The 121,896-nt window shown below is 44.3% G+C and overlaps 1 protein-coding gene across 1 annotated transcript; it reads left to right on the plus strand.

The window, feature by feature from the left end:
- Positions 1-54,755: 54,755 nt before the first annotated feature.
- Positions 54,756-103,092, plus strand: LOC148435807 (lateral signaling target protein 2 homolog). Its single transcript, XM_088465441.1, has 13 exons — positions 54,756-55,143; positions 75,449-75,589; positions 76,602-76,739; positions 76,828-77,030; positions 79,998-80,087; positions 82,669-82,758; positions 83,012-83,113; positions 84,521-84,943; positions 90,263-90,342; positions 90,422-90,523; positions 100,762-100,839; positions 101,633-101,739; positions 101,894-103,092. Exons 1-13 carry the CDS (start codon positions 55,102-55,104, stop codon positions 102,029-102,031), a joined length of 1,734 nt encoding a protein of 577 aa, XP_088321567.1. The 5' UTR covers positions 54,756-55,101; the 3' UTR covers positions 102,032-103,092.
- The last annotated feature ends 18,804 nt before the right edge of the window (positions 103,093-121,896 follow it).

A 121,896-nucleotide genomic window follows, 5' to 3' on the forward strand; every position in this document is an offset into this window, starting at 1 on the left:
GTCACTCCCTGGTGTATACTCTCTTTATAATAGGGTTTAAGCTCCCTACAATGTTCTTTTTGAATTTTGCTAGGAGGAACAGTCCTCCCCTCGTGGTTCTCTGCGACATAAATAGTTATTATTTGTATGAATATCCTGATGTTTAGATAATTTTTCTCTTTTCCCCTTGTCTTTCCCATTTTCCTTCTCCCTCCCTCCCCTTTTTTTTTTTTTTGTTTTGTTTTGTTTCTATATACTGACACAGGTTTATGATCCCTGTTTTACAGGGATTTTTGTTTGATTTGGTTTTAGCCGATCTTATATTTAAGGGTCCAGGCAGTCCTGATTCTATTGGACGGTCCTTTCACCACCCCCCATGCTCCCTTTGATATTTTTGATTAATGTTATGTTGATTGATATTATTGCTTGATTGGGACCCAATTTACCAGGGTTGTTACCCGAATGGGTTCTCTGTTTCTCTCCTTTTTTTGTGTGCCTTTCTTTCTCTGTGGCTCTCTTCTGTTTCTTTTTCCACTTTTTTTTTTTTTCTTCTTTCTGTCCCTAAGGGTGGCTCTACTTGGGCCAAATTTTTGACTTATTATATCTGTGTGTTATGTCAGTAGCACCTCTTTATATATTTTTCCATGTCTCTTAAATTGCTATCAGTTAATGTAAACGGTCTTAATTCTCCTAAGAAACGTACTGTTCTCTTGGGGGCTTGTAGGAGGGAGAAAGCCGATGTTGCATTTCTACAAGAGACACATCTTATGGGCCCGCATACTCAGCTCCGAGGTAGGTGGTTTGCCCAGACCTTCTTTGCTTCAGCGAATTGTAAAAAACGTGGGGTAGCCATTTTAATTAGGCGTAATATCCCTTTTGTCCACATTAAAACTGTGACAGACCCAGAGGGTCGATTTCTTATAGTGATCGGTACTCTCCGTACTGAGATTTTCACTCTGGTGTCAGTGTACGCTCCTAATCAAGACCAGCCCCAATTCTTTGATTCTCTGTTCAGGCGTATTAGCAGAGTTGCGCAGGGCCATATTATTTTATGTGGGCATTTTAATACCATTATTGACCCCCTGTTAGACAGATCGAACCCGCCTTCAAACTCCTCGGGGATGTCTCTTCCTAGAGCTTCTCGTACTCTCCTGGCCTCCCTTAAACATTATGGCCTTAGTGATACCTGGCGTCTTAAACATCCTCACAGCAAAGACTATACTCATTTTTCAGCTCCACACCAACATTATTCCAGGATAGATATGATCCACATTTCCTCCACTATTACCTCTCTGGTTACGGAAGCCGGTATTTCCCCCTTTACATGGACAGACCATGCAGGTGTCTATATTCTTTTAGATGTACATCGCTCTCCTCGTAGGAGGCGTAACTGGCGTCTTGATGACTCCCTTTTACAACATCCCCCCGCTCTGCTAGAAATAAAATTGGCGATGACCCGCTATTTTGAGGAGAATATCTCCCCTGATATTTCCTCTAGTATCCTCTGGGAAGCCCATAAGGCTACTATACGGGGTTTTCTTATTTCTAAAACCTCAGCGGTTAGGAAAGCGGCTGCACAAGAAATTACTTCCCTTGAGTCACAAATTTCAGTACTATTGATTCAGCATAAAACATCCCCTAGCGCCTCCGTGCTAACCCAAATTGAGAAACTACGAGGTCAGCTTAATGCCCTTCTGTCTCGTCGCGCTGCGCTTATCTTGCAAAAACTTCGTCAACGCTTTTATGATAAATCTGACAAAATTGATTCTTTGTTAGCCAATAAACTGCGTCGCAGACAAGCATTAGGTGCGATAGACAAACTACACTCTCCGTCTTCTGGTTCTCTAACTTATGATCCTGAGGTTATGGCTGAGGAGTTTCGAACCTTTTATAGTTCCCTTTATAACTTATCAGATTCTTTTTATCCCACTTCTGCTGGAGCCGAGGGGGTGCACTCATATTTGTCCTCTACTTTCCTTCCGAGGCTCTCAGAATCCCAATTATCTACTCTCAATGACCGTATTTCAGATGAAGAGACAATAGCTGCTATTAGATCAATGCGTTCCTCTGCCGCCCCAGGCCCTGATGGATTTACAGCCCAATATTATAAACTGTTTGCAAAGGAACTTGCCCCACATCTTACATCTCTATTTAATGATATTTTGGAGGGCGCTCCTTTTGCTCCTGATACAACTCGGGCCGACATTGTAGTGATCCCTAAACCTGATCGTGATCCTACTCATTGTATTAACTATAGACCGATTTCATTATTAAACGTCGACCTGAAAATTTATGCTAAAATCCTAGCGACTCGGTTTGCTCCTTTGCTTTCTTATTTGATACATCCGGATCAGGTCGGGTTTATACCTGGACGTCAGGCATCGGACAACACCAGACGGGCCATTGATCTGATACATTCTATTCATAAAAGGAAACTTCCTTCTCTGATTTTAGCTCTTGACGCGGAGAAGGCCTTCGATCGCATCTCCTGGCCCTTCATATTTGCTGTCTTAGAAAAAATTGGATTTTCAGGCAAATTTTTAGATGGCGTTGCAGCACTTTACCGTTCCCCCTCAGCACGAGTTTCGGTTAATGGTGTCTATTCCTCTAGTTTTGGAATAACTAACGGTACTCGGCAGGGTTGTCCCCTCTCTCCCTTAATATTTGCTCTTATTATGGAACCCCTAGCAGCAAAGATCCGTTGTAATAGAGCTCGGGAGTATCCACTGGCCCTTCGGAATATAAAATCGCATTATATGCCAACGATATTTTAGTCTCTCTCACTGACCCAGCTCGATCCCTAAATTCACTTCTAGAGGAAATAAATTCATATTCCCAACACTCGGGTTATAAAATTAATGTCACCAAGACTGAAGTTCTTGATTTCTATATCCCTGCTACCCTAAAGCAAACACTGGAGGCCATGCTCCCTTGTACCTGGCATAAAAAAAAGATTAAATATCTTGGTGTTTTCCTAACTCATCATCATCATCAGCTGTTTCAGGCAAATTTTCCCCGCCTTCTAGATTGTATTAAGTCTGATTTGTGTGACTGGTCCAATTATTTTATTTCTTGGATAGGTAGAATACATTCAGTTAAGATGAGCGTTCTCCCTCGGCTCTTGTATCTATTTCAGACCTTCCGATCTACATCCCTCCATACGTGTTCAAATTCCTTCAGTACCAAACCTCATATTTCATATGGAACCGGAAACGCCCGCGGATCAGACTAAAGTTGCTTCAGCGGCCTTCTAGGGGTGGGGGTTTGGGAATTCCTGATTTTAAAAAATATTATTATGCTGCGCAGCTCTCTCATTGTGCTCAGTGGTGTAACTTCGGTGCGGGGAAGGTCTGGGCGGCTATCGAGGCCGAGGAGCTGGGACTGGCTACTGTATCCTCCCTCTTGTGGATCCCTAAGATTCATCGTCCCCGGACAGTTTCTTCTCATCCTGTAATTTCCCGTTCTTTAGCAATTTGGGATTTAACCAATAGATGTTTTAAGTTAGCTCCGGCCCCGTCCCCTTTGATACCTCTACTTCATAATCCATCTTTTCCTCCTGGTTTATGTAAGTCATCTTTTACTGCCTGGTCATCGAGCAATATCTATTATGTAAATGATATTACTATAGATACTAATTTCCCACAATTTTCTGACTTCCGGGATAGAGCAGCGGTTCCATCCAAAGATTTTTTTCGGTTCCTACAAATTAGACATTTCCACTCCAAAATTAGCTCGATTCTGATTAGCAGACCTTTGACTTCTTTTGAGTCCTTATGTTGGAGAAGACCCTCCACTAGGGGTCTTATTCTACTATTTATTCCTTACTAGGGGAAGAAGTAAGCTCTAATCGAGACCCTCATGAGTTAGCGTGGGAACGAGATTTGGGACACCCTATAGATGCTGAGGATTGGACAGAGATATGGGACAATGCTGCCACCAGCTCTATTTGCTTCAAAATTAAAGAAAATGTTTATAAATTGCTATACCGATGGTATTATGTACTATCGCGGCTACAAGCAATGTTTCCCGATGCTTCGGATAGATGTTGGAGGGGTTGCGGTGGAGAGGGCAGTTTTTTGCATATCTGGTGGACTTGTCCCAAACTATCTAGAATATGGCAGGAGGTTCTTGCTCTCCTCTCGCACCTCTTTGATATTACGATTCCCTCTGATCCTCTGCATTTTCTACTTCCCTTGGGTCTGCCTTCTCTGTCCCGGTGTCAGAATAGGTTATTCCGACATATAGTGTCTGCTATGACCTGCCAAATTGCAGCGGATTGGAAAAACCCTCATCCCTCTCCGATGCAGGCAATATTATCACGCATCTGGTATATATACAAGATGGAATATATGACAGCTTTATTACGTAATACATCCAAAACCTTTGATAAAATATGGTCTCCTTGGCTGACATACCAAAATGTTTCCTCTCCATTTAACAATTAATTTTTTCCTTTTATATTTTTTCTCTAATATGTTTAATCTGAAAGAAAGTGATCCTATATGGAGTCCGCCCACCCTCTTCTCCTCTTATTCTCCTTTGTCTTTCCTAAAGTCTTTCTTTTCCTTTTTCCTCTTTATTTTTTTCTCTATTTCTTAAACGGATTGCCACACCGTTGCTGCAAGATCTTTCTCTTGCTTCTGTATTCCTTCTCTTTTTTATAATGAGAACATTTTCTACTATATCATATTATTATTCTGAAATAGTACAGTTCCCACTATAAAAGTATGTTATGTGTTAATCCTTATTTTTGAATATTGGAATGTACTGTTTTTTCTGTGATTTGCTCAATAAAAAGAGTTTACAAAAAAAAAAAAAAATACCCATTGTCTATTCTATTTACTCTTACTCAGAAAGCTTGTTCTTCCAGTTGCCCTTGGTAGATTAACAAAAACATTGCCATCTGTTCTTAGCTCCTGAGTTGTAACTTGAAATGACGCTGGTCACAAAATGGCGTCTTGCAGACTCTTGTTTCTAAAATGGAGTCTAGCTTCAATTTTAAACTGATCTTGTCTCAGCCAATTATTCAGCTTTGACACAGGTAATGGGGGGGTGAAGGTGGCCACCTGATTGTTTCATATATACTGGACCCCACAATTTGATGGTAATTTGATGGTAGCCTTGACTGATCCAGTACCTCGGAAAGAAAATAAATGTACATTAATTCCACATTGTGATCAAATTGAAGGTATCGGTAGTCAATACAGGCACACAAAGAGAACCCTTGGGTTCTTTAAAAATTATATTAGGTTAAAGGTAAATATATCTGCAATATGGCATGTGTGGGGAAGCCCAGAGGTTCCCAAACTCGGTCCTCAAGGCACCCTAACAGTCCAGGTTTTAAGGCTATCCATGCTTGACCACAGGTGACTTAATTAGCACCTCAGTCAATTTGATTTAACACCCTGTGCTCAACCATGGACATCTCCAATACCTGAATTATTGGGGTGCCTTGAGGAGAGCGTTTGGGAACCTCTGGGCTAGGGTTTTTTTTTTAATTAATAAATGTCCCTCCATCACTTGTCCCAGTGGGTAGAAAAGCCAGAATACCAAAAGAAAACTAGACAAAGAAGCACAAGCTCCGAAGAGCAAGTCAGCAGCATTGTGGTGAGGTGTAGGAGTAGACTCGGAGTTGTAGTAGTGAGGTATAGGGGCAAAGTTGTAATAGTGAGGTGTAGGAAGAGGATTAGGTGAAAGCCAGAGAGGATTCCAGAACGTCAGACAGGACCAGCTGCCTACAGCGACCTCTGCTGCTGATGAGCAGTGTAAGCGTGTCCCGATCCGGGGGTGTGTGTCAGTGACAGACTGTCACCGGGAAGAGCGATATTACAGCCGGCTCCCCCAACACCCTGCTGCTGCTCCCATACTGTCAGCCCTGCAGTGCCTGCACAGTAGTGCTGTCTGTGCGTTACTGTCACCCGGCAGACACTGTGCAGGGAGAAGTTACAGCCTCTGCCCTACCCCGCTGCTGCCCCCAGACAGAGGGAGAGAGGGGGAGCATGGTTATGGCTGCTGCTGTCCCTGGACAGAAGGAGGATGGGGCACAATGATGGCTGCTGGTGCTACAGCTCAGATCTATGTAACACTGGGCATAAGGGGAGGGAAGGGGCTTCTGGAATTCTGTATTAGATATAATTAATAATGCATGTTAATGGTGAGAAGTTACAGGGTGTAACCCTAAGCTAAATGATTAAGAATACCAATGCCAATCAGTTGTTTAATAAAAAATACCTCCATTTATTGTACACAATGTCCCACAACTGAACTTTTCACTATTATTAAGCATCAATTCTGCTAGCCGAATGTAGCACAGACCAACTTATACAGCCATTCTGGATGCAGACACAGGGCGCATAACACCTTATCCAGCCATTCCGGGTGCTGGAACGGGGCATAGGACACCTTAGATAGCCATTCCAGTGTCACGTCTGACAGTTGGAGTTGGTCAGAACAGGCGTGGTAGTATGAAGTGGAGACTTGGGAGGTGTGGATGAAGTTGACAGGCTTGAGCCAAGACTTCCTCATATATGAGGTGAGGAGTTAGAGAAGCTGTAGAGGATGATTGGCCAGAAGGTAAGGACAGGAATGCAATGCCTTTATTAACAGTGAGTAGAAATGAAAACTGGAGATAATGATACTGTATAGCTTAGCAGAATCGGGTTGGAACCGATGATGCTGGATTGTTGAGTAAGGCCAGAATGACCGGTAATGCTGAACTGAAGAGCTGGATCGGTTTGAGACCGACAGTGATGACTGGAGTTCTGAATGGGTTGGAGACCAATGAAGATGTTTTGACCACATTAGAAAGCCGTTCCCAGTGCCATAACTGGGCGCAGACCACCTTGAATAGCTGTTCCATGTGCCGGATTAAGGCGCAGACCACTTTTGATAGCCATTCTGGAAAGGAGCGCAGACCAGGTTAGATAGCCCTCCTTCCGGCTGCCAGAATAGGGCGCTGACCACCTTAGCTGTTCCGGGTGCTAGAATGGGGCGCAGACTACCTTAGATAGCTGTGCCGGGTGCCAGAATGGGGCGCAGACCACCTTAGATAGTCGTTCCGGCTGCGGGAACGGGGAGATGACCACTTAAGATAGCCATTCTGGGTGCCGAAACAGGCTGCAGACCACCTTATATAGCTGTTCCAGATGTGGGAACAGTACTCTTACCACCTTATCCAGCTGTTCCAGAATGGGGCGCAAACTACCTTAGGCAGCCATTTCGGGTGCTGGAATGGTGGCTGACCACATTAGCCAGTATTTCAAAAGTCTTAGAAAAAACAAGTGGATTAGTGAGAGAGGAATATAAGTCAGGCAGCAGAGGTAAAAAGTCAAAGATATGTAGACTGTGGGTGAGTATATATTACTGTAATCAAGGAGAGTGATAAGGGCAATGATGAGGGTTATAGTGGCTTTCAGAGGAAGAAGGTGCCTGATCCGGGAAATATTGCAGAGAAAGAAAATTACATGACTGTAAGAGGGAGTGACTGCATAGAAGAAGGCGAAGCAAGTACTGTATGACACATAGACATCAGACTTGGGGAACAAAGGAAAGGGAGATATTGTTAATGGAGATGGGTGGGAGAGGGATACAATAACAAAAGTTTTAGAGAGGATGAGTTATAAGTATGGTGCGACATCTAAGAGAAATTAATGGCACGGGAGAGGAAGGGAGCAGAAAGGTCAGGGGAAGAGAGGTACATTTTGATGTCACTGGTGTATAGATGATATTGCATGCTGGAGGAGCTGATGCCCACCAAGGGAAGATATGTAGAGAGGAAAGAGGGGGGTAAGGACAGAGACTTGAGGGCCATTAATAGGTAGGTAGAATGGAGGGGAGGTGGAGTGAGGTGTGGAGACAGAGTAATAGTGCTTGGACAGGCTGGAAGAGAGCAGTGTCATGGAAGTCAACAGAGTGGAGGATTTAATGGAGATGGGGATGGGCAACTGTTAAGAGCCCCCATTAGGTCAAGAATGATCAGTAGAGAAAAGTGACCCTTGGATTTTGCAGATAAGCTGTCAATAATCACCTTGGTTAGGGTGGTTTTGATAGAATAGAGAGGTCTAAGACCAGATTAGAGGGGGTCAAGGAGAGCTTGGGTTTAGAGGAATATGGGGAGTCTATTGTAAACACCCTCCTCAAGAAGTTTGGAGGCCTAGGGATGAAGAGAGATGGGGAGGTAGTTGGAGAGGGAATTAGTCAGCTGTCAGTTTATTAAGAATTGGGACATCTCAGCACATCAGAATTAACAGGGGAAGGTACCTGAGAGGGATAGGTTGAGTAGGTAGGCATGTGGGAGCAGGAGTTAGGAAGAGGCACCAGTCGAGGTGAGAAAGTCAAGGTGACAGGTAGAGGAAGAGATGATTACGGACTTGGTAGGATGGAAAGAAGACACAGTTGGCAGTAAGGTGTGTGTGAGTGTGTGTGTGTGTAAAGGGGGTTTGGGGGTTAGGAGGAGTCTGAAAGGAGGAGATGTCAGATCAAATTCATTTTGGAGGAAAAGTGGTTGGAAAAATTAAGTGTGGAGAGGGATTAGGGCTTGAGTAGACAGGAAAAGGAGAGAAGAGAGTTAAATAATATGGTGAATAGATGCCATCAGTTGGAGCAGTAATCTTTATATTGAGGATTCTGGATTTGACCCTCTATACACTCCTGCCTATACCTTCTAATATCCTTCCTATAAACCTCTACAGAGTAGAGGTTTCCTTTCTATAAACCTCTGCGTACGCAGTCATACAGTAAATAAAGACTCCAGACCTTGAACCTGTGGTTCCAAAGCACAAAGTATTATTCAATTAAAAGTACAGTCAGTTACACGCTATGATCTAAGTACAATTTAGCGCAAAGAAATTATACAGACCCAAGTACAGTTATACATATGCAAGCGCTCTGGACCAGATCCCGGCATCACCAAGATAACCTCCGTCAATCAGCAATCAGCAAGAAGACTAGAAACCCAGGGTCAGAGCACACATATTTATACCCCCCAGAAATAGACAACACAATAGAGGACAATAGATGGTAGGCGCTCTCAGGATGCTATCTGACCTACTAAACCACTAGCAGCTTACTCTATGAGGTGTTCCAACCTCTTAATATTATGATAGCAGTAGTTGTGGGTGAAGGGCAAGCGCTCGGTGATCTAGTATTCAATATGAATGTGTACTGTGAAATTATGTGTATTGGCTGTATCCCAAAATATAAATTTGTACAAGCAGTTGTGGCACTCGGCTTCTCAATCCCACTGGTCGGCAATAACTGTAGGCAGAATTTTCAGTATGTAAATGTTGTTTAGGTATAGAGTCACTAGTAACATCAGTTTGTAGAAAGTCTTTTATGATGGTGTGGTGTGTCAGCTTTGCAACAACTGTAGGCAGTGTGTTCAATGATGCTGGAGTTGTGGTATGATCCTACTTTTAACACTTGTTCCCATTAGTTCTTGTCTGTTGTATGCATAATAAACACCTCTTCTTGCCTCTACTTCACCTTGGGTACCTCAAAACAATGAGTGCAGTATCAGGATTGTGCGGACACTGGTGGTGCAGATAAGGGTAAGTTGGATAGTACTTACCAAAACAGCTTCTGCTGGTCTACCTGGTAACTGGTTCCTGTCCCAGTGGGTGTGGATATGAGGTTATGTGGTGTTATTCAGTGCTAATAATAATGTTATACTGATGGGAGTATGTAAAATAATGCAATTTATTTGTTAGATGGTAATACAGCCATCCAAACATAGACGCTATAATGTCCTGTTAAAAAGTCAATAATAAGTCAATAATAAGTAGTGGGTACTGGTCCCAACGCGTTTCGTCCTCAATTTGGACTTTTTCAAGGGCAAATGGGGTTGTCTATGTCTTCTTCTGTTTTATACTTACTCAGCTGTCCGTTCGCGGTATTTTCCTACTCACTTCCCGGTTCGTCACTACCCGATCATGTGACTAAACACGTGGATTACACCATTCGATGTCTTTAATGCGCATGCGTTACACTGGTGCTGCGGCCACTGTTTGTTTAGCTTCTGTACGGCGGTATTTCCTCTAGTGGCCGAAGTTCCCTTTAATTACCATGAGTGTCAGTTCCATAATAACCGGGCTTCGGTCTCTACTACTGGAGGCGGCCATTTTGTGGAGGTCTCATAGTATTAAGTTCATATGGCCGATCCAACTATTTCTAGACGTCCTTCTGCGGGGGTTATATTGTGCACATGCTGTTAATATATGAAGTACATGTGATGGATACAGCCAAAATAACCTCTACCTGTGTTATGCATGGGAATTTCTCATGTCTTATATGCATGCGATTCTGATGTATTAATTTGTATTAATTTAGGAAAGATTAATTATTTAACAATCTATTTGTCAATCCAAACGTAATAATAGTAGATATGTTGTGTACGTATAGATGATGCAGCTAATGTTTGCTGCACTGAGTGCCTGATTCAGAGCCGGACGCTCTGACCAGAGCGCTCGCTCTGAATCAGTGCCCTCCTACCTTAAAATGGAGCGGCCTCCTGGCCGCTCGCATAGCTGTGGGTGACCACCCACAGCATATGCGAGCGGCCAAAAAGATGGTCGCGATGGTCAAGACCATCACGACCATCGGGCTTGCGACGAGACCCTTGTGGTAGGGTCTCGTTGCCGCAAGCCCTGGAGTGATTTTGGCTCTATCAGAGCCAAAATCACTCCCACTGACATCACTAGTGATGTCAGTGGGGCTGGACTCAGATGGTAGGCGTTCCCATGGGAACGCCTACCGTCTGGCAACCACGCCCCCGGCACACCCACTAAAGGGGGCGTGCTGTCAGTAACCATCGACAGCACGCCCCCTTTAGTGCGAGACCCATAACGACGGCTTGGCCGTCGTTATTAGGGTCTCGCGCATGCGCACGATGGAGCTCCCTCCGTCGTGCACATGCGCATTGGGGGAACATCGACCCGCTTGGGAGCGTCCTGCGCTCATGAGCGGGTCTGAATGACCCCCTGATTTCCAAACTAGTATATACATGCTATGGTCAGTTGTTCAAGGGAACTTATTGAGATGTTGTTTTTAATGTTATTTATAACCTAAATCAATAAAAGGTGAATGGTACGCCCACTCTAGACACCCCTCCACTGTCTAATCAAATCTAATGGACTATATTGTCCTGTTATACGTGCTCTCATGAACATTACTGTGTATACCTTCATCCTACATTTTTTCAAACAATGATCATATGATGTAATGATATATTGACCTATTGTCATGTAATGTATTCTTTTTTATTTTTTTTATTATTGTTATTATTCTCTTCCAGATAATTTTATGTTTTCAGTGTGATTTAAGGGTCAATACTGAGACCTTCTGGTTGTAGAGTCTGTAGTTCAAATATCCATCTACTTTCAGGATGGTCTATCTTATCTATCTTATATTCACCCCTCCAGTTGTAGTGCATTTTTTCTATACCTATGAATTTCAATCCTTTGGGGTCACTCTGATGTACTAACCTGAAATGTTCTGATACACTGTGATTTTGATAAGCTTTCTTTATATTTCTAAGGTGCTCAGTTATTCTTGTTTTTAAGGGTCTGGTTGTACGACCCACATACTGGAGTCCACAGGGGCACTCCAGCATGTAGATCACATGGTCACTGTCACACGTGATGGTATCTCTTATGTTATGTTTTCTTGATGTTATTTTTGATATGATGTGGTTGGTGGGTTTCGTACTTTCGAATCCTAAATTTCTGCAGTTGGCGCATCTCCCACAATGGAAGAATCCCTTTGCCACCAGATGTCCCTCTATTGTACTTTGTTTCTGTTCTTTGGTATCTTTTAAATTATTGTGAATTAGCTTTTTCCTCAGATCCGGTGCTTTCCGAAATACTACATCTGGTTGGTTGGGTAATATTTGATTTAACTTATCATCCATCTGGAGAATATGCCAGTGTTTTCGTAAAATAGTCTTAATTCTAGAGCCTGCTCCACTATATTCTGTAATGAAATAAACTTTCTCACTATTTTTAGTGCATGGTTTTGTCGAGGAGTTTGTTGCTGATCCCATTGGTTCCCAGTGCGGGTGCATTTGTTACAGGGCATTTAACAGGTTGGTTCAAAGGGACACAGAACAGCCTCTAACAGCTTGTTGCCTCCTCTATTTCCCCTGCATGCAAATCTAGGCTGTTGGTTTCACAAAAAATAAATTTTGGTTCTTTATGTCTTTACGGTCCATAAGTTGTGAACGCATGTTCCGATCTTCACACCGATGATACCGGAAAGCTGTGGATAAAGTGCGGATCAGTATAATATCAAACACGGCTTACTTATCAAGTATTAAACCTTAGATACCAAAATAGTCTTTATTTCACAGCATTTGTAATAAATGAATAAAACTTGGAACTTTTACTTTATAACTATGGAACCTTTTGTGTAAGTGTGCATTATGTAAGTATTAGGGGTTTGGGAAAAGACGCTAGTTAGGTTTATCTGATTTGGGGAAGATGTGCATGCATGCAGCTAATAAACAGCGTTCGCATGCAAGTTACTGTGCATTCGCTACTGAGCGTCATGTTAGCAGCGCAACTGTGCATAATGGGCCTGATTCAGAGCCGCTCGTAAGCGGCCGCTCGTTCGCTCCGAGCGATGTTTGCCCAACTGCGCATGCGTACGGATTGTTATACGCATGCACGAACCAGTCAGTGCGGTCGAAATTCATGTGCTCGCAAAATAGCGAATGCCTGATAATTTGAGTGACAGAAAGAGGCGTATGTGGGTGGTAACAGGGGAAGGTGCTTGAAAACGGGGAGTGGAGATCCGATCGCAGGCGTGCTTAAAGGTCAAAACGGGCGTTTTATTGGTGTGCATAATTAAAACAGCAGCGTCATTGAGCACGTCACTGGGTTATTTTATAGCCAGAACTGCTCGCAAAATTGTGGTAGCAAAAACCAACCACAAGAATAGCGAGCAGCTCATACCCTGGTCGATGTACTCGATTAATCTAATAAATAGCGGACATGACGTAGGATGCGAGCGGCCAGGGGGCGTAGTTTTCCAAAAAACGACCGCAAGTTTTGTTCGCTCGTTCAGACCTAGAGGCGTGAACAGACCGCAAAGAGCGAACGGTTCATTTGAATAGCCACCCCTTTTTTTTGAACGAACGACCGCAAATAGCGACCGGCTCTGAATCAGGCCCAATGTGCGGTGTTTATGCATGAGATTGTATCTATGATGGACTTAACATATACATATATGTATACAAGTACATACATATATATATACATACATACATACATACACACACACATATCTCATTCCTTACTTACAGTTTCAAACTGCAATGCAAATGTGTTACCCCCAGCTGTGAAGCTGGGCACCCGCGCACGCAGGGGGGGTTTCCGAGCACCTAGAAACCCCCCCTGCTCGACCCGGCGAGCAGCACTGAACATAATATATATATTTTTATTTTTTTTCAATGACACACTGCCTGGGCTGGCTGTAGGGGGAGCTGCAGCACGCAAGCCCCTCCCAGTGAGTTCCCAGGCCGGGCCGTGATCGTATGACTCAGCGCCTCATGCCTGGACACTGTCACAACTGCCAGCGGCGCTGTGGAGTCAGCTGCAAGACGTAGGTGGCCGGGTGCCGTCCAGGGTGGATCTACAGCAGTACTGTCTGAGTCATCTGGCTTCATAATATTTATTGTATAAAGCCAGATGACTCAGACAGTACTGCTGTATGTCGGGGGAGCGCCGGGGGTCTTGCGGGCAGCGGCAGGTGGGGGAGGGGAGTAATATTTCTTGATGCCATTCTGACTGCTGTATGTATATGGGCTGCGGGGCAGGAGGGGATATGTATTTAAATGATACCACTCCATTTCAACTGGTGTGCTCCATGTATTTGCGGTGAGTGGGGATTAAGGGGACACTGGGGGCACTGCATAAAGGGACCACTACTGGGGGCACTATATAGAGGGACCACTACTGTGGGCACTGCATAGGGGACCACTACTGTACATAGGGGAGCACAGTATATGGGGCACTACTGGGGCCACTGCATAAGGGGCACTACTAGGGGCTCTGGCACTACTGGGGGCACTGTATAAGAGGCACTACTGGGGCCACTGTATAAGGGGGCACTGTATAAGGGACGCTACTGGGGGCACTATATAGAGGGACCACTACTGGTGACACAGTATAAGGGGTACTGCATAAGGGGACCACTATTTAGGGGGGCACTACTGGGGGCACTGCATAAGTGGCACTACTGTGGGCACTGTATAAGGGGCACTACTGAGGGAGGGGAGTCTTTAATAAATCATGCTGGCTGTATTTATTTGCCTGCTGCATTCATGTTTTTTAGTAATAGAGGTGTGTCTGTGTGTGTCTGTGTCAGTCAGTGTGTGTATACCCCGTTATGGGCTGAGTGGTATATTTTATTGTAGTGGTCCTAAATCCTGTGTAAGCTGTCTCTCTCCCTCTCTCTTTATGCCAGATGTTTTTTTATTGGTTCGGTAACCAAGGATTTGGAAACCCCCCTTTGAAAATCCTGCGTTTGCCACTGCTGGGGCCATTCTGTCTGGGAGTAAGACTAAAACCTGTTTAGGATTCAGACAAATTCAATTGTGTAGATCAATGTCTGGGTTATATTACAATTGCCACAACTATACTTGTCTATATACAGGGATTCCCAATTTTTATGTAAAATACTCACAGTATTCTGGTGTATTGTCTATTCTATTTACTTTTCTCAGGAGGCTGTTTTTCTAGTTGTTTTTGGTAGATTATCAAAAACAATGCCATCTGTACTTAGCTCGTGAATTGTAACTTAAAATGGCGCTGGTTGCAAAATGGCGTCTTGCAGATTCTTATTTTTAAGATGGAGTCTAGCTGCTATTCGCAAGATGGCGTCGCGCACGCTAATTATTATGCTGATTCTGTCTCAGCCACTAATTCAGCTTTGACAAAATATATATATATATATATATATATATATATATTTGGAATGGGATTGTTTAGCCACCGGTTCAGATGGCCGACGGAGGAGATCCCGACAGAGGTAATAATGTTCCCTATTCCTAACCCTCTCCCACCCCTAACTCTCCCTTGGGGGTGCCTGACTCTAACCTCCACCCTATTGCCTAATCCTAACCTCCTCCTAAAGGTGCCTAAACCTAGCACCCCCTCCTCGCACCCTAACCCTCCCAGGGGGTGCCTAACCCTAAACTCCCCCCTCATTTTTAACCCCCCCTTCACCTAGCCTAACCCTAACCTTCCCCGGGGGGGGTGCTTAACCCTAGTACCCCTATACACATGCCATGCAATATTAGTGCCCCTTATAACACATTATGCCATGCAGTAGTAGCGTTCTTTATAACACATTATGCCACACAGTAATGCCCCTTATAAATATTATGCCACACACAGTAATGCCCTTTACAAGTGATATCACACAGTAAAACCCTCTACAAAATTTGCAGTACAAATTATGTCACCCAATAATGCCCCTTACACATTATGCCGCATAGTAATGCCCATTATAAGATTATGCCCCACAGTAAAGCCACCCCTGCAGCCTCTTACCTCTCCATTGTGTCCCTTTAGCAGCCTCAGTCACATGATAAGAGATGTCATGATGAGAGGATATTCATCTCCTGTGTATTTGGTGCCCTGCCTGGCAGACATCCATGCAGAGACAGTGGCACCGCGCATCAATTTCAAATCTGACGCTGTCTGTGAACCAATCAGGAGCTGTCGCATCACTAACAAATCCCCACACTACTCCCAGCATCACTGAAACCCCCTCACTACTCCCAGCATCACTAACCAACCCCCCCACTACTCCTAGCATCACTAGCCAACCCCCCCACTACTCCCAGCATCACTAACCAGCCCCTCTACTCCCAGCATCACTAACCAGCCTCCCCCACTACTTCCAGCATCACTAACCAGCCGCCCCACTACTCTCAGCATTACTAACCAGCCCCCCACTACTCCCAGTATCACTAACCAACCCCCCACTACTCCCAGCATCACTAACTCGTCCCCCAATACTTCCAGCATCACTAACCAGCCCCCCACTACTCCCAGCATCACTAACCAGCCCCCCACTACTCCCAGCATCATTAACCAGTCCCCCCACTAATCCCAGCATCACTAACCAGCCCCCCACTACTCCCTGCATCATTAACTAGCCCCTCCACTACTTCCAACATCACTAGCCAGCCCCCCACTACTCTCAGCATCACTAACCAGCCCCCCACTACTCCCAGCATCACTAACCAACCCCCCACTACTCCCAGCATCACTATCCAGCCCCCCATTACTCCCAGCATCATTAACCAGCCCCCCCACTACTCTCAGCATCACTAACCAGCCCCCCACTACTCCCTGCATCATTAACCAATCCCCACTACTCCCAGTATCACTAACCAAACCCCCCACTACTCCCAGCATCACTAACATACCTCCCTCCATTACTCTCTGCACCACTAACAACCCCCATTCACTACTCCCTGCACCAAAAATAACCCCCCAATCCCTGCATCACTTACAAAATTCCCCCCAAAAATATTTCTAGCATTAAGTATACAGCCTCCATTGCTTTGTTTCTTTGAGCAGGAGGCAGGAGCCAATGAGGACAGGGAACGGAAGGGGATCTATCTCATTCCATGAGGAATAGTGAAACAAGGGACGCAAGACGTGCACAAAGCCCCCAGGCTCCTCTTTATGCCTGCTGTCGGAGCGTGATGTGACTTCATGAAGTCACCTTCACGCTCCTAACATGACCGGCCATCCGCTGCACTGCCCGATCGGAGAGCTCCGATCGAGGCAGCGCCCTGAGAGGGAAGGTAGCAGCGCCGTGCCAGGGTTGACAGCGCGGTAGGTGGGGGCAGCGGCTGGCAGGGAAGTGGGGGGAGGCAGCAGCAGAGCCCTGGAATGCCCCGATTTGCTTATAAGGCCTATGCCTAGGGCCGGCTCTGGGTTGGAGTATTGGGAGGAGATGAGCATTTTAAACTTAGACTGCTTATAATGTGCAGAGTTATAGTAGGAGAACATGTAATTAAAGTGGAGGAAGTCAGCACGAGATCGCGATTTCCTTCACAGGAGCTAAGTAGAAAGTGAGTATTTTTAGAGAAAGAGGGTTAGAGTGAAGTATGAAGGCTGAGGAGAGGATCATCATGCGTTAATTGTAACAGCCAATGCTGTAGAGTCAAGGGCAGAGGAAAGGACGGCCATAGCGGGTGGACAGTGTGAGGTTCTGGTTTTTTTGTGGACCCGGGGTGGTAATAGGAGAAGACACTGAAGCAGATTTAAAAATAAACGTGGAGTTTTTAATGAGTGGTTTAACAGACATGAATATGGTAAAATAGAAAGTCCGGGCATAGCACTAAAGTGCACTTGGGGAACTGTAGTGAGGCAATGGGAAAAAGTCCAGGTAGTGATAACAGATGGTAGTCCAGTATTCCAGGTCTTTCAAGGCTGAAATGAATTGTGGCTGAAGGAATAATGTCCAGACGAAGGTGCAAGTGGAGGCAAGGTGCAGGGTAACAGCTGACACAGGTTCTCAGGCAATGGGGAAGGCAAAGGAGGAGGCAGTGGGTGAAGGCAGTGGAAGTCCAGCAGAGTAAGGAGCAGGTTAGGTGAAGCAGGCTTAGGCAGAGATCCAACAGGCAGACAGACAAGCTCAGGAACTCTCTCTCAGCTTGTGCTGAGAAACACGTTGCACTGGCAATGCATGGGAGCTCTGAACTCCTTTTTATACCCAGCGCCCAGTCGTGAGTGGTCAGAGAGTGAGCATGTGACATGCCAGGATTGGGGAACTAGGTCAGATGGCCAAAAGCAAGATGGCGGCGCCCATGCCAGAATAGAACGGAAACACCACCAGGCCTACCCAGCACAGAGTGAAAATATGCCCATACAGTACCGCGCACAGCCAATACTCCCCACCAGGCACCAGCACCACCACCAGACGCCCCCCGCCATAACATCCGCACAGGTAACACCCGCTAACCACCATGCCGAGAAACCTTGGTCGTGACAGTACCCCCCCTTTTATGGGTGGCCTCAAGACACTCTCCAGGCTTTTCAGGATGAGCAGTATGGAATTTCTTGATGAGTGCAGGAGCATGGACCAGCAGCATTCTTCTGGGCGGTAACCCCTCCAATCCAGGAGGTATTGCAAATGACCCCTACGAACATGGGAATCCAGGACCTGGGAGACCTCAAATTCCATGCCTCTTTCGGTCTGGACACGAGGAGGAACAGGGAGAATCTTACGGAACTTGTTTAAGATCACGGGTTTGAGTAGGGAAATATGGAAAGAATTTGGGACTTTCAAATATGAAGGCAGCTGAAGGCGATACGTCACAGGATTGATTATTTCAATAATAGAGAAGGGTCCGCTGAAACGTGGAGCAAATTTCATTGAGGGTACTCTGAGCCGTAGGTTCCGGGTAGACAACCACACCTGATCTCCAACTTGCATACAGGGCTCCTTTCTCCTTTTATTGTCTTCCTGAAGTTTGTAATGAGAGGACGCCTTCTCTAAATCAGCACGTACCTGAGCCCAATTTGACGCAAACCTCCGTACAGTATCATCCACGGCTGGAACATCAAAGACAGGTAGGCTTTGGAACTCAGGGACTCGAGGATGGAGACCGTATACAATCTGGAACGGGGTTTGGTTTGTGGAAGAATGATATGAGGCATTGTGTGCAAATTCAGCCCAGGGCAATAATTCCGACCAATTGTCTTGAGAGGATGACATGAAGATTCTTAGGAAGGTCTCAAGGTCTTGATTAACCCTTTCTGTAGATCCATTACATTGTGGGTGGTAAGCTGTGGAGAAATTCAATTTAACTTGCAGAACAGAACACAGAGCTCTCCAGAACCTTGCCACAAATTGAGCTCCACGATCAGAGCTCACGATCTGTAGGAAGACCGTGGAGATGGGAATTGTCGAAGCTGGATAATTGGCTGAGACAGGATGAGTTAAAAATTAGATCGGAGTGACGCCATCTTGCGAATGGCGACAAGACTCCATTTTAAAAATTAGATCTGCACGACGCCATTTTGCGAATGGCCGCCCAGCACCATTTTAGCGAAACTCACACTTAAGTACATACAGCAATGCTATTATTAGCATTGTGTGACCGCATATCTCATCATACCCCATATAGACATTAAATACGCACAGTTGCGCTGTTAACACCATACGCACATTAGCGACTGCATAATACCCCGCGTACGAACACTGTTTATTAGTTTCATGCGTACGCAACTGCCCCAAGTTAAATGTCCTCACTACATAAATACAGACAGACACTAAAACATACAAAGGGATCAACCCTGCAAAACATGTAACATGGTGAACTCTAGCTTCTTTTCCCAAACCCCTAATACTTACACACTGCACACTTACATAAAAGGTTCCATAGCTTCAAAGTGTAATATTCAAGGTTTATTCATTTATTACTACTGTTGTGAAATAAAGATTATTTGCTATCTAAGGTTTAGTACATGATAAGCAAACCGTGTTTGGTGTTGTACTGATCTACTCTGTCTCAACAGCTTCCCGATGTCATCGGTGAGAAGATGGCAACATGCGTCCGCAACTTATGGACTGTAGAGAGTTAAAACACTAAAATGTACTATGTAATATTAGCAGCTTAGATTTGCATGCAGCGGGAAAAAGGAGACAAAAGGCTGTCAGAGGCTGACCTGTGTCCATTTGAATTGACCTGTTAACTGTCCTGTAACAGAAGCTGTCACAACCAGGGGTGACAGGCTACCGAGATCGCGGTGCTTACCGCTCCGGGCGCTGTGGCATGGCATTTCCAGCAGAGGTGCAGGTTCCTGGAGAACAGCGCTGGGTGCTGTGAGTCTCCGCAGACCAAGGGCTTCCATCTGGAGGCAGGTGAGAGGGGCTGAGACCGGCAATGCTTCCGCGCGGTGACCACTGGTCGCGGCCATCTTGGATTTGGGTCACATGTCGTTTCTGGCCAATCAGGTTCAGTCTGGGCTGGGGAGGCTAGCAACCAATCCTGCACTACCTGAGGGTACTAAAGGGCTGTCAAGAGGCTCTTTAGTTGCCAGTGCAATGTCTATCACAGCGTATGCTGTGAGCTAGTTCTCTGTGCTCCCTTGCTCATTTAAAGTGCCATTACCAGTGTGTTTCTGCAGAGTCACCTCTCATCCTTGGTGCGGTTTACTCCTGTTACTACCTGTCTCCTGACCCCGACTGCCTGCTATTACCCAGCCTACCCCGGGTCTTTGAGTTCTGCCAGCGTCTCGCAGTCTAGTTCTGATCCCGTCGTGTACCACTCCTTCATGAGTCATACTCCCCTAAGGCCGTCTGCTTTCAAGTACCAGCAAATGAATCCTCATTCATCATCCGACTCCACTCCGGGTCCAAGTGCATGCCAAGCCGTGACAGTTTGAACTGGTCAAATGGATTCGACCAGTGAACAGGATCTGAGGGCACACTTGCTCCAGGGTATCGCAAGTCGCCTAGAGGGACTAGAGGCGTCTCAGCGTCAAATGGCTCAGTTCCTGCAGGAAATGTCTCTTCATCAGGTCATGCTGCAAGCTTCCCTGGTTACTGTTAATATGCCTGCCGCCACCAACCAGCCAGCAGCTACAGCTGTCCCTGTTCCACCTGCACCATTTCATCTGCACCTTCCGACTCCCAATAAGTTTGACGGGAACCCCAAGTTGTGCCGAGGGTTTCTCAACCAGTGTGACGTCCACTTCACACTACAGCCTGCGAACTTCCCATCTCAAAAATCCAAAGTGGCATATATAGTGTCTCTACTGACCGGTTCTGCCCTGGACTGGGTTTCGCCTCTATGGGAGAGGTCCGACCCGTTACTAGACAACTACTCTGAATTCCTCACGTCCTTCCGAAGGATTTTTGACGAGCCCGGCAGAACAACCTCTGCGGCAGCGGAGATCCTGCGACTTCGCCAAGGGAACCGACCAGTCAGTCGATATATCATTCAATTTCAAGCGCTGGCTTCGGAACTAAAATGGAATGAAGAAGCCCTGACTTCCACCTTTTGGAATGGGTTGTCAGATCGTATAAAGGAAGACCTCGCCACTCGAGATCCGCCGGCTACCCTCAACGAGCTTATCTCTCTTTGCAATAAAGTGGATTTGCGGTACAGAGAACGGCAGAGTGAGAAAAGTAGGGGAGATCGCTTTAGGTTCCGGCCGACCATTACTCCAACCCTTACTCCGTCTGAACCTGTGGGTGACGAACCCATGCAGATTAACCAGGCTCGCCTCACGGTAGAAGAGCGGCAAAGGCGCCGACGAGAAAATCTATGCATGTACTGCGGGGAGACCTGTCATATGGTTGCAGCCTGCCCACGTCGTCCGGGAAACTCCAGGTCCTAATCTGTGCCAGAGACACCAGGTTAGGAGTGATGTCTCCGTCTCCATCAAAAAATGAATCTACCCTCTCCATTACTTTAGAGATCTCCGCTGGTTCTAAAACTGTTCTTTCTCTCAATTCAGGGGCCACTGAAAATTTTATCACCGCTGAACTTGTCCAGAGGTTTCAGCTTCCTGTCTCCTCTCTCGACCACACCATCACCCTATCTGCAGTAGATGGCACCCAGATTACCAATGGAATCGTCTCTCAATGTACACTTCCAGTGCCAGTTCATGTCGGAGCTCTCCACACTGAAACTATCCGATTCCTAGTAATTCCCAAAGCCTCCCATGAAGTCATCCTTGGATACCCCTGGTTACGCAAGCACTCCCCCAATATTGACTGGGGCACCATGCAGATCTTGTCCTGGGGAAAAACTTGTCAAGTATCCTGCCTTCCTCAAATCAAACCCATCAAAGGTAGTTACATTGCAACCACTACTCCAATTCCCTACCAGTATCACTCCTTCTCTGATGTATTCTGTAAAACCGGAGCCGATATTCTGCCTCCTCACCGGGAGTGGGACTGTCCCATTGGGTTGATTCCTGGCAAAACTCCTCCGCGAGGTCGTACTTACCCACTCTCCCTACCCGAGACTAAGGCCATGACAGCATACATCCAGGAGAATCTGCAAAAGGGGTTAATTTGGCCATCCTCCTCACCGGCAGGGGCAGGATTCTTTTTTGTGTCTAAGAAGGATGGAGGCCTGCGTCCTTGCATCGATTACAGGGGCTTAAACGATATAACTATCAAAAATCGCTACCCGATACCCCTCATTACCGAACTTTTTGATCGAGTAAAAGGCGCTACTATTTTTACCAAGCTGGATTTAAGAGGGGCCTACAATCTCATTAGGATACGGGCCGGGGACGAGTGGAAAACAGCATTCAATACTCGAGACGGGCATTTTGAATACCTGGTAATGCCTTTTGGTCTCTGTAACGCTCCTGCTGTGTTCCAGAACTTTGTGAATGAGATCTTTCGGGACTTACTATATATTTCTGTGGTAGTATACCTCGACGATATTCTGATATTCTCCTCCAACATTGACAGACATCGATCCCAAGTCAAGGAAGTGTTAACTCGCTTACGAAAGAACCACCTGTACTGCAAAGCTGAAAAATGCGTATTTGAAGTTCCCTCAGTTCCCTTTCTAGGTTACATCGTTTCAGGTGCCGGCCTTGAAATGGATCCCCAGAAAGTGCAGGCTATATTGGATTGGTCTCATCCGAATTCCTTGAAGGCAGTACAAAGATTTTTGGGCTTCACAAATTATTATCGAAGGTTTATCAAAGGATTCTCCACTCTCATGGCACCCATTTCCGCCCTAACTTGCAAGGGGGCAAATCCATTCCGATGGCCTCCAGAGGCTGAAACTGCCTTTCAACTCTTAAAGCAAGCCTGCATTTCCGCCCCTGTGCTGAGACAACTCAACATTAACTACCCATTCTTTCTTTAGGTATATGCCTCTTCTGAAGCAGTAGGGGCAGTACTATCCCAGAAACTCGAGGATAGCAAGTTTCATCCCTGTGGGTTCTTCTCAAAGTAATTTTCCCAAGCAGAAAAGAATTATCCCATTGGAGAGCAGGAATTATTGGCTGTGAAACTAGCTTTTGAAGAGTGGCGTTATCTTCTCGAGGGCGCGATGTATCCCATCACCGTTTATACAGATCATCGGAATCTTCTATACAGTGCCTCAGTTCCTGCCTGGCTCGGTGGTCAATATTCTTTTCTCATTTCAATTTTACTTTAACTTTTCACCCAGGCTCACTAAATCAAAAAGCAGATGCTCTCTCTCGTTCACTCTCCTCCGATGCATCTTCTGAAGGTCATAAGGAAACTCCAGTTTTAGACTCCAGAGTATTCGCTGCCACTCGCATTTCAACCCCCTCCCGGGAAGACCTTTGTGGCCTCAGACATGCGCAAGCAGCTTTTGAAATGGGCTCATACCTCTCGTTTTGCCGGACACCCGGGCATACACAAGACCTTGGAATTCCTACAACGATCATACTGGTGGCCTGCTATGAAGTTAGAAATTGAAGCTTTTATCGCCTCCTGTCCACAGTGTGCTCAACATAAAAATCCAGACAGGCTCCTGCCGGCACACTCCTACCTCTGTCAGTACCAACCCATCCTTGGACACACCTTTCCATGGACTTTGTAATGGACCTACCTGTTTCTAATGGGTTTTCCACCATCTGGGTTGTAGTGGATCGTTTCTCCAAAATGGTTCATTTTGTTCCCCTCAAGAAGTTACAGTCTGCTCCAGAGTTGGCTCAGTTATTCATCGACAACATCTTCCGTCTCCATGGACTTCCAACTGAGATTGTTTCTGATAGAGGGGTACAGTTCGTAGCAAGATTTTGGAGAGCTTTATGTTCTATCTTTCAAATTAAACTGAATTTTTCAACAGCTTACCATCCTCAGAGTAACGGCTCTACAGAGAGGGTCAATCAAGACCTTGAGACTTTTCTACGAATTCACATGTCTTCATCACAAGACAACTGGGCGGACACTTTACCCTGGGCTGAATTTGCCCATAACAGCTCCTATCATTCATCCACGGGGCAAACCCCATTCTTTGTAGTTTTTGGACTGTATCCCAGAGTACCAGAGTTTCAAGAATTGCCAGTCTTCGATGTACCAGCAGTAACCTCCACACTACAGAAATTCTCTCAGATTTGGACTCAGGTCCATTCCTCCTTACGAAAAGCCTCTCTTCGATATAAATTAACAGCGGACAAAAAAAGGAGAGCGGTGCCCAACCTAAAAACGGGTGACTTAGTATGGCTATCCACTCGTAATCTTCGCCTTAAAGTGCCATCCATGACATTTGCTCCTCGTTTCATCGGTCCATTTCCCATCATTCAAGTGATCAATCCAGTAGCCTATAAATTAAAACTTCCTTCCTACCTCAAAATACCAAATTCTTTTCATATTTCCCTGCTGAAACCTCTCATCCTGAATCGCTTTAACAAGACTCTGCCACGCTCTCCCAAAGTCATGACTGAGAGGGGTGTAGAGTTCGAGATCAAACAAGTCCTGGACTCTCGTTTTCGTTATGGGCAGCTTCAATATCTACTGGATTGGAAAGGTTACGGTCCCGAAGAACGTTGTTGGGTGAAAGCTGAGGATGTCTACGCTCCTCGCCTAGTGCTTAAGTTTCACTCTGAGAATCCTGGTAAACCCAAGAAGTTTCCAGAGGCCACCCCTAAAGGAGGGGGTACTGTCACAACCAGGAGTGACAGGCTGCCGAGAATGCGGCGCTTACTGCTCCGGGCGCTGTGGCATGGCGTTTCCAGCAGAGGTGCAGGTTCCTGGAGAACAGCGCTGGGTGCTGTGAGTCTCCGCAGACCAAGGGCTTCCATCTGGAGGCAGGTGAGAGGGGCTGAGACCAGCAGCGTTTCTGCGCGGTGACTACTGGGCGCGGCCATCTTGGATTTGGGTCACATGTCGTTTCTGGCCAATCAGGTTCAGTCTGGGTTGGGGAGGCTAGCAACCAATCCTGCACTACCTGAGGGTACTAAAGGGCCATCAAGAGGCTCTTTAGTTGCCAGTGCAACGTCTATCACAGCGTATGCTGTGAGCTAGTTCTCTGTGCTCCCTTGCTCATTTAAAGTGCTATTACCAGTGTGTTTCTGCAGAATCACCCCTCTCAGCCTTGGTGCGGTTTACTCCTGTTACTACCTGTCTCCTGACCCCGACTACCTGCTATTACCCAGCCTACCCCGAGTCTCTGAGTTCCGCCAGCGTCTCGCAGTCTAGTTCTGATCCCGTCGTGTACCACTCCTTCATGAGTCATACTCCCCTAAGGCCAGCTGCTTTCAAGTACCAGCAAACGAATCCTCATTCATCATCCGACTCCACTCCGGGTGCAAGTGCACGCCAAGCCGTGACAGAAGCATTGTGATGGAGAACCAAAGGAATCATGCCAAACTTGCCTATTGTATTGCCTATCCCTGCAAGAGTATATATGTGCGCTCTCTGACCCCAATCGGGAGTCTTCTTGCTGATGCTGTTGACGGAGGTTTCTTGCTGATGCCGGTATCTGGTCCCAGAGCGCGTGCGTATGTAACAACTGTACCTTGGGTCTGTATGATATATTTGCGCTAATTTTCTTTAGATCACAGCGAGTAACCTACGGTTTTAATGTTGAATAATAACCTTTTGTGCGTTGTAAACACATTCAAAGTCTGAAGGCATTTATTTACTGTATGACTCATTACACTAATAGCGATAATTTTAGACGGTATAGGCAGGATCGTATAAAGGTGTAGAAGGTATAGGCAGGATCATACAGAGGTTTTCAGCAGGTATCGATAGTTGGGGGCTCGCAGTGTTAATCATGCAACAGGTCGGTAACACTCGGTATCAAACTCTCAGCAAAAGGGTGGAGGCGCCTGGTAGGAGAACGCAATGTGCGTTCAGAATCTGTTACCACCGTTGTTGCTGAGAGTGCGCTATCTGTTACTGTGACTTTAGGAGTGCTGATTGAGAATCCAGGGACGAGGGAGGAAAAAGTTTGTTTTCCTTCGTCGATAGGTTTTTTTTTTCCGTTTTTTGTTTTGTGTGTTAAAAAGGGGAAATCGCATTATTGCGTATGCAGCTAAGTCGCAGTATAGCGTAAGAGTCATAATTCGTGTTGTGTAGTAGTCGCATTATTGTGAATGCGACTAGTCGCACAATAGCATATACATATTTCTGGTCTTGCTGCCACGTGTTTTAAACAAAGCCGTTGAGATTACATTATCAATTGTTGCCAATAACTGGGTTAACATGTATTTTTCTACGCAGGAAAAAAGTGTGTAACAGTGAGTATTTGTTTAGGGTGTAACACGGTTCCTAAATGTTAAGGGTATCGTAGGACCCTTAAGTGCTAGGTGTAAAGAGCGACCTAGTGACTCGGTAGCAGCTTAACGTTTACTTTACACAAGGCAGGTGTATGGGTTGTTATTTTTGTTAGGGTTCGGCTCTCAGTGTGATTACAGTATTCAGTAATCGGTTAGGCTTATTTGAGCACTGTAGTTGAACCGCATAGTTTTGGCTAAACTGTGATTGTGAACTGATGAGAGGGTGGACAAAATCAACTGGAAAACAAAGGGTATGTATTGCCCCTAGCGGTTGAAAGGTAGTCAAAAAGAGATTTCTTGCGTGGGAGCAGCTTTTCTTCCATAGGTGAGTGGAGGCGTCTAGAGGTCTTCCATAGGGTTTGTGGATACACCCTTTTTCAAAGACGTCCACAGGTAAGTGAAAGTATCTTGACTGTCTTTCTCCAGTTTAAATCTTTATTGAAAAACGTAGGGGTTGTCCCAGGATGGGAGCCACGCAAACAGTAGAGATGTTAGACAATGATGCTAATGGAAGTGCCGCTTTGATCGGCACGCCATATTATGCATACTAAGTACGGTGCTTAGGCAATTAGGTACTGAGATGTATGGTTTAAGATGACGATAAAGAGTGTTAGACCGTTTCCCAGAATTGGTAGCTTTGATAAGGATGTATTGAACAATGTCCAAGATCACATCAGTCTGGTGCGTTCTTGAGTGAAAAAGGTAAAATATAATGAATGTTTAAAATTATGGCAGCATGAAGGGGATGTGTGGCTTAAAGTTGTGCAAGCGACGCAAACTAGCGTCGTGAGCACATTACCAGAAAATACACCTGCAGCGCTAAATTGCAATGCGTGCGAGCCACGAAATGGCGCGCACGTGTAGCAAGGCAGCGTTGTGGAAGGTATTGCCAGTGGTTCACGTGAACTCCGCCGCCCTATGCTGATGGGGGTGCAGGTACGGTTGTTGAAAAAACCCATAAAATGTAACAAGTAATTTGTACTCTCAATTAAGTAACCATAAGGAAAATGTTTATGATGTGGATGATGAGCCTATTGTTATGTCTGCCATTTCCCATGCTGTACACATGTTAGATGCTCCACCACGGCAATCACAAGTGGTGCCGCCATCTCCATCAGTGATAGTACAGGAAGTGTTAACATCCACTGCACCCGTAGAGGAAGTTGTTAACCCTATGTGTAGCAGTAATAGACTAAACCTCCAGCCATGTAGTAAGGTCAAAAGTAGTAGTGCAGCCAATCTGCATCCCATCCAGACAATAACTGTTCCAAATGGGAATGTGGATGCGAACGGTGTAGTGCCCACACGGGAAGTAGCAATGCATTGTCCTTGGACAAGAGCAGAGCTAAATTCCATAATGAATGATTTCACCCGATCCCAAAAAGGAATTAGCCAAATGTCAAAGATTTTTGAAAAATTTGGGTAGTTCTCACGAGCCAACCAATAAAGATTGGCATGTGGTGTTATGGGCTTGTCTTCCACGCACTACTGACGTGACAAAATTTATCACGGATTGTGTATTGGATGGAGATGTTCCCTTAACAGACGAAATTAACCAAGGTAACATTTCCCGCATTGTAACTCAATTAGGTCTATATTTTCCAGTAGTAGTTAACTGGAGCAAAATTTTCACCATAAAACAAAAAGAGAGTGAATCTGCAGAAGATTATTGTAACCGGGCTCTACAGGCTATCACCCAGTACACTGGGTTAGAAGATATTCAAGATAGCACTCACCACAGGGGAATGATTGTCACTGTACTCATGGATGGTCTTAAAGAGAACCTAAAGACCCGGGTTCAGACCTCACAGCCTGGCTGAAGGGGAGTCACTGTAGACACCCTCATAGAATCTGCAATGATAAGAACATCTCTAAAAAGAGAGAGACCCATAGCGAGAAACTAATGGCTGTTAGTATCGAAGCTCTAGAAGGAATGACTGTAACATCACAGCCGGCAGACACACCTGCACCTGCACCTGAACAGCTACACGTCCTCACTAATCCTACACCACCGCAAACACAGCCCTACCCCACTTATCACACACAACCACAATTCCCATACTATCCACAAACTCCATATATCCCTCAATATCCTTACCCATACCCACCACCTTTCCCTCCTGCTCAACCCACACAACAATCCTTTCATCCACCCCACCCACGAAAGTGTTTTAATTGCAACCAGCCAGGACATGTGGAGTAAGAACTGTACAGCGAAGAGGGTAGGACCCCCAAATCAGGGAATACCTGGATATCCCATTAAAGGATATACACAGAGACCAGCAAATGTCCAAAAGGCACCAGCTCCAATTGTGGCCGTTAATGCTTTATTGGAGAGTGGGAGCCAACGCTAGGGGTCAGGTCATACCTGTAGTCTACACATAGTCAGGTTAACGGGAAGTACTAGGGAAGAACCGGTAATGATGGTTGATGTAGCTGGTACTAAATACACTTTTCTTGTAGACACAGGGTCGACCAGGTCAGTGATAAATCTCCCGTTAATTTACAGGTAACCAACGAGACAGTACCAGCAATGGGCATAACGGGTAAAGTGCAACATTAGCCTTTAACAAAATCCACAGAGGTCACTATTGGGCCATTGCATACCAGGCATTCATTTCTCCTGGCAGCAGCGGCCCCTACTAACCTACTGCGTTGGTTGATCTGTCTCAGGGCACCGCATTATAACACATTTTCCTTTATAACACATTTTAACCCTTCACTGTGTGTTTAATATATATGTACTTCACTTTTTTTATTTTCATTCTTTATATGCAGCTGCAGATGCTCCTAATTATCTCTTTACACTGCACTTTTCTTACTATGGTGGTGCCCTGGGGCAGCTTGGCTGGGCCAGTTTTAGGGGGTCCTGCGCTCTGGATTTGAACCCTAGTATGTTAGGGACCTACCCGAAAGAGGTTACCTGGATATGGTGGGTAGGCCCATAACCTTGCCCATGATTATGCTAAAAACCTCTATCGATTGCAAAATTTATTGCATTTATATATATTATTAATAATTTGGAGTTGTGCACCTGAGATTTGTCTGTTTCTGTGCATTACAGGACTTAGGGCCTGATTCAGAGCAGCTCGTAAGCGGCCGCTCGTTCGGTCCAAGCGATGTTCGCACAACTGCGCATGCATATGGGTCGTAATGCGTATGCGCCAACCAGTCATTGCGGTCAGAAATCGAGTGCTCGCAAAATAGCGAGTGCCTGCTAATTTGAGTGACAGGATGAGGCGTTTGGGGGTGGTAACAGGGGAAGGTGCTTGAAAACGGGGAGTGGAGATCCGAACGCAGGCGTGCCAAACGGTCAAAACGGGCGTTTTAATGGTGTGCATAATTAACAAAGCAGCGTGATCAACCACGTCACTTGGTTGTTTCTTAGCCTGAACTGTTCGCATGATTGCAGTAGGAAAATCCAACCACAAGCACTGCGAGCGTTCAGACGCCTTTCGATGTACTCGATTAATCTAATAAATAGCGGAGATGACGTAGGATGCGAGCGGCCAGGGAGCGTCTTTACAAAATAGTGAGCGCATGTTTCGTTCGCTCGCTCAGACATAGAGGCGTCAACAGACCGCAAAGAGCGAGCGCTCAATTTAAATAGCCTGCCCCTTTTTCTGAACGAGCGAACGCAAATAGCGTCCGGCTCTGAATCAGGCCCTTAGTCAATTCTCAAAGCCCGACTGTGTCATACACACAGAGGAAACAGAGCAGGCTTTCCTTAATCTTAAGGATAGTCTGACAAAAGCACCTGCATTGGGAATACCTGATTATGAAAAACCTTTTGATTTGTATTGTACGGAAGCCGATGGTTGCGCAGCAGGTGTCCTTACACAAAAACATGGTGATGCCAGTAGGCCCGTAGCATACTACAGTGCACAATTGGACACTGTGGCAAGATCACTCCAACATGTTTAAGAAGTGTAGCAGCAACTGCTCTATTGGTCAGTAAGAGTGAGGATGTGGTACTAGGCCATGATATGATTGTCTATACTCCCCATGCTGTATCTGCTCTGCTGAACTCTGCCCAAACCAGACACGTCTCTTTGGATAGATTTACCAAGTGGGAACTAGCTCTAATAGCCCCTGCAAACATCACTGTTAAACGATGCAGTACGTTAAACCCAGCATCGTATTTACCATATGTGCAACATGATGCAGAAAGGGTGGAGGGAGACAGGTTGCTGGCGGGAAGTGAGTTCAGCGGACATAGTGATGCACATGATTGTATGGAATATCTGAATCAGACCTTTACTGCAAGACCTCACATACGGGATACACCTTTAGAAAATGTGGATGTGACATTTTACACGGACGGGAGTTGTCATAGACAAACAGACACAGGTGAGTTGTGTATAGGTTATGCTGTTGTAAATGACGAAGACATCATAGAAGCCGATCCTTTAGGACCACCACACTCTGCACAAGCGGCGGAACTGGTGGCACTAAAGAGAGCGTGTGAGTTAGCGGAAGGTAAATCTGCTAATATCTATACTGACTCTAGATATGCCTTCGGAGTAGTACACGATTTTGGTGCCTTATGGCATCTGAGAAAATTTATGACAGCAGCAGGCACACCAATTGCACATTCCAAACATATAAAAGGACTATTAACAGCAATCCAATTGCCAAAGGCAGTGGCAGTAATTAAGTGTAAAGCCCATGCATGTGAGGATGATCCGGTGTCACTGGGCAACAACAGAGCAGACGAAGCTGCAATATGGGCAGCAGGGTTAAAAATGAATGTACCAACGGAACAAATTATGTCTTTTCAAACAATTGATATGCTGAAATTAATTGAGATGCAAAATTTGTGTTCTACCCAGGAAAAGTCAGTCTGGAAGTCCAAGGGATGTGGGCAAGAGTCCTCTGGACTCTGGAGGGACGGACAAGGTAAACCAGTAGCTCCCAAGGCATATTACCCCAGCCTGGCTGAGGCAGCACACGGTCTGACTCATCTGGGGAAGCAAGGTATGTGCAAATTGGTGAGAGCATACAGGTGCGCACCAGGTTTCTCTTCTCAAGCAAAAAAGTGAGCAATGTCCTGTCTGACCTGCTTGAGGAAAAACATTGGGAAAACGCTCCCTACAGAACCATCCCACATTCCACCAACTGACGGACCTTTCCAGGTAATCCAAATCGATTTCATCCAATTATCACCCTGCAGGAATCTCAAGTATGTATTAGTGTGCGCTGACGTGTTTTCCAATTGGGTTGAGGCATACCCAGCTGCCACTAATACTGCTGCGTTTACTGCCAAGAAAATTGTACAGGAGTTTGTATGCAGATACGGTATCCCTAAAATTATCGAGAGTGATAGGGGTACTCATTTCACAGGTGATGTTTTCCAAAATATGTGTAAGCTGATGGGTCGACTTCACACCCCCTACCGACCGCAAGCCAGTGCCAAGGTAGAGAGGATGAATGGGACTATTAAAAATAAACTAAGTAAAATCATGGCAGAGACTGGACAAGGATGGCCGGAAGCATTACCACTGGTTCTACATAGCATAAGGACCAATCCTAGACCCCCTCTAAATCTGTCCCCCTTTGAAATACTGTTTGGTAGACAGCCTCATTTGATTATAAGTCCGCAGGAAGATTTCAAAGGTAACAACGAGGTAACTGTAAAGTATCTTATGTCAATGAGTAAACAGTTAAAACAGCAATAGCAGAAACTGAAATTGTTGTCCCATGATATGCCTGAAATAAACTGTCATGATGTTGAACGTGGAGAATATGTTATGATCAGAAATTTCTTGCGTTCAGGTTGTGATCGTTGGGAGGGTCCATTTCAGGTGTTGCTGACGAGTACCACATCATTGAAGGTGGCCGAGAGAGATACCTGGGTCCATTCCACTCACTGCAAAAAGGTCAACCAACCAGTGGAGAAACAAGGCGGAGACAAGGCCGATAACGTGGACCTGTCGATCACGAGCTTGTTTCGGGAGGATTAAAAAGGTTGTAGTGAGATACCTGAGCTAAAGAAATTTGCAGGTCCTTGCTGCGGCAATGGACTGGTCTGCTGTGTTCATTTTTATATTCTCTTCCAGAGTTTCCATCATTCTGGTTTGCTCGGGGATTTCTGGTTTCTGTGACGGGGGACCAATTGAGGAGATGGGAGCTGATGGCAGCGCTGATGGAGTGGAGTCAAGAGGAGGAGAGCTATGCCAATCAGGGGAGTGTCTGACCAATCTTAGTACTGTAATTGTTAAGAGATCTATTTTGGATACTCGGGGACAGTGTGAAGGTCTATCGTCTGAGGATTATTGTATGTGTGAGTTCTTTGGGTCCGTAATTGATGAGAGATGCATCCAACGTTGTCAACCTAAGTATAATCAGTATTGGGGTGGATATCCTTAGGAGGATTATCACACCATGGAGGGCAAAATTTTGAACCAACTGACTGCTGGGTATGCTCTCACGTGCCCCAAGGACAGCATAATGTAGAATAAGTGCCCTTCCCATTAAATATCTCTCAAATTTTATAATTGCAAAAAATGAAGACACTGGATGGGAAATTTCTTAATACCAAACCACTCCATTTTAAACTCCACCAATACCAAGTAGATAAAACACTATTATGTTTAAACATCATCAACTCCAATGACCCAGGAAGTTGGGAGGTGACTGGTAATAATCAGACGATGACCTTCTCACAAAGAGTTGACTGTGAGCCTATGAATTATGAACTATTACGCAAAATTAGATCAGGTGGAAGACACTTCTGGTATAAATATACATTGAGCAATACCAAAGAAATGGTTGGTAGAACACCAGAAGGGTACTGTGCTAAGGTTATACAACCAGAAACATGTATTCGCCAGATGGGAGAACCTGAGATAGGATTATTTGCGAGGGAAATGTGTTTAATGATAATGATGCATACTATTCCTTATGTTCTCCCCAATGAGGTATACTTTATATGTGGAAGGAAAGCATATAAGTGGCTCTCTCCGGTTTCTGAAGGTTTGTGTTACCTGGGAAGAGTAGTCCCAGAGGTTATGACCCTCACACATGTTGAAATGCTTGGTATTCATAAAAACACACCATCACCATATCTTCACACGCAGTATGAACACAGAGGCAAAAGAAATATGATACCTGGTGATGTGCATAGAGCCACACAGTTAATTAGTGAGACAACTGGCTTTCAAGTTTTAGCAGCACTGGATCCCACCAGGATCGCTCGGGGTACACTAAATTTTAGATATATCCAAGATCTTGCTAAATTGATAGATAATATCACCGAGATGTATGATGACACATTCAGGTATACAGGTAGGGAGTTGCAAGCGTACAAGAAAGAATTGGTGCAGCACAGACTAGTGTTAAATTATTTAACAGCTGTCACTGGAGGGTACTGCGAAACTTTGGCCACCCAATTTGGAGTGAAGTGTTGCACTTAAGTCACAAATGATACCAGCGACCCCAAGGAGGTGATAGACCAGAAGATGGATGAAATTCTGCAGCTAAAATAGGACTTTTGAAAGAACCATAATGCTTCAGTGGCTGAAGTAGAGGAGAAGGTAGTGGAATGGGTTTCATGGTTGAATCCAGGGAAATGGTTCTCAAGTCTAGGGGAATGGGTCCAGGAAATGATCGCAAGCATAGGTAAACTCCTGATCCTTATACTGGTTGTCATCATAATAATTGGAATATGTGTCAAGTGTGTTCCTACTGTGTTGAAGTGTGGAAAATGTACAAATAAGGTAAACCGGAAGAACGAAATTATGATGGTGGTCAGTAGTGACAATATGAATACTGAGGTAAATGTAGAACTGCATTACAACCCTGAACTAGGAATACCATCGTATAATGTATTATATTTAGACATGCACAAAATGTATTATTAAAATGTTATTTTAAAACACCTCAAATAATGTAAGTCCCTATCTCCCCCTCAAGACATCCTTTGTAGGATAGGTGCATCCCCACATCTTTCCCATGATCTTCCAGGATTCGCAGTGTGTGTATAAGGGTATTTTTATGTCCCCTGCTAGAGACCCATTATTGATGGATTAAGAACCATCTTGTGCCATCCCATAATAACATTAAATAATATGTCATAATGCAAGCCTAAAAAAAAAAAAAATTAAATGTAAGACCAGTGTATGATAGCATGTTGGTTGCTATCAAAGGGTGGACTGTCGAAGCTGGATAATTGGCTGAGACAGGATCAGTTAAAAATTAGATCAGAGCGATGCCATCTTGCGAATGGCGACAAGACTCCATTTTAAAAATGAGATCTGCACGACACCATATTGCGAATGGCCGCCCAGCGCCATTTTAGCGAAACTCACACTTAAGTACATACAGCAATGCTATTATTAGCATTGTGTGACCGCATATCTCATCATACCCCATATAGACATTAAATACGCACAGTTGCACTGTTAACAACATACGCACATTAGCGACTGCATAATACCCTGCGTACGAACGCTGTTTATTAGTTTCATGCATACGCAACTGCCCCAAGTTAAAAGTCCTCACTACATAAATACAGTCACTAAGACATACAAAGGGATCAACCCTGCAAAACACGTAACATGGTGAACTCTAACTAGCGTCTTTTCCCAAACCCCTAATAGACACTGCACACTTACATAATAGGTTCCATAGCTTCAAAGTGTAATATTCAAGGTTTATTCATTTATTACCAATGTTGTGAAATAAAGATTATTTGCTATCTAAGGTTTATTACATGATAAGCAGACCATGCTTGGTGTTGTACTGATCTACTCTGTCTCAACAGCTTCCCGTTGTCATCAGTGAGAAGATCGCAACATGCGTCCGCAACTTATGGACTATAGAGAGTTAAAACACTGAAATGTACTATGTAATATTAGCAGCTTAGATTTGCATGCAGCCGGAAAAAGGAGACAAAAGGCTGTCAGAGGCTGACCTGTGTCCATTTGAATTGACCTGTTAACTGTCCTGTAACAGAAGCATTGTGACGGAGAACCAATGGAATCATGCCAAACACCTATTGTATTGCCTATCCCTGCAAGAGTATATATGTGCGCTCTCTGACCCCAATCAGGAGTCTTCTTGCTGATGCTGTTGATGGAGGTTTCTTGCTGATGCCGGTATCTGGTCCCAGAGCGCGTGTGTATGTAACAACTGTACCTTGGGTCTGTATGATATATTTGCGCTAATTGTCTTTAGATCACAGCGTGTAACCTACTGTTTTTATGTTGAATAATAACCTTTTGTGCTTTGGAAACATATTCAAAGTCTGAAGGCATTTATTTACTGTATGACTCATTACGCTAATAACGATAATTTTAGACAGTATAGGCAGGATCGTATAAAGGTGTAGAAGGTATAGGCAGGATCGTACAGAGGTTTTCAGCAGGTATCGATAGAATATATGTTGGACGAACAGGTGAGCCAAATCCGAAGCAGTAGGAAGTTTCTTTAGGGGAAAATAATGGACCATTTTCGAAAATCGGTCTACCACGACCCAGATGGTAGTATATCCCTGGGAACTTGGCAAATCAGTCACAAAGTTCATGGAGAAATGCCTCCATGGACGCAATGGAATAGGCAGGGGTAACAACTCACCAGCTGGGGCTTGATGCGAAGATTTGTGCTGGGCACATGAGGTACATGATGAGATGAACTCCAATACATCAGCTTTCATCGATGGCCACCAATAAGCTCTCTTCAAAAGCTCCAGAGTCTTCCGAGTACCAGAATGGCCTGCAAAGCGTGAGGAGTGTGCCCAGGTGAGAAGCTGCTTCCTTAACTCCGGGGCCACAAAGGTTTTCCCAGTAGGTGGTTGCAATTGTATGGTGGCAAACACCCTTGACTCCAGCACAGGAGTGCTGCATAGAATTTCAGAATTATTATTACAGGAGAGGGACCTTCATAAAGCATCTGCTTTTGATTAAGAGCTCCAGAATGGAAGGTCAGAGTAAACTGGAAGCGAGCGAAGAATATTGCCCACCGGGCCAGACGAGGACTTACACACTGGATATTCTTGATGAAGAAGAGGTTTCTGTGGTTGGTAAAGACAGTAAAGGGAAACTTAGCCCCTTCTAGCAGGTATCTCCATTCCTTCAGTGCCAATTTTACTGCCAAGAGCTCTTGTTCTCCTATGGCATGGTTCCTCTCTGCAGGAGAACATTTTTTGGAAAATAATCCACAGGGGTGGACTCGGTTGTCTTCATAGCTGGGATAGAACGGCTCCCAGTGCCTCTGATGATGCGCCAACCTCCAACAAGTAGGGTCTATCTAGGTCTGGTTGTCTTAAAACAGGAGCTGTAATAAATGCCTGCTTTAAAAGCTGAAAGGCTGTCTGCTTCAGGTGACCATAGAGCAGGATTAGCACCTTTACAAGTCAGGGCTGTGATGGGAGCCAGCAAAGAGGAAAATCCTTTCAAGGTCTGAGGTCGGGACCAATCCAGGATTGCCTGAACTTTCTTGGGGTCCATTTCCAAACTGGAGCCCGAGATGACATAGCCAAGGAATGGCACACTGGGTACTGGGTACACTAAAAACACATTTTTCCAGTTTGCAGTAAAGATGATTTTTCCTTAGTCGGCCTAATACTTCCTTCACGTGTTTATAATGTTCCTCTGGAGAAGATGAGAAAATCAATATATCATCCAAATAGACAACTACTGAAACATATAGTAGATCTTGAAAAATTTAATTTACAACACCTTGAAAGACAGCAGAGGCATTACATAATCCGAAGGGCATCACAAGGTATTCAAAATAACCATACCTGGTATTAAAAGCAGTTTTCCATTCGTCGCCTGCACGGATACGAATGAGATTATAGGCCCCTCATAAATCTAATTTTGAGAATATGATGGATCCTTTGACTCTGTCGAACAACTCTGTGATTAACGGGAGTGGATACTGATTCTTGACCGTTATATCATTAAGACCTCGATAGTCTATACATGGTCTCAGGCCATCATCCTTCTTAGCAACAAAAAAGAACCCTGCTCCTCCGGCAGGAGAGGTGGAAGGACAGATGAACCCCTTCTCCAAATTCTCCTGGATGTATTCAGACATAGCTTTGGTCTCTGGCAAGGACAGAGGATAGGTGTGACCATGAGGAGGCATCTTGTCCGGCAATAAATCAATTGGGCAATCCCATTCTCTATGAGGAGGTAAGATATATGCCTATTGTTCAGAAAAAACATTGGTAAACATTTGATACTCTTTGGAAATTGCTGATGGTTTTAATGAGACTGTTATTCTTACAGATTGTATCTTAGGAAGACAGGATTTCTGACAGTCAGCCCCCCATGAAAGGATCTGCATTGAGCACCAATCTATCCTGGGATTGTGCTGGTGTAACCAGGGTAGCCCTAAAATGATGACTTGGGAGGCTTCAGGAATTACTAGGAATCTCAGAGACTCGGAATGCAGTGCTCCAATGCGGACCAATACTGGCTGAGTTTCCTTGGTGACGATTCCATTAGTCAGAGGCCATCCATCTACAGTGGTCAAGGAAATTGAGTGGTCGAGGAGAGTACAAAGAATCTGTAGTTTGTCAACTAAACTGGAAGTCATGAAATTTCCGGCTGCTCCAGAATCTAATAGTGTAGCAACAAAGACAGGTTTCAACTTGAAATCTAAGGCTAGGTTTAATACAAAATCTTTACAGGTTGAGGACGGACTCATTACTCCTAACTTGATGTCCCCAAGATCAGTTGGAAATCGGCGTTTCCCGATTTACGGGAACAGGAGGCCACCAGGTGACCCGCGTCTCCACAGTATAGGCATATTCTTCTCTGGCGTTCCTCTTTGGAGAGATGGGTATGATTCACCTGCATTGGTTCTTCATCTGTAGAAGGAGGGGATGGACGGGTAGTAGAGGGAGGGGTAAATGACCTTTCCTGATCAGCTCTATGCTTTTCTGCTTGACGTTCTCTAAAACGTAGATCGATCTTGTTACAGAGAGAAATCATATCATCCAGATTAGTGGGTAGTTCACGGGTGACTACATCATCTTTCAGTCGATCAGAAAGCCCATGCCAAAAGGCTGAGGTGAGGGCTTCCGCATTCCACTTGAGTTCTGAAGCTAAAATCTGAAACTGTATGGCATACTGGATGACAGGATGGGTTCCTTGTTTCAGTGTCATGATACTGGATGAAGCCGATACGGTACGCCCAGGCTCATCGAAAATCCTCCTGAATGATGACACAAAGTTGGTATAGTTGTCCAGCAAAGAATCTGAACGCTCCCAGAGTGGGGAAGCCCAATCCAAGGCTGAGCCAGACAACAGTGACATGATGTAGGCCACTTTAGTTCTTACAGTGGGAAAATTATCAGGCTGTAGGGTAAAATGTATATCATACTGATTCAGCAACCCCCTGACAAAGTTTGGGGTTGCCATCAAATTTACTTGGCATAGGAAGATGTAACCAAGGGGATGTGCTGTACCCCGTTTTTTCAGACACAGAAGCTGGTGTAACTACTGTTACATTAGGGGAGGGCAGAGAGGTTTGCATGTTATCCTGTTGTTTAGTCATTTCTTGCAGGAACTGGGCCATTTGGTGCTGCATAGCTTCCAGGTTTTCCAAACGGCCTGCGATGCACTGGAATAAATCAGCTCCAGACTCCTGTCCAGTGGCCGAGTCCATTGGGCCAGTGCAAACTGTGAAGTTCTGGTTTTGTTGTGGACCCGGGGTGGTAATAGGAGCAGACACTGAAGCAGATTTAAAAATAAACGTGGAGTTTTTAATGCGTGGTTTAACAGACATGAATGTGGTAAAACAGAAAGTCCGGGTATAGCAGTAAAGTGCACTTGGGAACTGTAGTGAGGCAATGGGAAATAGTCCAGGTAGTGATAACAGAAGGTAGTCCAGTATTCCAGGTCTTGTGAGGCTGAAATGAATTGTGGCTGAAGGAATAATGTCCAGAGGAAGGTGCAAGTGGAGGCAAGGTGCGGGGTAACAGCTAACACAGGTTCTCAGGCAATGGGGAGAGCAAAGGAGGAGGCAGTGGGTGAAGGCAGTGGAAGTCCAGCAGGGTAAGGAGCAGGTTAGGTGAAGCAGACTTAGGCAGAGATCCAACAGGCAGACTGACAAGCTCAGGAACTCTCTCTCAGCTTGCGCAGAGAAACACGTTACACTGGCAATGCAAGGGAGCTCTGAACTCTTTTTTATACCCAGCGCCCAGCCGTGAGTGGTCAGAGTGAGCATGTGACATGCCAGGATTGGGGAACTAGGTCACATGGCCGAACGCAAGATGGCGGCGCCCATGCCGGAGCGGAACGGAAACACCGCCAGGCCTACCCAGCACAGAGTGACAATATGCCCATACAGGACCGCGCACAGCCAATGTTCCCCGCCAGGCACCAGCATCAGACGCCCCCGCCATAACATCCGCACAGGTAACACCCGCCGACCACCATGCTGAGAAACCCTGGTTGTGACAGACAGCTTGGTCTGACAGAAGAGAGTGCAGATTGTGGAGAGAAGAGATACTAAGGATAAAGTGAAACTAGAGTGATCAAGATTGCTGCTGATGAGATTAGGCTTAGAGGAGGTGTGGGGGTCAGAGGGAGGGAAAATGCTAAAGAAGAGAAGGTGGTAGGCATAGTGAGGGAGAGGGTGTTGTAGATAGCACAAAGGTGAGTGAAAACCAAATAGAGGGAATTGATCGTTGTTATGGGAGGGGGTAGAAGTCCATTGAGAAAGGCCAAATGAGGAAGGGAGGGTGAGAAGTTTTTAGGTAGTAGGTTTTGTGGCATCACCAATTGAAATAGTAAAGTCACCTACCATGAAGGAGCAGAGGCCCTGATTCAGAGCCGGTCGCTCTGACAGAGTACTCGCTCTGAATCAGGGCCGGTCTTTTATTTTTAGAAGAGCCTCCTGGCCGCTCGCATACCTGTGGGTGGTTAAGACCATCGCGAAAATCGGGCTGGCGACGAGACCCTTGTGGTAGGGTCTCGTGGCTGCAAGCCCCAGAGAGCTTTCGGCTCAAACAGAGCCGAAAGCTTTCCCACTGACATCACTTGTGATGTCAGTGGGACCGCCCCCAGACGGTAGGCGTTCTCATGGGAACGCCTCCGTCTGGGCAGCCACCCCCCGCCCACCGAAGGGGGCGTGCTGTCACTCAACATCAACAGCACGCCCCCTTTGGTACAAGACCCGGAGCGACGGATTGCACGTCGCTATACGGGTCTCGCACATACACACAAAGGAGCCGGCTCCGTCGTGCACATGCACTCTGGGCCACCATTGACCCGGTTGCGAGTGCTCAGCGCTTGTGACCGGGTCTGAATCAGGCCCAGAGATCAGAAGAGAGAAAGTGGGGAGCCAGGTAGAGAACTGGGAAATGGGAGACAGAAACAGGGCTACGACAGATGATGGCTACACAGAGATGGGCAAGAGGTGGATGGTGTACATAACCATAGGTACTGTATTTTGTACAAATAACTAAGGGCCTGATTCAGAGATGTACACTAAACCAATGGTTAGCGCACATCTCCAATGGTAAGTGGTCTGCGCTTGAGTGTCATCACATTGGCAGTTGCTCAGTGGGGGCTGCAGCACACACCACAAAAACCAGAGTGGGGGAGGCGGATAAAACATAACCCTAACTGTACCTCTAAAATTGTTTTTAATATTGCAGGGTGTCTGCTGGGAAGGTAAGCTCCCCGGGGATCAGACTCCCATTAGCTAGTTAAACAGGAGTCTTGGGGACAGGCACATACAGGAGGGAGACACTGATTGCTGTGTCCTGGCTGCAGTGGCTGTGGTACACGGCGCTGATCCCCGGGGAGCTTACCTTCCCGGCAGTCACCCGGCAATATTAAAAAGAAGTTGAAAGTCACAGGGTTATGTTTTATCCGGCCTCCGTTTGCTGTGTTTGGTCTGCGCTGCTGTCCCCACTGAGCAACTGCCACTAGTCTTCAGCTTATAGAGTATAGTGAAGAAGCTGATAAGATTTACAAGAGAGGTGTAAAGGGAGGAAGGAAGGCTGCCAAGAATGAACAACTAGAGGAAGTGAGTCGGAGATGGAGTTAAAGGAAAAGACAAAGAAGTAGCTGGTAAGATAAGAGCCGAACCAAGATAGAACAGAGGCACAGAGGCCGAGTGGAAAGTGTGGAGTAAGTAAGGGTGGTCCTCAGTGTTAACGGCAGCAAACAAATCATGAAGGAGGAGAGAGTAGTGATCCTTGGATTTGGCAGTGATAAGTTCTTTGGGGTCTATGTACTCCGGTTTCCTCCCACACTCCAAAAATATACTGGTAGGTTAATTGGCTCCCAACAAAATTGACCATAGTGTGTATGTGTGTGAGCATGTGATAGGGAACATAGGCCCTCATTCAGACCCACTCGCAAGCGGGCGCACGTACGTTAGGCGTACGTACAAAAATATTTAAATTCAATGGCTCGCTCGTATTTTCGTTCGCATCTAAAATTCCTCCCTAAACTCTGACGACCCCTCCTCTAACTAACGAGCGTACGAAATAGCGAGCGTACATCCCCGAAATGGCTTGAAAGGAACGCACGCACAAGTATAAACAGGAAGTGGCCTTGTCAGATGTCGATTACCTGCTCCTTTATTCTGCCTACCTCCCTCAATCGTATCATGCCAATCAATGTATCAATTAGCTTAATTGTTTGTTTTTTTTCAACACAATGCAAGAAACTTTACTCTTGTCCGTGTTTGTGTTTACCCGTAGAATACGTACGGATGAAACATTCGCTTTTATTGTTCAAAAAACATGTGAACCACAATTAAACAATTGTTCTATTGCTGTGGATCCCCGCATATTTCCCTGGGTTCATTTCTTTATTTAAATTTGCTTACGCATGTCACTGCATCAAGCCTATCATAACTCTCCAGAGATTTCTGGCCCTGTCGAACACATGACTCATACACTAACCAATAAAATTGCTCCTGTTAATTTCCAAAATACATTAGCCAATCCGAAAATTTTTACACACTTTATCAAAAATGATTTTTAAGAAAAACACCATTGCCATCATGAGAGCCTCCGCATTCACCAGGCGCGAGCTGCTGGTGCTTACGGAGGTCATGGATCGCCGGATCACCAGCCAACCTCAACCCATCACCAACCGGCAGAAGCGCTCCGCGTATGCGGAGGCACGGTCCCGCCTGCGCTCCTTCGGCTCACGCCGCAACATCGGGCAGCTGGAGCGCAGGTGGTCCGACCTGCAACGGCGAACGCCCCGCTTGCTGGCATGCTTTCGCATGCAGATCCTGGAAAGTAAGTGTTATGTATTGTGGTTTTAATGTTTGTGTTTGTGGGTCAAACTGCGTGTGCATGTTTTCCTGTCTGTCCTATTTCTTATTTGTACTCATATCTGCGTGTGCATGTTTTCCTGTCTGTCCTATTTCTTATTTGTACTCATATCTGCGTGTGCATGTTTTCCTGTCTGTCCTATTTCTTATTTGTACTCATATCTGCGTGTGCATGTTTTCCTGTCTGTCCTATTTCTTATTTGTACTCATATCTGCGTGTGCATGTTTTCCTGTCTGTCCTATTTATTATTTGTACTCATATCTGCGTGTGCATGTTTTCCTGTCTGTCCTATTTATTATTTGTACTCATATCTGCGTGTGCATGTTTTCCTGTCTGTCCTATTTATTATTTGTACTCATATCTGCGTGTGCATGTTTTCCCTCTATTTCTGATTTATTCATTCTACTCCTATTTGGCTTATTTTTTGGGTTGTTTTTTTTTTTTAGTTTTGGTGCCCGGATTTGTCCATAAACTAACCGCAATTTCTTTGACATATTTTAGGGGGACAGCCAAGACTCCGCCGTCACCGTCCGTCCAGACGGCGTTCCCGGCCACTATCCCCAACCCCCAGCCAACACTCCACCCCAAATCTTTCCCCTATTCCCCACTCCTCCCCATCCTTCCCAGACCCTCTCCCGGAAATGTCGGGCCTCCTTCCCCTCCGTCCCACTTCCCCCTCTCCTCCACCCACCCCTCTTCCAATTACCCCCTCCCCGGAGTCCATCATAACTCCTCCCCATTCTTTGGGGAATGACGGATCCTCCGAGGAGGATCATGGAGGCATTTCCGGAGCTCCCGTTTTGGCTCCCGGTATGTTTTTATTTTGTTTTTTTTTAAAGCACAAACTGTTTGTATGTAATCATGTGTCGTGCCTTTCTTCGTGTTTTTGTGGCTTGACTTTTGGTGATTTTGCAGTTTGCCTTTACCTCTTCCTGGTGATTTCAACATACACATATCACACCTGTGGGAATTTGTACATAGGCCTTGTATTTTTGGCAGCACCCCCTTTTTTTTTTTTTTTTTTTAGGTTTAGGAGTGATTTCGTTGTGTTTTTGTTTTTTTAATGTGGATTCCCTATTGTTGTATTAACCCACACACTTTTCTCACCCACAGAGGAACAGAGGCGTCGGCAAGAGGTGGTGGATTGTGTTGGCCAGATGCGCCAACATGTAATTGGCATTCTGGTGGCCCTCGACCGGCTGTCTGGCCTCCTTCGCCAGTAGTTTTTTTATTTTTGTTAACTTTTCAAAATAAATTTATTCAGACAAATATACGTTCTGGCTCATTTTTTAAATCCAAAACCAAGATAGTTTAGCATGACATAAGTAGACTGTTCCTGCAAGGATTTCCCTTTTTTAAAAGTTAGATTGTGTTTTGTCTTTGTATGTCAAACAGACACAAGAAACACATAACAGTAACAATGTCATTTCCCTTTTTGGGTGTAGTGTCAATTACATATTTCTACATTTTACAGGTTCCTAGTTGGTGCGCAAGCTGCTTAGGCCAATCTTACAAATCCCAAGGTTGGGCCAGGTTTCCTTTTGGTGTGGGTTGGGAAGCTGAAAACATATTTCAGTTTAGCTCAACTGGCGTCAGTACTGGATTACCCCTTAGTCAAATGTAACTTGTGTTAACCTGGTTACACTTGCTGTTAACGTCCCAAAAAAGGAAGACCATTTCACTCTCCAAACATTTATTCACAACATAACAGAGAAAGCAAAGTGGTCACTCCCAAAAAAAGAACACAGTGATAAATTCAAATACAACACATACCAAGAAATAATTAAATAAAAACAAAAAATCAAGAACTGGTTGACGAAGGACCATGCCAACATGATTCCACAAACATGGCGTTGCGATATGGGTTCCAGAATATATGCCCAAAAGGACCAGATCCAGGTTTGGTAAGGGTAGCAGGAAGTAGTGAGCGTTGGAGTGCCAAAGATTATGTGAACAAACAGAAGATGGTGAGAAAAAAAACACAAAATTAGATGTTCGCAAACAAACACAAACACATTAGGTATAAACACTGTAGTTTTGTTACAACTTACCTAAAAAATCTGGCCACCACATCATCGCGTATGGCCCCCCCACATACTGACCTCCGACCAACCTCGGGGGGGCCATCCTCAGGTAAGGCATCCTCTGGCTGCATTGGGACACCACTCCTTATGGCAATGTTGTGAAATATCCCACACAGGACCACAATTTTAGACACCATATCCGGCACATACATGAGCTCGCCACCAGAGCGGTGGAGGCATCTGAATCGGCCTTTTAAAAGGCCGATACAGCGCTCCACCACTTGCCTGGTGGCTGTAAGTGCGGAATTATACGCACTTTGTGGCCCTGGTGTGGGAGCCAAATAAGGAGTGAGCAGCCAGGACATGCAAGGGTATCCACTGTCTCCTGTGAAAAAAAATAGACAACATCAGGAACACTGTGTATCAAGCTTAACATTGTTATGTACTAAAGGTCTCCACTTACCCAGAAGCCACGCATCACCAGCTTGTAGGTTGGTTAATTTCTGCCATATCCCTGATTGCCGGATGACGGAGTCATGAGCACTTCCTGGTAATTTAGCATTCAGGGACAGGATCTGGAGGGAGGCATCACATACCACCATTACATTCAGGGAGTGATAGTGTTTACGGTTTCTAAATATTGCCTCCAGCCGTGCTGGAGGCTGAAGTGGTATGTGAGTACCATCCACAACCCCTATGATGTGTGGGAAGCCAGCTATTTGGTAAAAATTGGCCTTGGCCACACTAAGGGCACCCATATCCAAAGGCATTTTAATAAAATGATGGAGGTGCTTGAAAAGTGCCTCCATCACTGCTCTCAGGATCCGGGAAAAGGAGGATTGGGAGATGCCCGCCACTATTCCCACCGTTGTTTGAAACGATCCTGAGGCACAGAAATGTAACACCGCCATAAATTGCATCAGTGGTGGTATTGCTGTTGGACTGTCAATTTGCCGCTCAAGATCACTTTCTATTAATGAGAGAGTGTCTATGATGATTTTGGGAGGTAGACGGTAGCGTCTTAAAACCTCACCATCGGGCATTCCAAAAAGGGTGACACGTGTTCGAAATATCTGGGGCCTTGCATGCCTACGATGCCTACGCCTGGGACGAGTTTGAGGTTGGTCGTCTTCCGGGAGCAGGGCCAGAACAATTCGCCCCAGATCTACCTGAAATTCAAAGTTTACAATGTAAGGCTTTTGAGCCACCCCAAAAGTAACATAAAACAACTTAGCTTTATGATACCATCCATAGCTGCTTACATGCCGGGGTATTGTCATGATATGTATAAACTGTAAAAAAGCCAAAAATGAGACATCAAAAATTTAGAGGGTGATTTTATGTTTGTCAAATTGGTGCAAGCCAACACATAAAATAGGCGAAACACACATTTGGCCATCGATGAAAACGACATTGCACACCGTACGTCAAATAGGGGTCAAATGGACCCCAAAAATGGAAAAGGGAAAAGCAAAACTGGTTTACATGATGAATAAGCCTCGAAAAATGCGTTAATTATTTCGCAAATGCAAGTCACTACACCAACAGTCAAAAATGCATTAATTAGTTCGCAAATGCAAGTCACTACACCAACAGTCAAAAATGCGTTAATTATTTCGCAAATGCAAGTCACTACACCAACAGTCAAAAATGCGTTAATTAGTTCGCAAATGCAAGTCACTACACCAACAGTCAAAAATGCGTTAATTATTTCGCAAATGCAAGTCACTACACCAACAGTCAAAAATGCATTAACTAGTTCGCAAATGCAAGAAAAATAATGGACTTACCAAAATCGAATATATAAGATTTCCCTCAAAAAGGTCTTTGGGTCCGAAAGCCAAAACAAACTAAAATAGATGAAATTAGTGTTAAAAAAAATATATCAAACAAAAAACCAGAAGTAGACACCAATTGGCCACAAATTAGACTGCACAAAACTTACCAAATCAGGAAACGATGGCAAAAAATAAACCAAAAAAATGCGAACGGAAAACCAAAACAACTGTAGCAAAACAAAAAAAATCCAAACACCGCCAAATCCTCCAACCGCAAACAACAAAATCCAACCAACTTAACCGCCAACAATCCAACAACGCAACCTCGACTCCACACACACCAAGCCATAAATAGTGTTTATTTTCCCGCACAAATTAAGGAGGAATCATAGGGACGCACAATCAATGATGCGGCCGCAAACTAAGGACGCATGTATAAATACGTCACGAAATCACATTTAATTTCTGGTTGATTTCATTCTGGAAGCAGAGACATGGCTTCAGACCAGGGAAACAATGGCCAAAATTCCGGCGGTAAGGCCTTCATGCATTTTGTCTCAATGATTCTTTTAAAACATAATATTGTGCAAGTTGTGAAGTGGCTAAATCTGCATATTTACCCAAATAGGTGAGGAGGATGACATGGAAGAGACTGCTGGCCCCAGTCAACCCGCCAAAGCTGCCAAAAAAAAAAGGCAGCCACATTTCACAAGCAAGGAGATGGAGGTTTTGATCCAGAAGTGCGTTGACATCCTGCCCCAGGCAGCCAGGAATATGAGCCAAAGCCAGAAGTGGAGAATGTGGGAGGAGGTCGCCGTTGCTGTCAATAGGGTGGGTGATTATGTCCGTCTAGCCCGGGATGTCAAACGGCGGTAAGTAAACACTTTCCCATCCTATAAACAAACCCCATTGTAAAAAAAAGGATAATGGTTCCAATTTCATTCCACAGATGGGCAGACTTCAAATATCGTCTCAAGCAAAAACTTGCCGACAGGGCAAGGCATGCAAGGGGGACAGGTGGGGGTCCCACCCCTGTGTCATTGGAGTTGACAGACTTAGAAGAGCTGGCACAGGGGTGTGTGCAGGCTGTGGAGGTGTTTGGCGTGTCCAACATGGATACGGACATGCCAGACTTTGCGGCTCCTCATGTTGGCCAAGGTAAGTCTTGTGATGTCACCAACTCTGAAATGCTATTGTGCCAATATGTAGATTCTAATGTGAGTCTTTTCGCATTTTTCCTAACAGAGACAGAGGCGGATGAGTCTGCTCCAGAGGGGAGCCTTGGCCGCAGAATTTCTGCTGGCTCTGCAGGGGAGGAACCAGTACATCCGGCTGAGGACCCTGCAGAAGCCAGTCCAGGGCGTGCCCCCTCGCAGGCAGTGGGCCTCCTCACAGAACTCAATTTTAAATCGGATTTCCATACGGAGATTCTGCAGAGGATGGCCGCCAGTCTGATACGGGTGGCTGAGGCCCTGGAGCAAAATGCTGCGGCCAACGTGACCATTGCTCAGGCCCTGGCGGAAAATACCAGGGCCAACATCCGCATCGCCGATGCCCTGGAGCAGCTCGTTCGCCAGCACATGGTGGAGCCGACCTCCCTTCCTGCCGGAACATCCGGATCCTCCACCTCTGGCACAACATCAGCCAATCCTCCAAATGTGCCTAGCCCTGTGCCTAGTCCAGAGGCCACAACATCTGCCTCTGGACAGGCCAGCCCGATGGCATCCCGGACCCGGTCTGGTGCCCACCCTCACGCAGCCAAATGGGCGAGAAAACGGTGACAGCAATGGCGACTTTTCCCACACTCCTTCTGTGCTTGGCTCATATTCCTTTCTGGTCAAAACTTCCCTCTCCTTTCTTGTGAAATGTTTTTAATTTTGGTATTTACGTTTATGTTACCAGTTATGGCTTTTTTTTTTTTTTAACAAATATCTTTGCCACAAAAAAAAGGCAACAAAATATTAGGCCAATTTGTTTGTGTTTAAACAATAAATTTAAAACAAAAAACTGACATTGTATTGTGACATTATTGTACAAATGGGTTACATTTAATCCTGGCCCTAAAGGCAAAAACTGACCCTCTTAAAAAAAAAAAAAGGCCTCTTTAAGGAAAGTTTAAAAAATCACATAGCGATGCAAATTCCACAGTAAACCAAAAAAAAGGGGAGCTAATTAAAACATGATGACATTATTGTTACAATAGGCCATAACCAACAAATTGTGGCCAAAATAAAACACCAAAAATGTACGCTAATTGATTGTGTAATCATGACATTAGCAGCTCTGATTTCCACCTGCGTACGCTTTTGTGCTATCCCAATAAACTGCTTTCCAAACACATACCAAGCCGGTTTTCAATCCAACACTAATTACTTTACTGACCAGCCGCGATTAATCGCAGCACCATCGTTGAGTCCCGGGACGGAGGAGAAGGCCATCGCCAATGTGGTCGAGTAATCCTGACCCTAAGCTGTGCGAGCATTTTGAAGGGAAAGCGGATGTTCCAGTGACGTATGAGACGGTCCGAACACATTTGACGTTCGCATCTGCTAATGTATGTACGCCCCAAAAACGCCTCGCCACGCCTGCGTTTTTTCATCTCCACCCCCGTCAACACCCAAAAACGCCCTGTTCTGTCAATCACATTTGACTTGTCACTTCCTGTACGCTATTTTAGGAACGAGAGAAAAAAAGCTTGCAATCTGCCGTACGCACATGCGCAGTGTAACACCGACGCATGCGCGGTTAGTCAACATCGGAACGCAACGAGCGTACTGTTGTTAACGTGCGGCTCTGAATGAGGGCCATAGGGCCTGATTCAGAGCTGAACGCTCTGACCAGAGCGCTCGCTCTGAATCAGGGCCCTCCTACCTGTTTTTGGAGCGGCCTCATGGACGCTCGTATAGCTGTGGGTTACCACCCACAGCTATAGTGAGCGTCCATGATGATGGTCGCGATGGTCTTGACCATCGTGACCATCGGGCTTGCGACGGAGACCCTGCGGTAGGGTCTCGCTGCCGCAAGCTCTGGAGTGATTTTGGCTCTATCAGAGCCAAAATCACTCCCACTAACATCACTAGTGATGTCAGTGGGGCCGGCTTCAGATGGTAGGCGTTCCCATGGGAACGCCTCCATCTGGCAGGCACGCCCCCGGCACGCCCACCAATCAACATCGACAGCACGCCCCCTTTGGTGCGAGACCCGGAGCGATGGAGAGCCCGTCGCTCGCCAGGTCTAGCGCATGCGCACGACGGAGCTCCCTCTGTCGTGCGCATGCGCAGTGGGGGAACATCGACCCGCTTGCGAGCGTCCTGCGCTCGCGAGCGGGTCTGAATGACCCCCATAGATTGTATGCTCCACTGGGGCAGGGAAGGATGTGAATGGTAAGATATTCTCTGTACAGCACTGCGGAATATGTGTGCGCTATATAAATAACTGGTAATAATAATAATAATATGGTGAGGACAGTTTCAGTGGTGTAGAGAGGACGGAAACCTGATGGAAGAGGGTACAGTATTGAGTGAGTGGAAAGGAATAAGGTGAGAGAGATTTAGAAAATTCACTGAATGATCTTGGAGGAATAGGGCAGGAGAGAGATAGGGCAGTAGTTAGAGAGTGTTGGTTTCTTAAGGCTTTCTTTGAAGGAAGAGGGGATAGAGCCTGATGAGAAGGTTAGGTTGAAGAGATGAGTGAGGTGGGAGAAAGCATCAGGAGAGAGGGCTGGGAGGATTAGGAGAGTGTGGACTTTATTCCTGATGGTGAGAGTGAATACAAAAGAGGTGTGAAGGCAGTTGAGTGAGGGTAGTGGTGGTGGGGGGTAGTCGGCTAGAGAGAGGAGATAGCATTGTAGATGGCTAGTGAAGAGGGTAATGGAGGAGCAAGTGAGCAAAGAACTGAGTGCCTGACTCACTACAAAACGCAACTGCAATAGCGATTACGCAGGCAGTTCAACTGTGATAGTATGGTAATCCATTGTGATCGCAATGCCGCCACAGCACTATATAAGGACGCCCACTTTACCTTACACACATCCATAATGTTTAGCAAGACTGCAAAAATATCAGTACAATGGAGTACCATTGCAGCCTAGTGCACACTTGCACAAGCCCTGAACTTACTCAGAAATTGCTAACTTCCACACGCTATGAGACCTCAGGAAATGGTGTCAGAGAGAGCGTCAGGGGTAATGGTGTCTGATGGGGAGAAATGGTGTCAGAGAGAGCATCAGGGGAAAAGGTGTCTGATGTGGAGAAATGGTGTTAGAGAGAGCATCAGGGGAAAAGGTGTCTGATGGGGAGAATTGGTGTTAGAGAGAGCATCAGGGGAAAAGGTGTCTTATGTGGAGAAATGGTGTTAGAGAGAGCATCAGGGGAAATGGTGTCTGATGGGGAGAGCCAGGTTTTGGTAATGGTGAGGAGGTAGTGGGAGGCAGAGATAAGATTCATGAATAAATTAATGTCTGTTAAAGACCTATCTGGAGTTCCACAGGACCCAGGAGAAAGGGCGGGGGTGATGATGGGTGAATTGATGGTGCGCTGAGAAGGATGGAAATAACATAAATAGTGTGAAATCACTGTGTACATGGGTTTAACAGCAGTCCTGATTCATAGTTGTACTCTATGCTGATGTTTTCGCAGTTAAGTGGTTATCGTCAGTCTGCGCATTTGTCTAAGTCGCACTGCACATGTCAAAGTACATTATCATACTTGCACGCATCAACAGTCAGGGAGCGTGTGAGGAAGGTAACAGGGAGTGGCGGAAAAAATGCAGGCGTGTCACAACCGTGTTTGGGCGTATCTCATCCTGTGACTGCGATGCCGTATGCAGAAAACATGGCGTCGGCGTCTCTGTTCCCGGGCCATGCTGTACAAACATATACTGTACTTACTCGAGTTTGAGACAATGGAATGATCTGTGACCGATATGCAAAAGCCGCACTGCGCACATGCAATTGTTTTGCGATTATGCTCGCACAAAGGATTCACTCACAAAGTGAGTGACAGGTAGTCAGCATTTGGGGGAGGCAACGAGGATGGTTAGAATAACGCAGGTGTGTCTGTTTAAACGCCATTTCATGTGCGGGCTTAAATTAGCCATTGTGTTCTCCTTCGCAGCATGAGAGCGCTCTGCATGTTAGGAAAGACGCTGGGGTAAATGTAATAGCCTGAGGAGTTATGACTTCGGCGAGTCCCGTGCGAGACTGCCCATTGTTTTAAAGTAGCCGTTATTTAAAAGGCAAAACCAGGTTGATTTTGCCTGTTAAAAAACGGCTACTTTAATACATCGGGCAGTCTCGCACGGGACTCGCCGAAGTCAGAACTCCGCACACTGTTACATTTACCCCGCTGTGTTTGAGACAGGTCAGACTTGCCACAATAGCTGCATAGCTGCCTGCTGTGCGTTGATGTTCTCGATGTTTATGCAGGAGCGGGACATCGGATGAATATGAGAAGGCACCAGTGGGCGTCCTTATGCTTGGATATGCTTTGGAAACATTAGCATATTTTCGCAGTTGTGGTCCATGTGTAATCGCAGCTGTGATTGAATTAGCGTTCATCTCTGAATCAGGCCCTATGTCAGGTGCTGTGTCTCCGCTTGAGAGAGGCCTCTATGGAGGAGGCTCTATGGCTGTGAACGCAGCCAGCTTGCAGTGACACGCCCAGGCAACTGATTTTTTTTACTCCCTTCAGGCTATCTCTCATACATCGCCCTCGCTTTGCCCCGCCATACCTGAGACCAGTGGCTTCATGACCAACAGTGCAGACACTCAATAACGTATGCACCGTAGGGGTTTTCAGGATAATTTGCACATGCACGGTAGAATTGTTCAACTGTGCAAACATCGGCATTGCTTCCAGTAAGGGCCTCCTCTGCATCAGGTCCTATATGTTGGTAAAAAAATTAGTACTAGACCTGTAAAATACTGACATGTTACAGCATGGACCGTAACATCGGCCCCTCACGCACAATTACAATAGGTCTGACCTTACTCAGAAATTGCTAACCTCGTCGCATGCAGGGAGTACTCAAGCTGCGTATGCCATCAAAGTGGCTAATTTATGCACACCCATGCAACGGTGTTCAAGCGGACAGACACGCCTGCGTTTTTCCAACCACTCCCCTGCACCACCCCCCAACCGCTCACAGCCTGTCACTCGCTCTGCGTTGGATTCCGATCTGCGTAGGTGATCGCAATGCTAACTCAGGCATGCGCACTGCGGTGCATACACATGCGCAGTGTGCACCATCAGCCAATCTCTGTACGCTGTTGCAGTTCCGATCCGTAATGAATCAGGCCCATAGGCCAGAGTCAGAGAATCTGCACCTGCCATACGGCTGGTGCAAATTTCCATGGTGGAGGCAAAAGATGCGCCAGCAATATGGTGGCGGCTAAAGATGCACCAGCAGCATTACAGTGTCTACACTGCATTTTCACTTGCAGATGAATGGGTGTAACTGGAAGGGAACGGGACGCTTACACAATAAGTGTTGTGATGGTGTGTTGTGGGCGTGTATCTCTTACATTTAACAATGCAGAAAGCAGGAGATATCTACTGCTTTCTGTCTGCCAGCACCTGCAAAGCTTTGTAGTCCTTGCCTGAATAGGGTAATGCCTTCTTCAGATGGTGTTAGCCCATTGACTGCAATGAGGCTGCACTGCTGGTGGGCTGCAAGAGGACCTGCTGCACATCGTGGCTTTTTCCACATTGCACATGCTCAGCTGCAAAGCCGCAAGGGGGTCCACAGGTGGAAGTAAAATGATCTTGTATACTTCTCCATGATCGCTGGGACGCGCTCTTATCGGAGCCCGTGTCCAGGCAAATTGTATTAATACATTTATGCAAATAAAGAATCCTAATTCGATATGACATACTTAAAAAAGGGAAACCTCACACAATGTTCAGGTGGCCCAAGGAGATAATAGTTGGCTTAAGATGGAACAGCTGGCTAAGACGGTCAACTCCCAGAACGGCTAGCTAAAGTGGTCTATGCCCCATTCCGGCACCTGGAAAGGCTATCGTAGGTGGGCTGCACCCCGTTGTGGCACCCGGAACGGCTATTTAACTTGGTCTGTGCCCTGTTCAGGTACCCGGAACGGCTATCTAAGGTAGTCAGAGCCCAGTTCTAGGACCCGGAACGGCTATCTAAGGTGATCAGCGCCCATCTAAGGTAGTCAGAGCCCAGTTCTGGCACCCGGAATGGCTATCTGTGGTGGTCTGTGCCCCGTTCCAGCCGGCACCCAAAACAGCTATCTAAGGTGATCCCGGGGACAGCAGTAGCTCCCCCTCACTAACTTGGTCTGCTCCCCATTCCGGCACAGCTATCTAAGGTGATCTGCGTCCCTTTCCGGCTATCTAAGGTGGTCTGCACCCCGTTGCAGCACCTGGAAGGGCTATACAGTATAACTTGGTCTGCTTCCCATTCCGGTACCCAGAATGGCTAAGGTGGTCTGCGTCCCGTTCCGCTATCCAAGGTGGTTTGCGTCCTATCTAACTTGGTCTGCTCCCCGTTCTGGCACCCAGAATGGAAGGTGGTCTGCACCCCATTCTGCATTCTAAGATAGTCCGGATCGGCTATCTAACATGGTCTGCACCCCATTCCAGCACCGGGACAGAACGGCTATCTAATGTGGTCTGAGCCCCATTCTGGCACCCGGAACGGCTATCTAAGGTGTTCTATGCCCCGTTCCTACACCCGAAATGGCTGGGTAAAATGGTATGTGCCCTGCGTCGGCATCCGGAATAACTGGATAATGTGGTCTAACCCACATTCTGGCTAGCAGAACTGATGATTAATATAGTCAAAAGTTCAATTGTGAAACATTGTGCACAATAAATGGAGTTTTTTTTTATTCTTATTAAACAACTGATTGGCATTCCTAATCACTCAGTTTAGGATTACACCCTTTAACCACCCACCGTTAACATGCATTATTAATTCCTGTATCTAAAACAGTATTCTAGACACCTGCACACACACACCCCCCTCCCTCGCCGTATGCAGCAAGTGTTACATAGATCTGAGCTGTAGCTCCAGCAGCCATCACCGTGCTCCCCCTCTCTCCCTCTGTCTGGGAGTAGCAGCATCAGCGGGGTAGCACATTGGCTGTAACTTCTCCCTGCATAGTGCCCCCGGGTGACAGCAGCGCACAGACAGAACCACTGTGCAGGCACTGCAGGGCTGACAGTCCGAGAGCAGCAGCAGGGTGCGGGGAGAGCCGGCTGGCGGCAATGTAATCGCTCTCTCCCCGGTGACAGCCAGTCACTGACAACCCTACCACCGAACGGGAACACGCTTACACAGCTCCTTAGCGGCAGAGGTCGCTGCAAGCAGCTGGTCCGGTCCGGCGTTCCGGATTTGGTCCTGTCCGGCTTTAACCGATCCCTTGTACGAAGAGAGTCGTTGGGATGAGGTGTAGCAGAGTTGTAATAGGGGTAGATGTACTAAGCTCTGGAGATACTTGATCTCTCTCCAAGGCTTAGTACATCTCCCCCGTAGTGAGGTATAGGAGCTGGTGTAAGAGCAGAGTCGTTGCGGTGAGGTGCAGGAGCAACCTCCCTGACCAATGCAGGTAACTCTGCCCAGGCAGACATCGGCCGGCCCACCATACCCCGTCCTGGGACTGTCAGGCCACGCCCACTGTCCGGGAGCAGCGAGGCAGCGTCTCCTCCCCGCCCTCCCCTTGTTCCCAGGTCTGAGTCGGAGTGACGTCTGCCCGCGGCCACTCATTGTTGGAACAGGTGAGAGCCGGGAGTGCAGCCCAGTGACTACAGGAAGCCCGGCTCATACACACCTATAGCAGCAGCGGCAGCATGTTACCCTCCGTGCTGAGAAGATGGTTGAATAGACCTAAGGTAGGAAGCTGAGTACACCGGCTGCCCAGCACACCCCTTTCTGATTCAGGGATATAGTACTCATCACTCTCGCTAATTTCCCTTTACTTTCTGACTGCTGTAACCCCGTGCCCACCCCATGCATCCATCTGGTGTTCACTCTTCCTGAGATATTGCTAAGCTGCTGTGCAAGTTGTAGGCTTGGAGGTGTGATTTTTGTTATAGTGGTTTGATTTTTGTTGCTGTGGTGTGGAATATGAAGTGTTAATGTATGTGTAGTACCTGATAAACCTGTTCAAGGGATCTGAGCCTGTGTGGAAATACACTCATGGAGAAGAATTACAGAGTGATGGCTCAGCAGGTATGTACCCTGCCAGTCTTCCTTTGTTCCTTTTAAACACATCACCCTGGTGTTGAGGGATCTCTGCAGGAAGAATGACATATGTCCGCAGTTCTAGCAGCTTGTAGCCTGTGTAATGTGTATGTATAAAGTGCTCCATGAGGATTCAGTATGATTTACCGCCGGCCTAACCTCCCCCCGGGGGTGCCTAACACCAACCCCACCCCCTTCCTCTAGCCTAAACCTAACAATCACGGGGGTTTTAACCTAACCCTAAGAACACCCCCCCCCCCCCCCCCCCCCCTCGGGAACCCTAAACCTAACTCTTCGGATTTCGACACCTGCCATTTAACACTTGCCGGGATTATACAGTCAAGAAACCGGCGTTTGGGATTCCGTCCATCGGCTTCCCGACTTTTTATCCTCCATGAGTAAAGGGCTGCAGATAGATCCCCTTCAGTAGATGTACGCTGACGTCATCCGTTACTATCCATGTGGGAATAGTAACCTGTGGCAAGCAAAGCGAACCATTGTGCCCAGAGCGCGGCAAGCGAAGGGTCCAAATTTCTACTATTGGTGGCCAGTGGAGACAGAATAATGGCGCTGTCAAGGCATGGAACTGTACTTCTGCCCTCACTTCACATCATGTCCAGTACATCCAGGGGCGTTTTAAGAGAGGAGGGGGCCCATTTGCACCCTCCATTTGGGCTCACTCCTCTCTGTCAGCGCAGTAGATTCTGGCTTCATGCCGTGATCTACTGCGTATGTGCTGGTCTCTGGGAAAATGTCGCTGCCATTTTTACAGTGAAAAATGCAGGACACTGCTATCTGTGGAAAGGTAAATATAACTAACTATGGGTGTACGGTGTGGGGCCCCTGGGCGCCACACACTCTGCACCCATTATAAATACGCCCCTGGTACATCTCCTGAAGGAGATCTATACACAACCATGAGTAAAGTGTCTTTAACATGTGGCTTGGTAGCACAGTGCTATAGAATGTTGTTGCTTTAAAAGTTTAAATAATACCTTGATAATGCGCAACATAAGTAAACCTAACTTGGCAGTAGTGTGAAAACAAAAAGTAAAATGTAACTACACAGTATTCTTGCTTTTGAATTCTAAATTTCATTGTTTCACCTTAAGGCTACTTGGGTACATCATGTGATCTCCATTTTTTGGAGGTCATACCACCTGCAGTACCATTCTTCATCATTTATTTTATGGGACATGTTCAGTTAGATGCAAGGATTCATTCGTCTTCATATTAGGGTAGTAAAACTTTGCTTGCTTGTGCACCATAGAGCTGTAAGCAAAATTAAGCATAGTTTTTCATACCAGAATGGAGTGCAGCCACATTACATGAAAATCATATTTCACAATTATACAATATAAAGCTGGGAGAACCCCCATGCAGATGGCAAACATAAAGCTGGGGTACACACTATGCAGCCCATTTATCATAATCGTGTTTGCAATGTGATCTGGGGGCAATACTAGTGCCCATGATCGCATTGCAGGATGCAATGATAGCGCAGGAATGTCTCTGATATCTGCTGTGGTCCATCTGAGAGATACTAAATATTTGCTGGTACCCCCAGGTATTTTTGGGGAATGCTCCACAAATATTTAATGACAAATAGGCCCTCATATGATTCTCGGCCTGACATGATTCTAGGGGCAATAATTATGTAGTGTGTACGCAGAACCAGGGCAAGGCGGTCGGTGTAAAAGCCATCGGATCAAAAAGGGGGTGCACCAAAAATCCAAATATGCTGGGAAAATGCAATGTTGCTTTGAAATCCAAATTCAATTTGCTCAGTGAATTAGCTGTGAAAACATTTCGCACTCGAGCCAATTCGCTCCTAAATTAAATGAGCCCATAGTCTAGTGTGAATTTTAAGGTGGTAATCCATATTTTTACACTCTTATACTGGGCATACGCTATACAATTATCTGTCCAATCTGGCTGGTTGTAATGAAAACCTGGTAATGTATGGGAGTAAATGACAATCGAACATTTGTTCGCAAACACTGAAAAACAATCAGAAATGGACGTTCAGCCAAATTGGTTAAATATAACAAATTAACCAAGTTGAATAACCGTTTTTTGTATGTTGTCCAGTGTTTAAAATCATATAATCAATTGTCATTGCTCCCATACGTTACCAGATTTTCATTCCAACCAGCCAGATTGGACAGATATCTGACAGACAATTGTATAGTGTATGCCCAGCATTAGGGGGGTATTCAATTGCCCCTCCAGAGCAATTCAATTAGCGGGGATTGCCCGGTGCATGAGCCGATCTGGGGCCTGGGGCAGGCTGCTGGGCTGGCCACTACTTTTGATACTGCCGCCCCAGTCTCTGTCTGGACCACTCAGACCTCACCTGACACTGGCAGCTCCTCGGACCGGTGTCATCCACATCCAGTCCTGTATCCACCGCGCCACTCCTTGCCGGCCAGTCCCACCACACAGCAGCTCCTCACTGAAGTCTGTGAGCCTTGGGCGGGGAGACATCATGACGTCTCCATCTCTCCTGTCCCAATAGTTTGCCAGGAGTCGGGACGTCAGAAGGCGGCGGGGAGGCTGCAGCTGTCTGCCTCCTCTGTGCTGGGTGCCGGGGATACGCAGCAGCGTCCGCCCGGCACTAGATTAAAGAGCACTGAACAGACAGAATACTATTATATATGAGATGGTGGGCGGTCGGTGTTCCGCCCTCAGCAATGTTGTGCTCTGTGCGGAGGCACCGACTGCACCACCCTAGCTATGGCCCTGGTCTAAACCTCGCAGCTCATGGAGCGGAAAAACCACAAGATCGGGTTCGCGTGTGGGGAAAAACCTAGTTGGACAATTGACTCAAAAGCTGTTTCATGGACAGGTATGGGCTATTGCTTTATTTCTTTATCAATTAGACAGGCAAAAGGTCTGAAGTTTTTTAAAAGGGGAACATTCAATTGTTTTGTTGCGCCCACTCTTGTTTTGGATGCCTATTACTTTTTGCGCATGACGCGCCCAATGCATCGGGTTTAGACTCTTAAAGCAGCTAAACCTGTCTAAATTATTGGGCGCATTGCCAAAAATGCAGTTTCAGCATCTGAAAACTGGACTTTTCGCTCATTTCTGCTCATCACCTAAGGAGGGAGCGAGCAGAAATAATGGGCACCTGCGTCACTTGTGTCTGTACGGAACAATTGAGAATAGCTCCGTCGGGCTCCGACATTTGCATTTGGAAGCTGTTGCTGTGAACCCACAACCTGTGGTTAAAGGAGCTCTCAATGCAAGTGGAACAGGTCATCCTTAAGCTGGGTACACACTGACAGATACATTGGCCGATCAATTGATCGGCCAATGTATCTGCTGCCCGTCGGGCAGTGTGTATCCGCGATATGTCGGTGAACGTCGGCGTTCACCGACCTATCGCATTGGCTGTGCTGCATAGCTGATGGACAGATATGTCTGCACACATATCTGTCCATCGGCAGGTGCGACAGGCGGTCTGCAGACTGCCCGTACACACACAGCGGCAACCGCGAGGAGGGGGGTGGGACACACCCCCTGCCTGCTGGGACATGCCCCCAACGCGCCCCCTAGTCGCCGGGACCTGCGGGCAGACACAGATGATGTTGGTTTTGCTGTGTACGAACAGCCATCATCTGCAGATCACTCGATCTGCAGATATATCTGAATAGTGTGTACCCACCTTTATTCTGCAAAAATACAACCAATCCATCCTTGAAAGATATAGTGGGAACCTAAGGGGGAACCAAATCAACAGTTTGGCACATTCTGAGAAAAAAAGAAGGCCTGTATGTCTATGGAAGACAACAGAGGTACATGATCACAGGATCCTTTCCATGTTAAAGAAAACCCCCTTTATAATATCCAGCCAAGTGAAGAACATTCTCCAGGAGGTAGGCATATCATTGTCCAAGTCTACCATAAAGAGAAGACTTCACGAGAGCAAATACCGATTGTTCACTGCAAGGTGCAAACATTCATAAACCTCAAGAATAGAAAGGCCAGATTAGATATCTGGCCTTTCCATCTACAAAAAAAAAAAAAAAAAGTCTGCCTAGATCTGCACATCCAATGATATCGCTGAACGATTTCCCTTGAACATTTCTGTAGTGCAGGACAAACGATATTGGGTGTACACACTGACACATATCTGATAGATATCTTTCAGTGAAGTCATCCTGCCACATCTCTGAACATGGAAATTGTCCAAGTTGGCCTGCATGTACGGACGAACATAGATATCGGTATCGTCCATGTGGGAATGTGTATCGTTGCTCGTTCGCTGCTTAAAAATGAACACTATGAACGATTTATCGTTGAACGTTATCGTTCATAGCGTTCATAAATATTGTACCGTGTGTACGCACCTTCGTTCTGGAACAGCATTCTTTGGACAGATGAAACTAAGATCAACCTGTACCAGAATGATGGGAGGAAGAGAAGGTTTGGAATGGCTTATGATTTGGAGCATACCATATAATCTGTAAAAGGTGGGGGCATGGGCATGCATGCCTTCCAGTTGCAGTGGGTCATTATTGTTTATTGATGTGACAAAACAGATGCAGCCAAATTAATTAGTGTATAGTGAGGTTTTAAGTGTATAGGGATATACTGTCTTCTCAGATTCAGCAAAGTTGATTGGTAGGCGCTTCACAGTACAGATGGGCAATGACCCAAAACAAACTGAAAGCTACCCAGTAGCTTTTTTAAGGCAAAGAAGTGAGATACTCTGCATTGGCCAAGTCAATCACCTGATCTCAACCCGATCAAGCATGCATTTGACTTGCTGAAGACAACTAAAGGTGGGTACACAGTGCAAAGATATATCTGCAGATGATGGTCGTTCATATACACTGAACGACCAACATCTTCCAGGAAGCCGCCGGTCCTGCTAGCTGGGCCTTCCCGCGGCTGCCGCTGCATATGTATGGGCGAGTATAACAAAGGAAGAAACCCAGCATTTGTTATGTTCATGGGTTCAAGACTTCAGACTGTCATTGCCTGCAATGGATTCTTGACAAAGTGTTTAAAAACAAACATTTTATTAATGATTGTTAATTTGTCCAATTACATTTGAGCCCCTGAAATAGGGGGCTGTATAAAAATGGTTGCAGTTCCTAAACGATTTATACAGTGTTTTGTTCAACCTCTTGAATTAAAGCTGAAAGTCTGCACTTCAATTGCATCTCCATTGTTTAATTTCAAATCCATTATGGTGAGGAGCCAAAGTTATGAAAATTGTTTGTGTCCAAATACATAAGGACCTAAATATTTGTGTACCCGAATGGTAATGTCAGCGATTAGTGCATCTTATGAGAAGTCATTGTGGTTTTACCTAATGGGGGCTGGATGTCCCTATGCTTCTGATCTTCTAACCATATGCAAAAATAGGATTTTCTAGAGGAGAAATGTAATACATGGTTTTGTAGGGGTGCTCTTACTGGGGTGTTACATAGTTGGGTGTGGGGCTCAGAACTTTTGTCCCTGTAATATGCTTTGATTGTTACACTTCGCTGGAGGTGATTGTTACTCGGCCTATTTTTTTTCAGTGGAAAGTAATTTTACAGTTTCCAGGAATGTGCATTTCAATCCGTGTAATCGGATCATGCAATCCCTAATATCTCACACACCTAATTTAATATATAAATGAATCCAGGACATGCAGTATTTGAGGTGAAAATTTTAAGTTTAAAATAATAAAGGTCTTAATTTGATATTAGGAGGGACAATGAAGCAATGTATTTTAATGCTTTTAATTAGCCTGTGTGTGAGGCGATTAAAGACTTTTGTTTTCTCTCCTTCATAACTATATAGATTATTGTTTTGGTAGTGTCTTTTCAAGCTGATTGACTGCCTGAACCATACCTAGAGACCCAGTCCATGCCAGGTGTATTGTGAATGCAGTACCCAGATATGAATATAGTATCTACACCTAGAAGGGGGGCGATTGAAGCCAATACTGGAAAAGTGGCAACAATTTAAATCTTTCCATCCATTTATAGGTGATCTTAAACTTTGACAGCTGCAAACTGTAGCGACTGACCCTTGTGAACCATGTAGATTAGCACAGTAGAAAAAGATTGCCCATAGAGGGGGCAGGAGTCCAAGTTTTAGACAAATGCATATCTAAACTTTATCTTCTATTTGTGCATTGACAATATTTGCACCCTACTGATTAGGACCGTGTTTTTAACTAATTTTGATCCTGGCTTTTAAACTTTGGTCACATAACACAAGAGTATGCTCACAATATGTAATCGGTAATGTAGGTTACTGGTCTGGTCAGAATTTTATAATCCCTACCTCTATTTTTTTTCTTTATTATGTAAAACGAAGGGAGTTGGCCTCTACATCTAATCATTACAAGTGTGTCTAAATTTCTGTGTGTGTATATATGTATGTGTATATATATGTATGTGTGTGTGTATATGTATATATATATATATATATATTTATATTTTTATTAAGTTTCTTGTATAGCGCAGCATATACCGTTGCGCTTTACAATTGTAAACATTAATAGAACAAAACTGGGTAATAACAGACAGATATATAGGTAGGAAGGCCCTGCTTGCAAGAGATGGATATAGATAGATATAGATAGATTTAATATATATATATATCTATGTGTGTGTGTGTGTATATACAGTCAGGTACATAAATATTGTGACATTGACATAATTTTCATATTTTGGCCTCTATTCACACCACGACAATGGCTTTGAAATGAAACAAACAGGATGTGCTTTAACTGCAGACTTTCAGATTTAATTTGAGGGTAATTGCATCCAAATCAGGTGAACGGTGTAGGAATTACAGCGGTTTCTATATGTGCCTCCCACTTTTTAAGGGGCCAAAAGTAATGGGACTATCAACTCAAAAGCTATTTCATGGACAGGTGTGGGCTATTCCCTCGTTATTTCATTATCAGTTAAGCAGGTAAAAGGTCTGGAGTTGATTCTAGGTGTGACATTTGCATATGGAATCAGTTGCTGTCGACTCTCAATATGGGATCCAAAGAGCTGTCACTATCAGTGAAGCAAGCCATCTTTAAGCTGAAAAATCAAAAACCCATCAGAGAGATAGCAAAAACATTAGGTGTGGCCAAATCAACTGTTTGGAACATTCTTAAAAAGAAAGAATGCATCAGAGAGCAACACCAAAAGACCCGGAAGACCACGGAAAACAACTGTGGTGGATGATAGAAGAATTATTTCCCTAGTGAAGAATAACCCCTTCACAACAGTTGGCCAAATCAAGAACACTCTCCAGGAGGTAGGTGTATATGTGTCAAAGTCAACAATCAAGAGAAGACTTCACAAGAGTGAATATAGAGGGTTCACCACAAGATGTAAACCATTGGTGAGCCACAAAAACAGGAAGACCAGATTAGAGTTTGCCAAACAACATCTAAAAAAGCCATTACAGTTCTGGAACAACATCCTATGGACAGATGAGACAAAGATCAACTTGTACCAGAGTGATGGGAAGAGAAGAGCATGGAGAAGGAAAGGAACTGCTCATGATCCAAAACATACCACCTCATCAGTGAAGCGTGGTGGTGGTAGTTTCATGGCGTGGGCATGTATGGCTGCCAATGGAACTGGTTCCCTTGTATTTATTGATGATGTGACTGCTGACAAAAGCAGCAGAATGAATTCTGAAGTGTTTCAGGCAATATTATATGCTCATATTAAGTCAAATGCTTCAGAACTTATTGGACGGCGCTTCACAGTACAGATGGACAATGACCCGAAGCATACTGCAAAAGCAACCAAAGAGTTTTTTTAAGGCTAAAAAGTGGAATGTTATGCAATGGCCAAGTCAATCCCCTGACCTGAATCCGATTGAGCATGCATTTCACTTGATGAAGACAAAACTGAAGGGAAAATGCCCCAAGAACAAGCCGGAACTGAAGACATTTACAGTAGAGGCCTGGCAGAGCATCACCAGGGATGAAACCCAGTGTCTGGTGATGTCTATGCGTTCCAGACTTCAGGCTGTAATTGCCTGCAAAGGATTTGCAACGAAGTATTAAAAAGTAAAAGTTAGATTTAGGATTGTTTAGTTTGTCCCATTACTTTTGGCCCCTTAAAATGTGGGAGGCACATATAGAAACTGTTGTAATTCCTACACCGTTCACCTCTTTGGATCTTATATTGAGAGTCGACAGCAACTGATTCCAAATGCAAATGTCACACCTAGAATCAACTCCAGACCTTTTACCTGCTTAATTGATAATGAAATATAGAGGGAATAGCCCACACCTGTCCATGAAATAGCTTTTGAGTTGATAGTCCCATTACTTTTGGCCCCTTAAAAAGTGGGAGGCACATATAGAAACCGTTGTAATTTCTGCACCGTTCACCTGATTTGGATGTAATTACCCTCAAATTAAATCTGAAAGTCTGCAGTTAAAGCACATCTTGTTTGTTTCATTTCAAAGCCATTGTGGTGGTGAATAAAGGACAATATGAAAATTCTGTCAATGTCCCAATATTTATGCACCTGACTGGTGTGTGTGTGTGTGTGTGTATGTATATATATATATATATATATATATATATATATAATATTTGGTATGACCATGGTAGGTGTATATAAAGAGTGCAGCAAACAGCTGTAGTGAAAAAACAGTCACTAATCCTTCAAGTGAGATGTGCAGCAGTCATTTTGGAATCCCGTATGGCAGACGGATGGTAGAGTTATGAGAAAAAGGTTTAAAAAGACATGCTCCGGATGGTGTATTACTGTTACAAAGTTGGCAACCAGTGCTCAAAACAAATGTTCGTACCAAATAAAAAATGGAAAGGAAGCTGGTTCTCATCGGCTGGATAACCTTGGAGGAGCTCGCATATGCCCATAAGCCAGTGGTTCCCAAAATCACGGTGCCCTAGAGTATCAATATTTTTTTCAAGGCACCCATAAGCCAAAAGTTTGTTGTTGAGAAATTCAGAAAAAAATGATTAAGTAAACTGTGCTTACCTGTCATCCTTAGATTCAATTATGTGGTGGTGGACAGGGTTGCTCTTCTGTTTGTCAACATATTTTAATGATTTTGCCTCTTACATTGATCATAAATAGTTTGATTTGCTGCTGGACCACCAACCTGAGGTACCCCTGAGAGTGTCCCGAGGCACCCCAGGGTGCCACGGCACACAGTTTGGGAATCGCTGCCATAAGCGAAAAAGAGTGTAGTACTTCATATACAGGTATTGTGGCAATGAAAATAGGACTGCGTAACAGATAATGCTATGGTTATAGCTTGTAGTAGTATGTTTCTGGGGAGTCCTTTTGTGTCCCATTAGTGTTCCATGGATGTATACAGGACGGTTGCACAACAGGCTTTACATCAAATATAGATGATCCCAATCAGTATTTTTTTAAAGGGTTTATTTCAGATACAGTAACAAAGGAACAATTAAGGAAACCTAAAAAGTAAAATAATTAGAAAATATTCTTATCTTATGCAAAGATAGCCCAGTCCTTGCAGGTAACCAAGTCCACAGTTAGAGAGGCTGGGTCAGTGGCCCCAACACGTTTTGTCCCTGAGGAAGTCCCTACCGCTGGCTGTTGGTACACTTGTTTTGAGCAGTGGTTGCCTACTCAGTAACAGTAATACACCATCAGGTGCATATATATATATATATATATATATATATATATATTATAATAGAAATTGTTTTTTACATAAATTGGGGTAAGGGTGCCTTCTCCTGTGGTTAATGGTTGCATTTGTCATGCAGCAGCCAGGTAGTAGTACACTAGTCCAAGGCCTTTGTACAAGTTAACACAGCTGGTTTTATTTGTAGCACAAAGACAAATAAAACACAAAAGAAAAGCTTGCCTTAGCCTATCCGGCTCTAACTAAATAAAATAATCCCCTCTCTGAGTGGAAGGCTCTAACGTCCCTCTCACAAAACAGTAGTATTACCACAGACAGGACTGCAATCAGGAATTGTGGGGCCCAGTACACATGTAACAGACAGTGCCCTCCTTATCCTCCCCGGTTCCCCATCCCGGCTTGTTGGATGCAAAGTTCCAATGAGCCCTGGCGCCAAAAGGAAGTATATGCTATAATGCCCCTTTGCACGTGATACACATATAATTTGCTCCTGCATAGAAAGCCTTCAAATCAGGGGTGTTTTAAGAGAGGAGGGGGTCCATGTGCACACTCAGTGCGGGCCCCCTCCTCTTTCTAAGCGGTTCCACGGCATGTGCAGCAGAGTAATTTCTGGCATAGTGACAGAATCTCTGGGAAAATGGCGTCCGCGCTGGTTTCCTGTGGACAGCAGTACTGCGCATGTACGAGTCATCGCGAAAATGGCCTCCACCATGCAGAGCAGCACTCTGGAGACAGCGGATAGGTAAGTATAAAAACTATATGGGTACAGGGTGTGTGGTGTGGGCCTCCCTGGACCCAGTGGTCTGTGTGCACCACACACCCTGCACCCATTATAGATACGCCCCTGCTGCAAATTCTAACTATTGTATATGAAGCTTCTTGTAATTGTCAGTTTAAAACAATTGCAGCTAAGCAGATCTATGTAGTGTGAGTGCAGCCACACACCCAAACCCCTGTAGCACTACATAGATCTGCTGCAATGGTTTATACTGACAATTACAAGCAGCTTCATACAGTTAGAGCTATTAGCTCCTGTGTAAGAGGCTGCAAATTCTATGTGTAAGGTGTCTGACTGCAATGTGAGAGGTGAAAGCACGGCGGATGAGCGAGGTGAGGAGTGAATACCCACCAATCTATGTACGCTGCACATTGTATGAACGCAGCTTGCCGTTATCTGAACAATGTTCTGCTGGATTGTTGAGATTTAGAAAAAAAATCTGGGTTCGGAGGAGCTGTGAGGATGAATATGGAACTACATGAGTTTATATACAGTCGAGTCACATTATTTCGACCATCTCCTACATTTGACGTCGGCAGCGCGTAGCCCATGGAGTACGTCATGTGCCGTGCGCTGACTTGGTAGATATATTAGGTGTGCTATAGGCCGCCTGCAAACATCACTCGTTGCTGTCATGGGTAAAAGGAGTGATTTATCCGAGTTGCAAAAAGGGATGTTTATTGGCTTTTGGTCCAAGGGTGGCAGTATTTCTGAAACAGTGCAGTTTGCGAACTGTTCACATGCTGCTGTGGTGAAGGTGTATCGTGACTGGACAAATGGCACCATTGCAAATAACCGACGTGGAAACTGTGGAGCACCACGTGCCATTGATGTGAGAGGTGAACGTCTGCTATGAAGGTGCATGAGGGCCGACGGACACACTACAGTGAAGCAACTCATCGTCAAAATAGACCCGGGCGCCACCAGATGTGTCTAAAGCGCAACAGTTCAGTGAACCCTTCTGCGTATGGGGCCCTGAAGCAAACGGATGGTTACTGCACCTATGCTAACAAAGGTGCAACGGTGGAAAAGGCTTACGTTTTCACACCTGTATTGTAATTGGAACTTCCCTGATTGGCGAAGGGTTGCCTTCTCCCATGAGTCACGTTTTCTGCTTCATCGAATGGATGGACATTGGCATGTCAAGTGAGAAGCCGGAGAACAAACACCCTGCAACCATTGCTGGAAAAATACAAGCTGGTGGTGGCAGCGTTATGGTCTGGGGAATATTTTCATGGCATTCTCTGGGCCCACTCATTCATCCATGAAGGCACCCTCAACCGATTTGGTTATGAATCCATACTTGCAGAGCACATACACCCATACATGCTGATTGCCTTCCCTGCAGCGGATGGGATCTTCCAAAAAGACAATGCGACATGTCACACGGCTAGAAATGTTCGACAGTGGTTGGACGAGCACGACCAAGACTTCTAAGTACATCCCTGGCCCACTAATTCCCCGGACTTGAACCCAATTAATTATCTGTGGGACCACCTCGATCTTTGTGTTTGCTCTATGTATACTCTACTATGCACCCTCCAGCAGCTGTGGGATGCACTTTAGTCAGAATAGCTCCAGATACCTGTGCCAACCTACCAGCACCTTATTGAGTCACTCCCAGCCTGTCTAGCTGCTGTCCGTGCTGCACACGGCGGTTACTCTGGCTATTAGCTGGTGGTCGTAATAATGTTTCTCGACTTTGTATGTGTATAAATCCAAAATCTGGATATGTTTAGGGCACAATCCAGGAAGACCATAGGAAGCTTGTAGGGAGAATGTACTGGTAACTGAAAGCAGAGCCAAAATAAGAATATTTATTTTTTAATGTACTTGCAAGTACATACTGCATGGCATCAAACTGCTAGGCGTAAGTATTCTAGTGAAAAAGTTTTTTTTTTTTTTTTTAATAAAATGGAACATGATTGCAAGTCTTAAATTTCATTAAAAGTAAAACTTAATGTGCCGCCAAATGATGAAATAGGGAAATAATATTTGTGAATTATGATGTTGATCCTATATTTAGGGACTCTGTCATGGCTGGTCAGTGCTATAATAGTGTAGTATTAATCTGTAAAGAATAAAATTAGACCCAGAAAATGTTTAGACGAGTACACCTAATAGAACCTATTTGTGATGAAGATTGAAGTTTTCATATTGGCTTAGTTATGTAGACATGCATTTGGATTCTGCAAAAATATCAAGTATTGTTCTATAGTAGTTCAGTGCATAATGGCTAGGATATGCACTATGCTGTAAAATCTCTGAAAATGGCGTTTTCATAGATTTGACCGCATTTCTCTGAATGCACCAAGCTCTGGAAATCAAAACACTCCAGAGCTTGCTCCCAATAAGCAATGCTATTTTTTTTTTTCTCAAAAGTATGATAATTCAGCGTTGACCTAAAGCAGTAAGTAATGGCAAATAACTAATATCTTTCATAACTTGGAACATGTCACTTGTCTCATCTAGTTCCAGCACCAAAAACTTGATTAACATTGATCTGGGCAGGGAAACTGTGGGAGGCAAATACTGTGTGTAGCATTGTATAATACCAATAAATACACAAGTATTGCTTACACTAGCAGACAGCCAATCTGTTGAGAGGGATTTAAGAGTCGATCTTCGATTAATTTTGAGCTCCTGATCATGAATATGCAATGCTTATTTTTCAATTGGCTCTAGTTTTTGAGATATGCATAGGTCTTTAATATTTATGAAAAATTATATTAAACAATGCTAAATATATATATATTTATTTATTTTTTTTATTCTGATTAAATTTGATTCGATGAAATGTTAAATGTTATAAAAAGGACACAGGATAATTACATACATAAGTGTTAGGAAGCTATGAGAACTGTTTGTTTTTTGTAGGATTTTGTTTTATATTCTTGTTGCGGGCAGTCCCTCTGCAGACTCCAACAGTAATCGGCCATCACGTGACTATCCCACCTTACTTGATATCTTTTTTCCATTACCTGAATGTCCTGGTGGAACCGTTCACCCTGTTCCTATGCTTAAATCTCCTAGAGTGGACAGGAAGTGATCTAAATGGCTGTACAAAAAAATTACTTTAATACACCTGTTGGCACCTACTTTCTCGAAACATTTTAGCATGTTGTGGACTAATTCATGATAGTTGTCTGCCTTGTGATTGTCTAAAAAATGTTAAATGACAGACACGTAACTCAGCCATGCTTCAGATTCAGTTTCAGTCATAGATGTGGTAAAATTTGGATCCTTCACCAGTTTCCGTATCTGTGGGCCGTCAAATTCCTGCTTTTAATTTTTAAATACTAAGAGATTGGAAATGTTCGACAAATATACGTGAAACTATCACCTGACTTGTCCAATGCTTTTACAAATTGTTTCATTAAACCCAATTTGATATGGAGAGGCGGCAGTATGATTTTTTTTTTGTTCCTGTCATTTAAGGGCTCATGAGTTATGTTGGCTTCTCCTACAGTTATAACTTCTCTTGGAGCCCATAGGGTTTGCTGTCAGTGCTTTTGTTTTGCACGACTATCCTATAAGCATATGTGACAAGGATATTTAGTATATCCTACTTTGCTGCCCAAGAAGAAAGTTTACCATGTTTAAATCGACACACATGGACCACTGATGCTGAGAATAAGCAATTTTTTCTAAGACTAATGACTGCATTAAAATGAATGGAATCGTCCAAGTCTGACTGCAAACCCATCAGATGTCAGATATCGTTATCTGACAAACGGGAACGCGCATCGTTGATCGTCCATCGTTCAGGCATGTCAGATATGAACGATTTTCCTTCAGATATGAACGACTGAACGATTTTTAAATCGTTATCGTTCATATCTGAAGGAAAAATCTGATCGTGTGTATGCACCATTACTTGATATTTTCATACTGTTCTTTAAGTTTTGTTGAATGACTGATAGGAATCAAAGAAAATTTATTCCCATTGTGCAGTAATACGCATTTTAAACTCCTTTTAAAACTATCCAAAAAGAACCGCCAGTCTTCTGCTCGATATTCTGGTAAACCCATCATATGGAGACGTTCCGGAACATTGTTGCAATACACAAGATTATCTTGGCTAAAGAACGGCAGTATGGCTTGCTTTCTATTTTGATACGACGTTATAGTAACATCCAGCTCAAGACAGTGCGTTTCTTGAAGTCTGGATGCTAAAAGCTCAGCTCCTTTTTTTTCGATAAATTCAAGTCACAAATTAAATTGTTTAGTTCTGTTTTTAAGAAAATTTGTTTGGAGTAGAGGAACTTTCTTCAAACTCCCTTTCATCTGTGTTGTCACTTGCACTGGATGATATTAACATTTCCATATCGGATTCAACTTCGCACAAAGAACTGAATGATGGTACAGGTAAATTTATGCTATGTGTTATCGGTTGTTTTGCAGAATTCATACTTGGGTATTCCCATTTGCGTTTCTTACATCGATTCATACCCTTCAGATTTACAACACAAAAATATCACTCAAGTGATCTTTTGGCTCACACCACATCATAGATATGCCAAAATTAAGTCCTTTTCGATTACCTTTAGTCCAATTGCAGAGTGATTCCAAGCAGGTTTTACAAACTTTGAGAGGCACCCAAATATTGGCTTGCTGGCTTATGTGACGTCCAAAATAAGCCTGATACGCTTGTTTTACGAATACAATTATATTTTTTCTTTCTTTCGCAACACTATATTTGACACAAATATAAATAGAACAGAATATAACAAAAAACATCAGGGTTGTTTGTTCACCATCTCTGAGAAGAACTAATTTTTACGGCGAAAACGTTTTGTTTCACACATTCAGTGCTAACTCCCAACAAAAGCAGAGAACGTACTGAACAAAAAACAAGGCCAAACAGCGGGAAATTGGTTGTGGTGGGTCAGAGGCCGGAATGTACTAAATGGAAAATGCGGTGTAAACCCCGTTCTGAGTTTTACCGCATTTTCCATCTGTACCATCTTCACCTGGCCCCCGGCTCTACGATGTGGAGGGTAACGCCAACTTTTTCTGGCGTTACCCTACAGAAACCTATGGGCTTCTACCGCATCGCACTGGTATGAGGGATCCTCCTAGCATGCCCCGCGGCTGCTGCCTCAGTCTGCACATGTGCAGATGGAGTACCGGATCATAAACCCGGAAGTCCACGGCGAAGAGCTGTCCTTTGTGGTACTGATCGCATATGTTAGTACATATGCGATCAGTAGGGATGCGGTGACTGGCGGTAAGTAGCGCCACTGTTAGTACATCCCGGCCAGAGAGAGGGATGAACAAAGGAACAGGAGGTGTGCTAACTGCATCACTCGGTACTCTATATGCTGGGAGGAGGCGTGGCTGTGGTCTGAGGATGTCCCAGCAGGCTCAGCAGTGCACTTCCACGCTTCCTCCCAGCGTTAGTGAGGAGATTTGAATGTGTTATGTGACGCAAACGTGACTACCAGCTACGTTATCACAAATAAAACAAATCCTTGTTATTGTTGAAAGAGGGTAGTTGTTAAAAAAAAAAAAAAAAGCTAAACTAATTCGATTCTGTTAAGTAAAGCAGGCCTAGGCTAGTAAGGTACTTCAAATGGAGAAAATAATTGAATTTTATAATTTTTCATTTAATTTGGAAACTGGAGCCAATTCAGCTATAGCGAAGATCTAATGCGAAAATACTCTCTAACTGATCTTAAATCCTTGGCAAGAAAAAAAATATATATTTTTGTTCCCCAGTGTTATCCATGGTAGGGTCAGTTCTTTACCTTGTTTTACAGCTGTCATATTTTGGAACAAAACATATTTCACCTCAGATACTTTATTCTGCTCTTACTTTATCCCACTAATTTCTCACATTAATTAACCAGGGTTGAGCAGATTATAGGTGTGCGTTCAACATATACTGCAGCACAAGTCATTGTCATTGATGATAAATGCAGTGGCTTTACACTGATTCTAACCAATGCCACAGTATTTATTATCAATGACAATGACTTGTACTGCAGTATAATGACCAGCTTAACTGGTCATTTGCATTGGGGGTCCTCATGGGACAAGATTTTACATGGACCTTTTGTAATATAGGTGAATAAATAGGGCTCTGTCGGGAGAGTATTTATTTGATTAATACACATTTTCCAACATCTGTTTTGTTTGTTTTTTCTTCTTTTTTTTTTTATAGATGGACTACAGGGTTTCAGTGGGTCCCGAATGCCAGGGAATACTGGCACTTGTAGCTCTTTGTGCCAGCATGTCTGGCAACCATTACAATTGGCCATGATGGGGCTTGCTGGGACCTTTAGTTCAGCAGCAAAAAAAAACAAAACACATTAATTCTATTAACCACCTCAATTCCCATGATGCCTGTATGCACATGCTATATTTCCAGGATTGTATGACACATTCACTGTGACGTGCATGTAAAAGTATGAACACCCAGCCCTAAAGCTTTGAAACATGACACACAACATGACTAAAGCAATGTCCTGTTCTGACTTAAGTTGCTCCTGTTACAGCTGGCCAAGAGTCTGCTTCATGTATGGTTTTAAGTTCCTGTGTTTATATATATATATATATATATATTTATTTATTTATTTATTTTTCCTTCAGTATCATGAAAAATAATCTATTCTGTAATCTTTGTTATAAAAACTAAAACATCTAGTTAATGTAATAGCTTTAACTTCATTGATCTGAAACTTGTGTACAGAGGGCCTGATTCAGAGCCGGACGCTATTTGCGGACGGTTATTCCAAAAAAGGGTCCGGCTATTTAAATTGAGCGCTCGTTCTTTGCGGTTTGTTGACGCCTCTATGTCTGAGCGAGCGAATGAAAAATGCGCTCGCTATTTTGTAAAGACCCCCTTTGCCGTTCGCAACACACGTCATCTCTGGTATTTATTAGATTAATCGGGTACATCGAAAGGCATCTGAACTGCTCGCAGCGCTTGTGGTTGGTTTTTCTTACCGCTATCACTGCGAGCAGTTCAGGCTAAAAGACAACCAAGTGACGTGGTCGATGACGCTCCTTTACTAATTATGCACTCCCATTAAACGCCCTTTTGACCGTTTGGCACGCCTGCGTTCGGATCTCCACTCCCCCGTTTTCAAGCACCTTCCCCTGTTACCACCCACAAACGTTACATTCTGTCAATCAAATTAGCAGCCCCTCGCTGATTTGCGAGCGCCCGATTTCCGACTGCAATGACTGGTTTGCGCATGCGCATTACGACCCATGCGCAGTTGTGCGAACATCGCTCAGAGCGAACGAGCGGCCGCTTACAAGCGGCTCTGAATCAGGCCCACAGTCCACTGATTATATCCATAGAAGTTAGGGCTCACCTTATAATATATCATTCTTTATTCCCTTAAACAGTCTGATTCAGGCTGCCCAAACTACACTGATCACAATCACTAATTAGCAATAATGCATTGCACTATTGCAGCACAGTGATTAATTATGTAGCTGACTTAAGGGGGCTTTCCACTAGACGATTAAGTTGAACGATAATGATAGAATCGTTTGAAAATTTGGTCTTCTAGACATCTATCATCGTTCAAACATGCTGGTCAACCTGACGATATCGTCAGGTTCAGCATGTTTGCAGATGATTGATTGTGCCTGCACTGAACGACATATATCTTCATTAAGGCACCAATTGTAAAGAAACATAACTGAAGCACCATTCAATTCTTTGTACAGGAATTGGTATGAGATGCTGGCGGCTGAATAGCCACCGGTTTAAATACCGACGCTGGAATGCCGAATGGTGCAGAATCCCAAAAGGTGCAAGTAAGGACCCTAATCCTCCCCCCAACTCTACCTTAGTGGTGCCTAACCCTAACCTACCCCCACTGATGCCTAAATGGGCCTATCCATTACCTGACTTGGTCAACAATCCGATCACAAAGTCAGGTAATGGATAGCCAACAAGGACCAGCGATGCGCATGCACGCTGGGTCCTTGCCATCCCCGACTATCTACTGAACATGCCGTCAACCTGACGGCGCTAGTCAGGTTCGGCATGTCTAGAGATAGGAAATCTGGCTCCTTCACTGAATGACGTTCAGTGCGGGCGCCGCACCTCGGCGACTTGAAGGTCTGAATGCTAGACGGTCAGAGTTTCAGGTCGCCTAATGTATAGGCACCTTAACACTCCCTTCCAACACCCTAAACCTAAGCCTCCCTGGATGGTGCCAAACCCTAATCTCCCCCTGGGGTGCTTAATCCTAACCCCCCTATTCCTGGCTAACTGCGCATACTTACCACAGTCTGGACTTTTGGCATTCTGACGCCGGTATCCCGATTTCCTTCGGGGTATCGGCGTCGGCATTATGTCGGGCGGTGGGATTACGGTATTTCGACTGCCGGCATATAAACTGCATCCCCTTTGTACAACCTTGATTTGAATCCCAATATTATGGGGTATGTAATAGGGTGTGGTGTGTGCCGGCGAGATCCCTGCAAATGTGTCCCAGTTTATTATTTTTTTAAAATATAGCAACCCTAAGCAGACTCCAATGAGAAACTATATAGTAACAGTTGTACATTAAACATGTAGGAATAGTTTTTCAAACAGAAAAACTTTGACTTTATTGTACTTGTTAATTATGAGTGCCACCATTTCTGCCATCACACCCTTCAACCTCCTGGTCCTGCGATGAAGTCGTGCTGAGGAAGAAGCATGCCTCTTTGGCAGTGAAGGGGCCAGGCAGTATGTCAGTTGATGCATGGTTTCGCAAGAGCAGCATGGTTTGCTACTGGTCCCGTGTGGGCTGGCAACTGAACCGCAGCCCCATAGTGTAAGCACCTTCTTTCTGGGAAGAATAGTCTGCTCATCAAGTTTTCCATAAGGCAGAATTTGAAACAACGGTTTGTGCCACAAGTGAGCTACACTGTCGTTCATATCACTAACTGGTAATGTCTGCCCCTTCCACCCAGTGTGTGCTATTTTAGCTGTTATAATTATCATCATTATGTTTTACATGGTAATTCAAGGGGTCCGCAGCACATTACATAGTGCATAACGAAAACAAAATATACAAGAGACTTACAGTACAAAACATTACGTAATATAGGATACAAGCTATATAACCTTTGCTGCACATGCAGTCATAACATCACAGAAGCAGTGTAGGCTGAACCCTGAGATTAGGTGTCTTTGTTGGTAATGGGTAGGAGATGATGGTATATAGGTGCCCATTTATCAAGAATCACATGCTCAATGCGATCTGGGCACGATATTAGTGCGCATGATTGCTTTGCAGTATGCGGTCATGCAGCCCAAATATATTAAGTAGCACACGCAGGGACAGTGTCTCCGAAAGGAGCCCATCCCTGGAATGTGCTCGGAGTGAAGTGCAAATATTTAATGCTAAATAGGCCCCATAGTGAGTGAAGGAACAGTACATAAGGGAAGAGAGCCCTGAAGGTGTGATCCTACCAGCTGGATGCATTGCATCAATACAGTCTGTGTCTAGTTTTACTGTACTTTTATATTCACCATAATGTATTGTTGTGAATTTTAGTATTCACAATAAAACATGTTCTCCAAGCTTAACCCCCTATTTCTTCACAGAAGTCAGATCCACGTCTGCTGGCAAAATTCTTTTACATTGATGAGGAGGTCAGCACAATTGTGCAGGAGTTACAATGCCTGGATGTGCAAAAGGATCCACAAAATTATTTGGTGCTGCTCAGCCAGTTGCACAACAGCCAGGTAATGAAGTTTTGTACATGATATGTAAACTTGATGACAATGCTACACATTCACATATCTGGAGGGGATAATGGTTAACTGCACTTAGGAACAGAGCACATGGATATTAAGTAAACAGCAAACAAGTCTTAGAACAGGAGGTATGTGTGTACTAAGAGTTATGTTCCTTTTCCTATCCCTTAGAAAGGAGTCCAGTGCACCCATAGGGGTGCACTGGAAAATCGGTATACAATCGGGAAACGGGCTGCCTTAATACCGGCAGCCGGCTTCCCGACTGTCATATCAGTGCTCCTCTGACGTAGCTTTCAGCAGTGTGTACATTTGCCTTCTTACATTGCAGTGTAATGTACAAGGTTTACCAAATACAGTTTTTGCAAATTGAGACACTGCATTGTAGTCTCTTTCCTACTTAACTCTGCAGTAGAGCTCTGCAAGAGTGAGCTCCTTTGGTTTTAGTTAATGGGTGGAGTGGGGGGATCCTATTTAGCATACATATATAGGTTGAAGTTTTAAGGAAGTAGGAGTTGATCAGAACTGAAAAACCTACTTTTAATACATATGGCAGCATATAACACGGAAAAGATTCAGAACATCACCATTACATGGCATTATTTTGGGTCCCTACTTGACTGATTTGGGACTCAGACAATAACAGGTTTGATGCAGTGGAGAGCAAAACAAGAATAAGGAGTAACTTTATACCTTGGCAAAACCATGCTGCACTGAGGAAAGGAGGTGGATGTAAAATGTGCAGGAGATTTAGATGTGAGAGGGGTGTGTTCAAACTGAAGTCTAAATGACAGTGCAAAAATAAAGCTGTCCAACATTTGCTTTGCTCCCAACTCTGAATCAGACCCAGCATGAGCATATCCTATTGGAAGAGACAGCTAAGGTGGTTTTGTGTTGTGCTGGAAGAAACCTCTGAAGGTAGAGGTGGGGGCTCTTCTGTAATCTGACTTCCAAACTAACCCTCTGGGCCAACTTCTCTTCCAATATTTTATTTTGCCTGCAGGATCGCATGCTGATGCTACTAGAGCAGATTCTGGAACAGTGCGTACCTACGAAAAGGAGGCAGAGAGACTATCACCTCAAGTTCCCTGATGATGTTGTGAATGATACAATGACCACCCACCTATTATTTGCTGCAGAGGTATGTCTGTGTGTAAGGCAAATGACAAATCTATGCATCCTAAACATTTTTATTTCTCCTATTTTAAATATTTTGTATAATTGTCAAGCTTATGGTAGGTGGCACATATGTTGAAGTGGAGGAGGCAGATGGTGTTTTACTTCGACCTCTGGCACAAAAGCTACTGCACAGCCTGGAAGACTTGCGACGGGTGCTTAGGGAACAAAGCCTTGAGGATCCCGGCATTTACCCAGAAACTACCCACAAGGCACTGCTAGAGTATGATGAGCTTTGTGCAGAGTTTGAACTAAGGTGTGTATTTGATAATGCTGTTGTCCTCTTCTTTATATTTATTCCTTTGCCTTGTGTTTCAAAGGGTTCCTTTGTATATGGAATAATGTGTTTATACTGTGTACATACGGTGTATATCGCTACAATACGTTTAATACACCATGCAAATTTCACACTTCTCTTTTATACATTCTGTATTTTAACACCCCACATTACATATAGACCAGTAGTTCTCAACCCCAACCCTCACGTATCCCGTATCGTCATGTTTTCAGGATTTCTGTCTGTGGAAGCAGGTAAAATACTGACCAAGCAAAGTAGATCAATTCACTTGTCCATAAAACATGACCTGTTGGTGGTAAACAGGTGGCGTAAAACTTTTATATTCTCCATAGAGTATATCACTCCCCTTTAACACTGTTTAAAATCGGTCTTCGTACCGCCTCGAATTGCCCTTAATGTAGGATCTTGGAAGCTGGTTTTGGCATCTTCTGTTGGACCTCCCTGTTGTGTTTGATATCTGGGCTCAGGATTGCATTGATATTTAAATTGCGGCTCCTATGCTTCCGTTGCTGGATCCTAAGATTTGTATATTTGGCCTTGGACTGGAAGAGTCATACAATAAAAGTATTTACAAATATGCTAAAGGCATTATAGCCAGGATCTTGTTTTCTCCTGAGCCCCTGGATATGTTTTAAATGGAGACCCCTTGTTTATGAGGTTTCTAAACAGGAACTATTTATACACAAATAGAACTAACTTTAGTAAATTACTACTTTCTTTTTTTTTTTTCTTTAATTAACCATTACTAGATTGAAAGCATTTAATAAAAGTGATCATAGGAATAAAAGTATGCAATTATCTCCACCACTTTATTCACCCCAACTAGCCATAACCATTAGATTGTCTTGTAGTTTCTCTTTAACTCACGTATTCAATCAGAGGTCTCTGGGGTAATGTAAAGAACTGACCCCTGCCTCTGCCTATAATGTGAGCATTGGTAACTATTGGGCTCTTAGACATATGTGTGTTTCCTGGCAGAGTGCTGCAGGGTATAACCACGATGCCCTGCTGCGTATATATCAGTCAGTAAAATAGCCCGTACATCTCAAGTTTTTCCCTGCACCTCTATGGGGAAAACTTGCAATACCAATGGGTGTTGGCATGGATGTGTCTATGTCAGGGAATTGGACTACCCATAGTGTGAATTGGTCTAGCCAGGTTGTAATGGGAAGAAGTCCTTGGTGGCTTATATGTTCCAGTCACACCACAATGTTTGGGCATCAGAGGATTGTTTCAGCACAGAAAGCTAATACATTTTGTGTGTAAAATTGCATAGAGGGTGGAAATCCGGACAGTATAGCCTAGGGAGGTTAAGAAGATGGCGGAAATTTGATCAGCTTAGCCGAAGAGGTACGTTTTCAGGGAACATTTTGAGATGGAGTGTCTTGTTAAACTTTTATGGTGTTTACTATTTTAACTTATTTCGGAATATTTGCATAACCTAATGATATATCTTGGGGATGGGACCCAAGTCTTATTAATTTGTTTCATATACACAGCATGAAGATAATTTTATATAGTATTTGTATTCATTTTGTGTATGAAACAAAGTTTGTGTATATTAGAAAGCTTAGGTTTCACTTGCTAAAAAAAAGTTTAGTATTTTGGAGCTTTTCGGATTAGGGATACTCAACCTGTGCCATCACAGGAAAACTGGGATGGACTTTATTTAGATTTCCTGCTATTTCATTAGTGAGCAAAGGTCTTCCATTTCTCCAAAGATATGGAAGGGTCTCATGACATCATAGTCTGCTCAAAGTTAAGCATCCTGCAGTTTGCATAAGATAAGGATTTAGGGGTCTAAGCCTTGGATGGAGGTAAAGTACAAGCCAATCATCTCCTAACTGCCATGTCACAGGCTATGGGCCGTGTTCAATTAGCGGCGAAAAGTTGGCATCTGCGAAAAAGTATCACAGATGACGTCATTACGCCAGGCGGAAACTTCTCACCGTATTCAATTGCAAAGACTTTTTGCGTACGCGGAAAATCAATGCAATGTAATAGGCGTAAAAGATTCGCCTCTGAATAGCAGGCGGAAAAAAGTGCAGAATTGCGGTTTTGGGGTGCAAAGCTGCGGAAACCACTCAGCACCCTTGGAACAGCCACCTTACGGATAACTGCGTAAAAAAAGATTCAATGAGGAACACTCCAAAAATTTACTTTGGAAATGGGGGCGAAAAAGGTCAAGGTCGGGGTACAAACTTTTAAGGTATCGAAATAGACCTTAGGGGGATCTGCAAGTGTGGGGGAGGTGTTTTTTGGATTGCAGGTGTTTGCTTGAGGTGCCTTTTTTATGTTCTTTAAAACTTCACTTTATCAACTCTAAACCATGCTTGCACCCATTTTCATATACCCCAAATTTGACAGGACTACGTATTTTCCCCAAAAACAACTGCTTAATGCTATTCTTCACCACTTGTGTAAAAGCGCAAATTAGAGGCAATTGACACTAAAGTACCCCAAATGGCTTTATTAGGGCTATTCGGGGGCATCTACATTGATCCCCAATGTTAGTGCATCTTTTGTGGGGCGTCAGGCTGATTTTCCCCAATTTTGACAGCACTTTTCGTCTGTTTGACTTTCGCCGGAACGCGTTTTCGCGTCTTTCGGAATTGAATACGGCGTATAGCGGGGGTGCTCCCGATAAGTTTCCGCAGGAAAAACACGCAATGTAGGTGAAAAGTGCAGCAGGCGGAAAAATATCGCGGGTGCGAAACTAATTGAATCCGGCCCTATGTTTGAATAATGACGGTTAGGAGCTGGTTAAGCTGGTACATTATCTCCATCCATTAGTCTCTGAGTAATTATTTTATTTTTTTACATCCTATGACTCTGATGCTTCAGTTTGTTTTCTTTCTCATACACAATCCATTGCTAACATATCAATTATTGAAATGCTGATAATGTTATACAATTTTGTGGCAGGTATATGTCATTAGTGGCCAATGTGAAGACTCCAGAGGAAATCTATGAGCAGCAAGAGGTGGCAGTCCTTTTCTGTGAGACTGTTACCAGGTGAGTACGTACTTTAGAAGCAGTTGCTCCATGGATTGTAACAAATTTGGTAAACAATTTTAAATTATAATTTTTGGCTCATTACTTTTTATTCTGTAAATAAGGTGGTGTATGTTCATGATTATATATATATATATATATATATATATATATATTATAAAATCTGCAATATGGGATAATATATTGTATACTGAAATTCAACCAGTGTTCTCAATCTGCATCAGGCAGGCAGGCAGGCTGCACTTAATGGGGATTTTTTTTTCGGGTCATCGGTCCGTGAATTTATCACAGATTCTATCTGCTAACACCCGTTAACACGTTAATTTAACGGGTGTTATAAAGAGTCTCTGGTAGAAAAGGGATGGAATGGAATAGCCCCAGGTGTTAAAGGCTACCACCCTTTTTTAACGGGGCTAATCGCATTCCCCCCCTTAGTCTGTTTTGATATTACAATTGTTTTGTGACCAGGTAATTATGACTTGCCTTCTACAAACAGTCCCCTCTCCTCTCTTGCACCATATAGGGGCATTGTAAATGTTGCTATTAAGCATTGAATGCATACAAAAGACAACAGGACAGCAGAACCAGAAACCTTATTTGGAATATTTGTACACGCATTTTTCTTCTTCCTCCACTAGGGGGCACAGTGATGACACTGTGGGTATAGCCTGGAGAAGAGTTTGGGCACCAAATAGTTAATGAAATTACCCACAAGCCCAGGTTTCTCTCTTGTATACCCCGCCATTAGTTTTGAGCTTGGTGCCGGCAGGAGCTGGGCACCATTTTCAGGGGGGCTATGTTAGATGGTTCCCCCCGTGTTTTATTTATTTATTTTTATTTACATTCGTTTTTACTGTTAGGAGTGAGCAGTGTAGGGCGTCCTATAGGACGCAGCAGTGGCGACTGGGTCAATGACTTCGTCCGTGGACTCCAGAACATCTGGAGCAGCAAGCCACAGCCGGTGCTCCCCGGGGATAGGTGAGACAGCTCCCTACACACAGGGAAATGCAGATTTTATTCTCTTGCCCTTCGGTGCAGTAGACCTGCGGCGGGCCTGGTAGTGGGGGCTCTCTGTGTCTTGTGCTTCCCACTAGACCACTAGGGATTGTTTTATGGACCGCATGACTGTTCCAGTGCCACTTGTCCCTGTTGCTGTACCACAGATTCCCATGGCGGAGACACCCTGGATGCAGACTTTTGCACAGTCGGTACAGGGGTCGGCTCAGGTATCCACGTCCTTTCAGCAAATGGTTGATAAGAACAGGGCTCCTAGATGTAAGCCTGCTCCTCACGAGAGCTCCACTCCGTTTTTGGGCGGTGGCTCGGATTTGAGATTTCTTCAGATGGCGAGGCTAGTGCTACTATTACCTCTGATGTAAAGATGTCTTCTATCCCAGAGGAGGCTATGTCCCCAGTAGACGTAGAGGCTTTTATCAGAGCAGTAAAATCAATCCTACTAGTGGAGGATGCAGAGCAACCTCCTAGATCAGTGATTCCCAACCTCGGTCCTCAAGGCACACTAACAGTCCTGGTTTTAGTGATATCCATGCTTAAGCACAGATGGTTAAATCAAAATAACTAAGGTACTAATGAAGTCACCTGTGCTCAACTATGGCTATCCTTAAAATCTGGACTGTTAGTGTGCCTTGAGGATCGTGATTGGGAACACCTGTCCTAGATCCCAGGCACTATTTTTAAGAGACAGAAAAAGACAGTGGCGGAATTTCCGTAGACACTTTCAGGTTTCCAAGCGTATTGCCACCTTTTACACCCTCCCTGCAGAAGTGTTGAGTCTCCTCCCCCAGTGGATGCCCACATTACTCGTCTTATTAGGTCATCCCTTCTACCTATCCCTAAAACGGCATCTCTTAAAGATCCTACGGATAGGAAGCTGGAAAATTTCTTAAAATCCATTTATGTGAATGCAGGGGTTCTGGCTCATCCAGTCCTTGCATCGGCTTGGGTGGCTAAATTTGCCGGCTGCTGAGCATTTCTAGTTCGGAAGGTTTGGGTACGGCATCCTGATGGTCAGAATCCCGATGGTTGGAATGACAGCAGCAGAATCCTGTTGGTGAAAATGCCGGCGATTTTTGTTAAGTATTCTAAGGCTAACCCCCCCGCCCCCACCTCATGCAGCCTAACCCTGCCCTCCTGCTGCCTACCGCTAACCCTAATACATACCTATGAAGTTGTTGGCGTTTTCAACCGTGGAGTACCCACAGCCGGTATAGTGCGTGTGCAGGATTCTGACTGTCGGACTGTCGACTACTTCTGGTTAGGAAGGCATCCAATACGTTTGTATATTATGTAGGGGACCTTGCCATCACTAACTTGTGTGGTGGCTTAGCCACCCCTATAGTGGATATGGCTTTTGAAACAGTCGGGTTTTCACATTGCTAATGAAATTTTTCCAGGGGTGAAGTAAGAATTACTTATCAGTCTATATGGATGATCAGCAGCACGAACAGATCTCGGTGCTGCTAATTCATATGCTAACACCCTGTATATATGAAGACCATAAATGACCATAACCTATAACCTTGTTTGAAGAGATTACTTTTCTATCTGATTTTTGAAACAGAGCTTTGGCGCGCGGATTCCTTACACAGGAAATGATTGATGACTGTGAGCCGGAGCTGATGATATCAATCCCACGGTTAGCAATTATCAGGTGAGGAGAGATGGTATAAAAATCAGTACATACTGTAGCTCATAATGTAAGCTGGTCTGGCTCCAGTCTGCCCTTTTTTACTATGTTCTACCATCTACTTGTAGCTGTTGGAGAGTAAATATGGTGGACTCTAATGGATTGAAGCTATTTAGTAGTTTCTTGCCACACCAAAACTTCAGTTGACAAACACGGAAAGAATATTAATTTTGCATTGGTTTTGATGAATATTGCATTGATCCTTGTTCTCTTACAGTGGGCTGCTCATTTTTCCTGATGGACCCCTAAACTTGGAGAAAAGACCAGAGGAACTGTGTGAACTTTTCAGTCCATTTTTTGGCTTGCTGAAAAAAATACGGTGATTAGGAATTAAAAAAAAAAAAACAACTTGCCTGCACAATTAAGTTACATTCCCTGCATAAGTTAGGTGGTACTGCCCAATTTATTATGGCTCAAATAAAACCTGCTGGGTTTGGGATTGGTTTGAGGCTAGCTACTTTGATACAGAAGGGGATGTGCAGCAGTCATCCTTAACATCTACAGTTTGCTGTCTAACATATTAAGATGTTAATTGCCTGGCCAACATTAGTCAGTCAGTAGGCCATGGTAAGGAAAATAGTGCAAGTTAAAGGAACATTCAAATGTTTCAGTTTACACATCTCATGCACACTCATTACATGCTCTCATTCCTAGTTACAGGGCTTTCCAGGCTGCACCCACTCTGTGGCATTCTCTCACTTTTATAAAAGACTTTTCTTTTTAAAATCCTTCAAGCTTTGAGTAAAAATGTACCTCTATTTAAGCATATCAAATGTCTAAACCACCTTAACCTCCAGACTTTTCTACCCAATTACCAGCCCTCTACATTGGTCATACAAAACTTACATTTATTTATTACATTTATTCTTTCTCTATACTCAAAGAACCCTCTAACTCTATAGACCTTTATAGACCTATCCTCACATCACGCCAAATAGCCCTGTTTGACACACCATGAAAAATGTCTAAGCCACGCCATGCATCTTCTTTTTCCTCCAATATTGCTTCCTCAATAATTGACTCAAATTGTCTTTAACACTTGCTGTGACAAAAGCACAAGGTATACAGTGACATGCATCGTGCAAATTTACACTGCCACGATTGTAAGCGAACTACACACACCAGTGCACTACAACTCTGTTTGTGTGTGGCTGTGGATGCTAAAAAATGAAAGTATAAAACTTGCTGTCCATGGTGAAGTGTCTGTCGCACCACTTGCCTTGTACCATATAGTCCAAAAACGCTAATGGCTGGTACACACTAAACGATGTCTAGTGTGTACCTATGTTGTAAGCGACTGGAGCTGGCGGGGTGCCGGCATCGGCAAGTGCGTACACACTTGCCGATTGTCTGCAGCGACGGCGGGGGTCATGTTACATTCGGCAGCATGGCCCCCGGGAGCGATGTTGACGGGTGAAGTTGCTGACGACGCACGGGAGGGGGGGGGCGCGCACGTCGTCAGCGACATAGCGGATACAAACTAGACGACACGTCATACCCTGGTGTGTACCCAGCATAAGTGAATGAGGACACCTCTGTATGTTCTGTTACCACTGCAGTGTGGCACTTGACCTCATATCTCAAACTCCTATTTTACTTTTATATTGTAAGCTTGCCAGCAGGGCTCTTAATTCTTTCTATTAAATTCCCATCCTAACTGAAAAGCACTGTAGAGTATGCTAGCACTACATAAATGTTGATGAAGCTAACAACCTATGTCTTTCAGGGAGCTCCTCTGCATACTGACCAAGAATGAGCTATTTTCCCTGGAGAGAGCGCTGTGCTCAGCTTCCTCCGAAGACCCTTCTGTACACCTATCATCGTGTCTGCCTATCTCTACTGATACCAGTTCCATATCAGACAGTGGACAAACTCTACATCATGAGCCCTCAGTTCCTAGTGCACAGTGTTCCCAAAACACAGTTGCTGCAAATTCTGTACAAGAATGTACTAGTGCATTTAACCCTGCAGTATTGGGCACAGACTTCAATTCTGATCCTTGTGTTCAGGACACCTCTAGTAGCCAGGGAGGCAATATGCCAGCTGGCTCTGACGAAGAACGCTTTCTAAACCAGGATGCAAAATCACAGAATGATACAAAGAGGTCAACAGAAATACTACGCAATATGCACACAAGATACACCATTGGGTAAATAATCCTATCACATACTTTTTTTTTTTTTTTTCTTTAAGAGATGAGGGTATGTTTGAGGGGACAATCTATATGTGCACAGAATAGCACTCTTGCTCAGTTTCTTCCTATTGAGCTAGGTAGTAACAAGGGCTGTTATTGCTGTCTAGTTTGGCCACATTATGATCATGTGTGCATTTATCAGTCTCCAATAATTATCGGATATTGTATGTGTTTTCTTTGTCAATTGGATCTCTATGTGGGGTTGCTATTTTATATTTGGTGTGATATTACAATAGGTCACCCACTGATCATTTATTCCCCCTTCATATATGCTGCATATACTCACCAAATACAAAAACTATGGTGTTAGATTTTAGGAAGGCTGATTTTGCAGGGATGGGAAGATGTGTAAGCGAATCTTTGGCAGAGTGGAGGAACTTGAAAGGAGGACAGGAGATGGCTCTCCTCCCTCTACTCTGACCTCTAAGTGGCAAACTCCTCTAACTAGCTGAAAACTTTTCTTGTTCTTCAAGCGGCACTTCCTTCTTCTAACGCTTTCTGTCCAATATCTGTTATTCTTTACGATACCTTATTTCTCTTGGTAGTCCTGTTTCCCACCTCCCCCCCCCCCCCCCCCCCCCATGCCTTCCCCCCTTCTACCAATTCCCTTATATGTTTTGGTTTACTGCCAATAATTTGATTTAAAAATAGTTCATTTGTAAGGCTTATTCTGTTTTTATGTCTTCCATATCTGTTTTTGTGAGCTTCCTAAATAAAGAATTAAAAAAAGAAAGGAGTGCAGGAGAGGTGGGAAAATGTAAAAAGTGCAATATTAAAGGCAACAGACCTTTAGTATCAAAAGGGTTAGGAAAACCACAAGACAAAAAGGAAGCCAGTGTGATTTGGGAAAGGGGGAGCAAGTATTGTGAATGCAAAAAAGATGGCCTTTAGGAAATACAAGCAGACGCAAAATAATGAAGACAGAGGTATATCTTGTAAAACAGAAGGAGGCTAAGAAAGTAATCAGATGTGCAAAGACAAAAGCTGAGGAGAAAATGGCTCAGTCAGTGGGTAAAGGGGGCAAAACTTTTTTTTTAAGTTTATAAGTGAAAGGAGAAAAACAAAAGGTGGAATAAAAAGACTAAAGACAGAAAGAGGGAATCTTGCTAAGGGAGACAATGTAATAGCTGATCATCTTAATAATAATTTTTGTTCAGTATTCACTACTGAGAGAGAGGGCAAGGGGCCACAGTTAAGTTGCAGGTGTGATCAGAAAAATGAGGTAGGAACAAACACATTTACAGAGGAGAAGATTCTAACAGAACTCTCAAAACTGAAAGTGGATAAATCATTGGCGCCAGATGGGATACATCCAAGGATAGTAAATGAGCTTAAAGGGGTGCTGGTAACACCATTAACAGAATTATTCAACCAGTCACTAGCTACTGGAGTAATTGGAAAACAGCAAACGTTGTCCCACTGCACAAAAGTGGAAGCAAGGAAGAGGCAAGCAACTACCGACCAGTGAGCCTTACATCAATAGTAGGGAAATTGATGGAAACACTCTTAAAAGAAATAGTCGTAGATTATCTCAAATCCAGCAATTTGCAGAATCCCAAACAGCATGGATTTACTGGGGGGAGATCATATCAAACAAATCTTGTTGACTTTTTTTTTATTGACTGGGTGACTAAGGAAATGGATGAAGGGGGGGGGCATAGATATAGCTAATCTAGACTTTAGTAAGGTTTTTGACACTGTTCCACATCACAGACTGTTAAATAAACTGGAAAGCATGGGATTGGATACAAAGATAGTTGAATGGATAAGATCATGGCTGCAGGATAGGAAACAGAGTTGTAGTAAACGGAGTACAGTCTCAAAAGGGAAATGTTACCAGTGGAATACCTCAGGGATCTGTACTTGGACCAGTGCTTTTTAATATCTTTATTTGTGACATTGCTAATGGTATTGAAGGGAAAACTATGCCTTTTTGCAGATGACACAAAGGTATGCAACAGGGTAGACACACCAGGAGGGGTAAAACAAATGATTAATGATCTAGGTAGACTAGAGGAATGGTCAAGAACGTGGCAACTACAGTTTAATGCTTAAAAATGCTAGATCATGCACTTGGGTCTCCAAAATGCAAAGGCTAAATATAGTATTAATGGCAATATACTGGCAACTACTGAAGAGGAAAGGGATCTAGGAGTCACTATTTCAGGTGACTTAAAGGCAAGCACACCTTGTAACAAAGCAATGAGGAAGGAATCAGTAGCAGAAAGAAAAGTGCTAATAGCACTGTATAGGTCATTGGTACGTCCTCATCTCGAATACTGTGTTCAATTCTGGAGGCCATATCTCCAGAAGGATATTAATACATTAGAGACTGTACAAAGAAGGGCAACTAAAATGGTGCAAGGTCTATACCCAAAACGTACCAGGAAAGACTAAAAGATCTTAATATGTATAGTTTGGAGCAGAGAAGGGAAAGGGGGGACGTGATAGAAACATTCAAATATATAAAGGGTTTTAACAAGGCAAAGGAAGGAGACATTCTTCAAAGAAAGAAGTATTAGAACAAGAGAACATGTTCTGCAACTGGAGGGTGGTAAGTTCATGGGAAATTTGAGGAAAAATTACTTCACAGAGAGGGTAGTGGACAAGTGGAATAGCCTCCCATCAGAGGTAGTATAGGCTAAGACAGTAGAGCAATTTAAACATGCATGGGGTAGACATAAGGATATCCTTCAGAAGAAGTAAGCATCAATAAGGAATGAGGTAACAATATATTTAAAAATGGGGCAGACTAGATGGGCCAAGTGGTTCTTATCTGCCGTCAAATTGTATGTTTCTATGTTTTATTATTTTACATATACCCATTACCCTAGTCTTTCCCCTGTATAACCAACGCATCTTCTGTGGTTGAATTTTTTTGTTAGTTAAGATCTTCAAGTAAATTTCTGTAAAAGTAAATGCAAGACCTGCATAAACTCGGTGAGAGCCCCTTTCACCCTCAGGCATTGGGTCCTTTCTTGCTTTAGCAGGCATAAGCTGGGGAACGGCATTTGCTGCTTCTCAAACTGGAATTGTGGTGCTGGGCTGTGACCTCATAGCCCAGAGCCACACTCGCTAACATTGAGGAGCCATATGTAGCCACTTCCCAGGTAAGAAGCTGCTGACTACTTATCCCCCATGTCAGTGGCCAGTGCTGAGTGTTGGTAACCACAACACTGTCACTCACTTAGTGTTTGGGCACACCCTAACCATTGGTGTCCTAGATGAAGAACCTAGATTTTGCATAATAATGGTGCTGGCTTTGACTAAATGAGTTATAAAGCTTAAAACTGTTACAGTATTGCTAAAGTATATTTTAGATTTTATTACAAAATTGTCCTCTTGCTCCTGGGCTATACCATTTTAGCCATTGATAAAAGAAGCAAAATATGGAAGATACACCTGTTGAAAAACAAATATAGACTGACTTAACTTATTATAAAGAGCATTCCACTTAAAGGAATATGTTTAAACCTCACTTATAAATATGGGGTTTTAATCAACATTTATGCACAAAAATTTATTTTTGGCTGCACATTCGCTGAAAATCTCCTGTTTTATTATATCCCAAAGGGGCATTATTGGATTAAGATCTGGTGAATGTGGAGACCATTCGTGTACACTCAACTCATTGTCACATTTGCGGACCAGCTTGAAATGCCGTGTGTTTTGTGACATGGGGAAGATGTAGCAAGAAGTGAAAAGAGTGAAGAAGGGGACCAGTGGAGAAGTTGTCGATAGCAACCAATCCACTTCTACCTATCATTTTATAGAATATACTTAACAAATGCTACCTAGAAGCTGATTGGTTGCTATGGTCCACTTCACACGTTTCACTGCTTAAATCATCAAACCCCATGATGCATTATTGTGCTGGAAGTAGCCATTAGAAGATGGGTGGACATAAAGGATATGCTCATAGTTGGCAACAAAACTTGGGTTGGCTTTTGCATGTTTAGTTGGTATTAAGGGGGAGATATATCAAACTTTCTAACGAGCAAATGGGAGAAGTTGTCCATAAATTATAACTAAGCTATTGGTTGCTAGGGGAAGCGTGTCCTCTCTAGAAGATTTGATACATCTCCAGCTAAGAGTCCTAATGTGAAACACTATTACTATTACATGGATTCATGCTTGCACCAAATTCTGATCCTGCCATTTGCATGTTGCAGCATAAATAGAGATTCATCACACCAGGTGACATTTTTACAATCTTCAATATTCCAGGTTTGGTGAGCCTGGGCGGGATGTACCAACCTTGCGGAGTACATCCCGCCGGACAACGCATTGCGATCAGTACCGCAAAGGACAGCTCTTCCGTTAAGAGCTGTCCTTTGCGATCAGCGATGCACTGTGGACTTTCGGGTTAATGACCCGGGAGTCCATCTGTGCATGCGCAGAGCAACGCGGCCGCGGGGCACGCTGGGAAGGATCCGATCGCGCAATGCGGGAGAAGCCCATAGGCTTCAATGGGGTAACTCCAGCAAAAGCTGGCATTACCCTCCGCATCGGAGCCCCGGCGGCCAGCCAGCAGGAGAATTTTGACCACTCGTGCAGCAGCGCACAGTCACTGAGGACTGGAATGCCAACCAAATCCTTCTGCAAGTGCTGGAAGCCATTTCCAGGCGCCGTCTAAGAACTCGCGCTTGTGGTGCCCTTCTTCATCATGACAATGCACCTGCCCACAAATCCAGGAAAGTGGTCCATGAACGCCATCTGCTATACAGTCCAGACCTGACTTCTTCGTGTTCCCACAAATCAAGCGCAAGATGCATGCGATTTGTTTTGAGTCACCTGAAGCTGCAATGGAGACCTTCATCCAGCATGTAGAATACATATCTTCTTCAGACTGGTCCAGCTGCTTCACCAAGTGGTTTGAGCGCATGTACCTTTATATTGACTCCTTTGGCTTTGAAAAAATGTAGTGTAAATATAATACTTTTTGTGCATTCGAAAACTTATTGCACATTTTTATGTTTGGTCGTATCAACTGCACTTCTTTACCGTGTCTATGTTTTTATGCATTGAGATCTGCCATTTGTTTGGCTGATTAGATAGTTGGATTAAGAAGCATGTAAAGTGGCCACAGTGTATATATTTGGAATATAGATAAGACAGGATGAAGCATAATTGATCATTTTTATACTTGAATTTATCACTGAAATGCAAGTTTTAAAAAATCTATATTAATATAATTTAACATACTTGAGTTCACTTATAGATTAGGTATTTAACACTGGCGTGTCCAATAAGTGTCCTATCCATTTCATCTAGGCGTTCAAAGTTCCAAGATGTGCGGTCCCGGTACCGTAGTGATAATGATATGCTGCATCGTCTCTTTGTATGCATCGCTGGTGAGCCCTTCTCTGATATTGCCTGCTATCTGCTTGCAGCAATGACCCCAGAACTGACTTTAGATGTTTTGCTCTCTAGGTGTTGCTGACCAACTGCAGACTAACTTTGCAAGTGACTTGCGTGTCATTTTGAAAACCGTATTTGAAGCTGTGAGCTCCAGACAACAAGAGGATACAGAAAGTAAGCTAATATCAATGGCTAGAATGTTGCATCTATACAAATGCTAATGCTTTAAATAGCAAGTAAAGCACTTTGACATTATGCATGAAATAACTGGTATGTTACAACGAAGTTCAACTTTACTCTTACACTCCTTTACAACAACTTGACATTTTAGGAGAGTGGTGCATTTATAACTGACTGACAGCTTAATTCATTGTAGTCTTAACTTTCTGGCCAATATCTGATGTCCAGGACACTGGTCGAGGTCAGTATAGTGCGCACCACACGGAGTGCGGTCCGCACTACACAGTAACAAACCGCCGCCGCCGGCTAGTACACTCGTACTACACGGCGGCAGTGTTTGTTTTGGCAGCCAATGAGAGTACAGACTCTCATTGACTTCTGCGCTGCGCCCACTGACGGAGCCGGGCTGTAGCTCGCTCATGAGCTCCATCTTCCGGCTCCCGCAGTGTGTGTTGGGAGAGACGTCATGACGTTTCTCCCATAATGTAGAGCGGGCCGGCCCAGGAGGACAGAGGAGCGGATGTTGGCGGGAGCAGGAGCGAGGATTCAGGTAAGTGTTTTTTTTTTTTTTTTCAACGTGTCTTTACCACTGCTAAGGGGACTACTATTGTGGGCACTGCATCGAGGGAACTACTACTGGGGGCACTACATCGGGGGGACCAGTACTGGGGGCACTGCATAGGGGGGGACTACTACAGGGGCACTGCATAGCGGGGACTGGGGGCACTGCATAAGGAGGACTACTACTGGGGGCACTATATAAGGAGGACTACTACTGGGGGCACTATATAAGGGTCACTACTAGGGACACTGCATAGGGGGAACCACTACTTGGGGCACTGCATAAGGACGACTATTACTGGGGGCACTGCATAGGGGGGACCACTACTGGGGGGCACTGTATAGGGAGTGCTACTACTGAGGGCACTATATAAAGGGCACTGCATAGGGGGGACCACTACTGGGGGCACTGTATAAGGGGCACCACTGGGAGCACTGCATAAGGGGGACTGCTACTGGGGACACTGCATAGGTGGGAAAACTACTGGCGGCACTGCATAGGGGGGCTGCTACAGGGGCACTGTATAAGGGGGAACTGCATAGGGGGGACCACTACTGGAAGCACTGCATAGGGCGGGGAGCACTACTTGGGGCACTGCATTGGGGGGGGCCACTACTTGGGGCACTGCATAAGGGGGGACCTCTACTGTTTTCACTGCGTTTTTTTAACTTGCCCTGGGCTCCAAATACCCTAGTTACGCCACTGCTCGTGATCCATAATATATATTGGGACCACTGTAATGGGTATTGTGCCCCCCACACACACACAATAAATAACCTTCAAATTCAACATTTTACCAAAGGTTATTCAATATAGTAGAATCCATCTTTTTCATTCTAGATCAAAAGGCCTCATTTCCACATTACATAATTCTCTCTTTAAGCACAATACCCCACTGACAGAGCCTCATTACATCAAGTGGGATGCTGGATGTGGGAGTGTATTCGACCTTAACTATCAAAAAGCTCTCTCCATCTGTAGCTTCTCCTCTGCTGCAAGAAGGGTTCTTTATATCATGCTGTAATTTGGCATTGCCAAAGTTTAAGATATTCTGGTACAAATTAAATTTTAGATATTCACGTTATCATCCAAAGCATATTCTTCTTACTATGTTGGAGCGGCTTGCATCCTAATTACTTTAGAGACTTTCTTTGATAATGCATGGAGACCTTGACTTTCATCCTTTGGGGATAGCTCATCCTTTCCATAAACAAAGTGCAACATCTTATATGCTCTAATTAATTTGATGACCTGACAACTTCATATCGCACTCACACACTACCCACCTAGCCTAACCTCTCTTCTACCCCTTACTTCATATGCAGAGATATGTATTGTTATACTAGATTGAACCATTTTAATCTCAATTATTTTATGGAACACAGGCTCTAAACTACTATGGATATTGTTAGATTATACCTATTGTTTAATTTGCAGTTTATGTATCCTGTGCCATTGTCACATTGTCTCAGGCCTAATACATTTGTTGTTTGGCTTTTCTAAATAGAATAAACGCTCAGATGAAATATATTTGGGTTTAGTTGTCATTTTAAAGGTGATATCTTCCTATATGAAAGAAAAAAGGCAAAGTGTCTGCCGGGAGACTGTAAGAACGCTTCTGTGTAATCACAAGTCAGCGTCCCAATCAATGTGTTCCGCAGTCGCAATGATAGCGGAACACATTAATTGGGACGCTGACTCGTGATCACACGCAAGCGTTCCTACAGTCTGCTAGCAGACACTTTGTTCTTTTTGTCAAGCACACATCAGAAAAGGACCGGTGTGTTAGCGCTACAACCCGGATACAGACTAAAATCAAGAGGGGTGAGTTAACCACACCTTAGGCAACCTTCCCGCCTTTTACTATTAGAAACTGTTTGCAGAGAATTACGGTTGCTACTGGAAACCAGCGCCACAAAGTTCGTCACCTGAAGGGACATACACATACGAGGCACAGCATAGAGACTAACTTGCTTATATGTGAGAACCCTGCCACATTTAACATCCAGCGAACTGCACACTGACAAGTGGTTGAAGTGTTATTCTGTGGAGTAGATTAATTCGCTATTAAGAGTATTACTCACATCTTACCACCCATGTGCACTTTCTTTGGCTTTGGTACATGTTAAATTTTGTCTTGTTTATGTGATGTCTTATGTATATCAGTATTGGGTACCATACAATAGTTATTTTTTTCACATTTATTTTACATATATATTTTTGTAATTAATGAGAATACACCCAATAATTTGAATGTAACATTTTTTTTTAATATATATAAGATTTCATTACATTTATACTGATATATTAATAAATCAATTGTTTATAAACACCACTGTCATTTCCTTCCATTAAGAATAAGCCTCAATGGTCAGAGAGAGAGTGCTGGGAGACCCCCTATTTCTTATTCCTCCATTAGGTGACACTGGGATATGTCCTGGAAATTAGAGTCTGGGCACCAAATAGCTAATTGAAAAACACCCACAAGCTCAGACTCCTCTCCTCTATACCCCGCTCCCAGCCACTGGACCTCACTCAGTTTTAAGTTTGGTGCCTCTTTGCAAGGGGGACTGTGTTTGAAGGCGTAGGTCCCCCCCGCATTTAATTTATTTTAGTTGTAATTTTCTTTACTATGAGAGGACAGTGTAAGGCAGGGCTACAGCACTTATGGACGGGCCGGTGACTTCAGCTGTGGGCTCTTGACATCTGATGTCAGGGAGCAGCGGGCCGCGGCTGTTTACCGCCGGTTTAGGAGACCACCGGCAGTACTGCCTCGTGGGGGCTCCCGGTCTACCGCACCACCCGCTAGACCACCAGGGAAGTACAGTGCAGCAGGGGGCTGCTTAATAGCAGCCACATCAATTACCCTGTGGGTCCGGCCAGACGGAAGGTGGTGCCCTCCCCCCAACCCTGGGGCGTGCTCTTCTCACAGACACAGCAAGGCCCATGAAGGATCTCTTCCCCTCCTCCCCCCCCCCCCCCCCCCATTGCCCCATTTTCCATGCTGAGTGCCCATTTCCTCACCCTGCCTCAGCAACACGGGGGGAGCAGATGAGCTTCTGTCTCCTCTATAACCTGCAGCCTGGTTATATATATATGTATCTCCTTCCTGTCTGTACAGCTGGATTGTTGAGTAATATTGCCCATATTTTCATGCATTGTGAGTAGTCCATGTTCATGTATTTGTACTCTGTCTGTGTGCCTGCTATCACTGGTCACTTGGGGGACATCCCTGGCAGGATGAGTACAGCTCTCAGTATATTTATACTTAACACTTTTTAGACCATTTTTTGCTACCTCCCTTCTCCCTTTGTCATTTGGGTGTGTGAGGGGATTTCTGCGACGATAAGTGTCCAGAAGTAAGACCCCCAAGGAGGTGGGTGCTTCAGTGATGTGCACTTGTAAAAAATGTATTGTCGTCATCTCTCCTCAGGTAAGGAGCACAATGGCTTTTGCATTGGTTGTTTTACAGCCCTGCAACAGGTGATCTCTGCTGCTGAATCCAGTCAGGAACCAGCTTGGGCGTCTATATTAAAGCAGGTAATGTGGCAGTTTGTAGACCGGATGGCAGCTCCAGTGCCCCCGATCCCTACCGTGGTGCCCCAGCTTCCTATAGTGGAGCCACTGTGGATGCAGACTTTTTTTTAGTCAGTCCAGGGACTTGCTCACGTGTCTGCATCTTGTCAGCAAATGCTGATTAAAGATAGGGCTCCCAGACGCAGTCCTGCGGTATGCGAGAACTTGACACCTCTATCTGGGGGAGCTTCGGACTCTGAAGTATCCTCAAATCGGGAAGTGAGTGCTTCTATTACCCCTCACGTTGAAATGTCTTCAGTCCCTGAAGAGACTTTGTCTCCAGTAGATGTAGAGGCTCTTATTAAAGCAGTCAAGGCTATTTTCCTTGTTGAGGATGCTGTGCTGACTCCTAGATCTAAAGCACTTGTCTTTAAAAGATAAAAGATGACAGTAATGGAATTTCCATCTTCAGCACAGCTAGAGGATCTTCTAGTGCAGGCATGGTCTCACCCCAATAGACTCTTTCAAGTGTCCAAGTGCATTGCTACTTTTTACCCTCTCCCAGCAGCGGACAGGGCTAAGTGGGAGTCTCCTCCCCCTGTGGACTCTCATATTACATGCCTTATTAAGTCATCCCTTTTTCCTATCCTTAACACTGCATCTCTCAAGGATCCTACAGATAGTAAGCTGGAAAATTTCCTGAAGCCCATTTGTATTAATGCGGGTGCTCTAGTTCGTCCAGCCCTGGCATCGGCTTGGGTGGCTAAAGCTGTCAGCCGCTGGGCGGATGCTTTAGATGACTGGCTCACCTCGGGCACTTACAGAGGGGAACCTGGTTTCTCTGGTGGGGTATGTTAGGGAGGCAGCTTCCTATCTCTCCGAAGCTGCCATTGACTCAGGGATTTTAACATCTAAATTGACGACTTCCGCTATTGCAGTCAGAAGAGCCCTGTGGTTGCACACATGGAGGGCTGACTCAGAATCTAAGAAGGCGCTTGAAGCCCTTCCTTATTCCAGAGACATTTGGTTTGGTCCAGAATTGGACAAGGTGGTGGCCACTCTGGTGGCACCTAAGTCTGCTTTCTTACTATCAGTTGCCACTCCCAGACCTAGGACTTCAGTCTCTCGTTCCTTTTGGCCGCAGGGCAAAGCAAGAGGTCAGCCATTTCCCAGAAGCCAGGGTTTGGTCCCCAAAAGCTCCAAACTTAGAGGTAAGCAACCCTGGACCACCACTGCCAAGCCAGCGGACAAGCCTGCTGCATGATGGGGCAGGCCTCATCCCGGGGTATCTCTGGGTGGGAGGCCGGCTGCTTCGCTTTCGGCAGTGGGGATGCAGACCATGATACGCCTGGGTCAGAGGTGGCGTGTCTCAAGGCTACGCGCTCACATTTCAGCAGCGTCCGCCTTCCCGGTTCTTTTCCATCGACCTTCCCACACAGCCAGGAAAGGCAGAAGTTATTGAGGAGTCTTTTCGCTCGCTTATGGCCTCAGGGGTCGAACAATTCTCAATTTTAAACACCTGAACAAGTTCTGTCGGATTCCGCATGAAGTCCCTTTGGTTCATCATTCTAGCCTTGCATATCCCTATACGAACAAATTATCAACACTTCCTCAGGTTTGCAGTACAAACCAGCCATTATCCATTTCAGGCGTTACACTTTGGTCTGTCCAGGGCCCCTTGTGTGTTCACGAAGGTCAGGTGATGGCAGCACATCTTCAACGTAGGGGCGTCAGAATCTTATCCCTACCTGGACGACTTGTTTCTTCTTGCCCAGTCTCCAACAGTTCTCGGAGATCACGTCCATCTGACGGTGGAGCTTCTACAGTCACATAGATGGATTTACAATTGGAGGAAATCTCTGCTGACTCTGTCCCAGGAGTTGCTCCACTTTGGAGCTTTGTTGGATTCCAGAGCTCAGAGAGTCTTCCTCCATCTGTACAAGATCTTGACCTTACAAGTCAGAATACGCACAAAGATAGAAAAGAAAACTCTTTGTTGGGGGCATAAACTTGTTACATCTGTTAAAAAATAATATTTTAAAGTTATATCAACAAATATCAATAACACTAAAACGAAAAAGCACAAATAGACAAGTACAACATAGAACATATAAAATAATGTATCACACTGAATGGTCCTCTAATCCTCACATTAAATGGTCATGAATAAGTTCCATCATACGTGATATTGAGATCCTGAGGATATTGAGATCGTGTGATTCACCGCATTAATGATAGAAGGTGAAAAGTATATAACTATTGTACATAAGTAAAGTACATTTTTTGGGAGTCAAACAGATTTTATTCATTTGGTGGTGTAGTTTTATAGAAATAGATCAGAAAAAAGACAAGTATGGTTAAAAGAACTGCTAAGTCTGAGGAGCCAGATACTGCTAAAGCTGCATACACACACAACGATTTTTTTAATGATTATCGTTAAACGATTGTTTGCAAAAATCGTTCACTTTCTGAGTCAAACGATGAACGATTATCGTTCATGCGCGTTCACGTTTGTAGTTCAATCAGAATTGTCAACTCAACGATTTTCATTAAGGGAATATGCAAAAATCGTTTGTAGTTCATAAAAATCGTTCATGACATTTAGTAAATGAACAACTTTAGTAAACGATTTTAGTACATTTTTTCAAGGGAAAAAATCGTTTACTAAAATCGTTCATTAAAAAAAATCGTTGTGTGTGTATGCAGCTTAAGTCATCTGCTATCATGCATCAAATGATCTCAAAGAGTGTTCCACTCCTCAGTAGTAGTTATAATAGTAGGAAAAAAAATTAAGATAAGTAGCAGATATTATGAAAAGAGGGAATCAGTAATGTCACGCATCTGCTTTCAAATCTCATTGCCTCCAGACGTCATGCAGAGGAGACTTTGACGAGAGTACATATAAGGACAAATACTGATCCCCTTTAAATAGTACTGCTGCTGTCAGTCAATCTGTGCCCGGCTCCTGCAGGCCAGTACCGATGAGAGTGCGAAAAAAGTACTGGCCTGCAGGAGCCGGGCACAAATAAACTGACAGCAGAAGCACTATTTAAAGGGGATCAGTATTTGTCCTTATATGTACTCTCATCAAAGTCTCCTCTGCACAACGTCTGGAGGCAATGAGATTTGAAAGCAGATGCGTGACATTACTGATTCCCTCTTTTCATAATATCTGCTACTTATCTAAGAATAACTTTTTTTTTTCCTACTATTATAACTACTACTGAGGAGTGGAACACTCATTGAGATCATTTGGTGCATGATAGCAGATGACTTAGCAGTATCTGGCTCCTCAGACTTAGCAGTTCTTTTATCCATACTTGTCTTTTTTGTGATCTATTTCTATAAAAGTACACTGTTTGACTCCCAAGAAATGTACTTTACTTATGTACAATAGTTATATACTTTTCGCCTTCTATCATTAATGCGGTGAGTCACACGATCTCAATATCCTCAGGGTCTCAATATCACGTATGATGGAACTTATTCATGACCATTTAATGTGAGGATTAGAGGACCATTCAGTGTGATACATTATTTTATATGTTCTATGTTGTACTTGTCTATTTGTGCTTTTTTGTTTGTGTTATTGATATTTGTTGATCTATAATATTAAAATATTATCTTTTAACAGATGTAAGAAGTTTGTGCCCCCAACAAAAAGAGTTTTCTTTTCTTTCTTTGTGCTATACTGATATTTAACTCTAGGGAAGCACTGCCAACTTTATTTGCTGATAGCATTTACTTAATATTTGCATATTGATGAAATATTTTTTAACCCTCTGCCTCATGTTTTGAGATTTTGGCTAATAATATGACAGTCTAAAGCCTGTGCGGAGACACTGTTTCTTTTTCGACTACTAAAGCCAGATTACGCACCTTTCTTGGCCAGCTTCGGGTGTCCATAGACTTGTGCATGCAGATTCTAGGGTCTCTGGTCTCAATGTTCGACATGGTGTAGTATGGTCCCTCTTCAAGGGGTCATTCTAAAACGATGGATCAGTCTTGCCTGAACCTCAAGGCACAGGCTCTCATTCTTCACCAGGAGGTATGTCTCTCCCTACTGTGGTGGCTCCAGCGCTCACATCTAGACAAGGGACGCATCTTTTGGATCCAGGACTGGGTCTTACTCACCACCGATGCAAGCCTTCTTTGGTGGTAACCTATCCTCTAACCTTTCAGGGTCATTGGACATGCCAGGAGAGCCAGCTTTCCATCAACATCCTGGAACTTTGTGCCATATACAGGGCCCTGTGTCAAGCACAGCACCTCCTTCAGGGACATCTGGTAAAGGTACAGTCACACAAAGCAACTATGGTGGCCTACATAAACCACCAAGGAGGCACTCTTAAGTCAAGGAGCCATGCAGTAAGTCAGACAAGTTCTTCGTTGGGCGGAGTATCATATTCCAGTTCTGTCTGCAGTCTTCATCCCGGGAATTCAGAATTGAGAAGTGGACTCCTAAGTCATTAGGACATTCATGCAGGCGAGTGGGCGCTGCATTCAGAGGTCTTCCAACTCCTATTTCTCGCTATTGGGGCATGCCGGACATAGACATGAAGGTGTCTCGTCACAATTATTAGCTATCGAGATACTGCTCCCGCACCAGGGATCCAGAAGCTCTCCTAGTAGATGCCCTGGCAGTTCCTTGGATCTTCCCTCTGATTTACATTTTCCCTCCGATCTCAATGAATCCTCAAGTTCTCCGCTGGAGGGAGGCATTTTGATCCTGGTGTTACCGGATTGGCCTCGGCACGTTTGGTATGCAGTTCTGCTGAGCCTCTCCATGGAAGCACTACTGCGTCTTCCTCTGCGGCTGGATCCTCTGTCTCAAGGTCCATGTTTCCATCCGGATTTGGCACGTCTCTCCTTGACAGGGTGTCTCTTGAGACACCCATCCTAAGAGAGAAGGGTCATTTGGTCTATGCTGCAGGCTAGGAAATGTTCTTCCGCACGTATCTATCACCGAGTTTGGTGTACCTATTTTTTTCTTGGTGTGCAACTAGGGGTTTTAACCCAAGGTCTTTTTGCCTATCCCATATCCTTTCCTTTTTGCAGTCAGGTCTGGATTTGTGCCTCTGGCTCTCGTTCTCGAAGGTCCAGGTTTCGGCCTCTTCTGTTCTCTTCCAAAGTCAGATAGCACTGCTCCTGGACGTGCAAACCTTTTTCCAGGGAGTTCTCCACGTCCGGCTACCGTTCGTGTATCCTGTGGCTCCCTGGGACTGATCTCTGGTTCTCTGAGCTCTCCAGTCAGGCTCCCTTTGAGCTGTTACAGAGGGTTGATTTTTGCGCTGGCTCACATGGAAAACTTTTTTTTTTTTTTTTTGTAGCCATCGCATCGGCCTGGAGGGTGTCTAATTTGAGCAGCCTACCATGTCGCTCCCCATTCCTATTTTTCCATTCAGACAGGGCTGTATAGTGGACTCGCCTGGGTTACCTTCCCAAGTTGGTGGTGCCCTTCCACATAAATCAGGAAATTGTGGTACCTGCTTTCTAGGCTTCGGCTTCTTCTCAGCCGGAAGCTTCCTTAGATGTGGCGAGGGTTCTCCAGCTTTAAATCAAGAGGACCAGGGATATTCGAATGTCGGATTCTCTGTTCGTCATATACGATGTTCATAAGAGGGGCTAGCCGGCTACTAAGCAGACCTTGAAACTTGATCAGTAGGGACTTCTGCAGAAGCCCCACAGGGCGCTGCTCATGAACATACCTGTAAGGCTGCCACGTGGTCTTCTGCTCATACTTTCATCTGCTTTTACGCTTTTGATACTCTTACGTCCTTGGATGACACTTTCGGGCATTCTGTGCTCACTACAGCTATTAACTATTTGGTGCTCAGACTTTCCTCTACAGGCTATACCCCAGTGTCATCCCTGTGCCCCCTATGGAGTTGAAGAAAGAGACTTAAAAGGTAAGCAACATGTCTCCTTTTTTCTTTTAATTTTTAATACCATTTTCAGGGAAGGTGAGTCCCTGTTCTCCCAAGCTGCCACCAAGAGACCAGTGATAAATGCAGCCTTATACATCCCTTTTTCTTAAATATCTTCTTATATGTATTTACATATAGTCTTCTATGGTTTGGGCTTTATTTTTTTATACATTGATAACGTTACTACATAATTCCTAATGTAACCAAGCCTTGTTTGTTTTTCTTAGGAACTGCTGTAAATTCTCTCCGTTTACCAGATTGTTCACTTTGTCAGAACCAAGAACATCAAATCAGTGCAATTGATGGTATGTCAGTCCGTGTCTTAATAACAATGATTGATTACCACCAGACATGGCATGGGCTGTAGAAGCTCCCTATGTATCGTTAAAGAGAATAAATCTAACGCACACATTTTGCTGCTTAGTGTATGTGTGTGTATATGTGTGCATAATTGTATGTGTAGATATCCTATCTATCCATCACAGCAAAACTGTGCAAGTGTACCTAGAAGAATTGATGCTGTTTTGAAGGCAAAGGGTGGTCACACCAAATATTGATTTGATTTAGATCTCTACTGTTCATTCACTTTGCATTTTGTTAGCTAATAAAATAAACAATTAATACTTCTATTTTTGAAAGCATTCTTACTTTGCAGCATTTTTTCTGTGCAACGTTTCGGTTTAATTTCTAAACTGTCATCAGGCATGTCTCAATTAGGTAGCTCACGCACGCACGCACGCACCCTCCCTCTCTCTCTTTCTCTCTCGTGGCACTCCGGGACTTGTACAGTAATGATCAAACCGGTGCTAATGCAACGCTTCGGTTTATTGAAAAACTGTTATCAGGTATATAAATCGAAATGTTGCATTAGCACCGGTTTGATCATTACTGTACAATCGCTGGAAGGCGATATATCAGTACTTCTACCCTGGCTGTGCCCTCGGGCCCGTTGTTTTGCTGGTATGGTAAATGCCGAATCTGTGTGTGAAATTTACTGTATATTATATTACATACATACTAATCATTTTCTCTTATTACAAGTGATAACTGCTTTAGGCTAAATTGAATCCATACTCACTTTGCTATTTTTTTTTATAGTAGTGACTCCAGAATGGGTTCCTGATGGTGCCAGTACTCTCTGCATGAGCTGCTGTGCACCCTTCACTCTTTTACGAAGGCGGCATCACTGTCGTAGCTGTGGAAAGGTAGGTAGGGTGTGTGTGTGTGTGTGTGTGTGTGTGTGTGTGTGTGTGTGTGTGTTTTTTCATCTCTTTCCTTTTTACTAGTTTTGTTGAAACTGTGATGGATTATCATATTTTGCTCACCCATGTTTTCCCTACCTTCTTTCCTCCCTTATAGATTTTCTGTTCCAGGTGCTCTGGTTATACGACCTCTGTGCCTCATGTTCATAATTCCCAGCCGGTTCGTGTATGCTCTCATTGCTTTCATGTGCACTGCAGTCCTCAAAATCAAGCTAAAGGGAAGTCAGCGGCTTGAAACCACCTGGAAGGAGCTGCAAGAAAGTGGTTTTAAAAGACATTTCACTATCCCCCACCACCATCCTGTCCTAGTGCCAACTCTGCTGGCCCCATCTGACCAGTGACTTTTTCACGTTGATTTATGTGGCACTCCCCACTTTTTCATGTAATGCTGCTACATCCAGGTGTGGGGACACTACAGAGAGTGGGTTATTATAAAGTGGACATAGAACAGCTTGTTTCTGAAAGATAAAACTTTATAATGGAGTTCTAGGTAGGCTGCTCATTTTTAGAAATACATACAGGCCCCACAGATTTGCTTTTGAATATTTCAGTTGAGCAAAAACTTTTTTTACTGACATGTTATGGCTGGTTTCTCCATAGTGGTATTATGCTTACAAGTAAACCACTCGGTAATACTATGTATCAACTATTTTTTTTTAAACTTTTACAATTTGAATTTTTATATCAGCAGAGTGAGTTTATGGTCTCTGTTTGGCTGCAGATGGAAGGCACTTTTATGCTGCAGTATGTATTCACCCCCTCCCATATTAGTATCAGGAATTATTGTATAAATTTATACTGGATCCCAAACAGATTTGATGGTATGGGAAAAGAAGCAAAGAATGTGTGCACATATTACAATATAGAATATGTAACCTGAAATGGATCTTTACTTGCTATCTAGCAGTCCTCTGATTGTACCAAGCAACCCATGGCTCTTATACATTACTCCTGTATAGGATGAAATTGGTCCGCTAACTGTCAGATTCCTATGCACTACTGTTAAATTCTAATATGGGGAGAGGGGTAGATACTTCTCATAGGTGCAACTCAACCTACACTCTTAGATGTTGAAGTATACCAAGGAACTGCTTCTTTCAGAGATTATTAGATTTCTTGAAATATAAATGTTTTTTTATACAGATTTTAAAAACCAATACTTTCGTATTATTTTTTTGTAGAAAGGTTATCGCTCAGGACTACAGTAGAGAATAGTAATCAAAGGTTGTGCTGGGCGCACCATTTTACTTTGTTATTGAAAAAGCAAATCAAATAAACCATTTTATTGTGCTCAACTGTCAAGTCCGAAAAGTAGTGTTTTTGGTTCATATAATTGGAATAATTCTTGATTGGTTTCCAATCTGTATTTTTTTTTCCTTCGCCTTCAGTTAGTCACTTAAGCATCAATGCCATTATTCAATTTGTGTTTTCAAATGGTAACCGATCCAGTCACTTGGTGAATTGCCATTGGGGCTGTGCAGCCAGATCACATGGGGGTGGGGGGGGTTTAGATCTTTTGTGCTGTCAACAGGTTTATGGGCATACAGTGCATCTGGAAAGTATTCACAGCGCTTCACTTTTTTCCACATTTTGTTATGTTACAGCCTTTGTCCTCCAAATTCTACACACAATACCTATTAATGACAATGTGTAAAACTTTTTTTTTTTTTTAGATTTTGCAAATTTAATAAAAAAATAGACTAAGAAATCACATGTACATAAGTATTCACAGCCTTTGCAATGAAGCTCAAAATTGAGCTCAGGTGCATCCTGTTTCCACTGATCATCCTTGAGATGTTCCAGCTTAATTGAAGTCTACCTGTGGTAAATTCAGATGTTTGGACATGATTTTGAAAGGCATGCACCTGTCTGTATAAGGTCCCACACTTGACAGTGCATGTCAGAGCACAAACCAAGCATGAAGTCCAAGGAATTGTCTGTAGACCTCCGAGATAGGATTGTCTAGAGTCACAAATCTGGGGAAGGGTACAGAAAAATATCTGCTGCTTTGAAGGTCCCAATGAGCACAGTGGCCTCCATCATCCGTAAATGGAAGACGTTCGGAACCACCAGGACTCTTTCTAGAGTTGGCCGGCTGTCTAAACTGGGCGATTGTGGGAGAAGGGCCCTAGTCAGGGAAGGGACCAAGAACCTGATGGTCACTCTGTCAGAGCTACAGCATTCCTCTGTGGAGAGAGGAGAACCTTCCAGAAGGACACCCATCTCTGCAGCAATCCACCAGTCAGGCCTGTATGGTAGAGTGGCCAGACTGAAGTCACTGTTTAGTAAAAAGCACATGGCAGCCCACCTGGAGTTTGCCAATATGCACCTGAAGGACTCTCAGACCATGAGAAACAAAATTCTCTGGTCTGATGAGACAAAGATTGAACTCTTTGGCATCAATGCCAGGCGTTCTGTTTGGAGGAAACCAGGCACTGCTCATCACCAGGGCAATACCATCCCTACAGTGAAGCACGAGTCAGGATAGAGGGAAAGATGAATGCAGTAATGTACAGAGACATCCTGGATGAAAACCTGCTTCACAGCGCTCGAACTCAGACTGGGGCGACGGTTCATCTTTCAGCAGGACAACGACCCTAAGCACACAGCCAAGATATGAAAGGAGTGGCTTCAGGACAGCTCTGTGAATATCCTTGAGTGGCCTAGACTTGAATCCGCTTGAACATCTCTGGAGAGATCTGAAAATGGCTGTTCATTGACGCTTCCCATCCAACCTGATGGAGCGTGAGAGGTGCTGTAAAGAGGAATGGGCGAAACTGCCCAAAGAAAGGTGTGCCAAGCTTGTGGCATCATATTCAAAAAGACTTGAGCCTGTAATTGCTGCCAAAGGTGCATCAATAAAGTATTGAGCAAAGGTTGTGAATACTTATGTACATGTGATTTCTTAGTTATTATTTTTTATAAAATTAGCAAAAATCTCAAAACTTTTTACACGTCGTCATTATGGGGTATTGTGTGTAGAATTTTGAGGACAAAAATGAATTTATTACATTTGGAATAAGGCTGTAACATAACAAAATGTGGAAAAAAGTGAAGCGCTGTGAATACTTTCCGGATGCTCTGAACTTGAAAATATTTGACATTTATTTCAATATAGCGAATGTATTTCCAGCTTTAAACATGATTTAAGGTTTTTTTTTAATATACGTCCTGATGATGACTAACGGCAACCGTTGCTTATAGGCTGATTGAGTTTGGACCTCTCCCACTGAGTCTATTTATATCACGTGTGACTGCTAAAGTATGAGGTCACAGGCATCTATTTGCAATGCATGCTTTTCGTCCACGATTTTGGCCAATTAAAATAAATGTTGGTGCTGGGTTCCTGACCTTGAAGCAGACATGGGATGAAGAACTGGAACAGCCTGTAAGAAAACTAAATGCTGTGATGCTAGTAACCTTGGAAGGAGATAGCTAACCAAGGAGTACCAAAAGATATATGCCATTTTGTTGCAAAACATCTGAAAGTTTTGATTACCAACTTAATAGTTGTCTTATAAGGAGCTGCTAAAGAATATATTTTCAGATATTTAATGAGTAATTATGAACTGCTTAATTGTTGTTGAATAAATTATACAAGAGAAATTATACAAATATATGAGTCCCAGCATACCAGTCCTTCTGGATGCTTAATGCTGGACCTAAAGGGATCTGGACATGTCAACTGGGATCCTTACAGTATGCTGCCAGGGAGATTCAAGCTTACATGAATGTGATTTGCTAGCCTACAGTGTTAGAGCAAAATAGATGGTAAATTTTCATTCCCACCAGGAAAGGGCATGAGCGAAAGGGGGCGAACAACATTATTGAGCATCTCTGAAAATAGTGTCCACAATCTAACTACCCCAGGGAACATATGTCTCATTCACAGCAGGAAGAAATCAAAGGAAGTGAAGAAGAGTCTTGCAGTATTGTGCCTGTATGTTGCTCTCGACAGATAACATGTAGACTTTTCCCGTTGTGAAACAGATGGAGGTGTTCCCCTTGGCAGATCAAATGCCAGACCAAGACTGTGAAATTATAATTCCTATGTCTGAACTCTCATTTGTCCACATACCAATATCAGAGAGGTTGGGGGTGTGGCTAGCATTAGACAGATCTTGTAAATTAATCTGGGGAGGTTTAAGGAACACTTGCATGTTGTCTAGCCTGATGCTCTGTGGTACAAAGGGGGCTTCATAGATCATTTATAGATGGTGGTAAAAAAAAAAAGCAACTTTCAGTGATGAAACTGGAATTTCAAATAGTCAAATGGATTCTGTTGAAAAAGTGATTGGAGGAAATTTGGAGTGGATGTAATCCATGATGTGAAGGAAACTAACACAATTTCATCACCGGGATTTTAAGTAAACGAGATCTATGAGTAGTGGTGTCGGAGGCAAGCTTGAATCTAAGTGACAGAAGATCTTTGAATATTCAGACACTGGCAAGTCTGTCTGATGTCAGTACTCGAAACACTTAAGGCACACATCCACTAGACGATTAAATTGAGCGATTGAACGATAATGATAAAGTTAAATCGTTCAATAACCGTTTGCAAATCATTTGCACATCGTTTAAAAAGATGTCTAAAACATCCAGCGATGCGCGCTCCTGCTGGTCGTTTACCCTTCTATCATCGGGCAATCATGCTGGACAACCTAACGATAACATCCAGTTCAGCATGCTTGCAGATGATTGATGTGCCTATACTTAACGACTGCTCGTTCAGTGTAGGCACATCACAGACTGACAAACGAATGCACGATTACAATGTCGTAATCGTGCAGTCATTTTCATGTCTTTAAGTGGATGTGTGCCTTTAGGTCCCTAGAATAGGTGTTAAGAGGTTTAGAATATTGAACAGAGTAAACTTTGACATTAAAATATGAGAAAATGGAGAAATAAATTGCAGAAGGTTCAAGCTCCTCTCCAAGACATACACAACCCACAAATCTTCTTCAGGGCTCCTAGAACTACAAGAGCAGATAATTTTGTAAAGATTCTAGAACTTCAACATTCTTAGCTGAGCATGCGACATGATTATTGCACTTGTTCTGTGCTAAGTAGGCCAAGTGCCAGGTGGGTGCAGTTTATAGAGTGCAGCTGCTTTGAATTTAGGACATTACTGCCCGTTCATTATTTGAAACACACTATTTCTCCTTCATCCACTAGGGGACACTAGTCCCACTAGGGGTATAGACTTGAGTCAAGAGAGCATGGCACTATAAAAATTTCTAAAGATGTTACTTGTTACTCCCCCTGTATGCCCCATCAGCCCCAGTTTTAAAAATGTTCCCGAGACAAGCTGGAGCACTGTGGGCTGTCTCCAGCCCAATTGATCCGTATTTTATTTTAAACAATTTTTTGATGAGGACAGGCAGGCTGCTTTCTACGACAGCTAGTCTGGGACCTACTGGGGAGGGCACCGCCACGGCTACTGCTGCCAGTGTCCGGTGCCCTAATGAGCTAAGCGAGACCTCAGTCTCAGTGAGCCTGCCACAGCAAAAGTATTGAGCGGGTGTCGGTCCCCACTCCTTGTCAGCCCAACACCCCAGCCGCAGCAGACAGTGAGTATACACACCGCTCCTGAATAGCAGGAGAGGTGTTGAGACTGGATAGACATAGTAGCACCGCCTTCTCACTCTCTCTTGGCGCCCTCTACACAGTACGGCGCCATTTTACAGAGGAAGGACGTTAGTGCTGCAGGCTTGCTGGTTTGGCGTGGTCGTGGCGCAACTAATCCAAAGGTTAAGTTTGTTAGCCCCCATAAGGTGGGAGCTGGTCTGTGGCCTGCTCCTCTCCTCCTATCCCTGTCTCCCTTCCATTCTGTCCTGTGCTTCAGAATGGTGGATGTGCAGTGTGTGCGTGTGGCTGGCTGTATGTGAATATGACAGAAAGAGAGAAAACATCACAAAAGATATTTGCTTGCTCTAAATGCAAGAAGAAATTCACACATGCACTTACAGAGGGAAATTCCCTATGTGATACAGAACAGTCTATTGCTCATAAGGATGTGCGTTTCCTTCCATCCTGTATGCAATCTTTTACTGGTGCTATGGCGAATTTAACTTCTGAGTTAGCCGCCTCCAGAAGGGAAAGTGAAGCTGCTTGGGCAGGTCCCAGTACTTCCCAACCCCCTTTTACAACCAATGAATGGGCACATATGTATTAAACGGTCTACCGTTCGGTAGACTTGTTTAATACATATGATGAGTTCTTCTTCCAGACCATCGAATGTCTGCTTAAACCGGCAGCCCAGAAAACAAACTTTACCAGCGGTTCTCCAATCTGAGGAAGAATCTAATGGAAATGATTATTCACAGGAAGAGGAGGAAGGCGAGACACTGGAGGACTCTGATGTGGAAGTCTTCTCTCACGAACCGGAACCATCGTCACAAGGGCTGGAGTCTTTGATCCTCGCAGTTTGGGAGGTACTTCAGGTGTCGGAAACAGATGTTCAGGAATCAGTGGATGCAGACCTGTTCGGTAAGAAACCTAAATCCACTGTTACCTTTCCAGTTTCCCTGAAATTAGACACAGATGACGGCCACCTAGAAACATCCAGATCTGAAATTTCAAATTCCGTGCCTTTTTTTTTTTTGTCTCTGTATCCTTTTCCTCTAAATAATCGGAGTAGATGTGAAACTCCTCTGCAGGTGGACTCTTCGGTCTCTCACCTTTCTAAAAAGACTACCCTCTCAGTGCTAGGTGCTATAACCTTGGATGGATCAGATCGCAAGATAGAAGTCACTCTCAAGACCATCTACATAGCTGCAGGGACTTTACTTAGACTGGCCCTTGTTGGCTCTTGGGTCAACAAGGCAGTAGAAAAGTGGGCTGAGCAACTTGCGGAAGGTCTGCGATCTAATGTGCCTAGATCGGAGCTCATCACCCTAGTGGAGCATATACAGAAATCTGCTGTATACCTGGGAGAAGCTTCGTGTGATATTGAACAGGTAGGCTCTACTATTTCGGCCTCTGCTGTGGCAGCTCATTGAGCCCTGTGGTTGAAGGGCTTCCATTTACGGGTGATATTCTATTTGGTCCCAAACTAGACAAATTAATCTCTCCAGCCGCGGGTGGTAAAAGCACCTTTTTTGCCTTCTTCAATACCCTCCCTATGCTGACCCTTTAAAGGGCCTTTTCATTCCTCCGCTTAATTCCAGGACAGACCCAGGGGTGCTTTGTCCGCTACCAGAGGAGGTCGTGCTAGAAGATGCCAAGCTGCCAGCTCTCGTCCTGGACCCAAACCTGCCGACAAGCCTGTCTGATGACGAGCTCCTGTCCCACCTTGGGGACTCCAAGGTGGGTGCTCGACTTCTGGGGTTTGCAGGGGTCTGGGCTAAGACGTCTTCTGAGTTTGGTCGGTCAAGACTACAAGATCGACTTTGCTCTTCCTCATCTGGTTCTGTTTTTTACCACAGGTTTTCCTGTCGATCCGGAGAAAAGTTTGGTCTTTCAGCAGGCAATCGACAGACTTTTGGCCTCAGAGGTACTGGTTCCAGTTCCAACTTTTCAAAGGAACCAGGGGTTTTACTCAAATCTTTTTGTAGTTCCCAAGTCAGATGGTTCGGTCCGTCCCATCTTGAACCTAAAATCCTTAAACCTTTTATTTGTATTATCACAGATTCAAGATGGAATCCCTCCAGTCAGTGATTGTGGGATTGGAAGAGGCAGAATATCTGGTCTCATTGGACATCAAGGATGCGTATCTTCACATCCCCATTTGGAAGCCGCATCAAGCATTTCTTCACTTTGCAATTCTGGATTCCCATTACCAGTTTCAGGCCCTGCTGTTTGGCCTATCATTGGCTCCCAGGGTCTTCAACATGGTGATGGTGGTGATGATTGTCAATCTTCGCTCACAGGGAGTCAACATTGTCCCATATTTGGACGACTTTCTCATCAAAGCATCTTCGAGGGAAAGTCTATTGGAACATGTAGCCTTGACACACCAGTTCCTAATTCAACACGGCTGGATCATAAATTTCCAGAAATCCCAGTTTATACCATGTCGGCTTCAGTTTCTGGTGATGATTCTGGACAGTGTCACTGCGAATTTTCCTTCCTCCGGACAAGGCACAGGCTATCCAGGACTTGGTACAGTTAGTCCTCAAACTGAAACGTGTTTCTGTCCACCTTTTGTATCAGACTCCTGGGGAAGATGGTGGCCTCATTCGAGGACATCCAGTTCGGCAAGTTTCACTCGAGGCCTTCCTTTTGGATTTTTTGTCCCAATGGTCCAGATCTCATTTGCAGATGCATCATCTGGTTACCTTTAACTCTGCAATCTCAAATCTCCCTACTTTGGTGGCTCCAGAGGGATCAACTACTGGCAGGACGTCTATTTGGCATTTGGAACTGGTTTCTGCTGATCACTGATGCCAGTCTCTGTAGTTGGGTGGCAGTGACCTTGGTCAAGGGACGCAGGACACACCAGGAGTCTCTCCTGACAAACAATGTCCTGGAACTGTGAGCCGTCTATTACGCTCTCATTGCAACGGCTCCTCTGTTACGGGGGACACCAGTTCATATTCAGTCAGACAGCGCCACAGCCGTGGCATACATCAATTGCCAGGGAGGGACTCACAGCCGCAGGGCCATGCAAGAGGCAAGAAACATTCTCAGATGGGTAGAAATACATGTCTCGGCCATCTCGGCAATCTTCATTCCGGGAGTAGACAATTGGGAAACATTACCTCAGTCGGCAGGATCTTCATCCGGGGGAATAGCCTCTCCATCCCTTCGGCACCTTGTGTTCCATTGGGGGTGCTCCTCAGATAGATCTAATGACCTCCAGGAACAATCGCCAATTACCTCTGTATTGCTCCAGGACAAGGGATCCCTAGGTAGTGGGAGCAAATGCTTTGTCTCTACTCTGGCCATATGATCTGGTGTATCTGTTTCCTCCTTTCCCTCTAATTCCACAGGTGCGCAAGCCATTTTTGTGGCTCCGGATTGGCCTCGCCGAGCTTTGTACTCGGATTTTCTCTTTTTCCTGGCGGACGATCCTTGGCCTCTTCCTCTTCACTCAGACCACCTGCAGTAGGGCCCTTTCGCTTACCCCGATTTACGTTGTCTTCGTTTGATGGTGTGGTTGAAACCACTATTTTAAGAAGTCGGGGCATTCCGAGGAAGGGGATTCCAACCATGCTTCAGGCTCGTAAGCCGGTCACCTCAGCGCATTACCATAGGATTTGGAAGTCTTGTGTTTCCTGGTGTGAGTTGTGTGGTTCCTCCACTTCCACTTTCAATTTACCTTGACTCCTTCTTTTTCTACAATGAGGCATGGATGCGGGGCTTCGGTTGGGTTCCCTTAAGGTGCAGGATTCTGCATTGTCTGTTTTCTTTCAGCGTCTACTGGCGCTGCTTCCCAATGTTGACTTATCTACAGGGAGTTCTTCCTGTACAACTTCCCTTTGTTCCACCTACATCCGCATGGGACCTTTAACCTTGCCTTGCTCTTTCTTTTCTTCATTTCATGCTCTTTGAGCGTTTGGCTGACATTGATTTGAAATACCTTCGGGGGCGAGGGGGGCCTCTGCTTCTCAACTTTGTAGAGTGGCTACTTGGTCCTCTCTTCATACCTTTTGTCAGGTTTGATACCTTTGCGGCCTTGAATGCTAGTTTTGGCTATAGACTGTTATAAGCCTCACAGCTCTCTCCCTCCCATGAGGGGGGCTTTGGGATGTCCCCAGTGTTGTAACTCCAGTGTTCGCTAGTGGATGAAGGAGAAAACAGGATTTTGGTACTTACCAATAAATCTATTTCTCCGATTCCACAGGGGACACTGGACACTACCAGAGCTGTTTCCTGTTGTGGTTGTTTTCTTCTGCATTCATTGCTACAGTGTGTTGTGGTTTCTGGTGTGACTACTGTATACCGCGCAATGTGGTTGGTTTGTGGTTGTGCTCATTTCCTTTTTAGCTGTTCCTTCTTTATGTGTTTCCTCTGTCTCCTCTCAGGCTCAGTTTTTCTAACTGGGGCTGATGGGGCATAGAGGGGGAAGAGCCAGTCACATCTTTAGAATTTTTTAAAGTGCCAGGCTCTCTCGACCCAAGTCTATACCCCAGTGTTGCAACTCCAGTGTCCCCTGTGGAATTGGAGAAACAGGTTTACCGGTAAGTACCAAAATCCTGTTTCTAGATAGAAACTTCCTCACAAGCCAGCCCTTGTCTGGATGTCACTTGCTGAATCTGAGAGGTGAGTGCATTTAACTGCAATCTACTGGAATGTTAGGAATATATGCTAGTGTAGGGATTTGCAGAGATTTGGGGTCCCTTAACGGACTACAAGCATAAATGTTTTGATCAAAATATGATGCACACAGATTTGTAGCACACTATTGTAAGTGCCAATAACAAATGTATTTTTTGCTTTGTATACATATATAGCATTAATATTGCCACGCAGCTGTTACAATGTACAATATGGGTAAAAATGAGCACAGGCATATTTCTTTTCTATTTTATTTCACAAATTGCACATAACTTGATGCAAGTTATATTTTTATGTATTAGATACTGATACTTATTTAACAATTAATACCAGAGCACACCTACCACACCACAAACAAGAATGTACATAGTGTCAATGACTCCTATCTTATTGGACCATCTATGAAGAATTCAATGAGGTGACTTTGAATGTTGCCAAAAACATTTGCAGAAGCCTTCCCGGGTCACAAAGTGAGAGTTTTTAATTTCTTAGTTGTCAGGACTGCTCCAAAAGTTAAGAGACTCGAATGGGTAGCCAGCCCATGCTCATCATGCAGCATAGAATGGTGCATTGCTGGGACCATCGAAGGAAGAGAAGTCCTTCTGACTGTAGCAAAAAACAATTACCTGTCTGTCTACCCTGGATAAGGGAAAGACACCGAGGAAGAGAAGAAGCCCCTTTAGATACCATGCTGTTTCTTCTTCGGAGTCCATAAGGAAACCATGGGGGTGGGATATTATGGTTGGAAGACCAGGCACCAAACTGTTAAAGCTTTGGCTCCCAGTATGCCTGGGTCCGCCTTCATATATACCCCGCCCCTAGCCATAGGACTTCAGTTTGTTTTATTGTGGCAGGATTCAGATGCACTGTTGTAATGGGACTGCTCAGGCAGTCCTAAGCTTTTTACTTGCAATTCCTCGATTATGGGAAATTGCGCGTGGCAGTCCTTACTTCTGGTGTCAGAGACGCATCAGAAGCAGCTTCTGTAAGACCAGGGATTGTCCACATCCTTACTACACCAGCCGGGGCCCTATTGTCTGATGCCAGGGATCGGCAGCAGACGCAATCTGCTGCCACGAGGCCAGCGTACCCGGCTGATTAATGCAGCTATGGGGAGGTAGGCACTCCCCGGCAGCTCCTCCCTTGACCCATATGCAGTCCCTATGAGGGTTTCGCGTGTCTGGGTTGTTCCGCCTATCCTCCACGTGTATGAGACGCTCACGGTCCACGCAGTACACCCAGTAACTGTTCGTCTTATGAGGGTCTCGATCAGTCTCCCTGTATACCTCTCCCTTGGTTAAGGTATACAGTGCTCTATGTCCTACCATTCCTTTGCGTTGCTGTAGTGGATATTAGAGCCAATTGAAATTATATTACATGTGCATTGTATCTGTTTGCTATCTGCTGTATGATACTGTTATTTTTATTTCTATCTGTCAATTATAACTCACTGTTCTTTCTTTCTAAAGTTCTTCACATTCATTGAGATTTTGTGAAGGCTGTCGCATAACTTTGGGTTTTTGCCTTTACTTTGAGTATGTCAAAAGATAAAGGGAATCAGGAGGGAGAGCCAGCTGTGCTGGCATGTAAGGCGTGTGTGTTCTCACAGGACATAAAGGAGGGTTTGTGTATTGACTATTATAAAGTGCCACCTTACCAGTCCGGGTTACCTGTTGTTGGATAAGAGCTATCTTGTAGTCACATTGCATTGTTACCTTTATATGTATATATGCAAAGTGTAAAAGGAAATGGGAGTTCAGGCAGGTTTTATCACTGCTATTGCTCCATTTGACTCTCAACTACCAGGATGGTAGGGGTTAAATTGTACTTCACATTTTCTTGTGAAGACTGAACTGCCATCCCCCTCTCTCCTAATTAGGGAGATGCTCAGCTGCAATTGATCATGGAAATGTTTGCTGAGGGGAGATTTGGGCTCTCTCTAAGTACACCTTTCTCCTAGGACCAAGGTATATAGCACTGGAATCCTACCAACTTTTGTGTTTGTATAAGTTGATTCGGTTCCGTCTTGTAAGTATATTTGTATGCATTGCACTTATATCCTATTAATGTGATATTTTTATGCATGTACATCCTACCAACCTTATGTGTTTAGGTAGTTGATTTTAATGCCCTTTTGCAAATATAATATATGCATTTTATGTGACTTATGCTTACTCTGCTAAAAAAGAAAAAAGTGTTTTGTTTTTTTCCTATCCCCCAACTACCTGGTGTATAGGGGTTAGAGAGTACTTCACATTTATTTTTATCTGTGAAAAGGGTCACATTGCATTGATAACCCTACACTGGTTTTAGGTTACTTGCAAGTATTTTCCATGTCTCAGGACATGGGTAAACATGAGACTGTTGTCCCTGTGCTGGTTTCATGTAAATAATGTAAATCCTGTGCAGTTGGCTCTCAGGATTTCATACAGGATGGACTGTGGTTTGATTGTTATACACCATAACAGTCCACCTCGCCAGCACCTGTTCAGGGGTCACCTTGAATGTCTTCCTAGTCGGGTATGACACAGTTAGTGGACCGCGTATCAGCTCCCACTTTGGATTACACACAGTGATTACAGCCTGCTATGTTTCCTCTTCCCATACATCCTTTCTGGATGGAGGGTTATGTCCACTCTGTTCAGAATCTGATTTTTAGCATCTACCTATCTGCAGATGTTACAAGCGAATAAGGCATTAGCCGTCGAAGCATATAGTTGGACTGCACCATTCTTTCAGTCAACCCTGCTTTCAGATTCTGATTTGAGGAGGCAGAGGATACACAGTTTTCTCCCTCTGGGCCTATCTCGGAGAGGAGGAGCACCATTCATCAGTGGAGGTTCTCTCTAGCAGGGTTATTGTCATTATAGAAGAAGTACCAGCTCCTAAACGCTGATTAAACCAGGTGTTCAGCACCAGAAGGTGATTTAGGCTGGATTCCCTCAATCTGAACAGCTCACTAACATGACACCTTCCTATAGGGTTACTCCCCAGAAGGTTGTTTGCACAACACACTGTTCCTTTAGCTAACCAGGAAGGAGTTATTACTCAGTTTTGTTCTTGATTCAGAAGCTAAATTGGTATCGCTCTATTCTGAATCTGAAATCTCTCAACAGGTTCATCCATGTGCCCAAGTTACATATGGAGACCCTACGGTCAATTATGCTGGCAATGGAACCTGGGGATTTAATGGTTCCCTAGACATACAGGAGGCATATATCTGCTTGTACCTATTGCACTACCCACCAAGGGTTTCTGAGTTTTGATCGTCAGCAACATTACCATTTCCCTTTGGTCTGTTCACAGCCCCTCGGGTGTTTTCCAAGATAATGGCGGTCATAACTGCTCATTTCAGAACAAGTCAGGATACTGCCATACTTGGACGATCTCCTGATATCGACAGTCTACGGGGGTTTTACAATATTATCTCGAGCTGACCACTGCCTGTCTACAAGAGCAGGGCTGGATAATCAATTGGAAAAGGTCTTCCCTTTTTCCAACAAGATGGTATATCTAGGGGCGCTACTGGGTTCTCTGGCACAAAGGATCTTTCTACCAGTGGACAGGTTTTCAGCACTACAATTGCGGATTCGCAAATTGCTCCGAAATCAGAGGGTATTCATTTACTCAGCAATACAGGTCCTGGGATCCATGATATCCACCTTTAAACATTGTGGAATATGCTAAGTTACATTCCAGGCCTTTACAAAGATTGATTCTCTCCAGGAGGAATGGACAGCATCATCTTATAAGGTCTCAGAGGATCCTTCTCACTCCAGAGGTTCGTCACTCCCTCCTGTGGTGGCTGAGAAAGGATCATCTAAACAAACGGCGCCCGTTCTGGGGAAGATGGACAAATCAAGAAAGTCATCAGCCAATAAACATTCTGGAACTGAGAGCAGTATACAGAGCATTGATCAAGGCACAGGACCTGCTCCAGGGCAGGCCAGCCCAGATCCAGTCTAATGGTGCATACAGACGGTCAGATTTTTCTTCAGATCTGAATGCTAACTATTTAAAAAATCGTTCATATCTGAAGGAAAATCTGACATGTCTGAACGTTGCGCATTCCCAATGTTCAATGTTTCATCAAATCGTTCAGATCGTTCAATCGTACATCTGACAAATCTGACCGTGTGTATGCACCTTAACAATGTGACTACAGTGGCCTACCTCAATCATCAGGGAGGCACAAGAAGTTATGCAGACATGGAAGAAGTGACACAGGTTCTGATTTGGGCAGAACGTCATCTTCCGGCCATCTCTGCAATATTCATACCGGGAGTGCTAACTTGGGAAGCAGACTTCCTAAGTCGACAGGACATACACGCCGGAGAGTGGTCTCTCCATCCGGGAGTGTTTCAGCTTCTGGTAAACAAATGGCATCTACCAGAGAGAGATCTCATGGCATCATGCCACAACCACAAGGTCACCAGGTACAGGGCCTGGTCCAGAGACCTATCAGCAGCCTTTGTGGACACATTGGCAGTAAGATGGGACTTCAAGTTGGCGTATCTCTTTCCTCCAATTTCCGTGCTCCCTAGAGTTCTCAGGAAATTCAAGCGGGAAGGTGGAGCAGTAATACTGGTGGCTTCGGCTTGGCCTAGACGTCATTGGTTCACAGACATACAGAATCTGTCGGTAGACAGTCCATATCCTTTTCTCTGTTGCAGAATCTGCCAACGCAGGATCCCTGCCGACATCCAGACTTGCCCCGTCTGACTTTGACGGTGTGGTTCTTGAATCTTCCATCTTAAAAGCGAAGGGATTTTCCAGTTCTGTAATTCAAACGATGCTTCGAGCACGGAAGCCTGCTTCTGCTCGCATCTATTAAAGAATTTGGCATTCTTTTCTAAAGTGGTGTTCTCATAAGGAATATGATCCTAAGGTGTTCAGGATTTCCAGGATACTGGCTTTTCTGCAGGCAGGGTTAGACAATGGTATCCGCCTGGCCTGTTTGAGAGTGCAGGTTTCTGCACTGTCAGTCTGGTTCCAGAGGAATGTCGAAGCTGGATAATTGGCTGAGACAGAATCTGTTTAAAATTAAATCTGCACAACGCCATTTTGCGAATAGCTACAACACGCCATTTTGCGACTGGCTGCCCAGCGCCATTTTAGCGAATTTCACCTATCATAAGTACATACAGCGATTCTATCATTTAGCCTCGTATGATTCCCACGCAATAGAAAAATGTTAAAAGTCCTCATTATATAAATACAGACAGTTACTAAAACATATATGGTCAACCCTGCAAAGCACGTACCACGGTGTACTCCACAAACATGTAGGCGAATAATGCTAACTAGCGTCTTTTCTCAATACCCCAATACTTACACACTGCACACTTACATTAATTCCCTAGCATTAAGGTTAATAATTAAGGTTTTATTCATTATAAGTAATGTTGTGAAATACATGTTATTTGATATCTAAAGTTTAGTGCATGATAAGCAGACCGTGTTTGGTGTCATTCTAAACCACTGTGTCTTTGCAGATTTCTGGTTTCATCAGTGAGGAGATCGCAACATGTGTCTGCAAATTATGGATCATAGAGAGTTGGGCATTAAAATGTACTCTGTAATGCAGCCAGGTTAGATTTGTTATGCAGTGGGAAAATGGACACAAAGAGCTGTTGGAGGCTGGATTGTGACCATATGAATTGACCTATGAACTGTACTGTAACAGAAGAACCAGGAAGAAGAACCAATGGAATCATGCCAACCTGTTCTATTGTATTGCCTATCTCTGTAAGGGTATATATGCAGGCTCTCTGAAACTAGAGTCCAGTCATCTTGCTTAGCTGTTGACGGAGGTTTCATCTTTGATGCCGGGATCTGGATCCAGAGCGCATGCGTACGTAACGATTGTACCTTGTGACTGTATAATTTGTTTGCGCTAATTGTATTTAGATCACAGCGCGTAACTATCTGTTTTTTATGGTGAATAATAACTTTTTGTGCTTTGGAACCACAATCAAAGTCTGAAAGCAATTTCTTGTGTTACTCATAACGCTAAATAGTGACAATTTTAGAGTGTAGGAAGGAATCGATAGTTGGGGGCTCGCAGTGTGAAATCACACTACCGGTAACACTCGGTCAGTGATCTCTCAGCAAAAGGGTAGAGGCGCCATAAGCGGGAAAGAACGCATTGTGCCTTCGAATACCTGCTACCACTTTGTTGCTGAGAGCCCGCTACCCGTTATTGTGAGCACTGATTAGAATCCAGGGACAAGGAAGGAAAAAGTTTGTTTTCCTTCGTTGATAGAATGTTCATGTTAAAAGAGGAAGTCGCACAATAGCGTAAGGGTAATAATACGTTTTGTGTAGCAGTCGCATTATTGTGTATGCGACTAGTTGCACAATAGCGTATATGTATTTCCTGTATTGCTGCCACGTGTTTAAACAAAGCCATTGAGATTGCATTGTGATATTGATAGTAAGCATTGTTGTAAATATCTTGATCAATGTTGCCATAATCTGGGAAAAACGTTTACTTTTCTGCGCAGGAAAAGGGTGTGTAACTGAACATTTGTTGGTAGAGGTAGCATGTTCCCTAGTTAAGGGTATTGTAGGACACTTAAGTGCTAGGCACCTGGTGTCGGCCTAGTAGCTCGGTAGTAGATACCACAGTCTATACACATAAGCAAGTGTAGTTGTTGGCTTTGTTGTAGGTATTGGCTCTCAGTGTGATTGCAGCATTCAGTGATCAGTTAGGGTTATTGGGCATAGTGATTGAACCGCACAGTTGTGGAAAATTGTGATTGGGAACTGAGCAGAGGGTGGACGAAATCACTGAAAAGGGTAGGTGTTATTGGAATACCTAAATGCTAGCAGTGAAAGGTAGTCAAAAAGGGATTAGGTGTGTGGAAGCAGCCTGTTTATTCTTCAATAGGTGTGTGGGCGCATCCTGTTAATATTGTCCACAGGTAAGTGAAAGTAGCCTTGACGTTCTTTCACCAATCTAAATCTCTATTGAAAAGTTTAGCGTTATTTTCCCAAAGATAGGAGCCAAACAAACTGTAGAGATGTTAGATGATGTGCTGCTGTTGGAAGCGCTGCTTGGGTCAGCATGGCATATTATTCATACTAGGTATGGTGCTTATGCAACTAGGTACTGTGATGTATGGTTTAAAATGATGAGGAACAGTGTGAAACAGTTTCCCAGAATTGGCAGCTTTGATAAGGAGGTATTGAACAATGTCCGAGAGAGCATCTGTATGGTGCACTCTCGAATGAAAAAGATAAAGTATAACGATTGTTTAAAGCTATGGCAGCATGAGGGGGATACGTGGCTTAAGGGTGTGTACGCAACACAAACCAGCGTCACGCGCACGATACAGGGGAGTGTGCACGCAGCGCTAGACAGTGTTGTGTATGCGCCATGAAATAGCGCGCATGCACAGCAAGGTAGCGTTGCAGAAGGTAATGTCAGTAGTTCACGCACACCACCACCGCCCTATGCGGATGGGGGTGGAGGTACAGTTGATGTAATACATTTTTATGAGTTAACAGGTAACTTGTACCCTCTCGAGTAATCACAAGGAAAATGTTTGATGCGGATGATGAACCTGTTTTTATGTCTGCCATTTCCCATGCTGTACAAATGTTAGATGCTCCATCACAACAAGTACGAGTGGTGGCCCCATCTTCATCAGTGGTAGTACAGGAAGTGTTAACATCCACTGCACCTGTAGAGGAATTTGTTAACCCTATACTTGGCAGTAATAGGCTAAATCCCCAGCCAGGTAACAAGGTCAAAGGTAACAGTGTGTCTGGTATCCATTCCATCCGGACAATAACTGTTCCAACTGGGAATCCGGATGCGAATGGTGTAGTGCCCACAAGGGATGTAGCAATGCATTGTACATGGACAAGAGCTGAGCTAAATTCCAAAGTGAATGATTTCCCTGACCCTAAAAAGGAATTGGCAAAATGCCAAAGATTCTTGAAAGATTTGGGTAATGCTCACGAGCCAACCAATAAGGATTGGCGAGTGGTGTTAAGGGCTTGTCTTCCACACAATACCAACGTGAAAAAGTTTATCATGGATTGCGTATTGGATGGAGATGGTCCTTTAACAGACGAGGGTAACCAAGGTAACATTACCCGCATAATAACTCAATTGGGTGTATATTTTCCAGTAGTAATTAACTGGAGTAAAATTTTCACCATAAAACAAAAACAGAGTGAATTTGCAGAGGATTACTGTACCTGAGCTCTGCAGGCTATCACCCAGTACACTGGGATAGAAGATTATTAAAGATAGCACCCATCACAGGGAAATGGTCATCATGGTACTTATGTATGGTCTTAAGACAATCTAAAAACCCGAGTCCAGACCTCACTACCTGGCTGGAGGGGAGTTACTGTAGACACACTCAGGGAGTCCGCTATTGAACATGATAAAAATATCCACAAAAAGAGAGAGACCCAGAGCGAGAAGCTAATGGATGTTAGTATCCAAGCTCTAGAAGGGATGAAAGTAACATCACAGCCACCAGATACACATAGACCTGCACAGCTAAACGCCCTCACAATTCCTGTTCAGCCACAAAAACAGCCTTTCCCCACTTATTACACACAGCCACAAAACCCATACTACCCACAACAACCATATTACCCTCAAAATCCCTATCAACACCCACAATCTTTCCCTACCGCTCAACCTACACAACAACCCTTTCACTCACCCCACTCACGAAGGTGCTTTAACTGCAACCAAGTGGGACATGTAAATAGGAACTGTAAGGTGAAGAAGGTAGGACCCCCTAACTAGGGAGTACCTGGATATCCACTCAAGGGATGTACACAGAGTGCAGGAAATTTCCAACAGTCACCAGCTACAATTGTGGCCTAAATTGGAGAGTGAGAGTCAACGCTAAGGGTCAGGTCATACCCGTAGTCTACAGAGAGTCAAACGGGAAGTACTAGGGAAGAACTGGTGATGATGGTTGATGTAGCTGGTACTAAATATCCTTTTCTTGTAGACACAGGGGCGACCAGATCAGTGATAAGATCTAAAGCTAATTTACAGGTGACCAGTGAGACAGTACCGGCAATGGGTGTAACGGGTAAAGTGCAACATTATCCTGTAACTAAATCCACAGAGGTCACTATTGGGCCATTGCATACCAGGCATTCTTTTCCCCTGGCAGCAACGGCTCCTACTAACCTACCGGGAAGGGATTTCCTATGTAAGATGTAAGGATACTGGATTTCAACCTCTATACGCACCTACCTATACCTTTTAAACCCTGCCTATAAACCTCTAAAATTGACGCTATTTGCGTATGCAGACATACAGTAAAATAAAGACTTTAGACCTTGAACATGTGTTCCAAAGCACAAAGTATTATTCAAGTAAAGTACAGTCAGTTACACGCTGTGATATAAGTACAATTTAGCGCAAAGAATTATACAGACCCAAGATACAGTTATACATTACGCACGCGCTCTGGACCGGATACCGGCATCAGCAAGAAACCTCCTTCAATCAGCAAGAAGACTCCAGACTGGGGTCACAACACACACATTTATACGCTCACAGAAACACAATAGAGGAGTTTGTTGCTGATCCCATTGGTTCCCAGTGCGGGTGCATTTGTTACAGGGCATTTAACAGGTTGGTTCAAATGGACACAGAACAGCCTCTACCAGTTTGTTGCCTCCTCTATTTCCCCTACATGCAAATCTAGGCTGTTGGTTTCAGAAAATACATTTTGGTGCTTTATATCTCTACGGTCCATAAGTTGAGAATGCATGTTGCGATCTTCACACCGATGATACCGGGAAGCTGTTGAGAGAGTGCAGATCAGTATAATATCAAACACAGCTTACTTATCACGTATTAAACCTTAGATACCAAAATAGTCTTTATTT

This window comes from Taudactylus pleione, unplaced genomic scaffold (genome assembly GCF_031769625.1).
Source record: "Taudactylus pleione unplaced genomic scaffold, aTauple2 ptg001990l, whole genome shotgun sequence".
NCBI classification, from domain to species: domain Eukaryota; kingdom Metazoa; phylum Chordata; class Amphibia; order Anura; family Myobatrachidae; genus Taudactylus; species Taudactylus pleione.

Coding starts and splice junctions, on each gene's coding strand:
- LOC148435807 (XM_088465441.1), top strand. CDS start 55,102: ATGTTACCCTCCGTGCTGAGAAGATGGTTGAATAGACCTAAG. Junction 82,759..83,011: donor CCACGGTTAGCAATTATCAG/GTGAGGAGAGAT, acceptor GTTCTCTTACAG/TGGGCTGCTCATTTTTCCTG. Junction 83,114..84,520: donor GGCTTGCTGAAAAAAATACG/GTGATTAGGAAT, acceptor TATGTCTTTCAG/GGAGCTCCTCTGCATACTGA.